This window comes from Ascidiella aspersa, chromosome 9 (genome assembly GCF_963924565.1).
Source record: "Ascidiella aspersa chromosome 9, kaAscAspe10.2, whole genome shotgun sequence".
Lineage (NCBI taxonomy): Eukaryota > Metazoa > Chordata > Ascidiacea > Phlebobranchia > Ascidiidae > Ascidiella > Ascidiella aspersa.
In genome coordinates this window covers 124844-269022 of record NC_139455.1, presented here as the reverse complement: position 1 = coordinate 269022, position 144179 = coordinate 124844, and the positions used below count along the sequence as shown (strand labels likewise).

At 36.0% G+C, this 144179-nt stretch overlaps 8 protein-coding genes, 3 long non-coding RNA genes and 1 other non-coding gene across 12 annotated transcripts in view; 6 read left to right on the top strand and 6 right to left on the bottom strand.

The window, feature by feature from the left end:
• The window catches only part of LOC146131741 (sequestosome-1-like), a 4090-nt gene extending 1283 nt beyond the window's left edge, over positions 1–2807 (top strand). Inside the window, exons 3-6 of the mRNA XM_083396917.1 lie at positions 491–776; positions 1366–1527; positions 1752–1880; positions 2347–2807. Coding sequence (XP_083253043.1) covers positions 491–776; positions 1366–1527; positions 1752–1880; positions 2347–2495 — 726 coding nt within the window. The 3' untranslated portion in view covers positions 2496–2807. The remainder of the gene's footprint in view (positions 1–490; positions 777–1365; positions 1528–1751; positions 1881–2346) is intronic.
• Positions 2808–3177: 370 nt separating this feature from the next.
• On the bottom strand, positions 3178–14414 carry LOC146131740 (uncharacterized). The gene is made up of 14 exons (XM_083396980.1): positions 14122–14414; positions 13508–13594; positions 13002–13079; positions 12265–12358; positions 11062–11177; positions 10212–10357; positions 9175–9295; positions 7342–7476; positions 6911–7086; positions 6426–6530; positions 5957–6125; positions 5265–5415; positions 4653–4766; positions 3178–4083 (listed from the first exon to the last, which is right to left on the bottom strand). The coding sequence occupies exons 1-14, from the start codon at positions 14245–14247 to the stop codon at positions 3998–4000; spliced, it is 1704 nt and encodes a 567-aa protein (XP_083253106.1). The 5' UTR covers positions 14248–14414; the 3' UTR covers positions 3178–3997.
• Positions 14415–25500: 11086 nt separating this feature from the next.
• On the top strand, positions 25501–37697 carry LOC146131739 (uncharacterized). The gene is made up of 11 exons (XM_083397034.1): positions 25501–25684; positions 28505–28650; positions 29974–30068; positions 30512–30686; positions 31285–31361; positions 31953–32159; positions 32416–32555; positions 32961–33393; positions 34320–34502; positions 35201–35478; positions 35775–37697. Exons 1-10 carry the CDS (start codon positions 25501–25503, stop codon positions 35475–35477), a joined length of 1917 nt encoding a protein of 638 aa, XP_083253160.1. The 3' UTR covers position 35478; positions 35775–37697.
• A 27-nt stretch (positions 37698–37724) lies between these two features.
• LOC146131738 (uncharacterized) lies at positions 37725–39405 on the bottom strand. The gene is made up of 2 exons (XM_083397486.1): positions 38793–39405; positions 37725–38390 (listed from the first exon to the last, which is right to left on the bottom strand). Exons 1-2 carry the CDS (start codon positions 39051–39053, stop codon positions 38181–38183), a joined length of 471 nt encoding a protein of 156 aa, XP_083253612.1. The 5' UTR covers positions 39054–39405; the 3' UTR covers positions 37725–38180.
• Positions 39406–42080: 2675 nt separating this feature from the next.
• Positions 42081–43453, bottom strand: LOC146131737 (uncharacterized). The gene is made up of 2 exons (XM_083397435.1): positions 42631–43453; positions 42081–42376 (listed from the first exon to the last, which is right to left on the bottom strand). Exons 1-2 carry the CDS (start codon positions 43383–43385, stop codon positions 42292–42294), a joined length of 840 nt encoding a protein of 279 aa, XP_083253561.1. The 5' UTR covers positions 43386–43453; the 3' UTR covers positions 42081–42291.
• Positions 43454–46875: 3422 nt separating this feature from the next.
• LOC146131736 (uncharacterized) lies at positions 46876–49585 on the top strand. Its single transcript, XR_014501662.1, has 4 exons — positions 46876–46920; positions 48686–48744; positions 49158–49260; positions 49508–49585. It is a non-coding gene; the product is annotated as an uncharacterized LOC146131736 (long non-coding RNA).
• A 2620-nt stretch (positions 49586–52205) lies between these two features.
• Positions 52206–58858, bottom strand: LOC146131735 (uncharacterized). The gene is made up of 4 exons (XR_014501682.1): positions 58726–58858; positions 57113–57217; positions 55827–55935; positions 52206–52718 (listed from the first exon to the last, which is right to left on the bottom strand). It is a non-coding gene; the product is annotated as an uncharacterized LOC146131735 (long non-coding RNA).
• Positions 58859–67036: 8178 nt separating this feature from the next.
• On the bottom strand, positions 67037–70667 carry LOC146131734 (large ribosomal subunit protein uL11-like). The gene is made up of 6 exons (XM_083396918.1): positions 70531–70667; positions 70108–70270; positions 68740–68831; positions 68108–68205; positions 67545–67646; positions 67037–67100 (listed from the first exon to the last, which is right to left on the bottom strand). The coding sequence occupies exons 1-6, from the start codon at positions 70565–70567 to the stop codon at positions 67095–67097; spliced, it is 498 nt and encodes a 165-aa protein (XP_083253044.1). The 5' UTR covers positions 70568–70667; the 3' UTR covers positions 67037–67094.
• Positions 70668–71694: 1027 nt separating this feature from the next.
• Positions 71695–84669, top strand: LOC146131733 (uncharacterized). The gene is made up of 18 exons (XM_083396967.1): positions 71695–71867; positions 72389–72503; positions 72805–72905; positions 74140–74226; positions 74483–74616; positions 75014–75114; positions 75730–75857; positions 76106–76188; positions 76803–77235; positions 77949–78072; positions 78765–78969; positions 79274–79386; positions 79604–79687; positions 80236–80403; positions 80678–80771; positions 82251–82401; positions 82980–83103; positions 83534–84669. Exons 1-18 carry the CDS (start codon positions 71763–71765, stop codon positions 83668–83670), a joined length of 2487 nt encoding a protein of 828 aa, XP_083253093.1. The 5' UTR covers positions 71695–71762; the 3' UTR covers positions 83671–84669.
• A 1592-nt stretch (positions 84670–86261) lies between these two features.
• Positions 86262–130779, top strand: LOC146131731 (uncharacterized). Its single transcript, XM_083397032.1, has 60 exons — positions 86262–86271; positions 87309–87457; positions 89139–89260; positions 89853–89966; positions 90443–90569; positions 91354–91485; positions 92245–92324; positions 92682–92785; positions 93138–93273; positions 93818–93900; positions 94192–94320; positions 94611–94709; positions 95142–95315; positions 96221–96303; positions 96968–97112; positions 98052–98139; positions 98676–98764; positions 99484–99639; positions 100161–100284; positions 102618–102785; positions 103396–103513; positions 104028–104153; positions 104886–105028; positions 105551–105698; positions 106348–106514; positions 107297–107472; positions 107940–108019; positions 109375–109497; positions 109958–110102; positions 110366–110530; positions 110884–111006; positions 111403–111588; positions 111977–112133; positions 112248–112433; positions 113196–113401; positions 113511–113600; positions 113877–114030; positions 114538–114655; positions 115452–115582; positions 116087–116180; positions 117176–117305; positions 117846–117890; positions 118266–118453; positions 118974–119142; positions 119571–119686; positions 120183–120324; positions 120776–120924; positions 121379–121499; positions 122126–122272; positions 123030–123151; positions 123366–123576; positions 125016–125102; positions 125760–125921; positions 126090–126260; positions 126603–126740; positions 127501–127641; positions 127947–128096; positions 128850–129014; positions 129872–130065; positions 130729–130779. Exons 1-60 carry the CDS (start codon positions 86262–86264, stop codon positions 130777–130779), a joined length of 7947 nt encoding a protein of 2648 aa, XP_083253158.1.
• LOC146131732 (U4 spliceosomal RNA) lies at positions 124437–124576 on the bottom strand. The gene has a single exon (XR_014501716.1). It is a non-coding gene; the product is annotated as a U4 spliceosomal RNA (small nuclear RNA).
• Positions 130780–134604: 3825 nt separating the features above from the next.
• Positions 134605–137489, top strand: LOC146131730 (uncharacterized). Its single transcript, XR_014501681.1, has 3 exons — positions 134605–134807; positions 135889–135938; positions 136187–137489. It is a non-coding gene; the product is annotated as an uncharacterized LOC146131730 (long non-coding RNA).
• The last annotated feature ends 6690 nt before the right edge of the window (positions 137490–144179 follow it).

The window sequence follows — 144179 nt, the reverse complement described above, 5'->3', positions numbered from 1 at the left end:
AAATCATTTAAGACAAAAAAATCAATAAAAAAGTATTTTAATTTATTTCCAAGACACTTCAAAACATATCTTGCCTTAAATATTATTTTATATTCTAATTTATTTTATAACTACTTTTCTAAAGTCCACCAAATTGTATTACAACTGTCTATTACATTTAATGCCTCACATCAGGGGTGTCAAACTCAAATCTTACCAAGAGCCACATAAAAAATTTTGGGGTAATTGGGCTGCACCAACGTAACTAAGAAACATGAACAGTTTTATAAATAAAAAATACTTTTATATTACATTTAATTAGTTGTACTAGCCTAATTTATAGCTTAGACATGCCTATAAATATTTTAGCCGCATTCATAAATACAAAAATGCCGAAAATGCAATGATTTAGGAAAAAAAAAGTTTTAAAAGGAGCCATGGGCCGCCAGTTTGACACCCCTGTCTTATGGTTCATAAAATCAACCGAAAACCAGTATTTTACCCGATCCAGGAAAATCCTTCAAAGTCTTCGTCTGATCAAGAATCCAGCTCTGGTCCACAGGAGAGGGGACCGGGGTGCGGACGGCGACGTTTTCCTGGCTGTGGGAGGGGTTTCGGCCAGTGGATGGGGCCACAGGGGTACGGACAGTTCAGCCCCAACTTTGGGGGACAGTGGCCCTTTTTTGCCCAGCCCCAGGGGGGACAGGAGACTCCTAAAGAGGGGAAACCTCAGACATCGAGTGACAGTGCATCTGGAAGCCAACAACAACAACAACAACAACAAGGACAGTTTTCTGGTAAGTTTTCTTGATTAATTAAAGTTTTTGTTTGGCACAAAATCAGTTAAAAAATTTGTGGAAACAAGGCATGTCTGTATAACAATTATCCCGCGGTGAATTTAATCCCCAATTGATCAACTTATTTTGGTTGTATACGTTGAAATGTGCGACTGATAAAGTTGGTTATTTTGAAGGTTTACTATGATATGTGCTCAGTGCGACTGTTGAGGGCTAGATCGGATTAGTGCACTTTTGTGTATTGGTATTTAAAGAGTAGTAACACTGTGTTTTATATTCCTACATAAATAGCTTAAGTTTCGATCACTGGCTGTGCAACCAGAAACAATTGGTTTCACTTTTTCACAAAAGCAGATTCTCGTTTTTTATAAAAAAAATTTAAAACAGGCCTGAGAATTTCAAGGCTTTCATGTTTTTCCTGTGTATAGGGCGCACTTTAGCCAAACATTTTAAATATTGTTGTTATTTTTTTAATTTTGTTCTAATAATCACATAATTAAATGCTATTTTGTATGAAATTTATTTTCTTTTTTTCAACCTACACCTTATAAAACCATATGACAAACAATAATATATCATTCCTCCCCAGGTGAAAATTACCTTCAGCATGTCGGTAACGCGGTGGCAGATTTCCTCACGCCATTCGGCATCGACGTTGACATCAATGTTGAGCACAAGGGGGCGCAAAAGAAATGCCCCGGAAATAAGAAGCAACCGACCGATAAAAGTGCCGAGGGCAGTGGAGATAAAGGTATTTAAAGTGTCAAAGTAAAAATAACATTGTAGTTCAATATTTATAGGCAGCATTAAAATGTAATGCCTTCTTATGGGAATTTGAATTCTGTTCCCATTATTGTTCCTATTTTAATCAAAGACCTACAGGTTGCACATTAAAAATAGAATGAATTTTACAGTTTATTTTTTAATTTAAAACCAAACAAAAAAAACAGCAAAATAACAAAACCTTGCTTTCAGGAGAGCCACAGAGCTCGGATCAATCACGGGACAGCCCCGATGAGACTGATTGGACTTTCTTGAAGAAGGACTCGGAAAAATCTGGGGCCGGTGAAAAAAAAGAAGAAGATAAAATGGAAACAGATGAAGGTAAATGACTTTAGAAGATACCACAGAATTAACAAATATCTTGTGTTTTTCTGTTTGGACTTACACAATGGCGATAGAGTGAAAACTCTAGTAATTTAAAAAAAATATTTTCACACGGTAAAAGTTTAAACAACCCAATAGTTCTTTTATCCTGAAGCCATCATGCATAATGCCTCATATTTGGCGCTACTCTTAAATTAAATGTTGTGATAAAAGCATCATCCGTATTTTTTAAAAGCTGTTTTGTATTATAATGTTTTGTTCTAAAAGCTTTATTGCGTAGAATAATTTAGAGAAGTCATCGAATATTTTCACGTCAAATAATTTCTAATTCTTATTTAATAAAGCCACATATGGCTTGTTAAAAAAATACTTGTAACATTTTGCGCTACTGTGGAATAAAGCTGTTTCAACGAAATCTCTGACAAAGTTTTATCCTCATTAACCCTGTGTTTTGTTGTGACAGACGCGGCATTAAAGTCAGCTCTTTCGCAACTCCAGGATATGGGATTTAATGACAACGGGGGCTGGCTCACAAACCTATTGAAAGCTTGCAACTTCGATATTGGAAGGGTTATGGAGGCCATGCAGCCTGCACACACCCCCAAGCAGTAAGCCACGCCCACAAAATGTGTGCCACACCCACAAACTGTGTGCCACGCCCCTTTTTAGCACCCCACCTGTAGATATTGACTCTTATTCTCCTGTCTTTCTATAAGTTGCTTTCTTTTAATGAAGTTCTTAAGTTTCTCCTGATGTAGCTTCTCTGCACTGTTTAAATGCTATTGTCTGTTTTTATCGGGTTTTCTTGCGTGATATACTTTTATTAGTATGTGTTTTTTGATGTATGACTTGCACTACCAACTTTATGATTTACTATATTATGTGTAAATGGTGTAAATTGAATACAATAAAATGCAATCGATGCAAAAAAAGACTCTTTCTAGAGTTTCAGTAAAAGCATTTAAGAGTAACAAATTGTCAAACTGTAAGGTGTTTCCGCATTCTGTGTGTGTTAAATTTTACACAAGAAGGCGATTTGTACATTTTAAACGAATTTAAAACTATCAAAAAGCATTTATGGCAAATTGAATGTGTAAAATATGAAGATGTCTCCTCGCCCTTACATACAACAATAACTTTTAATGGGAGCCAATATTTTTTAGACTTTCTTGTCTCGGTCGAAGTCAGTCATTTTTAAGTTCTAGTCATTTAGCAAAACATTTTTTTATTGTTTTATGATTGCCCCCAATATATTTTGTCAATTTGAGTAAATTTTTGCGGTTTTATGCGAATTTATTGGCGCCACATTTTTATAAAATCTTCGATTGTTATGTAGGACTATTAAGAGGCTACACCAGCCTACGCTTTAAAAAAGTGCGTCTAGAAAACGTCTGAAGTCTAAAAACCTTAAAATTGAGTTTATCTGAATAATGATTAAAATAACAGGTGACAAACCAACCAGCTTGAAAAACCTTGTCAAACTCTACAAAATATTTTCAAACACCCCCGGTGGATTTTGAGTTTGTTAAATATCTTCTTTGACCGCCACAAATAAAATATAAAACAAAACGTTGCTTCGCCTAAAAGTGCACGATAAGAAAGCAATTTTTCATAAAGTATTTGCATGAAAACATATGACATTAATACAGCTGAATTTGAGTCGCAAAATAATCTTTCTAGCTGTAAAATTATTTCAACTTATTGTAAAAGGATTTTAAACAGAAAACTGAGTAATATACCAACATTTGAACAGCGCAGAAACGAAAGTTCACCATTGCAGTTTTTAAATAGAATTTTAAAATACTAGTAAACCACTAAACCAAAAAAAATAAGGCAACACAGAATAAAATGGCATTAAACACAAATATTGTGTCTTTGACTATTCTTTCTTTTTGCTTTTTATAAATGTTCCAAATGATAATTATTTTTGACATTCAAAGAGAAAACACTTTTTACTACGCTTAGACAATTAGATCCAATGTCGTTTATTAAATAATATTTAAAGAGTAACATTTTTTCACTTGCACCAAGGATAAATGTTTCTTTTCATGGTGCATTTACATTCGAGCGTCGTTAACGCTTAAAAACTTGCAAATCCGTTTCGTTACTTTCGATCAAACTTTCTTGCCAGGAATCATTCCACCGAAGTTAAAGTTGCCCTCGGGGAACTGGAACACCAGCTCTGGGTATCCAGGGGCGCCTGTGGGACAAGGTTTCAGTTAAAACAGACTTATATTAGGTTTCATAGGGATTTCTGTTTTAAAAAGTAGGTGCCCAAAAGCTGAGCATAAGTTGACGTCAAATGATTTTTCTGTATATGACATCATAAGTTGACGTCATAAAACAAAAACTTAAGAACCTGCTGTTTTCGGTAAAACTGAAGTAAAGTCTAAAAAGAGTTTGTTTTATGTTTTTGAATATATTCTCTCTTTTTACCTGGCTTCGTGAGATGACATTGTTTGCAAGATATTGTTTACCAATACTATTTTTGAAAAAGGGGTTCGAAATTTACTTAAAGTGTTGCCGTTACTTTTCTCAAGCAAACACTAAATGGTAATCTGTTTTAGGGGTTTTAAGTTCAATTCGTAAAGTCTCATAAAACTACATTCAAACTTTTTACCCAAACACCTAAATTCCAAATCCCCGTTTTCGTCTTTCTTATTCTCATCTGGACCCCAGTCGAAAATAATTGCTAACCCCTCGTTCATTATGTACACAACTTAATAGATTTCGTCTATCTTCATATTTGCTCTCTATTTAGCTCCTCACCTTTCCCAACCACGTGGAGGACGCTGTCGTGTCGCTTAATTCCTCTCGCCAATCGATCCGTGAGCACTGTTTGTGTCCAGGAGGAGAGAGATGATCCAAGGAAGAGAGTCGATCCTGAAGGAAGAAAATTAAAGAAGAAGATTAAGATCAATCGTGGATTCGGGTGAGCACAAGTAATCTCATTTAGTGTTTTAAATATGCCGGAAAGATTTGTTGTGTGTGTTTTTTGAGGTTTAAGTTACTTTAAATAGTTTTGGTTTAAAAAATAATTTAATAATTTGTGGTAAGAGCTAGTTTTATCTATAGGTGTTTAGTCGTTTTTGGATCGGAGACGATCTTCCGATACTAGGGTGGCATCGGTACTCGTCCGATACTAGGGTGGTATCGGTGCCGATCCGATACTTATTTACGTGTTTATTTTAGAATAGTTTTTTCAATTCAACGCATTATACCTCAAAAGATATTTTTTTCAAAAACAACTAGTGGCATCTAATCTTTCTAACGCAATTTTTGACTATACACCTAAAAAAGTTGCCTTAAACAGTTAAAAAAAATCTTCATGAAACGCCTAACTAACAATATAGTTCGCTTTATCAGCGGTTCATTTCTTACTGAAGCATATTTCTTGTTCTATGAAGGATCCCTTATAGTTGTTTGAGATGAAATCTTTGCCCTCAGTTTTTGCCGCGAACTTTTGGAGGTCGTCTGCGTAGTAGAAGTTGCCGGGGAAACTATCGTTCATCAAACGGATCAGCTCGATGTTCTGTGCAAGTAAGAAGACAAATTTAAGTTAATTGTTTCGCATAACTTCAAAAAAATAAATAAATAGTCGATTCTGGGTTCTACTACGTCTTGTATAGCCAGGCTTGCCACCTGCGACAACTTTAAATATATTAACTGTCAAGGCGCCATTATTTTAAGGCAAGCGCAAAACTGGACAAAATAAGGTTTTGGCATTTGAATGGGCTATTTTATTTTCTGAAGGGGAAAAAGGATAAAATTTAGTAAACCATCCAAAAAAATTTGACATTTGCAATGTAAAACGACTTCTCCGAAAAAATGTTAGTAAAAACGGAAATTAAAAAATGGAAGGATCCTCGACTTGCAGACTTATGACGTCATACAATTTTTTTTACGTATTATAACGTCACACGAAAATGGCATATTGTGACGTCTTTCTATTACCTTAATTAAACAATCAGACCGGTATTATTGCGTCGCACAATTAACAGCATATTATGACGTCACAAGATAAAGGCACGCTATGACGTCACACATTTAATACATATTATGACGTCACATACGTTAGGGGGGCTTGCTAGGAAGAGTTGCTTGAGGCTGTAATCCGCCATCTTGTCTTTGATGCTTTGGATGAAATTGCTTCTGATTTCTTCGTCGTAACTGAGACCCATTGTGAGGCGACAGATGGCTTTGTTGCGTTCGCGCGCGCCCTTGGGACGCGAAGGTTTGCACCTGGGGGTGAAAATGGGTAAAGGCAATGTTTTAAGTCAAAATCATGACTGGGCGAGTAAGAAGGTTGTTGAAAATCTAAGTTATGCCGAAGGACAATGTTTCACCTTAAAAACTTTGTTTTCTTGTGTATTCGGTGTATACGCTAAAAAGTTTTTTATAGAAGATACATTTCATTCATTAACGTCTAAAGACTTGTTACTTTGTCACCTGAACGTCACCAAATCAAATTATCCATAATTCTACCGATCTATGTTATTACTTAATGTCACCAAGTTATCCAAAGTATCCATTCCTACTCACATATCGAGCCAGTCCGACTCGTATCTCCAGTGCACGGCCATGTAAGGTTGGCCTCCCATCACCTTGTCGATGAAACTTGTGGCGAACTTGCGGCAAGGAAGTGGTCTGAAACAAACATGAAACGTTCGTGGAATTGGTGGAAAAAAAGTTCATCAAACGTTACAACGCGCTATAATCTTGGTAGTCAGTGATGGTTTAAAAATGCACATATTACCCACACTACCCAGTTACATAATATATCAAAAGTGGATTTTATTCGTTTCAATCGTTGGGGATTATATCCTCAGAAATGATCGATATATAACGTAACGAAATACTTTTTGTTAAACTTAAATTATAAATATCCATAATATTACGTACATTTAAACAAGTTTGAATCAATTTAAATTTGTCTTTAGTTGACTATAACTTAGTTCTGCGACTTACTTAAGATCAATCGGCGATTATTCAATGTGGTTATTAAATAACTTAGAAGCTTTATAAACCTCATGAAGGACTTTGCGATCCTCGAGAAAGTAGCAAGCCATCTGTCCTGGTCCGGGAGGCATTTCTTCCCGTATATAATCCCCATGCATTTGTACTCATCCGCTCCAATTATTCCCTCGCTAAGATCATTTGGAACAAGCTCTTCATATGACTTCACGGTTATCTCCTTGTTCACCTGAAAAAATGAGAAAATGTTGAGTTGCAACAAGCTAAGTCATCAAAAATGAAAACGTCATACTAAAAATGGACAAACGCCAATTTTTTGTTAATATGCGTAAATGTACTTCCCAAATAATTGTTAAATAATGAAACTATTCAAGCAATGCAACTAAAAATAGCTCCTCTGGTAGTTATATTATTAAGCCGAGTAACAACAGTTTGCATAAGTATTATGAAGTCGTTGCAGGCAAATTGTTTTAATTGATTGAACCTTAAGGTCGGCGGCCCGCTGGAAATGCTTGATTCCGTCGCTTCTCTTTGCGTCCATCATCCCACAAGTGACCAGCGCATCGAGGTGGCCTTTGCAGTCCTTGCGGAACTCCTTCATCGAAACAACGTTCAAGGCCTGAAGCAAACACAGAAGCGGGCCTTGGTTATAACGCCTTGGACGCAGCAAACACGAAGGTGATTATAGATAAACTGCAGACTTGATTACTTGGTGCCTATATGTTTAACACGTACTTCAAACTAAGTTTAACTTAGTGAGCTATAGTAAAACACAAGAAGCTCTTGGTTATAATGTCTCAGACACAGCCGCAGCAAACAAGAAGGTGATTATGTAAAATGAATGCAAACTTATCATCGGGTGGCGAGGTTTTGTAATGCACTTATCAGCTTGGCGGCAACACACTTTTACGTTGCTTTTTGGGTGTGTTTCAAACGAAAGTATTAGTTACACCAGTGGACGGCAAACTGTGGGCCGCGCCCCAAATGTGGGCCTTTCATCCATTTTTAGTGGGCCACGAGTTGCTTTTGAATGTTTTAGTGTTATTATGTAGTTGTGGGCCGCGTGATAGCCGTACATTCATTTAGCCGTTATTTTTTAATGTTGGTGTGGCTTAGAAATTTTTTATTGTCTCAGCGTGGTTCATACCCACCTGCCAAATGGGGTCCTGAATACCTGTCAAACTTTCTTTTTTGCGCCTTTAACTAAATGTAAACGCAAAATTTTTCGAGCTTCGCGCGTATATTCTTCATTTCATCCTTTTTTGACATTCTGGCATGACAATGTTTTGACCATCGAGGCGCCGTGTAACACCTCATACATTAATACAAATACCACCACTGTTTTCGTAGTGGGCTTCAGTAGCTCTGAAAAGAGTACTTTGGGCCGCGACAAAAAAAGTTTGCCGACCACTGAGTTACTCCATTAAAACAAAGTGAACGAAATCAGTAACTTTGTCAAGTAGAGATCTGACAATCGTCGAGATATTTAAAGTCAGACGGAAAATCGACAAAAAACTTGTATTTAAGCGAATAGCTGCAAAGAGTTAAATAAATTGAAATTTCTGTTAAATTTCCAACATTTTTTGTATACTTCTATGCGCTGAAAATACACATTATTAGAAAAATGGTTCGTTGAGAAACTTAAACGCAACACAATATGTCGTATTTTATCCAATAACGAAACATACAAAGAGTTTATTTCATTTTATTTTCTCCAGATTAATAAACTTAGTTATGTTCTTTTGTTAACTTACTATTTTTACAAAAAAATAAAAAAAAGGCAGTAAAATCTAAGTTAAACGAGTAAGCTATATAACACAAAACTATCACCTGGTATCGGACGAGTACCGATACTACCACCTGGTATCGGACGAGTACCGATACTACCACCTGGTATCGGACGAGTCCCGATACTACCACCTGGTATCGGACGAGTCCCGATACTACCACCTAGTATCGGACGAGTACCGATACTACCACCTGGTATCGGACGAGTACCGATACTACCACCTGGTATCGGACGAGTACCGATACTACCACCTGGTATCGGACGAGTCCCGATACTACCACCTAGTATCGGACGAGTACCGATACTACCACCTGGTATCGGACGAGTACCGATACTACCACCTGGTATCGGACGAGTCCCGATACTACCACCTGGTATCGGACGAGTACCGATACTACCACCTGGTATCGGACGAGTCCCGATACTACCACCTAGTATCGGACGAGTACCGATACTACCACCTAGTATCGGACGAGTACCGATACCACCACCTGGTATCGGGTATCGGCTCCATTTATTGCAACTTACCTTCTTGAGTGACCCGGGGTCAATGGTCTCGGTTTGGGGCCAAACGAGGTCAACTGTGTAGTTTGTGTCGAATATGGGAAGAACGAAGGGGTTGGCTGCTGCGTCGCCCATACGGGGGTGTCTGGGATATAAGGGGTAAAATATATTTGTAGAACATGGTAGCTTATGTGATACAAGGTTGTCTGATGATATTAACGGGGGTTTGCATATATTTGTATCAAGCATTTTACTATTAAGTACAATACCTTAGCAAATTATTGTCAATCCTGTTGAATTTTGAACTTTTAATTTAATAAAAATAGTTTCGTTGTGTTTGCTACTTTTTGTCATACATGTAATATTTTATAAAACTACGAACAATTTGGAAAATATTATTGATAATTTTTAAGGTTGTTTATTTTGTTTTAATGCAGCCCTAATAAAAATACTGTTAGGCTTTTCAATAAGTTCGATGCAGATATTAATGGTCTGTATCTTTCCAATCAAGTTTAAACCAAAAAGGTGATAACCAATGATTGAAACGGTAGAGTAGATCTATGCAGTTATAGCTGCAAGGTAATGCCTTATTAAAGACAAAAAATGTTGTATAAAAGTTTCTATGTAATAGCTTTACTAGAGTAGTCCTGCGTTAACCCGATTTAAATAAGCCTGTAGTACTTGTTAGAATCATTAAAGCACTATACCAGTGGTTCTCAACCGGGGTGCCGCGGCGCCCTGGTGTGACATTTCTAATGCTCAAGGGTGTCGATAGATATATGGGAATTTTTAGAAATCTGATTTTTGCTCGATTGGTAAGCTTCTTGATACAACTATTTGTGTACTTAAAACATTAAAGATTATTATATTAAATGACATTTTCCTACATGTTTAAGTTGATTGTGGTTATCCAGTTTTATTTATAGTGGAATTTCATTAAAATACTCAACAAAAATTCCAGTCAGGGAGCCGGAAATCTATTTATTATTTTTTGAGGGTTGCCGTACGCCATAAAAAGTTGAGAACCACTGCGCAATACCACACAGTAGAATAACAAGTACCTGTGGAACACAGGAACAGCTACAGTCCTCCCCATCTCATACGCAGTGACCGCTCCCTGCCTGAACAGACGGAACAAGTTGTTGGGACCCATATCGAAGTAGAGCATTGGAAGAACGTATCCGGGAGACTTAAGTGGAGGTTGCGGCTAAACAAGAGGTAAATATATTTAGTGTTTAAGAATACGATATAAATTTATGGGAATACTATGCGCGGATCTGTAATGTAGTTTGAAGTGGATCGCAATTATTTAACAGGATTCCAATTTATTAACAGGATTTCCTGTATAGGTTTTACAAACGTCGGTGCATTTAATAAAAAAATAAAACATTGCCAGAAAAACAATTATACATTTGGTCAATGCCTGGCAAATAAGTTTATTCATTGAATTTTGCCTCATCACCGAAAATTTTTAATTATTAGATTTAGGGATGGATAAAAATAGTTTGTATTTCTTACCGAAGTCGATATTTTAGGCAAAAAATACAAATGTGCGGTCCGATAAAAAATGACGTCATTAGTGTGACGCAATAATTAATTTCGTGGAATCGAAATTAAAATCTTTGTAAAGAATTTTGATTGATGAAGACACAAAAGATGTTTATGCCAAAGTAATTAAAATGTATTGACTTGCAATGCTTATTTGTCCAAAGTAACAACTTTTACTGCGTATTAAATAATACAAACCCATATTTTACCATTTATAACAAAATCAGTTTGTGGAAGAAAATACTCGCATAGTAATACAACGCGAGTATATTGTATCGAATGGTTGTAGTTTTGGTCGAATACATCGGTTTGTGACAACAATGCCAAGTTTGTAAACATGTTAACATTGGATAGTTCACTTACGATGTTCATTTTGTCAAAGTTTGTGTTCACCCCAAGATCTGGGGACTTTTTGCCCGATACTGGCCGGTTACCAGCGGGGTTGGCATCTTGCTTCGGTCCCTTCGCTTTGGGGGGGTCTGACGTAATACAATTATGACGTAATTAGGAGAATAATAAACACAGATATACGCGTATATAATCTTAAAATAAATTATGTTTTATTTATAAGTAAGATAATTATACAACACAATGCCTAAATATGAAAAAAAAAATATTTAAAGTTTTAATTAAACATTACAAATCTCTGTAAAGGAGTAAAAATAATAAATCTTGACACTTTTGTCTCATTTTAGTATATTAACGATGGTAAACGTATCAAGAAGCAAATCTACGGTTTTAGTTCTTTAGTAACACACAATTAAAATTGTGAGTCCTAAAACGTCGCCACTTTGAAGTTTGAAGCTAAGTTTGTGCAGAGAACGACTTCGGCTAAATACGGCGCCTATCACGTTGTTCCACTAATCCCGGCGGTTTAACTTTTTTGATGACATTTAAACATTTCGCGGAACTCAAAGCAAGCTTAGTGAGGTTTGGATAAAAGATGCGCAGTTGTTACACTTGGTTGAAGTCACACAACACCTCTTTGCAATTTATGACACTTTTTAGAAAGTTTTTAACTGGAAGAATGTTTCAATGAATGTTAAATCTAACTGGAGCTCCAAGTAAACCCAACTATCTCATTTCACTTAAGACACCATCAACAATGTAATTATAAGCTGTACTACTTTAAGCAAATATCAAGTCCGAGTCAAGTCAAGTCATTTGATAAATAAATGAAATCAAAGGCAAGGCATTTTCAACAAATAACAAGTCAAGTCATAGCTCGGGTCATTAGCATAACATCTTAAATTCACAACAGTGGCATCAGCAAATATAAACTTCCAGGATCATTGAAACGTTTAATTATTAGAAATACATTACATATCCAACACAAAAAACAAAAACAAATAGCAAGTTAAAATTTAAAACTTTCAATGGCGAAATTAACCTTTTATTACTGACGTCTATGTAATTAAAGAAACTCTATGTGTCAACTCAAATAACTTTGTCAAGTAAGTTATCTGAAAACATTGACTTGAGTCAAGTCATTTTAAAACAGTGACTCAAGTGCAGTTATTACAAGGATATGTAACGCTATAGAGTTGTTAACCGCTGTGTATTCACCGTTCTTTGGCTTGGGTTTGGGTGGGGCTTTCTTCTCAGCAGCTTTAGGGGGAGCATCCTCTTTGTTGACCACTATCTTGGGTGGAACCGGCGCCTGATAAGATTAACATGTTGGTGAAGTTAGACGTGTGGGTTTCATTACACGGTATCCAAAAATTAATGATTGTTGGGGTTTTCTATATGATGGGGTAGAGCAGAGGGTCGCAAAGTGTTTTTATTATCGGACGACACTGTTAGGATCACCGATCTCGAATTTGAAATTTAATTACCGTTAAAAATGTAAACAGTCATTAAAAAATGTAGTGGAATTTATAAATTGTCGTTTTTTAAGTTATCCCGGAATTTAACTGTATTTCATCTTCATTACAATATTTTACGCCTGCCGAAAAAAAGCAAATCTGTAGTTTTGTGAACCTCAGGTTGAGCTGAGTACGTAGAAACTTAAAACTTTACTTAATTCGCAGAGAGTCTGACCGCGCTAGGTAAAAAACAATGCCTTGTATTACAGCTGCCATTCTAACACCGGGGTTATTAAACTTTTTTAAAACGGACAAACTGCCCCAAAAAATTGAAAAAGTATGTTTTGCGAAACGGAAGGCAGTCGATTAAAGTTTTATTTACAAAAAATTTACCACACGAAAAACAAGTTAATCCGAAATATTAAGTGAACCCCTTAACTCCCTAATGACCCATTTAACCCCTAAATACCCCTACCCCCCTAATTACCCCCCACTTACGACTGGGTTAGCAGGGAGATCCACCCTGGCTTCATGTTGGGGGTGATGCATCGCTTGGTCGCGCTTCACTTGTAAGATCTACGAAACAAGGAGCAACACTTACTATATGTTATGTAAATAATGTATAGTTCCTGGACTTTTAGAAGCACAATAGCAGGATTATAACAAAAACTCGGTCAATTTCACGATAAAAGTTGATAAAGCCACCTACAGTGGATTAACGAAAAACTATTTGGTCTTTTTTAAAAACAGAACAGGTTTATTAGGTTTCTATCTGTTATTGGGATAAAAGAATGTTTTTTTTTCATAAAGGGGTTGGAAAATTGCTTAAATAAATCATAAATTTTGTAAAAAAATATACTTTACAGTTCTGGGCTTTTAAAATTGTTACCGGTTACCAGCAAAAAAAATCAAAAAATAGAAAACGTCAAAAATAGGTCAAAAACGAAACGGTTTGTTATTTAGCGGCATGTAACGTGGCAAGCGACAAGCGGTAAGCGGCAAACCTGTTCTTGTAGTTGCTGTATTTGGTTTGCCGGCACCGCTATATCTTCAACCTCTCCATTAGCTTGCGGCAATCTGACGTGGATGTTCTAAACCACAGAAGCAATCACGATTTACGAACGTTTAGCGCCTCCTTACTTAACTGTGTAATGTTAATTGGATAAATAGATGTTTGTTAAACAATTAAAATTCCGAAAAGGCGAATTTTGCTCCACAATTTTAAGGAAGACAATAGAATTTTAACGTATTACTGTAAACGTCCTAACACGAAAAAAGTCTATTTGTTTGGGTTCGCTACAGTCTATATGCAGATTAATTTTAAAGATTTTACATTATTTTTTTGCAAAAGGGTCCATTAACTTAAAGACGGCGCCATTACTCATGATAAACGTCGTACATATAATTTGACGGAAAATATGTTGACTTATTGTAACTTTCTAAATTTATTTTCCTCATGTTTTTGAAGCAAAATAGAAACTAAATCATATTACATCAGAATCAAAATATAACGCGAAAAAAAACATAAAGACCACAATAATGACGTAATTATACCAGATCAAAAAGCGACAAACGTAAGGCAAAAATATACAAAATAAAGCTTTTAATTTGTTCTCACCCTTGTAAGATCGTTCTTTTCCATTGTGTGCGATTCGAGGATTTCCAGCATCAAATAAACAACAGCCACCGCCCCAATCAGCTCCAAAGCTCGCTTCACAAACCTCTTGTTGAAGCGGACTCTCATCTTCCTTATTAAAGAAGTCTTTAACGCCGTTTTGCAGCCGTTACAGTCACAGTTTTCTGTGATATTCCACTGATTAATTTAACTCCAAATGTCCAGTATTGATTGTGGTTAACTTGTTTAATCAAGATTCATTCGAATGGCGAAAGTTGTCTGCCTATTTTAAGCGAAATATGTCTCTTTAAACAAAAGGTTAATCAGAAAACTAGATGTAGGGTTGAAATAAATCCTATTTTCACCTATTTAATCATTAAACTTAAACAAATTGAAACTATACGTAGTTTCCAAAAAAGAAGTAACTTTTGGCAATCTACGATTTTCACCAAAATTTATTTTTATAAATCCATAATTGTTGTAAACAAACATTAAACCCAACAATAATATTCGACTTACTGCACTGATGATGGCAAAAGAAATTGCCGAAACGTTTGCTAATAAAAAAATATTCGAACACTTCTAAAACTTTAGCTTCTAATATTACTTCTGACGAACATAACCTGTCTTTCAGCATTGTTACACTATTACGCATAAATAAACTGGAAATTACAAATAAAACCGACGTTAAACGAACTAAAACCTGTCAAAAGTTCACTTTCTTTTTAAATTCCCTTTATCTGACAAAAATAAAAAATTAACTGCAGAATCACCAAAAACACCGATTGGCATCTTGCGACTTTTAGGCAAACCAGCGATAATACCGAAGCTTTGCAACCAAGTCACACAAGCGAAGTGCTGGCCTTTCTAACACTGCACATGACGGAGAAATGTGGCCGTAGGTTTATAATGGCCCGGGGCACAAACCAAGAACCTTAAGATCGCGTCCTCGACAGTTGAGAGAGCTGCCAGACAACTTCGGCTGCGACTCTGTTCATTTGTTCGCTGAGAAACTTGTGTTTTGTAAATTGCGAGTAAGCAACATTTCGACAACTAACTACTGGGCAAGTCGGTAACCCCAACTTGCATTTATTTTGTGTGACTTGAGAACATTGAAAAGTGCACAGACAAATAGCAGGGACACCGAAAAGCTTTCGAGGCAAGCTACGCATTGCTTACATTATTGAGGCACAATAAGGTCTGCACCAATATCTAAATCAGAATAATCTATAATACCATAGCATCAAGTCCAAAGGCTTAATAAAGCCAAATACACATTGAACCACGACTGAATAACATGAAAAATCGTCTGAATAGGACATAAACCTGCTGGAATAAGTCCTAAATTATTCGTAATAAGTTTTAAATGGACAAAATAACGTCGAAACTATGGCGAGAGGTTGTGGGACGATCGGGGATCACCTGCCTGAGAAACAAACCAATAACCTTAAGACCGTGGTCCTGGAACAACTATGGACAGCAAAGACAAGCTGCCCATAGCTTGCAATAATGAATTAAAGCTTACAAAGCTTGGGAGTGCGAACATTTAAACGGAATGTTGTACTGAACGTGAGAAATTCGAAATCCTCTTGGCCCATACACACCAACTCTAACACTTGAGTCGCTAGTTTCAAATGACTTGACTTGACTTAAGTCTTTTTAAAGATTTTTTTTTATTTGGACTTAAGACATTAAATCAGATGACTTGGGTTGAAATTGCTTATAATTTACCAATTTTAATAGTTTAGTGTTTTTTTTTGTATAAGTGATTTGACTTGATCAATTTTAACGTAGTTAAGTTTATTGCAAAAGAAGTGTTCACACAGGAAAAGTATAGAGCCAGTTGTTGTGTCTAAACTTACCGATCAATATCAACGGCATTTGCTTTAATGATAAAATCTCAGTTTTCAGCTATTACCAAACAAACTTACACCAATAACCGCTTTAGTTACATCGACGTATGTTAAACCACAACAAAAGTGACTCGACGGTTACATATTGGAAAAAAATGAATTGTTTTATGATGTTATTATCAACATTAGTATCATCCCGAAGCTAATATTCATAAGTAAGGCGGTAATTCTGTTATTCTAATTTAAAGCTATCATTTTTCATGTCTAGTTTGTTAGAAATATTTTTCAGATCAAAATATTATCGAATATTAATTTCAAATGGCCAATATCTGTTATTGTATTTAACTGATTTACACAAATTACAAATCGAAATTTCGTACAATGTCAAAATTAACTTTTTATGTGCTAATTTTTATTTTGGGTTGTAAAAATGCAATTCTATTCAGCGAGGTGCAACAATTACCCTTTTTATTGTTTACTTTAAATTCACTACAGCTGTATTGTTTGTGTATTGGAGAATAAACAGCCACGTTTGAATGAACGCAATCAATTCTTGCTTTGCCCTGAGGCATTATTTAAGAGAGTTTTGCAAACTTTCGTCAAAGCTCAAACTATTGAATATTCCGCTGGCGGCGCTAAATCACTATATCATAAGTAAAACATGATGAAAATGATTTGGCATCAAGAATCTAACTTTATTCAGCAAAGCAATTTGATTCCACCAATACCGAACTTAAACTTCTTATTGTTAGAATAAAAAAAACTTTCTAGTTGTTTCTGGACTATAAAATAAATTAAATTTACACAGAAAGTTTAAAGCATAAACGGCAGTTACCTTCTTGGCACCGGTATAGGAGGTCCTCATTTACAACTTGCGGCACACTGAGAAATTTTAAATAATTTCGGCAGCACTATAAAAAATACGGACACTTTTTACATGAAAACAATAGGACAGGTAATTACCAAAAATAGTTTCCATTAGTTAGAGAAGTTTACGTTTCAATTTTTCGCCATGCTTACTTGTATGCCGCGCACGATTTTCAATTTACCCACGAAATTTGTAGTTTAGATAAAGTACAACAAAGATTGTTTTTCGCACATTCTTCAATTTAGTGAATAGTCAAGTTAAAATATTATTTTGTATTTTTAGTGTTATTTTTCATTTCAGCTTACCACATCATGAATGTCACAAGGCCACACGCAGCCTTATTACGTCACAAATCAACCGGTGCGCTTTGGGCGTTCTGCATCGGGCGAGGTCGCCGCTGATTGGGGTGCAATTGTGACGCAAGATTAGCGCGCGATGCCAATTGTTCAATTACGGCTCGTTGGATTTGTGGCAACCCGCAATTGGCACCAAAACAGCCCAACCCTGTTGTGAAGAATTTGCTGCAAATGGGCAACTGCCGACAATTTTAAAGCCAAGTTCGGTTTATTTGCGATTATCGTTTTTACTAGTTTAAAACTTTTATTCGAAAAAGTTTCGCAGCCAACAAAATGTAAATAAATTATTTCTGTTTTTATTCATAAGAATCTTATGACTGCGGAATATTTGATGGATATTGTATTTAAATGAATAAATACCAATTTTAGTTCAGTACGCTAGGTTACATTTTGTTGACGTTTTCAATATATTTCATTTTGAACATGACGTTAATGATATATTACAATAAAAACAGTGAAAAAGCTGGAATATATCTGTATTCGCAGAAAGAAGAGGTTAGGCATGCTAGTTTTATGTTTTATGCAAAGGAGTGATTCCCCCTCGTTGCTTGTGTTTTAAACCCTTGGAAACCTTAAATAAGAGCAATGTTTTCATCTTGGCTAGCTGTTTGTTTAACAGCCTTTTTATTAGTGACAGTTGATGAATGTTGCAAGAGTATTACAATTTGCCTTCGTTGTTGAAAGCTCATTTAGCTAGCCTTAACTTAAAATTAGAAAGGGGAATTGTTAAATGTAAGATAATTTATGATAAATTGGAACGGATTTCGTGTTGTTTTTTGAATGGTGTTTATGGAAGTCATATTTGCTTTACCGAGTCGTACTTTCCAGGTGTTGAGGGATCTTAACATAGACCCTAGAAACTTCACAAAGGATGTGAAGCGTTATTTTTGCAAACCACAATCCCACTGTTGCGTCACAACAAAAACAACCGCGTATAGTTTGTTACGTGACAAAAAGGGGGACGTTTGTTTTTTACGATGGCGATAATAACAATTCCAGTTTGACTTGTACCTTGTTGTCGTTCGAATGCCATAACCTGACCCGGACAATGGCCCACTGGCGGATAAAGGAACGCCCATTGTGTGTCATAAGGCGTAGAACAATGGCTTTTGTGAATTGCTTGTCGTGTGTAGCCCGCCTAGTAAGTTGTTTGATCGAATTAGGAAGTCACATTAGCTCTGTTGTTTCTTGATTTATAGTTATTTTCGGCTTGGTGGTATTAAGTTAGGGCTAGGTGCCAGTTTTACTCTGCGTGTTTTGATATTTGTGTATTCGATGAATGCTTACGTTAGTGTTTAAATAGAAAAACTGCTTGATTTTTTGTTTTAGCAGCAAATTTGTGCGACATTTCCTAATAAGACATCCTAGTGCGCATAATGTACAGTAAATGGACAACAAAAAGTAACCTACTGTATTTGTTTGTTCAGTGTTAGTATGAAGCGTAAGATTTGGATTTTTTACAAGTGTGTATTCGGGAGATAATTATTTTGATATCTATATAAAAAATGCTTAAATTTTATTTTAGCTGCCTAAACTGTGCAAAAATGGTAAAAGATATGCCTAAAATAACCGGTAAGGTGGTAATAGGTATTTCTTGTTAGTAATTTATATTTTTGTTTGAAAGATCCGAGTAAAAGCAAGTTTTACATTGCATTTTTGACATATGTGTATTGAGCAACTATGCAGGTTTTAAATGGATATTCATTTAAGTTCCAAATATTCTACCTACTTGAGTGCGCTGTAAACTTTATTCTGAGTTAAGTTTTTGTTAAATTTCACCGTGCGTTTCAAGATGTGTATTGTGTGTATTCACTATATTTATTTAACAGTTTTATACTCTATACGGGTGTTTAATAAGTAAGCAGCATTTGAAGTTTCAGCCGCACAGACTTTGATGAATTAACTGCTTTGCGCTGTAAAGGTTAAATAGCAATAATATATTCCAAAAACACCGGAAAAGGGATTATGGCATTCTATTTGTGGCTTCTATCCATAAAAGGCGCGCTTGTAAAAGCTATTATTATTAGTAGCCGAACAGTCGAACACCTGTCTGACCTCATTTGCTGGCGACCGTTTTTTTTATTAACTAATAGTTTATTGCTGAACGGCGATAAAGTTTATAATGGTTAAAAAAAATATATAAATAGCTTCAGATTTAAGGTGCATGTGCTAATTCATGTGGATTCAATGCTTTGTGGAATTCAATTTTCGTCCTAGTTTTTTCTATCTTCTTGTGGCCACACAGTTATAAGAATATGCTAGGGTTCCCCAACGGTGGTCCTCACATAGGGACCGCTCTGGGGTGACAATCTAATAACTAGTACCCAGATTAATTCAAATTTATGGATTTTATTACTTAAACGTCCTTTTTGACGCAATGAGACATATTTTTGTGAAAAGTGCGCAGAGGGGGGCACAAAAGGTTGAGGGCCTATGGGACGGGACCAAAACATATGGAACCTTAAGAACCCCTGGCTCAACCTAAAACAGCTGGTTTGTTAGATGTGATGTGATGCGGAGCCAAAAATGTCCTGTTAAACTTTTCAAAGGTTGTGCCATAAAACATAGGCGCCACTGGTCGTAAGTTGCACCCTATTTAAAATATGGTTTAGAATTTAACTTACAGTTAAAAGGGGTTCGTGATCTTTTTTTTTAACGCAGACAACTAAAAACTTGAGGTTGGAGTGGACCAGTAATAAGCTTAACGAGCTAATTATATTTCATAAGGTGCGCAGGTGCCCCCCCCAAAAAATTTTTTTTAAAAAATAATTTTTTTTTTAGCATTCTAGGGGCTTTGAGCTGAAATTTGATCCCCAGTATTACCTCTAGCAATTACGCAATAAGCTGATATTAAATTCAACTTTTTCACAAATAATAGAAAATGAGTTGCGCTTGCAAAAAGGATAAGTCACGTTCCTCAAATATACATATGTTTAAATAAGGTTAAGGTGCCGGGTAAAAACCACACGCTTCACGAAATAAAGCCGAAGCCTTTATTTGCTCTAATTTTCCGCACTTGACTTCCACCGGCAAATTATATTAGCCTGGACTTTGTATTACTTTCACAGTTTGCCAAATTTTTCAAAGGTCTTTGCTCAGAGCCCATCTTAAAAACCCTAATGTTTTACCTACGATTTTAAAGTCAAATTTCAACAAAGGAGGTGTATTTAGGCGATTAAATGGCGTATTGTTGTGAAAGGATGGTAGGCCCCTTAGCAGCTGTTTAAATGGTGTTGAGGTGTCAGTTGTAAATCGCTTGCTTTACAGAGAGGCTTAGATCGATTGGCGAAGCGTAAACCATTTATTATCAGCTTTTTTGCTATTTTTTACTGAAGGACGCCTAAATATACCAAAGTGTTGATGCAGTCCCTTCATTTCATTTGCTTGATATTTTTGCTTGTCACACCGCAGCTAATTTATTTATTAATTTACGAAAACGTTTAATTGCTGCAACACTGTCGTAATAATAAGATTGAACGTACATATCAGGGTCAGCAATACATGTAAGGCTGTATAAACATGTTATTACAGAAGTTGAGTCTAGATACGAGACGAAATCACGTTCTTTGAAATTAAAACTACGCACAGTTTGAAAACCTATTGCATGAACTTTTATTTAAGAAACATTGAAACGACGAACCAAATTGATGTAGGCTAACTGTTTAGCCCTTGGTTCTTAAACTTGGGTTAATAAACCCCTTTGGGTACGTGAACTAGTTTTACGAGGTTCATGAAGGCATATTAAAAATATTAGTGTATTCTTTCGAAAGTGGTAAAGTTAAAAAAGAAATGGTTTATTTAAAAAAAACTTTTTAGCACTGTATGTATTTTCAGTTTCACTCGATTTCAGTCTCTTTTAGAACGAAAACCGCAGGTTTCTTAAGTTTACTTGCTTTATAACATAATTTATGATGCCAACTCCAAATATTCATGCCGACCTTGGTCCGCGCAAACGAACAAAGTGTTTCAAGTTTTTTTAGTTTCTTTACTAAAGAGAATTGTCAGGGGATCTTTTTCTAATTGTAAGTTATATATTTTAAATCAGAGTCGTGCATAACATACGGCCCTAGGGGCAGTTTCAGTAGCACAAAGTTTGTAGAGTAGCCCATTTAACCCAGAACTCCTTGTACTATCCCCAGTTTGAAGCTACGACCTAAACCCTTATTCGCCTGATATTCCCGCTTGACATGTCGAGGCGAGGCGTCATTCATTTCTCGAGTAGCCTTGTTTCAATCCCGAACCTTGAGTGCTTCGTAAGGCGACAAACTTATCGTCGAGTGCTATACAAACCCACCTATGACGTCACACTAACAATCGCGTAAAGCGAACCTCGTCTCAAGAAAGGATTAAAGCGAGGTTAGAAAGCTCTCAAACTTTTTTGCTTCTGGGTGAAAAACCACATGAGTATTGCTGAGATCTATGGTTTTTACTTTACAGGCTTTATGTTGTAGGCCAGTGCTGTTTAAACCATGTTTGCGATCGAATATTGGTCGGCGTTCTTTTTGATTTAGTGGCCGACCGCTTAAGTTCACGTTGGTAGATTGGTTGAGCTTGTCGTGGGCAAGATTGTTTAAAATTTAGCAAATTTGTAGAAATGGTATAGTTATATACAAAGGCAGTGCATATGGTAATAAATTCAAACTTTTATTCTTATGCAGCCAGGTAGTGTTTTGATTAATTTTAGGGCGATTAAAAAAACGTTTAAAATGCAGTGGTATAGGTTGCTGTTAATTGTTCTACGAATATGAAGCAAAATTTGCACAAAACAAACGTATGAAGTGTTGTTGTCAACATTTATATTGGAAGACATTAAAATAAAATATACACAAATAAAGTACAATTAGAAATAACGCAATAACACCAATAATTACTTTTTTTAAAGTGCCAAAAAATTTAGCTATACTTTCTACTAATAATGAAATACGTTCGTCAATAATAAATAAGACTTTTTAGTGGTAGATTCACCAGTAATGTAAATTTTTATTCAAACTGCTAATTACCCTCATTTAATTTTTCAGTCAAATATTTACCTGTGTTGTGTAATGTGAACCAAACATATTGGACTAAATACCAGCCACAAAGAAGTATAATGTGACGCAAAGGCGTGGATTTTAAGCCAAAGTATTTCCCAGTTAAGTCCCACAAGCTCTGTGCTAACCAACAAGTGCAAATAAGATCAAGTGCACTGCAGAAGTCAACAACAAACCACTTCCTGCACTTCAGCAAGGTAAGATCAATAGCTTTCTCGCTTCAAGGCCACAATGCCAAGTCGGCCAGGTTTTAAAGATTTAAAAATTGCCCCTTTTTCTTGTTTGGAATTGGCGGGTATGTTACTCGATGAAAACATGCATTTTTTAGTTATTGAGTTCTTCTGACACCGATTTTATTATTAATCTGTGTCAGAAAAAACCTTTATAATCTGTACTAACGCCTTATAGCAGAAACAATATATTCAAATATTTTATCTTTATTTCTTTTTTGTGTTACATTTTTATGCCATTTAAAGTTCGCTTGGGAGGAATGTAAAAGCGACCTTAGCTGTTGTTATAACTATAAGAGATTGTTTGTGAAGTTAATTATATGAACGAATGAATCGACCAAAAGGAGCGTAAAAGTGACTTGTTTAATCGAGAAAACGCGATCTTACGTCCCCATCTAATAATTATACGTGAGGTTAGATCTCTAACAAACAAACTTTTTCACTTTGGTCAAGGATTTCAACTAAAGCATTAAATTACTGCCTCATTACCTTGCCTAAATGCCGGGAACTTTCAGGGTCAACATTAAATTGGTGGCTAGCATTTGTGTGAGCTCTATACTTTGGATGCGCGTTTAATCTTGGACTGCTTTGCGTGAGTTCGTTCCGCTATTAGTAAGTTAAAACGACAGAAAACCTTTGCATGTGGTGAACCTAATGCAGTGGTTCCAAAGTTGTTGCCTTACAGCAATTAACATAAATTATAAATAGTTTTTATTAGCAGATTCGTCAAATGGTTAACTGACGTTGAAATTGTAGACATGAACTGTACGCAAGTTTAAAAGCTCACAAAAAGAGCCAAATAGTATTTAAAATATGACTCGGCGTTAGAAATGAAAACCCGTTTGGGAATTATACGGTGTAGTTTGAAGAGATCTAATCAATGCCGATCAAAAAGGGTTAATGTTGGCTGGAGTAATGAATTATAATCAGTCATTATAATTTAGATTTAAAAGTTTATTTTTAACTGTTTATTAGTCGATGTATTTTCCATCTAAACTTTTAATTTGTCACTATATATCATATAACCTACGAATCCATACGTAGCCAGGCAACTGTGGTAACCTTAGTTTCAAGTTTACCTGAAGTGCATTCAGTCGTTTTAGCAAAGCTGGTCACCAACCCAAAGTAGCGTCGAAATTCTTGCCCTAAAACCCTATAATAGCACAGGACGCGCTATCAAAACACGAAGGTCGAAAGGTCCATCAACGTCCGACGTAAGAGCGCATTATCCAATCTGTTGAAGTCGTCAGTTGAACGAATGCGACTTGGGCAGTTCGTTGCGTCTGTTGCTGGGCTAAGGTGATTCTCAAGCCAGATAAACATATGAGAGTTAGTTTGTCTAAGTATACAGAATAGGTTGGAAAACCTAAATTTGACTTTGCTTAAATTGTATTTTAATTTTACTTAAAAAAGGCATTTTTGCGCCATTTTTGTGATCACAATGGTTGTAACAACTGTAGTCCTATACAGATTTAAGTAGCATTGTTTGGGTGTTCCAATTTAACAATATGCTATGTAACGTCATAAAACGATTCTGGTTGTCATAAAGCACATAGAATGTTCGAGTTTTATAAAATTCAGCAAGATTTAGTAAGTTTCCCGTATTATTGTTAAGGTTTAACAGTGAAGGCCGCGACCACAGTGTGTTTGATCATTGTTCAAACTTCGATAAAGTTGGTTACAGGGAACTTTAGATTGCAAACAATAGCTTGAGATCGATAAAAGCTGCCGGAGAAGGTTTCTTGCGCTATATTTGCGAAGCCAGTTTGAAGTCGACCGCCAGATGTTTGAGAAAGGTTTAAGCTGGGCTTTTTGCACGTCTGGCAAGATATGAATCTCGTGGCTAGCTTTTGGTGCGGTTCAATTTGTTAATAGTGGTTTGTAGCTAAACCTTTCAGCTGAAGATTGATTGGAAAAGGTGTTTTATAGCACACTTGACTAGGAAATTCCCAGCTGTCTTTATTTCGGGAATTTGAAGCAAAGTGCCTAAAAGCCGATTGAATTTCATCCGAAGTATTAAAAAAATTCAAAATTATTCTGACATAGGATATAATAACGACCTTAGTCATCAAAGCTTTAAATTTTATTTTTTTCCAATAGTCTAACGTAGCGCTAACTTTAATTAAAACTTAAAAATTTCTAAAAACAAGTGAATTAAGTAAAATTCTAAAAACAAGTGAATTAAGGCCAAAACACAATTTTTTTTTAATCCCTCCACATTAACAGACGGTTACAAAAAGTCCAACTTTTTATGCCACAAAATTTGGCTGTATTCTTTGTTTGATTCGCATTTTATACAAAAACAGGCCTCATTTAAATGGTTAAATATGACGTCATTTTTGTGAAAGGCTGGCTTGTATAGATTTGGTGACAACGCCCCTGTATTCAATACTACCGAGCAAATACAGTTAAATCAATTGGTTTAAAGGAGCTAAAGGCTTATTGACTAGCATCTCGTGCTATGTCTTGCTGTATACGATTAATTAAGCTAGAGTAAATACTGTTTTTGATTTGCAGTTAGAAGCGCGTAAAGTGTACATGAAGTGTTAGCAAAAAAGTGTAAAAATTATCGCCTTTAGTTAGTCTGCGTTACGTTATTGTGGTCAACAAATGCAAAAATAATTAGAAGCAGCCATTGTCCAAAGTTTTTGGCGTTAGCTTTTTGCGAAATATGCTTTATTTACTTGCTATGTAAAAGCTCTATAAGGGTAGTTCTAAAACTTGAGGCAATACCTTTCCAATTTATTAACTGATAGTTAACAAGAAATTATATGGGTATTGGTTTAAATAGTACAGTGCTTATATAAATTTTAAGCGCATTTTTTACTTCTTGTAAACATAAATGGGCCCTACCTAATTTTAAGGAAGCAAAAGGTGTCTACCAAAGATAAAACAAATTCCTGACTTATAAACTGTATTTACACCATTTTGCTTTTTGAAACGTAACAGAAATAACTAAGCACTTGAAAATTGTAAAAAAATAAAAAAAAAAAAAACAGCCAAAAAAATTTGTTGGTATTTGAAAATGACCCTGGTGCTACGGATATGAAGATAGAAGAGGTATATTCGAGGCCCCAGATGAAATACTCCCCTGTCCGCATTCGCCCCTCCAAGCAGGTCCCCCCAGGCGGCCCCAAGGGGGAAACACCTGACCCACCTCGGAAATCTGGGGCCAAGAAAAACGGGGGCATTAGGGGCGCGAGCGGTTTATTGTCCCTCTCTACAACTGGTAGGTTGTTTGATAATAAATTGCAAAGAACTAGACTGTACACAAAATAAATTAAAGGACTATATACAAAGAAATTAACTAAAGATGTTACAAGTTTGTATCGAAACGTCTTTATTAAGATGATGTCGATCTACTCGACCTTTTTGGCTTTGAAATTCAATATCGAGCAACATTCCAGATCCGTGCATGGTTTCCCTGGTAGGTTGTTGCTTGATGTAAATTATCCAGGCTAGCAACACAGTTTTTGAATCTTTAAATCTCTTTTATATTTGGGTACACTTTGCACAAATCTGTATTGTTGCTTAAAAAGTAATTGCAAGCCAAAAAGGTCGAGTGAATGGACACCATCTTGATTAACACTAACGAGTTGGGGTTACAATTATGACCTATTTAATTTTTCTATTTCTTTTGATTTAATCAAAGGGCGCTTCTTCTTTCAATCGATAGCCTTCTAAAATGTTGGCCGATTTTTGTTATGCACAATTAAAGCAGCAGAGTTGCAATAACTTGGCTTAAGTACTTGCTTTTATATGGCAATGGCTTGGCCTGAAGTTAAGTTATCTTAGAAATGACTTGTTTACAAACTTATAAAAAGTTATTGAAACTATATTTTTCCACTTTCCTTCGGTTTCTGTAGAGTCGCTTTATCTAACCACTGAAGATCAAATGACAGGGTTTTGATCGCTCAGCATCTTCATTTGCACGCCCCGGGGTCGAACTGGATACAGCTAAGCACAGTTTAAGGGTTAATTTACGCAGCAAATCGTGAAAACATCTCCTCTGTATAAGGTTTACGTCCAACAGGGTTCTTTAAATGTGTCCAGGCGCAGATTTGAATGTAGCGTAAAGTTATTTGTATGCTGGGTTTGCTCAATAGGCTTCTGTTAAGTTTCTAAAAAGGTTGGTAATTTATATTTGTTTACGCTGTTTGCAAAGCTTAAGTTTCAACGTGTTATTAAGTTAAAACAAATTTCGTTGGGAAAATAGTGGACTTATGTTACACAGTAAGAACATTGGTGTGGTGTAATTCTTTGTTTCGGTATTTTTCAAAACAATTATCGGAACAAGTCAAAATATTGTGTATTGTCATTAAAAAGACGTTTTGAGATGAACCGAAACAATACAGTATAAAGGAACGACATAATTTTTGTTATAGTAAGGTATCAGAGAGATGTAACTGTTGTCTGGCAATGTAAAAGGTCAGAAATTTTAAATAGATGTTAGAATATATATTTATACTTCACAAGAAAGACATCGTTAGTCTATCTTAATTCGAAGGAATTAAACAGTGAATAATAATCCGACAGTTGGTTTGTAAACTTGCGACAATAAAACGTGTCAAGTGTTTAGCATCAAACTCAAAACACACTTGCCAGCCTTGCAATAACTCTTATTTGCACAACAGCAATCCATAGCAAGACTTGCGATTAAACTACTAAATCACTGCGCGAAGCAAACAGCGCCTTAACACAACAAGCTTCTTCCAACACGCCGTTTACATTCGCCACTTAGTCACATTTATCACAACCAAGCCTTGGCACTTGTTAAATATCCGGGCTTTTTGTCCAGTTAAGCCCCAATCCAATGTTTGCCGGGTTTTGTTCGCATTTCAATACGAGAGAGTTTAAGGTCAATTGTTTAGCAAATGGCCGGGTATTAAGGCCAGTTTGTAACGGCTACTTAGGGGTGGCCCTCTTTTACCAACTCTTTATTTGCAATCTTTGGAGCATAATCGTTCGAGGTTGTAGTTAGATAGAATGAATATCGAAGCCCATACAGAAGTAGGGAGAATTTTCTAAACGTTTCGAATCAATCTTTTTATTTTTAACGTTCAAAAGATTAGTTATACTTCTAAATGAACTTTGATATTGCTACTATATTCTAAATCATTTTGTGATAAAAGGTGTTTAACAATTACAATAAAACGCAGAGTACGTATCCAATCTTATGCAAATAAACGTAAATAACATTGTGTAAAGATTTGAAATAAATAACTAAAATGCTGCCTACTTTTGTATGGGCTTTAATATTCGTTCTACGTCAAACTACAACTTTAGTCATGGGAAACGGACTTTATTTGGAGCCGGCCATTTATAAAGGACAGCGTGATTTTCTTGTGATTATTCACTTTAACAATAGAAGGGCGCAAGAAATAAATCCGAGACAGCTTTTGTTGCGAAAGGATTAAACCCCGGATGCTGAGCGCTTGGCTTTATCTTGTCCTTCTTTGTAAACCATCTCTAGAATCGCTTCTATTTAAAGATATCTTCGTGAAATCTTTATTTTACCGCTGTTATGTTATCGAGGTTGTGTCTTGGTACAAATGTGAACTTTTTAACCGAAATTTTTGTAGAAATCCTGTTTTAAATGTTCGCTACAAGAATGCTTTTTGTCTTTATTTGTTTTTCAAATCGAAAGTTTTGGTGGATAAATCTAAGCTCAACAAAAAAAGCCACAACAGAGTCACTATGGTTTTATGTGCACATGAGCGTGGACAGAAATAATTACCAAAAGTTGATTATTGTATAAAAAAATCCTAATTAATGGTAAATTTACCTATTATTTGATTTAAATATTGACCAACGTCTTTCACTGAACATTGTAAATAAATGAAGGCTTCGAATTTGTACAAAATAAACTTTACCGAACATCTCCAACGCACATCAGCCTCACATTTTGCTCCGAGCGCCAAAATAAATCCTAACTTTACATTTCTCCCATCAATAATAAAGAAACGCGGTTTGGCAAAAATCAACACAGTCCTGACGTTTTGCGTCCATTATCTCCGCCCACTCTTGACGTACTCGCTTTGTAACGCAGACAACAGGAAGGGCGCCTCCAGCGGCGGATGTGGCCACCAGAAAAGGAAGCAGAATCGTCGAAAAGGAGAAGATTCGAGCAAATCTAGGATGAGACTTGACCAAGTCGCTAAACACGAGGAAAAACTCTATTTGCTCGATTCTGAGGTTCGTGTGAATTCTCGTTAAAACTGAGCAGCTCCGTGAATTAAGTGCAACATACCGGTGTTTCGCAACCTTTTTGCAGCAACCCAAATAGTAAGTTTGAATATAAAAGCGAAGATTTGGCGACACAATTCTATAAACTGAACTTTTTGAAAGCGAACGAAACATAAGAAATTACCGTGATCAGTGTGAATTTAATTAACATCCGCCATATTTTCGTGTTGCTTGTGCATTGTTTCAAATTTTGAAAAAGTTATTGTTATGTCATTTTATTATTTATTTTTTTGTTATACTAAGTCAATAAAAATAGCATATCACCATTTCGCGGTTAAAGCTTAATTTTTGCTAGCCACCAGTTTATAGCAAATATATACGACAAGGAGGTTAGCCATGCAAACCAATATTTCACAAAAAATGTAAAAATACCAAATAATGTCTTTTTTGTAACAAGTAAACGTTGTATGTGAGGCAAACTTGCTGAGAGCCAGTATTTAGGCTGGGCTTGTTGTCAATCGTTGTTATTATCGCCCGTGTTTTGATGTTATTGTGGTATTAGGTTGTGGTCTTGTGTAAATATCGCCACAATATTACAACAACATTTACTAACCTGAACGGCAGGGGTGGAATGGCTTTGTTGCGTAACTGTAGTTGATTGTTGCTCGATACATGCGATAACATTTTCGAATCCAAAGGCCATTTTTGAAAACAACGGGTTTAGTGCCCAACTATGCTGCATTTAATTTCCCATCCATACTAACTTGTTTTTTAATGTGCAAGGGAAATCAAAATAGTATGCGATTCACATAATTATGCCATAAAATGTAATTCTCAAATTTGATCATGTACCAAAAAAATACCACACAAAAAAATGAATCCGGTTTCACAATCAGTTTTTAATGGTTTGTAAACGAAAAACTACTAAATGTTTTTGGCGTGTTTCCAGAATCTTAGGACCATAGAGCAGTGGTTCCCAACCTTTATGTATTGTGGCACCCTACAGATATAGCTTGCGTTACCACCATGTTCGATAAGTGTGCACTGAAACTTCATAACAAACGGGAATTGAAACAACGCCTTATTAACTAAGCCCAAGGATCTCACACAAAAATTGTATCAAGAAGATTACCAATAGAGCAAAAATTAAATCTAATATAATTTGAAATATCTCTCGGCACTCTTGTTTTAGAAATGAGACTCCGGTTGGCAACCACTTACATAAAGTTTACAATAAAATGTTGCCAAATAAAAGGCTTTAGTTATATACAAGACCAGCTCAACAATAGTATATCGATGTTTATGTTATAACTTCAACACTTTGTATTTCAGACGAACCAAGCGATCCTTAAGAACGCGGTTGCAAAAGAAGAACTCTGCCGATTCCTCACCCCGCTGAAGTTCATTGAGATCGACACTTGGAGGAAGTGAGTGCTCATGTTCAACGTTTCTCAAGTTTATTTTATATTTCACCTTATAGGTAACTCTGCAAATGAAAGAATGGTATCAAATAAAACTGGTAATGCACAAGTTAATATCGTATCTTAAATTCCAAAATAAAAATAAAATATTGTTTTTCACTTTTTTTTCGTGAGAAAAAAAGCGCTTCGGCACCGGTGCCTTGAGTGTATTTAGACTCAATTTCTGTTTTACATTGTTGAAATGAAAACAGCTGGTTTCTAAAGTCTACTTATATTTATGACGTCATAAGTATTTCATGCCGACCTTGGTCACGTGAAGCTCAACCTTTCCAGGCGCCCGGGTTAAAAATAAGATCAAGATCCCTTTAGTGTTGTTATCAGGAAGCTTCTTAATGATTTTGTGTTGGATTTCGGCAAAATTAAACTTTTTTTCACTTATTTTTCCCCAGGGAAGTTCCTTATGGATTGAGCAAGGACAATGGTGCAGAGCGCCGTAAGTGGCGGACCCCCTTGGAGATTCTCGCATCCTCTGGGGATCGTGATAACGTGGAGGTCCTCAACATCCACAACTCCTCAATTAGAGGGAGATCTGCTTCACCAGGAGGAAAGATGTCAAGGAGACAGGTGCGTGGTGAACTTTGGGTCAGGGGTCAGGGGTCAGTTAGTCCATAGGTTAGAACAGAATAGGTCGCCAAACATTATTGACCTTGGTTCAGTGGTTTAAACGCCGGTTCCACAAGAAGTTTCATTTGTAGAGTGGCCAGCAACTTTTTGCTAATCTTAACTGTGCAAATGCAAATTTTATGATTTCCTTTAACTTTGTTACGTGTACAGCAACTGTGATCTAGACCTTTTAACGTGCAATTTATCAACGATAACGGCTTTTTTAATTTGCTCATGAATTTGACAAGTTTAGACAATCACGGTCCCTTTAGATCAGTGGTCAGGAACATAGTGTTCTGTCATTAAAGTTTTATAAACTTAGCCAATGCACTTTTTCGCACTTAATGTGCGATCTTTTAAATAAGAACAGAACAAAAGCCTTATTTAAATCATCACTTTATTTCAACCCAAACTATTGATGTTGAAACATGTTACATGACTCATCGAAATACAACCAATATTAATCAGCTTTTTATGGCTCCCTTAGGTAAAAAGTTTCCCGACCTCTGCTTTAGCTCAATCATCCGAAAAATGTTTAACAAAACAACTTATATTCCAGGGTTTATTTTCCGCCCCAGTTCGAACAGCCTTCTCTCAAGCGAAGCGACTTTCCGCAATTCAACAAGAAAAATCAAGGTACGATTTGTTTTGTGGCTTTATTCTGACTTTTGACCACAAAAGCCTTAACGGAATTACACAAGTTGACCTCAATCTATACAGCAGCCCTTGTGGGCTTTTTCTTGTTATGGCTCCATGTGGTTTTGCAAAGCTTAATGTTTGGAAATATGTATTAAAAATAATTAGGTTTATCAGGGTTTATTAATTCATTAACAACGCGGTGACTTATTTAAGTAGATTCTCATCTTACCTTAAATAAATATAGTAAGAATATTAAAGCCCATACAAAAGTAGGGGACACTTTAAACGTTACGAATAAATCTTTACTTATTTTCAACAGGTGAGTGCTGCCCACTTCTATATGGACTTTGATGTCTTATTAAGTCTTAATACCAACCTTTAACCTCCAGTACATATAGAGTGCCATTAAAGGAAACCTTGTAGTTGTAGTTTTTTCCGCTTATTCTTTCCCCATTTCTGTTTTCAAAGTCCAAGTGACCTTTAACCGTAAGCCATGCTTACACAAAAATAATTAACTGCTTAAGGTTAATCGTCTGCACAAGATTGACAAAACGGGTTTTAAATAAAAACTATAAACACACAATCTAGGTTGAACGCCCAAACTGTGGATGACGTCATTCCTTCCGCCCCCAAAGACCCCTCAAGGAGTGACGTCACAAGTAGGGGCAACCCACCGGCATCAGGGGGGTGGCGACCCTCTACCAGCCCGGCCAGACAGCCCCTGATGACCCGGATTAACTCGGAGAAGGGAAAACAAAACGAGAGAAGTTCGAGGAGAAATGTGGATTTGCAAAGGTGGGATTCAATACTTGGTAGTTTGTTACAATTCCTGGTTGTTTTGGCGAAAATATAACAAGCCAATCAAACACTACATGAGGTGGTTTTCGTGATTCACATTTACGACCTTTAACCCACCATGGCTAAATAACCTACGTTTCAATAACCTGGAAAATACCTTAATAATTTGAATGAGCATAGTAATGACGTCATTTGGGTCGTATCGCGAAGTATCGGACCCCCCCCCCCCCTAATCAGGTTATTTTTTTTCTAGGGGCTACTCATCGATTGACAGCGCCCCCAGCGGACGCGCAATCTACGGAACCCGAACGCCCCTCTCATCCAGTTCGTTGCGTCGTTCCGTGCAAACTCTTTCCTCTCATTCGATTAACAACAACATCATGCTTTTAAACGGTACCTTCATTTACAATTTTTGACGCACAACTTTATTCCTGCTTACACAACACTTTCTTCCCTCTAAAAAACATTTTTTTAGCTTGCAATTAATTTGGCTAATTGTCATTTAAACGTGTGAAATTCCACTATTAGTATTCTGCCTTTAAATTCTTTTTTCAGCTTACTTTGGCTTAAAATGATCTATTTTTTCTGTTACCATATATATATTTTATCATAATACTAAAATATGAAAGACAATCTGTTTGAAAAAGTAAAGTAAAAAAAAATCCTTAAGTAATGCCTCAGTTAAATACGTGTTTAGCAGAGAGAAAAAAGCACTTTTGCTTCAGTTTTACAATTACTATTTTTCTACTTGGATGCGATTAAACTTTATAAAATATGTTCCCTTTTTTTTAATTAAAGACAAAGAAAAACGAGCAGACGAACTTCCATCAGTTCAACGACGTCGAACCCCGACCAACGACTTTCGGTTAAACACAGAAAGCGCGACCTCTCGTGGCGTTAACGACTGGAGTCGCTCGACCGTTAGGCGGCAGGCGAGAGACGACCCACCAAGCACTTTGACTTTGTACGAAAACTTGAAACCAAAAGTGCAAATCGATTCGCAAAGCAACGGAGTTAAACTGCAGAGCGCATATTCCGACCCCAACATAGCTTACGGCCCCCGGGGTCCCAGTAGGTCCCAGAACAGGGTGAAACGACATTCCTCAGGCAACCAAAAGGTGCGCAATTATTACGCTGTGGCCTCACAAAACTCTGTTGAAGATTCCAAGCTGAATACGACGAGTTACGTCGTTGAAAGTAAGGCGTTCTGGAAGTTATCGCCGAATCCTGGGTAAGTTGGTTGAAATTGTGCATAAAGTAAGAAATAAAGATTTAACCAAGTTAGTTTTTTTTTGCGCTAAATGCGCTTTTAAATGTTGCTTTGTGGAGCTTTACCTCTGTTTTAAGCAGAATATAAATGTTTTTGCTTAAATTGAATCAACTTAGGTCATTGATAGCGAGTTTATGTGCAAAGTGTTCTATAAATGTTCGATTAAACCATTACTACACAGGAAACTCTAATTTGTCAGGAAATTGACACATATAGTTTTTGGAAGACCATTGCAACTTGCATCCTCGGATTTTGACTCAGTTCAGTTTGTGAAGGGTTAGATTGCAGTTTGTTCACAGATTTATGGTCTTATGGCTTCCCTCAATTATTTGGTATTCATACATCCATGTTTGTTTGTCTAGCTTTACTCTATAAAACCAACCCACCCTACACATAGTTAAATTAGGGAGTTTCTTTTAATCAACCCTAGTATTTATCAATATTACTTATTTATTTCTACTAATTAATGCAAGTGTTTGTAAACGTGACCCTACCCTTGGTATTAAAAGTGGCATAAAATTTTTGCTTTAAAAAGTTGTATGTTTCAAAAAAAAAATAGAAAAAAATGAGACACTTACACGTTATTCAGCAACGGATTTAATTCATATTTTTTTGTTATTGAACGCAACTTGCATAAACGGATATACAGCCTATATTCACCAGTTAATAAGGCGATATTTTATTTTTCTGTGGGTCCAAAGTCTAATTCACGACCTTGACCGGAAGCAATCACAAAAAATCGTGCCACGAACCAAACTAACGAGGGTTGAACACGTAGGTTCGTAAAATCATGAAACGCATCACTTAAATCAACTCCAAGCATTTATTTTTAACCTCGACACAAAACCTCACCGTGCTACAACTCACCTCGCTTCCTATTGGCTTAGAGCGCCGTCAATCAAGCCCGAAGCGCAGCCCTTTCCTGCACGTGTCATCTACCACGGACCTGAAGCCTCAACCCAACGCGCAATGACGTCATCCATACGTCATCACTCGCCCTGGGTGACGCAAGCACTTCCGGAACCAAGCGCAGCGGAGCGGAACGCTGAGAGCGAGGGCTATTACGTGAGGTGAGTGGGTAGTTTGTTGCGTTGGATCGTGAGGTGAGTGGGTAAGTTTTAATGTGATGAGAACAAAACACGCCAATCAAGTTGCGCGTGCTCTGTACGTCTGTGTGTCCTTATATGGAAGTCACGCTTGTGTCGGCGACAGAAATAAACTTGACCGAAAAACGCAAAGTCACCCCGAAAATTAACAATCATCGAAAACTTACGTATAAGGTTGCTGGGTGGTAGAATTATGCTTGAAAAAATCCGGGATTTTGAGTTTTTTAAACTTAATATAATTTTGTGAATTAGCTCCGAGCAAATTATGCGAAAGTGGAAAGGGTGACATTGTTTTGAACCCAGACCGAAAATATCACTTACGTGTTATTTAATTTACATAGAGTTGAGGATTTGCGCTGGTACATTTTTTAATTCTGGTACTAATCACTTTTAAGGAAACAAAATTTAAAACTTCGCTAAAACAAACTTTGGTCAGTTTCAGCTTTTTTTAGATATTTGCACAGAAAAATATAATTGGATGCGTTTAACCGCCAGTGAAAGCGGTTTAATTGTCGTATGATCGGCAGCGATACAACCCTAGTATCGAACGAGTACCGATATTTTTACTTTGTATCGGGTATCGGCTCCGATCCGATATTATTAAACAAGTTTCTAGAAGTTTCCAAAGGCATTGGTTTCCATTAAATCATATTTTTTTGCAGTCGAAAGCACAAGTCGGTCACATTTCGCCTCTCTGATCGCCCGACGCTGCCACCTAGCGACCAAAACAACAACCACATGAGTCCGCGTGGTGTCGCTAAAGTGTCGATGGTGGTTCTTGATGTCGACGAACCGAGGAAAATGCTACCACGAGATGGCGCCCTCACGGCCAGGATCTCCTCACCCAGGACCGGGGGTTCCCCTGGGGCTACATTGACCCCAAGGAGGGGATTCACCGACGTTTTGCGCCAGAGTCAGACGATTCCTTTGCGACCTTGAGGTGATTTGTTGAAAGTACTTCCTACGTCTAGTGTGTTAAACATACATATTAATATTAGGAATGTTAGTTACTTGGTATTTCGATACCGATACTTTATATTTTTGGCAAAAATTATCGCGATCCGATAGAAAATGACGTCATTACAAGTTGACAAAGCAATATTTCTGAAAATTGTGCAAAAGTTTCCCGAGTTGTTATGAACAAATGTTTAGCGCCGAAAACTTATGTCTGATAGTTAATATTATATTTTCTAAAAAAATTAAAAGTACCTTGGCTAAACTTGCAATATAAATTAGGTATCGGATCGGCAGCGATACAAACCCTATTATCGGACGGATGAATACCGATACTACCACTTGGTATCGGGCATCGGCTCTCATCCGATATGATACAACACCCAAACCTAATAATATATACAATACTTACTTTGAAAAGTGTAGGGCAGTTGTTCATAATCTGTAAACTGCTAAAAACCAAAACAACTGCATTTTTTGTTCTTTTTTAATTGAACTCTGTCGGGTTTATTAAAAAAGAAATGTTTTTATATGTAATTGTCAAAAGACCAACACAATACCAAACTTTAAGCATAAATAACTAAAATAGTTCTGGAAGTAAGTATATTGATTTTAAAGAGTAGATTGAGCTAATTAATGGTTTAAGTTGATTTCCGTTCAGTTGTGTGGATAGTTACATCACTTTTTTTCATACTAGTGCTGTGTTTATCTCAAAAGCGTAAATTGTAAAATGAAATAAATGTAAAATTTATTGTTACCACATCTTAGTTCAAACTATGCTTCCGTGTAGCTTAAGTCAGATGACAATCAACTATTCGTTTAGCAATGTTATTTATGGCACTTTTTTTACATTATATTAACAACCGTGTCGTATTATCACTTTCTCATGACCTATTTTCACATTTAGTCGCTTTATATTACCTGTATGTTATCTCTCTATTTCGAGGTGGTTATTATGTTGGAATGAAAGAAATGTTTATTTGTCAAATGAGCTGCTTTCAAATCACAAGTTTCACTGATTCGCCACTGAATCGCACTTTTTACCTGATCTATGTTTTTTTGCAAAATTAATTTGTGTTTTGGAGCCTAATGTTTAATGTTGTGGTTCACTTTCCATGAATATCAAACCCATACATAAGAGAATGATATTTAGACTGTTTACAAAAACAGCTATAAAACATAAAATGTTTCTTTTATAAATATTTCGCATATTCATTTTTTTACTTTGAAAAAAAAATGGGTGTTTCGTAGATGTTTTGAAAAAATTGTGAACCATTTAAAATCTTCTGCGTACTTATGCTTGGGCTTATTCCCTCTAAGTTGTTTCTTGCTTAAAGTTATGATTTATGTCACGTTCTCATGGAATCGTGTTTTAACTGGGACCCGGAAATGAAAAACTGCGCTGACTCGTTCAAAACTCGCCGCCAACTCATTTCACGAATTCCAGTTGCACGTCCCTCTTCATCAAATGCTGCGAGCAATTGACGATCTTGCGCAGATAGCTAGCGAGAACTGGCGCTATATTTACACGCCCGGTTCTTTCTTGGCAGTGAATGCGCATTGTAGGCGCTTAAAATACTTCTTATTATTTAATCTGTTGCGCCCTGACCCCAGTTTATGCAACACGAGACTCTGAATCATGACATTTCTGTTTATTTCGGTTTCCTTGGTTCAAACCGCAAAGCAAACCAATACAGCAAAGCTTTTATGATAAAAGACCAATTCATAACATTGTATAAAACAATTCAAATTGCCTTATCTAAAAACACTTTATCCATCGTATTTAACTAAAATCGGATATCTCTCGCAAATACCGTTTTCAACTTCGCTGCATTTATTTTATAAATCGTTCTACTTTTTGATTGCTTATGTTAATTAAAGACCTCGAAAAATTGTTTTACCCCCGTTTTGTAAAATTTTCTTAAATAAACCAAATTGTTTAATAACTTTGCTTGGAATTTGCATATTTTTGGCCATTCCGTTGTTAATTTTAGCTTAACTTTTTCGTTTTAGTCAAGTTGTGGATTTTGGCAAAGCTGCACTTGAGACTTTTGTAAGCGATATGTTTTAAGTTGTGTTTTTGGTTTACCGCACGGAATATAAGCTCTTAAGCAGGCAAGTGGCCTTGTTTTTCACTTGTTACTTTACTTCCTACACTTTTTTACATTTCTTCTGCTTTATTTGCTTTATAGCTTTTCTATTTTGTGTGAGACAATTTATAAACTATATCACTTGTTCGTATCGTGTGTTTATTTTTACTCACAAATCGCGAAAAAATATAAAATACACAGCAACAAAAATCATTTTACTCGAAATTTGAACAACAACACTAAAATAACGATCGTTGCCAAACAAAGCTAATAACGCGCACTACATGCGCAACATTTTGTATTTGTTTTGTTGTTTTAAAGTGAACTTTTCTCTCTCACTACCACTCAGCTACTGATTTAAGAAAAGTATCTATTATTATATAACGCAGGGCACTAGTGGAATATCGATGCCCTCAAACATAACAACTTTCACATCCAAAAGTAAAATCATGTTTCTTTATGATCCAAAATGGCGGCCGATTCGTGCCTTGCACATTTTCTTTTGGTTGAACGCTTTATACACCTCCAACTGCCAGACTCGCTTGCTTACCGCGTTTCGAGCTCAAACGTCAAAAGTCCGGCCGCGCAGGTTCGCGATTCAATAATTGCTCGAAAAAAACCGTCGAAGTTTGAGGTCTTCGCCCTTTGTGACGTGGACAACGGTGCTGTCCAGTTCCCCCTCCCTGATTGCGACCCGGGGCACGATTTTATCCTCGTGCACACAACCAGGGGTGGACGGGGGAGAGCGCAAACTCTGACGTCGAAATTTCTTGAGCTTTTTGCAAGTGCACTGAAGTTCGCGGGTGATCTGACATTAAAAGACAAGTTGTTAATTTTATGCTGATTCCTAACATTTAATGTTACAATTTAAAAAGTATTTATTAGGGGTTTTATATTTTACAGTATTTAACTTGTTTATGAAAACTGTCAACATTGTTATTGTTTGTTGAAAATTTATTCGTGAAATTTTCCCGTAGGTGGAAAGTTTTTCCTTTTATAAACCTAATCGTTTCAAGGTGATTTGCGATTTAGTTCTTACACATTCTTTGTTGGGAAGGGGTTTAATTTAGGTTTTTTAAAAAACAAATAAATTCTTCAAGACGTCTCTATCTCACTATTTACAAGGAAATACTTTTTTGTTCTTTACTCTTCAAGTTTCTCACAAATTACGTTTTACCAGAAACAAATCAGAAAAATTGCAAAAACTCACCATTTTCTTCTCAACATCTTGAAGACTTCTCTTCAAAATCTCAACATCAGCTTCACTTATTCCAGGAGCAACATCTTCCCTCCTTTCAGGAGCAATTTCATCCTCTTCCTCCCACTCCAGGTCCTCTGGAGGGGTTGAGGGGCTCGTGGGGGGGAACCGGGCCCTGGGGGTCACCACCTTCCTTACTTTGGGGAAGTACCGGACCACTTTTGTCCCAGGGGACCTTGGGGCGCTTCTGCGATGAGAGACTGGCTTCTTCATGGTTTTGTTGCGTTTATTTTTAACAGGTTTAAGAAGGTTTGAATTTGTAATCTAAACAGAAAAATAAGTTAGGTAAAAATTAAGGGCAAGGTTTGATTTACAACCGAGCTTTTGTTGTTATTTTTTGCAAAAAAATGTTTTATTTATCTTATCTCCCTTTCTTGAATCACGAAAACTTTTGCAGTTATTATAGTCTCTATCAAACTTTATCGAAGCTAGGCGTCTGCTGTAGTTTCCTTTTGTATTTGAAAATTTCCGAAACTTTCGCACAATGTTCAAACTCTCTGTAGTAATTTGTAGTTTTTTCATTCAAGTAAAGTTTAAACTCCCACAAAAGATCTGCACATTTTCACAAAGCTGTGATCTTCAATAGGCTTTTAAACTTTACGCTTTTCAAAAGCTCTAATGAATTTAAGCCGCACACAGCGCCTTATATAACAAGCCAGCTGTGTTTCACTTCCTCTTTGTAATAATGTTTCCCCAAAGCAAATCCCTTCTATTCAAACACACGTGTGTTATTTTACAACCAGTGGCGAAATAATTTACAGTCGAGGTACAGTTGAAAGCAATTGCGAAATCGTTTCGACCATTTAGTTGCACCACTCTGGGTAAAATAGGTTCCACGGTGAACTATTATAGTATTTCCATACGCGTAAATTTACATCAAAGCGTTATTCATTATGAACTAACAGCACTTATTTAAGGTGTTGTTCTGTGATTAATAACATAAATGAACTATTACTAAATGATATTGTCAATATTTCTTCAATAGCTAAATATAATTTACTTTTAAATAATAATGTCTCTTGCTAAATAATGCCTAGATAGTGTTACGTACAAACAAAAACAACTTTATTTTTGTCATATACACTTAGTTCTGGTAATATGTGCTTGATTTTTTAACAAAACAGCAGTGATAAACAAGTTCTTTAAATAAAGTGCAAGCCATGTGCTTTGTCTCAGTACTTTCATTCCATCAACATCAACAGCTCATTATTCACCATTACAAACCGGTTATACTTGACCAGACGGTTGCAAACTGACATTAAGCTTGTTTTTACGTCGTCTTATATAGCGGAAAGGCAAGCACTTAGCCATATGACTCGACGCGTCTGCCATGCGTTTATATGCAGCAAGCATGAGTCGGGTGAAAAAACCCAGGTTCCATCAATGACTTGCTAAAAATGCATTAATCGGAAATTTTACCCTGAAACAACAAGTCCGTTGCGCAATAATCTGATGCGTGATTGTAACATTTGTTCTTAAGTCTATTTGCTGCTGGATCTGCTTTTTGATTGATTTCCTTTTAAAGTTATTACGTTGTTAAAATACCAGCAGCAATTATTTAAAATACCGTTTTTTTAATTTTTTTAATACAATTTCAAATGCGTTAAGTAAAGTTTTATCAAAACAGTTTTTATACTTCTAAATGTTTTAGATTTGTTTTCGTGTATATTTCCCAAAAATTTATTCATCTCATATCCCTTAAAATTATTTAAACTTTTCAAGCAAATTTGTAGGAAATCATTTATTCTGTTTCACACTGCCAGTGTGAATCAATGAAAATAAAACCTAACAGCCATCAAATTAAACAATTTTCGTTCCAATTGCACATTAAGTTAATAAGATTAAACTGACGACAAAACTTGGCTTTGTACTTAGTTTAGTAATTTAATACTTCTACTTTAAACCAGTTTGGAAACAAACTTACACCAATGTTAAACAGGAGGAGCCAATATTTCATCAACTTATTGTAATTGGCCCTACCAACCAACATTAGTCACGTCACGATATTTTTTGAATGACGTCATATCACGCCAGGGTACCACGTGACCTAATTATTTCGTGCCGCCTGGAATTTTACACTCACATGTTAAATGACACTAAGGTCACCGGTCAAATGTTTAAGTGCTCTCAATTGCGTATATTCCGCATAAAAATAGACAATATTCATCTAAAGTTTCCCAACGACCAAAACCGCCCATTAACTTGAGGTTAGTGATATAGTTAGGCCTGCCATTCCGTCCTAGTTCTAAGATAAGTTTAATTTTATTTATTTTGTCTGACATAGAAAGTCTATATTTCCACAATACGTCATAATGTTTTTTTGCCATTCAAAACTTATTAGTTGAAATCATTTAAAACAAGAGTACCATTGGATTTATTTGTTGTGATATCACATTTCATTATTCGACATTTTGATTTTGGCGTTACAATAGTTTTCCTTTTTTGGCTACAAATCGATGGTAACTCTGAACACTGCTTAAAAGGATACAAAATTTAAATAACCGCGACTTGCTTACGGATTTTTCAAATTCTCCGCTCTAGTTACGTAAGCTGTATTTTGTGAAAGAACGTCGAGAAGTTTTAGATGTCATTTCGGTTGCTTAAAATATCTTTAAAAAAACATTTACTGCAAGTAATCGATAATTTCTAACTTTATTTTGGAACCAGCAACCTGTCTACCGGATTATAAGTTCACTGTTGACGTCAAAGCGTTTCTGGGTTGCTTGATGACGTAGATGCATCGTAGTTTCAACGGTCTGACGTCAGACAGGAACTAATTGTAAGAAAATGTAGACTTCAGAAAATTTTACAAAATAAAAATAGACTTTCATAAACTTTACAGCAGCAACTGACAAATTGCTGATTTACGTTTTTGTTATTATTATTTGTTTATTATTGTTATTTTCACGTTGATTTTTTGCCTGTTTAATTTTATTCAGGCTACTGTGTTGTTCAGGCCGCCACTGTGTGTTTAAATTGTTGCTATTTAAAAGCATTATTATGGTTGAACAGGGAACTACTTTTATTTCGGATTTTATTGCTTAAATGTGATTCCCGTATTTCTAATATAATTCCTAAATGAACACTTGTGCTAATATAGGAGTTAACTACTTTGTTTATTGGTGGTAAATTGATACTAATAAGTCTATAATAGCGACCATTTGAAGAGAATAACTAAAGTCTGATGTTCTACATTCCATTCTGTACTCACTTGTAGCAATTCTAAAACCAGCGTCGAAATAATGAAATGCTTGTTTATTAATAGCTATTATAATCAAGCTTGTTGCTACAAGGCCAGAGAATATACAAGTAAGCACGATAAAGCACAAAAAACAACAAACACAGGACGACAAATTAGAAGATAACTGAATCATTTAACTGAATTCTACTTTCAAACTATATATTTGGTAATTAGTAATGTAGTGGCTAGATTATAAGCACATGGCATCTATTACAAATGGTAAAACTTCTTGGATTCTTGCAAAATGTCTTGCAGAGTGTTTCTTGTCATTGGTAGATTTTTGACTTCAAGAAACCTGAAATATTTAAAACACAAATCATCTGAATTGTTTCACAAAACTTGGTAAAATGTGCAATTTAAAGCAGTTTGAGTTTCAATTTGAGCAGACATGTTTCTCGGGATCGCTGTTTAACCGTAATTATCCGACGCAGTTAGTTAAAGAAATATTTTTTGTTGTTCTTAATTAACTGTTTTTTTTTTGTGTGTGTACAAATATGCTGTTATTGCTTCCAGGAGATTTGTGATTTCACAGAATTTTATTTCACTTACTTTGCTATTATTTTTTTGGCCTCTTCTTTTTTGACTTTGTTCTTTTCTTTAATTAGCTCGTTTAAATCTGGATTTACAGGCTTGGTATACCCAAATACTTTTTGCAGTTGCCCGCTTTGACCAGACTCCAAAGCCAGTTTAATGCAAGCAGCAAAAGGAATGCTTTGATATGACTCACGGCTCAACAAACGTGGGTTTTGAGATTTTACTATTTCAGAAACAAGGCCCAGAAATAAATTTCGATACAAAATCTCAGTTGAACATAATCGGTTTTCCAAGAAATCCTTGAATCGAGGACCAAGATCACTTCGAAACATCGATATTTCATCTTTGTCGAACCCACATTCCTCGCATTTTACTTCGTTGAATGCTTTCTCCCAACTTTTTCTTTTTACATCCGAACTTGCACACATTCTAATTCTCCAAGGATCAACCACCAACAAGCAAAACTTGAACTCCCCATTGACTTTAAACAAAAAGCAATTCCCGCTTTTATTGAGATTTGAGGAACAACAAATACCGATCATAGCAGGAATTATTTGATGACCAAGAGCTTCGTTTACACCAAGAGAATAAAAGGTGGGGATTTTAAGCCGGGTTCTGTTCTTGTTGCGATAAATCCTTAACATGTCGTCAATTTTGTTTCGCAGAGCTCCAGTAAGATCTGGTACTCCGGTAACTTCAGGTTCTGGATAAATATCAGACTGAAAAAGTTGGCACAGACCAGAAGTAAATTCATCAATACTCAGCTCCATTTCTATCTTGCTGCAACAGTTACGGTTGTCGAATGGAACAACTTCGCTGTTTTTTTTTGGTACATAAGCTACAGCTAATAATTAATCGAAGAATTGCACTGAAGAAAGAGAATCGGTGATGTTTGAAGCTACAAAAGCGTGACGTTTTAAACGAGTTGGACACAAAAGGTTACCACGTGATTATTTTCACCCTTAGGGTATTCCCCGACAACCAGCAAGGAGTTTTTACTGCTGCCTCACAGGTTAATCCATGCTTGGTAATATTGCGCCACAGTTAAACTACCCGAGCTCCAACGCGGGGTTCAACGACAAACCGGTAAGCAGTCAAACTTGACTCTATTTGTTTCTGCCGAAATCAGACTCTGGTCATTTTTTACCGACTCCGCGGTACTTGAAAGGTGAATTGGCTTTTAACTACATTTCTTCTCCTAATGCGATAAGCTAGGCCTGGGTGGTTAATTCTTCAAGCTCGTGTATCCGTATATTGCTCTAAGTCTCTAATGAAGACATAATACAGTTAATTTTAACTGAACGACAATTTGAAAAAGTTGACTATATTTTTTTAAGTTTGTAAACGACTTAAATTTATTTTGAATCGATTTTGACTTGAAATAAATTTGACTTTTATTGACAAGTCAAAAAATAATCGCCCTACTCAAGATCCAATAGCCATTAGCCATATCACATAGTATAGCAACATAGTTGAATAGAAAACTACATTAACTAGATATATTTTTAAGTCCACACAGGATTAGGTTGTTAACAGCAAGAAACGGTGAAATATGATCTTCCTGAAACGTTGGTGGTTCGGAATCCATGAACTCATGAGTGTTGAAAACCACTTCTTTTTTTTGACTAGATGTTCCGTTTTCTACAATTCACAATGCCGTATATAGTTTTTGTGGATTTTCTTTTTGTATTGTTATAAGTAAAGCTTAAATGCAACTTTTTTAGTATTTTTAACATTTTAAAGTTATATTGATGCAAATTACTTTACTTGCAATAACTCAAACTTCCACTTTTTTTAACCAAGTAGTACACCGAAAAGCCATCGCAGACTCGCCGAATCTGTCGATCTATGATGCAAGCAGAGCAAGCCAGAAAAACAACTGTACTATTGATACGGAAGCCGTAATCGTTGGTCATAAAGCAACTTCCGAGGGGCTAGATCACAGATGTTATTAAACACATGTTTGTGTGTGTCTTTCATTGATTGATACGGACTGATGATCCCCCAGTGTGAAGTTGTTTGTACTAACAAAATGTGCAAGTATTGGCGCATGGTTGTTTCTCGACTCGCTCCTCTCTGAGCCTGCATAGCTCAGTTGGTAGAGCGACGGTCCCGGCTTGACCGGAGGTCGTGAGTTCGAACCTCACTGCAGGCCAGTTGTTTTTCTGGCTTGCTCTGCTTGCATCATAGATCGACAGATTCGGCGAGTCTGCGATGGCTTTTCGGTGTACTATTGATACGGAAGCCGTAATCGTTGGTCATAAAGCAACTTCCGAGGGGCTAGATCACAGATGTTATTAACCACATATGTTTGTGTGTGTCTTTCATTGATTGATACGGACTGATGATCCCCCAGTGTGAAGTTGCTTGTACTAACAAAATGTGCAAGTATTGGCGCATGGTTGTTTCTCGACTCGCTCCTCTCTGAGCCTGCATAGCTCAGTTGGTAGAGCGACGGTCCCGGCTTGACCGGAGGTCGTGAGTTCGAACCTCACTGCAGGCCAGTTGTTTTTCTGGCTTGCTCTGCTTGCATCATAGATCGACAGATTCGGCGAGTCTGCGATGGCTTTTCGGTGTACTATTGATACGGAAGCCGTAATCGTTGGTCATAAAGCAACTTCCGAGGGGCTAGATCACAGATGTTATTAAACACATGTTTGTGTGTGTCTTTCATTCATTTTTTTAACCAAGTCAGTATTTTAAAATAATTTGAACAAAATTTGTAAAAATACATTTTTGGTCATTTAACCTAAAATATATAAACTGTTGCAACTATAGGCGTAATATTAACCTTGTAATTATATTTATAATTTTCGGATAACCATTATAATTGCCAAGATAGCTAATATTTTATTAACTTAATTTTTGTATGTTTTACCAAAACAGTAGGAATTCTATTCTTATCTGAGATGAATTTAATTGATGATCATTTCAAAATAATCGTTATTATTGTAGCAATGTTCCACATGAGTAACCATGAAGGGGATTCTTATGTTATACAATGCATTGCTTGTGCAGCTGGCAATTAAGCTACCCGTGTTAACTTGTAAGTACCTGCAATTGTTCGTAAATGTTCTTAAAACACACAACTCAAAATCAACAAAATGTCGTGGTCGACGCATTTAAAATTCCAACAAAGCGCAGTAAAAAGCGATCCGGTACCAAGTAACGCCTTTACTAAGCCAAAACAAGCGAAATATATTGAAACCTGAAGAGTTTTTACCAATTCTTAACTCAATAGTTTTTAGCATTATATTAGAAAGTAGATTCGCTTCTTTTTGGCAAATTTTGGCGAAATTGCATTTTCGGATGTGCAACGTTATCGGGAAAATTATATGAAAACCACGGGCTTTGTTTACATACTGAGAATAAAAGGTGTGAATGTATCGAGGTTTTATTCTTCTCGTCGTGAAACTTCACTGTTTAGCAAACAAATGTTGGCGCCATGGGCGCCCGCAGGGTGGGGCAAGGGGGGGCACTTGCCCCCCCCTGGAATTTTAAAATGTGATTATTAGTATTATTTGTAAGTGTAATATGTTATTACTTATGAAGGTTAAAAATAATATACACTATCCATTGCCCCCAGTGGCGTATCCAGTGGGGGCGGGAGTTCTTACCACCCATTTTTGTAAGTGATATTATCGCTTTTGCTTCGTTTTTGTCGTGGTTTAGCAAACTGTTCGAAGCGGCGTGCTTTTTAAGTAATTGGGTCACGCGTCTTAATCTAATGCGAAGCCAAAATCGAGCGCAAAACGCCGTTTTTCGTTTTTAGTTTGGTCGACTGTAAACGCTGGATAGTTTTTCTCTTTCGTTATTTGTTTAGGTACACCGTGATTTCGCAGCTGGCGCCTGACAGGATTGTCGACGACGCACGTGCTCGCTTTTGCTGGACGTATTTGGTGTTTCTGGGTTTTTTTCTATCACGTCTTGCAATCACCATTCTATGACGTCATACTTTCACTTTTTTAATGACGTCATTATTCATTAACATCAGGCTTTTTTCACAAAACAAAGGTTAAAAGCATTTTGTTTTTATTCAACATGCAAAATAAATTTAATTAATAACAGTACAGTTTACATTTCCCAAACATATTAGAGCTTATCGAACAGCATTGCTTTAACACCTCCACCCAATTAAGAAATTTTTCGATGCTTGAGGCTGCTGTAGTCGTCACGTGACCTCGCGTGTAATCAGCGCGGATCGAAATTCCTTTTTTCGGCAGATTGAAGAAAGAAAAAGTAAAACGTGTCAGTGGTGGAATGCTGCCAAGGTGGAAAAGGTCAGTCTTGCTCAACCGCTGTCAGGTAAGTTTGCTGTGTTTTTATTATTAGAGAATCGGTTAAAGATTAATATGTTCTTGAATAATTTAGGTATTTACTTCAATAAACCCTTGGTCTAAATGTAGGTCAGCTTTATTAAATCCGGGGTTAATTTTTTTAGTATTTTTTCGTTTGCATGTCTTTGTTATAGATGTGGTTGAAATAAAAACATTTTGCAATATTGTTATTTACTTGGCTGATGTGTCGCCGCTATGTAAGAAAGTTATTTGCTTTCGAACATTGTGGTTTAAGGACGATTACAGTTAGTTGCTATATGAGGTTTTTTGCGCGGAAACATGCTCTGGTTTTTAGTTTTTCAACGAAATATATTTTCACTGATGAATTTCGCATTAGCCGTTAACAACCAGGCAATTCCCCTAAGTCCCCAGTCGACTTTTGTTTTGTTTGCTGAAACTATTTTTCCTCTTATCTCTTCTCTTAAGCAGAACCGCCCTTCGGTTTTGTTTGTGTGCTGTGATCGTAAAAGTCGACTGGGGACATTTGTAAATTCACCGAAAGTTTTTCAACTTTCTACTGAGTATTTACGGTTTGTAATTCGGTCCCTTAATTTCCAACGATAGCATTCGTTCAACGTTGTGTAGACCAGTTGCTCAACTGTTCGCTCACCATTGATTCTTAACTTTTTAATAGGTTTCATTCCTATTTTTGTTTCCTGTTAGCTAAAATAAATTTTGACCGCTTCTGTAGATCATTTCCCAAGCTTCGTTTGTAAATGTGTTATTTAAACAAAATATGAAACATTCACTGGGTAACTACTATTTTATAAATAATTTTGATGCTGTTTAAAAGTTTTAAGATGATGTATTAGGTTTCAGTTTTGCAAATAATTACGGTAAATAACAAATATAATCTTTAGATGGACAGTTTTCATCGTTAGTTTTCATCGTTGTTTGGGAAGTGATGATATGTTATGTCTTGTCTGGTGAGGTTGTATCGGTTGTTCAACTAGGATTTTTTGTATAGAGGTGTTTTACTATTTTTTTTAATTGTTTTAACCAATATTTTTGTTTTGTAGAAAACTTACAACATTAAGAAAGTTACTGAACGGATACTTTATTTCAGTTTGAAAGAGTTTTTAAGACATTCAACATTTCGATTCAACGATTCAATCAAAATGTGGTATCGGTATTAATAGAAATGTTATGTTTTAGAACAGTGTTGTTCCTGTTAATTAATTGTTTAACTGGTTTACAAATTTTTTTGTAGAACTGCTGCACAACAGATAAGCTTCTACCAATTTTCGTCTTTCATTTAAGGAATATTAAGGAGTGGACTCCGGCAGTAAGAGAGTTGCAATAACTTCAACTTGCTACAACATGAGGTTTACATAACATTAATACTAGGCCGATGGCCAAATGTCAAAATTAGACGTGATTATGCGATAAAAATTTGGTGCCGCGCTTTATTGTTTATTCTTTTTAATTAATAGGTCTGTTTAATTCCAGATATTGATAAACGAAGTTTAATCTGTTAAATTAATTAAATAAGATTTGTTAAATTTCAGGTATTGACGTGTTCACATTTGATAAACAACGAAACAAAAATTCACGTGTATAAGATTTCTTGAAGCATACCACGAAGCCATAAAAAATCTCGGCGCCTGAATTCTTCCCAAGGTATTGTTGTCATTCAGTTTTACCGATTTTTTAAAGATCGAATTGTTTTTAATCTTAATTTTAATGCTCTGAAATTATCAGATGGTGTTTTTTTAGGCTGATAAAGGCCGCAGCTTTGCACCAGATCACCACGTCGCGCTTATCCTGTTCTTCAACCACCTCTACAAGCTGGGTAATATTTTGTAATTATGAGCCTATTCCTAAAAATGCACGTCAAAAATCTTTCTGTGTTTTCTGTTGTCTGTTTGGTAAAAACCGGTTGCAAATCATGACAACGAGGTCTCGTTTTTTTATTACTTACGAGCAACACGTACACTAATTAACAACAATGTCAAAATAATAATTTGAATTTAGTGCATTTAAATTCGTCAACATGATCCTCTGCCGAACCATCGCTTATTCAAAGCAAATAAACCTTATTTTGTCGCACTTGGCACGTTTAGACTAGATTTAACCTACGCTGAATTAACTTTAGAAAAAGTGTTTTGGTAGAACATTTGGTTTATAATGTAACGTCATTCTCAAAATAATTCATGCCCTCCCTCCTGTTACGTCTGACATAATACTTTACAAACAACTTTTCAGTTCACTCTCGGAAAAGTTTTGCGGAGATCTGGTTGGGAAGTTAAGATGTCTGATCCCAAAACATTACGATGTTGAAATAATCAAAAATTGGAAAGTTCCATCGGTAATGTTCTGATTGTGCAAGGCCTAAATATACCTTTATCTTAGATCGTTTTTGCAGATTATTGTAAAGAAATTTACCTTTTTTTTCCATTTCAGTCCATACTATTTACGCTTAGCCCGTTTTAAGTCGAAAAAATTACTACCGAAGTATCGGACAATTGCAATTTAAGTTTTATCTATTACAAATGAATGGAAATATATGTATTGAATTGCTAGATATATTGAATTGCTTCTTTTTGTCGTTATAGTGTGTCATGATCATATCGAAGCCGATTCCCGATGACAAGACGGAAAGGAAACTTCAGCGAAGATTTTCTACCAATTGAAGGTAGTTTTCTCTCGTAGGATGGTAAACTTATTTCCCACCTGATAACCAAATTAAAATTTTTGTTGTTTTACGTCGTCGTGATGACGTCATATGGATACACGTGGCTGGTTTCCGAAAAACCCTCTGATATAACGTATTCCATGTAACTTTTACAGAACTACTTGGAAAACGACATTGTGTGAGACTTGGAAGAAAACTTTTTTCTTGTTCGCAAATGTCAATTCTATATTTTTGTAATATTCGCAATAATAAAAGTGTTGTATTATTTATGAGGCGTAACTTCACTTGCATGCGTTTGCTGTGGATTGATGTTTGATACTAACCTGTCGCGTCACAACTGCACTGACGTCACACACACTTCACACCGCGGGAAATGTTTAAATAAGATGTCCCGTACGCTTTTGTGACGTAACAACGTGTTTTTCCTACGCGTGCAAGCATTTAATATCGAGTATTTGTTGTTTGTCGTCCTCGTACATTATTTACAGTTGTTTATCATAATTTCGTTATAATAAAATATTTCTTTCGTAATCAGCAACTACTTGTAGGTTGTCGTTTTTGGTATAGTTGTTAATAAACTAATCTATTATTTCAAGCTTAAAATGTCTAACATTTTTATTACTCCTCTGATTCTGCTTCACCTTGTGTAACAAAGCTGCCACCAATTTCGCAGAAGATCGCTGTTTTATTTAATATCTCGCAATCAACTTATTGTGTTTTACCATACTTTAAGTTTGCTGGTATTTGTTTAGGCAAAAGGTTTAATTTTGGCAAAGTGACTACGATTCACTCTAAATACGCAGTTTAATACTTTTCCACTTTAGGCTACACATATATCTTTACCCAGTAGGCTAGTTCCCATCTGATAAATTGGGTGTGATTTCAGCCTACTATTCACCAAACCATTCGATAACTGACTTCGTTTTCATCGCGTCTAAATGGAACACTATACCTACCGTATACATCAAAATCACACAAATTATTTGGGTAAATAATTATCCACGCCAAATGAAACGCGTTCATGGCGTGATTTTGGGCAAACATTTTCACGCACAAGAAGAATGTGTAAGTAAGTGGAAGGCGGGAACTTAAAATTATAAATTAATTTTTTGGTTGTCGAAAAAAAACCTCTTTAGTTGTCAAAAAAACAGTTTCGTCAAGTACGGTTAGGGTTGGTTGTGTTGTGTTGTGTTGTTCAGTTATCTGTTAATTTGCTCATTCCATTCGATTCCATCCATAGTTTTATTTTTTCGTCGTTTCAACTCCATTCTGTAAGAATAGAGGGAGGATGTGCATTAATTCCATTTGTATCTTTCCATAGTTTCCAGTGATATCTGTGGGAAGAGAGAGATAAGAAGGTTATCCTGCCTGCCACGCCTAGATTCGATCCTGCACCTACCTAACCGCAATCCTAATCCCTAACCGCAACCCTAAGTCGACCGATGGAATCCAGCCTGTCAAAAACTAATTATAACAACCCTTGGTTAGTACAGTATTATAGTATAGAGGAACTATTCTAACTTTAATTCATATTTCATTTTACGGCCTTAAAGTGAAACGGGCCCGCGGCGCGCCGGTTAAGAGTCCGACTCCGGGTCGGTAGGGTTCCGGATCAAATCCCGGGTGTCGTAGGCCGCCCGCAGGCCCCGCGCCCCCCATCAGCAACTCACTGGGGCCCTCCGGGCCCCAAAAGCCCCACAACCACCGAGAACCACGCAGGTCCCGCGCTCCCCATCAGAGCAACTCACTGGGGCCCTCCGGGCCCCAAACAAACCAACCTCAGACCCAACCGAAGGCCAGAAAGGGGCCCAAAGGGCCCCCACGCAATCCCGCCCCTTCCAAGTGTAATAGGGCCCGAAGGGCCCCTCCGGGGCCCGCAGGGCCCCAACCGGCAGGGAACCCGTAAGGGTTCCCGAACATACCTTTTGCTTAAAATTTCTATTTTCTAAGTATAAGTACTGTGATGATTTATAAAGTATAAGTATTTGATCACAAAGTAGAGTCCAGATCTTATTGTTTTATTGGCGCTAAAGAAGTACACAACGAAAAAAAGCACACAAAAACGGCGAACTGCAATGAAATAAATTTAAATGTCACATTGCAAAAAACATCAAAATAGGTTAGGATGTAAGTACAGAACGACCAAGTATAAAGCCGAACCTTTAAACCTGAGGCCGACGTGCGCATGCGCAGTATCATCATTGTTAAGGCCGCCAACTTAAAATTGGAATACTATTTGGGTGAATTGTCACACTTACGCAACGATGCTTTTCAGTTACGTAATATGTTTGCTCCTTAACTTCAGCCTTAGTCGTCCTACAAAATCTATATCTCCCTGCACTAAACTCCTAACGTACACTCGTGTCTGTTTAACTAAACGCAGCTAATAATTGTAGGAAAATCCAGTATTATTTAAGGATGCCCGATTCCCAAATGTTGGTGATATTTTAGTAATGTTTAGTGATGAACGTAGTATTTATTTTCAACAATTTAAACTTTGACATAATAACCTTCAAAACATTACCTTTATAGTCAATAATTTTCCCGGTTGACAATGACGTCGTTTTGTAACGAATGAGACGTCCAGGCTTTATGCGCATCGGGCTGTAACAATATACTGGACATTCCTAATAAATAATACTCAGGGTGGCTACAGCACAAAAAACATTTTGGCCTCAACAACATAAAACTATTTTTCGTTTAAAACTAACAAAAATGCAACGAATTCAAGATGAATTAATACTGAAAATGTACACATTTGAAAAATAAGCCAGGGTTTACAAATTTCAATTTCTTTTTAAAGTGGTAGAAAAACTATTAAACGTGAAAAAATAGGGCATTTTTAAATTAAGTTCAAGATTGTAGTCACCCTGAGTTTGGTTGACAATTGGCAAAAGGAGAATCAAGTTGAACAACACACACATGACAAGGTTGCTTTCTGCAACAACGAAACGAAAAACAAGCAATTCATAAATAACAACAAACACTAGAGGTTAGTTAGTGGTCTGGGCAGTTCAACATGTGGCCTCCCTCATAAATGATGGCGAACTGTGCTAAGTGCTGATTTGGAAGCAGAACATCATTCTTTCTGTCCTCTTAACAGAGAATGACCGTCAACTTTTGAAGGTAATCTGAAATACACCAAAAATAAAACTTAACCAAGCAATTAAGTACCGATTTAGAGCAGGGTGATCCAACATTTCCAGCTTCTAGGGATTTAAGGGGGTATGAAAACTGATAAAATGACGTCACAAAGTTAGACAAGTAACCAAAATAAACTCCTGTTTAAATGTGATATTATTGGTCAAAAAAATATGTTTCTTTTATTTAAATGACAAGGCTTTTAATATAGTAGGTGTGATGCATTGGGCACACAAAATATATATTTGCAAATTGCGCAAAAAATGGCATTCATCAATATCATTCCGGCTTTTGGCAATGAAATATACTCCGAAGTTGCACTTTCTAGAGAGTGTAAGAACATTTTGGGTAAGCTAACAAAATTCCACTATACTGTGTTGATTTTCCATAACAGGGCTTAAAAGAACTCATTGCTTACGTAGAAGAGCACGAAAAAAGGTTAAGCTTGCTGAGTACAGAATTTAAGGTAGTTATTAAAGTTGCTGTACATGCTAAGCTCATTTCTATGGCCACCTAAAATACATCATTTAAAATTTTTTGCTTGGTCAATGCGTAATATAAGGAAATCAAAAGCATTCCTTACCAATAAAATTAGTGATAAATATTGTGAAAGGGCATTGAACCAATATCGCCGCAAACTGTAAATCGTAAACATGGAATAGCATAGGGGGAATATTTTGCATCCAGGGGTTGTGGGTGGTTAACTTATAGGACCTACCCTAGTCTAGGGGTCTATTGATATATAACTTACCTAATATTTCTGAAAAGCTACAATGGAAAAGTAACTTGAAAAAACAATATTTGAGTTGATCGCAATCAAAAATAAGTTGGCTACACCTACATTACAGTTAACAAGTTAAGTTCGCAACTTTAACATGAGCAGTTTGTGCATATTGTTACTTGTTACATAATACAAGGCAAAATCAGCTAAACTAAAAAGAAAACAACATCATATTTACAACAAATGAATATTTTTCTTATGGCCGCCATTAGGGATATTCCATAAAACCAAAATCAAGGTTTTTTTAGCCATTATTAGCATTCCAATGAAGTGATTTCTACCTTAAAAGCAAATTTATAAAAACATGTTTGGTTAACAACTGTCTAAATTTGTCAACGATAAAGTGATATTTGCCCAATTACCTGAAAATTACCTTAGATCAGCGTTTCTCAACCGGTGCGCCGCGGCGCACTGGTGCGCCGTGGAAGGTGGCCAGGTACGCCGCGAGAAAATGGGGAAAAAATGTTACAAAAATTCTTTATTATTTGAAAAAAATTCTTTATTATTTTTGCGAATAAGTTTAGAAACATCTGGCCACTATTTTCTGTGAATAAACACTGAGCAATATAACTGGATTCGTAGTCCTTATTGAAGTCCCAATGGTTGATGTTGGCTCTTAGCCAACAAAGAAAGAGGAACTATTGCAATCTAGCGGGGCTTCCGCCATAAGACCAAAATTAAAACAGAAGCAACTTCGGCATAAGAAAACAGTTCGGAGTAAGACCGAAATAGGACTAATACCTAATAATCGTAATAGCGTTTAAATTAAAATAAGACCTAAATTCGCCCGAATAAGGCCTAAATGGCAAGAATAAGGCCTTTGCTACCTTTTACTTAACCCCAAACCCCACCCATAACCCCAAACCCCACCCATACACACAAACTCCCCTAATAATTTTTACCATAACCCAAATTCTAATTCTACCCATTACTCGCGTCTAACCCCAAACAGAGGCAAACAATCCTGTGCCAAAACACTATGACACCCAAACGTCGACACCAAAACGGCCGATGCCAAGAATATATATGTCCTTTTATCGTCCCATACCCTGTCTTTTTTGCAGTTTTGGGCGTTATTTTGTCCATTTAGGTTTTTTTCTGTTACATTTTGGATTTATTCCGAGTTAGATGTTGTTGCTCTTGGGGCTTATTCTGTGTTTCCATCGAACATTAACTAACATACCGTGTGTTTTCATAATTTACAACATAAAAGGCCTATTTCATTTATTTTCTTTCTCTTTAGGCATGTCTTATTGAGCACATCGTATTTTATAGCAGGTCTGTGGAGTCGGGAGTCATATTTGAGACTCGGGAGTCCCGTGTCCGACATGCGCAGTACCAATTTTAAAACTAATAATGCCGCCAAATGCAAATTAAAAAGGCGAAATAGCATATGGTGGATATCTTCCAGCAATGTATTGTGGTTGGATGAGATATATGACACCCCCTATGAGGGGATTGTTGAAAATCCACCTTAATTTAGTTACGTAAATGGGAAAATTAAATGCTGTAGGGTTGCAGACGGACTAGGATTTTGATAAAATCACACATTTGGCCGGAGTCAAACTCGGGAGTTGGAGTCGGGTTATTTTTAACCGATTCCGCAAGCTGCTTAATAGATAATAGAATTGGGAGCCTGATGTAATAACAACTGCCAGCAAAAAACAAAGTATCCAAACAAAGTAAGCAGTCGACTCGCTCGTTAGGTGCGCCGCCACGTTTTTAAAGGTTTACAAGTGCGCCCCGGGGTGAAAAAGGTTGAGAAACACTGCCTTAGAGCATTAGAATTTTTGTTTATTTATTTTTAACAGATCCGACATAACTTGTGACGTGACGTGGTAAGTTAGGTAATTTTAAAAAGGGTTCTGTTCTGCAATTAACTGGTTTGCAATGATGTAACAAAGTTATGCTATTTGCATATTAGCACAACTTGTCCTTCAATATGCGTTAAAAATTGCAATTATTCGCAAAAAAAATTGTTAACATTTTTTTTTAAATTTATATTATTAATGAAAATGTTTCAGAGATTAGCTTTTATTGCATTTATAAATAATCGACTTGTTGTAAAAAAAACCTGTTTCACGTTTTTTGTGAAATCAACAAAAAATTGATACATAACATCAACTAAACACTGTTTTAGGTTCGCTTATTTTTTACAATTATTATATAAATTGGTATAATATATGAAGAACTCTGAAACAGTAAATCAACACTTTAAATAAATTTACATGGCAAACAGCTTGCAACTTTTCTAAAGTGTCGCAGTCCTTAGGAAATTACTGTTATCGGAAAAAAATTATTATTTTTTAAACTTTACCTTTTTGAGCCTTCTTTACCAAAAGCATCCTTGAGGCCTTTTGAGCTGATCTCGAAATATTGTGACGAATCTGTTTTCACCGATTCCTTTTTCTTTATTGGAGCATTTTCTGAGCTGTTTGAAAAAAACTTGTTAATTTTGAATAAAGAAGATTTAAAAAAAAATTAGATGGTTTAATAAAACAAACAGTAAAATTAATGCAAAAGTTAAAAAAACATGAAGTGTTGGGTAGGATAAAAGTGTTAAAAAATATTTGAATAATACTTTCCCATTATTTAAAATTGATGCATTTTTCATGTTAAATTTATTTAAATTTTCACCACGATCCAGGTGTTATGCATTCACCGAGACATTTTAACACATAAATTAATTACTTGCCATAAGCCAAATCTTAGAGTTCATATTAATATTAAGTCATATTAAGAATTGATAAATAGGGCTTTAGATTAGCGCGTTCTAGCTTTCACATAATCAAATGTATTATTGGACGCATAATATAGTATGTGATGATCTAATGTTTTCCGTATTGTTGTGTCGGTAAAGTAATTTCGTCGATTTAGTTGCAAAATTGCCGAGTTTTGTCCACTTGCCTTATTTCAAACTTGACATGTAACCTTAAATCTTTTAATCTATAAACAGCCAGTCTTGCAAGCGGTGATAATCACGGTCTGCAAAACAAGCCACCACACCGACGCCTTACTCCCGCAGCAAATTGGCCTTAGAAAATCTCAAAATGAGTGCCTAGCCATGTTTAAAAAGTGCAGGCCAGTCTTATTGGCCAAATACATAACTTTTATGTTCTTTCTTTCTACATATTGGCTATATACATGCCGTTTCTTAGCATTTTGGCGCGCAGTCTTGAGCCGACAGTGGCCACGATAGGCGGTGGCTGTCCACAGTAACTTGAAAACAAATATACAGTCATGGAATCATTAATGCTAATTGACACAGTTTTAATTTACATTTCTAACAATATACTATTGGTTGGAAGTTCAGTTGTGGTTTTGACAGGTAGCATATTAAGCCAGAAACCTTCGCAAACCAAATAGAACTCACGCCGTTGCACCCTTCCTGGCAACTGTAAGGGGTCAGGATCCAGGCCCAGTACACAAGTTTCGGTAGGGGGTAATACAGGTGTATAAACAATTCCGGTATCGGTTAAAAAGTGGTTTCGGACGTATCAGTCGAACACAAATAAAAACTTTAAAGACACTTATTGACCAAAACGTGTTTTGATTAATATCGAGCACGGAAGGAACAAAACATAAGTATTCCAAATAGTTTACCATCTTTTTTTCGTTTATCGGCAACTGACATTTTCTTCATTTTGTGACTCAGAATCACTTTCAGCAAACCTCTCATCAATTTTGAATCTCTCATCCATTCCAACCCTTAAATGCATTTTTGTCATTTCTTTAAAATGTAATTTTACTTTTTGCTTAAATATTTTTCCAGCTTTTAAAGCCGACTCAATAGTTGATGGGAAGCTAAATAACATAGTCTGAGTATCAAGCATTATCTCATACAACCAGTGCTGTATTGACTTAAGTCACTATAATGACTCGACTCCGATTTAAAGTCGACCGCTAGTTATTCAAAGATAAAATTTGAGTCCAAACTCACGCGATAAAGAAGGTTTTTTCAGTTAAAATTTTTACACAAATTATTCAAGCAATCTAACTCCAGCACCAGTCTTTATAAAAAAATATTAATAAAATATTAAATTTTTAGATTGATATCCTATATTTTCATGGCAAAATTTCTTGCTGCGTGCTTTTCTTTGGCAGCAATATCCAAAGTTCTTAATCAGGTGAAGTACATTGACTTTTGTAAGCTTTTGCCAAATTGAAAACTGTGGATTTTGCAGTCAGACTTAACTATTTTTATGTGCTTATTCAAGAAATTTTTTGCTCAAACTACTGATTTCTGCATGTTTTATGTTTTTGTGTAAATTATGTTTGCAACACTGGAATGAATTTTTTACTGTGATTTGTGCCAGGACTGCACAGTCGGGTAAAAACAACTGGAGTCCGACTCCCCAGTCTTTAGTCCGACCAAATGTGCAATTTCATTGAGTCCCAAGTCCTCTACATCCTTTATGCCAACAATTTACATAAATGAAATAACGTCAATATTCAGCAATCCACTTATAGGGGTGTCGTATAATTCATTCACCCACAATACATGATTGGAAAATATTTTACCATATGCTATTCTACTTTTAAAATTTCCAGGTGGCGTCAATATCAGTTTCAAAATTTGGTACTGCGCATGCGCCCGTCGGAGGTTTGGTAGTTTTATGTAGTCTTTACTAGAGTCCAGAGTCCGACTCTAGCCAAACAAACAGACTCCTCGAATCCGGAGTTAGACTCCTTCTAAAATTCGCATTGCATAAAGGAAATAGTATATTAAAAAACGTTAGCTCGATGGTGGTTTGCGCATTTCAAGGGATTAAGCACGTTTACCGCGATTTTACATAAAAATATTTTTGTGATGTGGATTTGTTGGACAATTGTTCTGAAACTTGATAAAAGGAAGAGGTTATTCGCCCAGACACCAAAGTAGTTCGACAGCAAATCGCTAACGAGTCCAAGCTTAAATACTAATTCTGTCAAATAGCCTATAATAGGCACCGGCGCAGGTCTACAATCCTACCACAGCATTTAAACAAATATTAAATCAACACAAAATATTTGGGTTAGGGTGCGAGTTAGCGTTCGGGTGGGGCTAGGTCAAGTATTATTACATTTATTATTTTAATAACACTTGACTCACCCGCACCCACACAATGTGCGTTGTGGTGGGATTCCAGTAACCGGCAAACAAATTAATTTAAATCGATTGCACCCCTAGTTTCCGTAATGCTAAATTGCTAAATAATGTATTTTAAATACTCTACCTTTTTATGTTTAGTTTTTTGTGTTTCCCAAGAGCGCCAATAAAACATTGGAATAATGCAAAAGTTGGAAAATTAAATCTAATACTAGTCACGTATTGCTGCAACGGTTAAACATCGATCGCTAAAACCTTTTTTAATTTTTTAATTCGGCAAAACAAATCCTACACGGATGAAACCACTACCATAATCATCCTGCCAGGATTTTTTTGATTTTTAGTCTTTTTCAAAATGATTTTTTCGTTTAAATGTTTCCAAATATTTTTGAAAAAATTAAAATGATGTAATAAAAACAATACAAATATTTTACTTGTAAATCAATTTAATGATGCACTATATAAAAATTATATTGAATGTTTCTGAAACTTTCAGTTATTCAAAGTTTCGTCATCGCTATTAGGCATTCTCAACGTTTGTTCGGGACCTACTTCGTAGCTTTGTAAGAAACGACTTTTAGGAAAAAAATACAAATGCAAAACTTTCCGAACAATACATTTTTTTCAAACTTTCGGCAGTTCTAGAAGAAATGTTCCTTATTCAAACGACAAAGTCAAAAAAGTGACCCCATACCTGGTTACCCCAACATAATAAATTGTTCGGGGCCTATTTTCGCTTTTTTCATGATACGAGTTTTGGACGTAAAAAGAAGGCAATTTTTAAAAACTTTCCGAACAATAGATTTTTTTCAAACTCTTTGCAGTTCTAGAAGAAATGTTCCTTATTCAAACGACAAAGTCAAAAAAGTGACCCCATACCTGGTTACCCCAACATAATAAATTGTTCGGGGCCTAATTTCGCTTTTTTCATGATACAAGTTTTAGACGTAAAAAGAAGGCAATTTTTTAAAACTTCCCGAATAATAGATTTTTTTCAAACTCTTTGCACTTCTAGAATAAATGTTCCTTATTCAAACGACAAAGTCAAAAAAGTGACCCCATACCTGGTTACCCCAACATAATAAATTGTTCGGGGCCTATTTTCGCTTTTTTCATGATACGAGTTTTGGACGTAAAAAGAAGGCAATTTTTAAAAACTTTCCGAACAATAGATTTTTTTCAAACTCTTTGCAGTTCTAGAATAAATGTTCCTTATTCAAACGACAAAGTCAAAAAAGTGACCCCATACCTGGTTACCCCAACATAATAAATTGTTCGGGGCCTATTTTCGCTTTTTTCATGATACGAGTTTTAGACGTAAAAAGAAGGCAATTTTTAAAAACTTTCCGAACAATAGATTTTTTTCAAACTCTTTGCTGTTCTAGAATAAATGTTCCTTATTCAAACGACAAAGTCAAAAAAGTGACCCCATACCTGGTTACCCCAACATAATAAATTGTTCGGGGCCTAATTTCGCTTTTTTCATGATACGAGTTTTAGACGTAAAAAGAAGGCAATTTTTAAAAACTTTCCGAACAATAGATTTTTTTCAAACTCTTTGCACTTCTAGAATAAATGTTCCTTATTCAAACGACAAAGTCAAAAAAGTGACCCCATACCTGGTTACCCCAACATAATAAATTGTTCGGGGCCTATTTTCGCTTTTTTCATGATACGAGTTTTAGACGTAAAAAGAAGGCAATTTTTTAAGCTCTGTTTTAATTTATCATTTTTTTCAATTACGACTTGTCATTAGTTTTATGTGCTTTTATAATGGTAATTTACAAAAAAAACATTTTTAATAAATATTTGCTTTTGTATTTTGTGGAGAAAATTTGTTAAATATTACAACAAGGAAATTCCCGATTAATTAATAATTTTTCTGCTAAAAACTTTAGGCGCGACAAGTAAAGATAAATTGCATTATTACTTTTGTTATATTAAAACATGATAAATATTAAATAGGAGTTAAAATTAAAACACTCAAATTCATTAATATTTTTGCCTAATTTATTTGCCTAATTTATATTTTTCTACTATACGAACCATAAAGGAAGCTTTAGAAAGCGAAACGCGAAAGTGTTTACATAACCTGATTAAGCCTGACCTGATCTTCTTTTATTTCGCGATTTTCGCCATGTTGTAAAAGAGTTTCCTACGATGTTTGCCCTGCTGTAAAACACCCTTTTTCATATGTTCTTATTCAATCATGTTTTATTCGCAATTAACAATGTGCATACGATTTAACAAAACATACGCCATATAAAAATACTTTTTTACGTGCATTATAAATTAAAATGTTTAGTTTGGCGATGTTTCTTTGCTGAAAATGATAGCAACCAGTTGGTTTGACTTTGCGGGGAACAACTGGTCGCATAAGATGTTATTGAACCCGCACAAAAGGAAACACCAGCTTGGTTCATAGAACGTTTCCGATGATCTTTCAGCAGACCCAAATGTCCCATGGACTGTCCTGATTGCCGCCAATCCATTGTTCTTAGGTAGTTGACAGCGCACGTAGTAATTCTTTTAAGACAGGTAGCTTGGCATGTACGTTGTTATTGGTTGAAGCAAGTAGCGATGTTTAGGGGTGGCTGTCGCTTTTACAATATTAAAACATGCTTAATATAAAATAGGCATTAAAATGATAACAGTCAAATGGATTTATTTTATCGGATAATAATCAGATGATGTAAGTTTTTGTATTTCCTATATCTCGTATTCATGCCGTTACCGATACCCGATATTTTTTGCAAAACGTACAGACACCCCAACCGATACCAAATGATTTCATTACTTCAAGCAAATTGATGCAATCACAGAAAGTAACAACGATTATTTTAGCACGTTTTATTAACAACTTCAGCTTTTTAAGTGCAGCCAAATTATTCAAAGACAACAAAGATAGTAAATAATTAAAGTTTTGGAAATGGGTTCAGATTTCTCAAAGCTTCATAGTGACCTGCCATGAAACCGCTCTCATTGGCCATATTATATGTAAGTGGCTTCCAACCAAGCTTTTTGGAAGCTTCCATATAACAGATATTACAGGCAATCATTTCATAACGTATAAAGGCCTCGTTTACTAAAACTAAACGGAGATACGTATTAGCATTTTTCTTCGCTTGGTTTGCAAAATTCTGAAAAACTGAACCCTCGTGTAAATCAACTTTTAGCTCTAGTCCGCACATATATTTAGAAAAAATTGCTTGGTCCACATTACAAACCCTTAGACGATATCTATTTGTACAAAAATGGCTTTGCATGTAGCTCCACAGAAAATTATGTTGTCCCTCATTTAAACTGCCTTCGTATAATTTCGAAGTTAAATTGATAAATCTGAAATACGACATGCGCTCGTTAATAAATAACTGGTGGCGGCAGCATTCATAAACGTTTTCCGCTTCCAATTTTGGTGTGTTAATCATCGTTACAATTTGTTCAGTAACTTCCGAAAAACGTTTTTTTATTTCCATGTGGACTTTCACAGAAAAGTGTTCTAACGCCAATTCTTCAAAATTAAAAGAAATGTTTTCTGTAACGTATTGGGTACTCATTTGCATGTCTTCGGCACTTGGTATTTTTCGTTTTTTTCGCTTTATCACTGTAATAGTTCGCGGCATCTCGTCATCGCTGTTTTCCGAGGTGCTCTCGATTAGTCTTGAAATTTTTCGAGGCTTACTGATGCAATTCTCAGGGGATCTTATACCAGAAGACATACAAGTGTTTGCTTTATCGCCAACAGATGAATTATTTGGTAAAGAGTCTTTTAAAATATGCGAAGCGCTTTGTTCACTATCATATTCACCGGGTTCGGTGTTGATTAATAAAGGCATTTCACCTGTGGGTGGAGGACAAACAACGGTCGTTTCTAAACTTAATACTTTTTTATAAATAAAAAAAAACGCCATTTCGTGTCAAAGTTGGTTCAATTAATGTTCTACTAGTCAAGTTAACTAATTCGTCATTGTATACAAATACACCGTTCTCGCAAAAATGATAGGTAATGTAGTGACCACTGTTAACGCGATCTCCAAGTAAATTGCTTTTACGTTAATACAGTTTGGGACAAAGGGATAGGAGTGCCAAACAATAATTTGATAAAATTATGTCAAGTAAAACGCTAGAGATACAGATTCGTGAGACTTCTGCTATATAGGCTTAACTTTTAAAGAATTTTGAGAGCGTAACATTTGGTTTTGGCACGGCAATCCAGTCAGTGTAGTTAAAATAAACTTAAATTCTCTTGTTTTGGCATAACATATTAAAAAAAAGAATTTACCTCAGGATCAATAATCTGACGTCCATTGCTGTCTGTCAAGAGCAACACCGACTGAACCCTGCATAGCCTGACGAAGATAGCCAGTCTCTTTTCCACAAACTCCCTTTGGAAATTTAACAAATTAGCCATTTTCTCCCGATATAACTTAGTTTTTAGGAGGTGCTACAAATAAAGAAATATGTAAAATACATTTGGACAAACTTTGTTTGCTGGGTATAAATAAATATATAATCATGGTGCGACGTAAACTGTATTCTCCACAAGGCCAATAAAAACTAACACACAAAGCAAACTGGACATAATCCTTAATAAATCGATTATTGTCTTAAAATAGGCCACGCTTAAATCGTTCAGCTGGGCGTTCTAGCTATGGGGTCATCAAAATGGTTTTACTGCATTGTTAAATAAGGTGTATTCTAGCAATACTGAATAACTAAAAACAATCTATTGTACGGAAAACTATTTTATTTGTCTTTACTTTTATGCTGCGGAACCAAGTTATGCCAAAAAATATTATTTTTAATTCACATAAAAATCCTTCCTCGTCTTTCCCTGCAAATATAACTATTGATACAACCGAACATTAAAACAAATAACTTAACTTCAAATGAACTATGCTGATCTACGTCGCTGACGTCAAATAACAATACGAGCCGCGTAATGCGAGCGGTGGTTACCCCTATGACAAAGCGTTTCGGCGGCGTGTGGCCCAGCGGGATATGCGCATAGAAAATGTCTAGCGAAGCGACTTGTTGCATTCCTTCAACAATGTAGAACCAAGTTTCGCCAATTAATAAAATAGGCCACCCTTAGACCGTTCTGCTGGGCGTTCTAGGTATGGGGTCATCAAAATGACTTTACAGCATTGTCGACTAAGATGTAAACTAGCAATACTGAATAATTGAGCGGTGGTTACTCCTATGACAAAGCGTCGCGGCGTCGTGTTGACCAACGGGATATGCGCATAGAAAATGACTAGTGAAGAGCCTTGTTGTGTTAAGAATGAAACCCAAGAAAAATAATAAAACATAAAAACTTGCACCAGGCAACCTATCGATCAATCAATATCGCTACTATGGTGTAAACGAAGTTATAAATCGTCTGTTAGGCTGTAATATTGCATCAGAACCTAATCACTAAAAATATTGAAAACAAGCATACGAAAAAAAAAAATCCATATGAGGCAGGTGGGTTTGAAAAAAAAAAGATTTGACGACCCGCCCTTACTATATATGTTCCAACTATTCCGGAAGACAGACTGTATTAACGCGTTGCAAAAATATATTGATTCTAAACAAGCCATTTTTTAAGAATTTCACTAATTCTTTTTCAGTCAACATAATAGTGTCGTAACATGTTAAAATATGTTGTCACAAACAGTGCAGACTTACATAAAAAAAACATGAATTGCTGCTTTTTTATAAAATTTCCAAATTATGTACAGAAAAAATTTGACGTGATAGAGAAAAACTACTTCCATTTTCCGAATCAGTGACCTCGAAATAGGGGGAAACGCCTAATAGGGTGGCTGGAACTTTCAATGACTCTAAATTTGTAAACCAGTGTATTTTATCATGCTGATAAATTATTCAATAAGTTTAAAGCCAAAAAATTAAATAATATCAGATATAAGCTTAAGAAAAGAGATATTTTGCTTTCTTTATATAAAAATAAAAATTGCTCGTTAAGTAATAAAAGTTTTATACTGGGTGGGTGGAATAAAATAAAACAAACCAAAATAAGGAATAAAAATAGAAATATTTTTTCTTCAAATAAATGATTATAAACACTTTATGTGGTATGCGCATCAAAAATCAATTTAAAAATAGGCAAAATTTGAGCGAAATAAATTCCAAAAAAATCCTGCCAGAATGACAATGGTAAACCACTGATCTCTAAACCGTTTCATAGAGATCAGTGGATGAAACCCAATGAAGCGGAAAAACTTCAGACAAATATTTTGTGTTTGGCCACCATTTTGTGTCTTTTACGCTAATTTTATTTTGTGTTAAATTTATGTAGAAAAAAAAAATGTATTTGAAGGGGCGCATTGAAATCAGAAATTGTCTTCTTATAAAGTGTAATTACTTTAAAAATATAAAGTGTAATTATAAAAATATCTTGGTTGTGCCAAGCTGGTTAGAGTAGGAGCAAGTGACTACGGGTAAGCTGAACCTTTTAGTTATAAACGGTCGCATTAACCAACGCCTAAATCAGGGATGTCCAACCTGCGGCCCGCCTGATATTTACGTGCGGCCCACCACTAATTCTCACTTTCAGTAACCTTTATTAAAAACAGTTGTTTCGAATATCATCAAAACGTGAAGATCGCGCAGTATTTGATGTAGGCATAATCTTGTGTTTTTATAATCGAGTCTAATGTCGCATTTCAACATCCATCGAGCACTTTGTGCACCCATCATTGCTAAGTAAGATGTTTGTTTTTCTGAATGTGTGTTTTTCCGGACCGTTTTAAGGAAATATGACAGCCCAAACACGTGAAAACTTAAATTTTCGCATATTTGCGCATAAGTTCACTCTCGAAGAACGGGTGTTTATAAGTTAGATTGTTTTATGACGTCACGATATGACGCAACTTATGACGTCACCCCTTTATTTTGAGAGATTTTGTGGCCCATCGAAATTTTTAAAGTGGCAATGCGGCCCATTCTGCTAAAAGGTTGGACATCCCTGGCCTAAATGATATATTATATAGGCTACAGGCGTTGCATTAACAGTCTTGAACCTAGCGTCATAAAATCAATTTATCTTTATCCCGTGTTTCTCAAACAAACTTGTGCGCAAATATGCTGCTGAAATCCAGTTTAATCGTGCGAATCTCAAATAAATGCGTTTATTGGGTTTAAATTGGCAAAACTTTCAATTGAAATGAAATGGGCATAGGCAAATAAAAATCTTCGCTTTGCAAAAATGATGCCATTTCTTCAGTTTTTTGGGTTCATCTGGCCTGCCCACAATTCTCTTTTAGCCAATCTGATGTCTGCCGATGTCATATATGTCATATAGCTTGAAGAATCATTTAATTAAAAAAGTGGACAAAAGGTTTGTATTAACGGAAGGTAGAAAATTTAAAAATTCGCTTTTCTGTGGACGCCGAGGCTTTCGGCTGATATCATGTCATTAAATTGACTCTTATTTCCACTATTTCTATTGTTAACATGTTTTGTTTAAGTAAATGAAAACGAGTGAAAAGAAAAATAACGAAAAAAAACGTATATAAAACAATAGTGTGTGGTGAAAATTATACAAATTAAAACAATTTAAAAAACGCGAAAATTTGCAAATTAAAGTTCTCACTTGTCCAGGACTTTTATTTCAAAACATCACAGGATTTTCTTTGCAAGGGGAATTTATTTTTGAGTTCTCACCTTTGCGCTATCTACCGGTACACTGTTTACTTCTGAACTACTTTTTAAGCAATTTTTGTCCCACATTATTATTTGGAATTATTTGATGACCAAGAGCTTCGTTTACAGTCAGAGAATAAAAGGTGGGAATTTTAAGCCGGGTTCTGTTCTTGTTGCGATAAAACTTCAACATGTTGTCAATTTTGTTTCGCAGAGCTCCAGTAAGATCTGGTACTCTGGTAACTTCAGGCTCAACATAACTATCAGACTGAAAAAGTTGGCACAGACCCTAAGTAAATTCGTCAATGCCAAGCTCCATTTTCTGTCTTCCTATCGTTAACAAGTTGTCGAATTTATTAACTTCGCTCTTCTCTGGTTACTTAGCCACAGCTAGTTAACGATACAGATTTTACTTCTACTCCTTGCGATGCGATATCAAAAGCTGATAGCCGGATTGAATAACGCATATATCATGCAGGAATGGTAGAAACTGTTGTGTAAAACCAAACAGTAAGCATCGGGTTTATTGGGTTTAAATCTGTGGCGTTCCCGTATTTTTGGGTTTAAATCGGCATGACTTCCAACTTAAACGAAATGGGCAAAAGTAAAAAATGACGCCATTTAGTTTTGGGGGAGCACGGCCCCCCTCTGAATCCACCTGGTCAAAATGCTCTTAGCAACTAGTAGCAATTGGGGACCGAGGTCTGTCTGGCTTATAACTGTTTCTTTACTTCGTCTATTTCTTTTGCTCATTCTCGTCCAGGACTTTATTTTAAAGCATCACAAGATTTTCTGTGCAAGGGGAATTTATTATTTTAAGTCCTCACCATTGCGCTTGTAAAATCTTTACTTCTGCAAAAAATAAAACAAATAGTTAAAACCGGCAAAAAACAATTTGGCGCCCACCTTGTTTCACGTGGAAGTAAGGCGTACTACTTTAGATTCATACCCACTTATAAATGATATACATGTGTTCTTTAAATTATTGTTTAAATCGGTCCTTCCCAACCAGTGGGTCGCAAAGGTTTTCAAATGTTACGGTTTTGTATTAGATCTGGAAATTATTGCAGTATTATTACATAACATTTGTGCAACAGTTTAACAAATAGTGTTGTGTCTCATTAACTATTTCAGTACGTCCGCCAGTAGTAAAGATGCAGGTTTTATGTAACTTTATTCGTTTGTTGGTCATATTTCATTGTGGGTCGCACAATAAAACTTGAAATAAAGTGGGCAAAGAGTCCGCCAAGAGAAAAAGTTTAGATTTTAAACCAGCACCAAAAAATGTACAGTTACCTCTGGAACATCGATTTCTCCGTCATTAATTTCATCAATGACGTCATGAGGGGGTTTCCCTTCCACCGTGCAACCAACGCTCTGAGCTGTGCCGAGGATTTCCTGGAAGGGAATTTAAACGTTGTACTTTAAATAAAAGACTGGAAGTTTATTGTAATTTTTTTTTATAAAATTTTACATTCATAATTTTTTAGGCTAGCAAAAGTGTAACCTGTAATAAAGAAAGTTACACAATCAACATATTCAGTGTTCCAAAGTTGAATTTTTTGAATTAAAAAAAAAATTACATATTAGCTTAACTTTATACTAAACAATTGACTTTTTGGGAAAACAAAACATAAATGACAAGAGAGGACCAAGCAAAATTAGTTTACCAATGTTGGACTTAGGTAGACGATTCAATGATCTGTAAATGTAGCTTGGGCCGAATACGCAGAGTTAATCAACATTTTAAAATACAGTAACATGCACAGGTATTTTTAATTTATCTTAATGAAAGGACTTATTTAAAATGATTTTAATAGCTCAGTCGACTTTGACATTTATTTTAATGCTGGGCTTACTTTGACAGTTCCGGAGAATTCTCTCGCCATCGAACGTTCGCGCATCGTTCTTGCAACGTTGTAAATATCTTCGAGTGTAACGTTGCCGTTGTGCTTGACTAAGTAGTTAAATAAGCATTGTAAAGCACAACACAATAGTTGGTTAAACTTTGAATCTAATAAAACAAAGTGTTACAACACACAAATGCTTTGATATCGGTGTTGGCTCACCGGTGGCTTTTTTGCACTAAGTGTGGATAGGATGCCAACCCCAACCAATAAAACAGATGGCCCTCACAAAATGCAGCTTCAGGTGGTTCGATAGGTTTGACATTTTAACCTTTTTTGCAATAAAAAAACGGAACTTTTAGTTTCGGAAAAAAAAAAAAATGAAATGACATTTACGTAATAGAAATTAAAGTCTTTATTTAAACAAACATTCTTTGCAGAAGTTTAATAAAGCGTGAATATATTTCATATTTTAAAACAACATTTCGATTGAAAAGTGGTGAATAGTCGTTGATGTTTGTCAAATGTAAATGTAGATGCAAAATAAATGATTTTAAGGGGAATAAAAGTCCAAATTTGAAATACAGACAGGCTTTTTTTGTTTGTTGAGAAGCTACATTTTACGCGAGGGCCATCTGACTTACTGTTTTTGACTTTCTTGCGATCACGTGGAGGTTCCTTCAGGGCTTTGATGATGAGAGAAGAAGCACTCGGGACAACACTCACTGTTGCCTGCCTGGATATCAAGCAAAATATACATAATGCTTGTATTAAAACAGTTCATACAGAAGTAGGTAGTATTTGGAATGTTACAAAGGTCCATTTTTAACATACGAGAAGGCACTGATTATAATCAATACGAAATTAAAATTGTGCTACAACCACTATGTTGAAACTAATAGGAAAAAGATTGTGGTAAAAGGTTAGATAAACTAAACAGTTTACCTGATACATAGTTTTTTATTTTATTTTATTATAAAATGGAGCATAAATGGGTGAATAGCAAAACAAAATATTGTGCTTCTTAGGGATTGTTATTGCATTATTGCAACTTTCAACTTACAAAAAAACATAGTAAATATATAGGCTTTGCCTAAAAATAATTAACCATTCAGTTAGACTTAGCCAAAATAAATATTGCACAAATTGATTCCCATCAGGTTTCGGTTAATCCAGATCACTGATTGCCTTCTTGGTGCTTTTTGAATAAAAAGTTTTAAGGAAAGCATTTCTACTTAAATTTGTTAAGTGAATTTTTATTAAAGAAACTATTTCAAAAAGCACTAAAAAAGCCCAAATATCTCACTGCGCCGTACTTTGTCATCATTTGGGAATAATTTGTCCAAAAACTGTGTTTGGCATTGAAACCAGTCTACATTTTCTCTCATTTTCTGATGTACAATTAAGGTTTTATTCACACCCAATGTTTAGAAAGTAACCACAGCTTAGTTTGCATTCTGTAGCAGGTTCACACTGCACTGGGCAAACTACAGTCCGCCAAGCAATATAATCCTACACGAGGCTCATTTTCAATAAAGAATTTTTAGAAAATAATAAGGATTTATTTTTTAAATACATTACTCTTGAAAAGCATTCACCAAATCCTACTTGTATCAGCCGGTCAAATAAGAATTTTAGATTCTTGTATACACAAAAATAAGTATTTTTCAAACAGTTGAATTGTGGTAGGAATTTGAAATAAGGTGTGCAAATATATAACTAATCTGGGAACTGGTCTAGAATCCTAACACTCTTTTTTACATGAACATAATAATGAGCTACCCAAATTAAAAATGCAATAAATAAATAAATGGAAAAAATAAAATAATAATACTTTATCTTTATTCCCCTGCGGACGCAACAGTGGTATTCTAGACCAGCACCCTAATACGTAACAAGCATTAATTTTCACAAAGAAAACATTCCAATCATGTGTGGAGTATTGGATTCAGGATTCTGAAATATACATCATTAAGTTGGAAAAGGTGCAATAAAAAGGTCAAGGGTCAAACCTGTTTTGAATCTTCAGTTGAACTGTGATCCGAAGACCTTTCCAGTCCTGGGTGTTCTTGGCGATGTCGTCACCAACTTTCTTGGGGCTCAGACCCAGGGGTCCAATTTTGGGGGCCAAGGAAGCAGTTGCCCCAACTTCACCTCCGGTGACACGAAGGTAAACTAAAATCAAAAAAATGTATTTCAAACTTGCAAAAATTTGTTTAAGAAGCAAATCATAAAAAAGGAATGGTTTGTGGTTATTCGAAATGTTTTAATTGAAATAGTCAGAAAAACGGAAATTTGTCGTATTTTTGTTGTTTACTTTTACAATTATAATGCTGATAAAAAACAAAAGTTCATCGTATTTGTTCATGCTTTCTCAAAATATTTTAGCACATATACCTCGGGGAAAGAATATATACTAGTTTGTGGTATCTTACCATAAGTAATGGCGGTTGGGTCGAACTTGGGCGGCATGATTTCCTTCGATTATTTTTGTGAACCTTTCGCTGAAAATCCACGTTGAAAAGAAATTCGTTCAAAGATCCAACATAGAAATCACACCGATGTGGCAAACGGTCTTAACCACAACTTATCAAGTAACATTTTTAATAGTTTTAACTTTTAAGTCGCAAAATTAGATTATGAATTAAAGTAAATAGAATTTTTTATAATCATAATTGTTATCTGACTTATTTTTTTCATTAAAATGCTGTTTTGAACAACACCTTCTTTAGCAAGCAAAACAAAAACGTATCGTAGGCAATGGAAAGTGCATTAAAAATGAATGAATAACTGGCGCGCCGCTGTTATAAATACGCCTGTACCTGTGTTAAATTAGCGGTAAAACCATCGTAGATTTGTGAATCTTTTTTTTTCTGTAGAGCCTAAATGGCAAAATTACTTTAATGTTTGAAATGGATTTTGTTTGCAAATTACAAATATAAAAATATCTATGAACAACATGTTAAATGAACCCAACATCACGATTTATTTTAATGAACGAATTAAGTTGTGGGACAGAACCAGAAAGACAGAACTAAAGACGTATATATTTTTATTTTACGTCTAAATTATTTGTTTCCCTAAATGGTCGAATCACTCAACCGTCATATTACCGACATGGAAATCATTGATGCGCGAAGTGTTTTGATTTTGTTGACATCGAAGTTTATTTGATTTTTTATAACTTTTTTCCATAAATATGTTTTTGTTTTAATACTTGCATTGTTTCTTGAAGTTAAAACTAGCGTTGAAACGAATATTAAATCAACGTACAATAATACTTGACCCACACACACCCAAAAACTACCCTACACCCTAAAAATATCGTGCGTTGATTTAATTTTGTTTTAACGCTGTGGTAGGATTCTAGACAAGTGCCCAAACTATTTTAAGCACACAATAAATACGGATTTATTATTGTTGGAATTCTGTAAACATAAAACAAGTTTTATCATAGATTTATGTTATGAAATAGGTTAATTTAAAAAAAATAGTATACTTTTTGTTTAAACAAAACCCTTGGCAGAAAATCAGAAAAAATTGTCTTTGTAGTATAAGCTTAAATAATTATTTAGTACTTATGCATTAGAAAAGTTATTAAGAAAAAATTTTATATTAAATTAGTAATTAGTTTAGTCCACTGGTAATTTAAAGCGATTGGAGTGAAATGGAATTAGAAGTTGATGACAATGAAGTTATCCGAATACTACATGAGTTTTTACTCTCTCGTAAACTCTACGTAACTGCTGATGCTTTGCAAAAAGAAGCTTGTGTATGTCAACAATTTTCTGACATTGTTTTGTTTTATCTTATCTTGGAAAATAAGCAAACAAACGCAACTTGATTGTTTCTTTAAGTCAACTTTAAATTAGATAACTAAACTTAATCTTTGAAATTCCGCTTCTGTAATAACACTTTCGCCCAAATTGGCGCGGCTTTAATAACGTTATTTGTAAAATTTGCTGAGCTGAAAATGGAGTACTATACTGAAAACCATTAGCGCGACAAAAGTTGCGAGTTTGAGCTATTTTTCGCGGCTGCCTTTACGTTGATTTTACATGAAATGCGTGGCTATGACCGCGGCCGAGTGAAAACTGGCCTTAAATTCCAACCTTGGTATAACCTATATGTAAACACTAACATAGCTTAAAAAATGTCTAATCCGAAAATGTTGAGTAATCAACATGATATCAATAAAGACATTTCGATATCTTCACCAGTTAATGTAACTAAACCAACATAGCTTTATCAAATAAAAATATCACCACAAAGCTACCATCTTTTAATGTTTAGCTCAACACGGCGGACACACAAGCAGATGACCACCTACTTCCTCTCAGAGAGTTTGCAATGGCTGGAAAATGGGAAGAAGCCAGACAATATCTTCATGTTTTGTCAGAGATTATAGGTCTTTGGTTTGTTTTTTTGTCTGTATTCTTTTAAACATAATTTAAATTCCTTTTAATTTAAGGTATCGAAAAAATCATGTAGAATTGCTAGTATATATATTGAATTAAAATTCCAACATGATTTTGCAGTGTAAGTGAGTTGTGTGGAGTGGTTTACTTAACCCGACACAATATATGGTTGGAAAATATTCCGCCATAAATGTTGGACTCATATAGTTTTTGTGATCTTACTTGAGTCCCGAATCTGGCTCACAAACCGACTCCATCAACAAAACTTAATTTTAAGTACATTTGTCCCAGATGGAAACACCAACAAGCAACTTGTTTATCTTCTTTTCCGTCAGCGATTTTGTGAGCTCTGTTTTGGTCCAGATGATGTAAATGTGGAAGTTGCCCTCAAGGTACTAATAAACATGCAAACACTTGTGCTTTTTTTGGTCTAGGTTCTTTGTCAACCCCCTCCAGGGCTGGGGGAGCCACTATAAAATCCACTATAAAAGTCAAACTCATATTATTTGGCTCCGGATCCATCTCCGTAGCCACCAATCCATAATCCAATGGATTCAGATCGATAGGCTTTCATTTTTTGAAAGCTGCTTTCGCTCTGGCTACATTAAGTATATTTTTCACACAAATAATATCCATCAGTTTAGTAGTTTGCTTTGTATCAGTTTAAACTTCTGTTAAAAAAAGCAGTTTACATTAAATTGAATGAAAAGTCATACGGTTGAATCAACTTAAGAGACAACCAGTAAAAGATTAATATTGTGACACAAAATCCCCCCTAGTAGACAAATCCCCCCCTAGCCATCGTCGCTCCTGCTTCACCAAAACAATAAAAATGGCTCCGGCTCTGGCTCCACAAAAATAATAAAAATGGCTCCGGTTTTGGCTCCAGAGGAAATGCTTAGCTCTGGGCTCAAGCCCTGGCCCCCCAGCCCTGCCTATAACACTGCTTTTAAACCTTTTTGCTGGAGTGGAACCCTATGGAAATATACCACTGGCTCGAGGAACCCCAGTGCAATAATTTGTATGAATTAGCTAAACAATTTAAAAGTTGCGGAATCTTGGTTGAAAACCACTGCCCTCTAAGTTAGTTAGTTTAACCAGAGTTGTTCTTTAATTAAAATTTACACCCACTAGTCAGGCGTGCATCTGCCAATCAAAACCTGCCTTTCTATTTTGGTTGTAATATAAATACATAATTTTCATGTGGTCTGCCTCTATTGTTTACCAAACTATTGAATGCGTAGGACTGTTTACCGAAGTGCTATACGCCTCAACAAAAACTGATTATTGCTTAAGGTGATTCGCCAGTCAGACAAGCAGCTGCCATACAGCACTCCATTAACGAACGGCGAGTGCAAAATCCCATCCGTGTAAACTAATTATCCACAGGCTAACAGAATAAAGGGATTGATTTGAATAGAAATTTATTGGCTGTATACAAAAGAGAATGTTATTGACAATAACAAATCAATTGAAGTATTAGGAATGTGTACTACATTTATAGGCCTTGGTGCCATTATCCAGAAAATATGTTTATTTATTATTTAAACACTTGACAACTTGTTACTATCCTTGCCTTAATTACCTCTGACAAATTATGATAGTAACATGATTATTTTATTCCAGGACATTGTTGAGGAATTGCATTCTAATTGTTCTGAAGCTGAATATGAAGCTTTGATGGATTCTGTTTATTCTTACTACGATTTACAGGTACTTTATACTAAGATATAAATTTATAATTTGACTATGAAAAACACGACCTAAAAAAAACTGATGGTGATACAAGCTATTATCAAAATGCCATCCTAAAGTAAATTTAGGTTTATTTAAGCTCTTTGGCCATGTTATGTATATCAAAGCTACATTTAAGATCCCTGCATGAAGTACCCAAGTTAGATAGTATTCTTGAAACAAAAAATATGTTATTATTTATGACTTGTCAAAGCCAATTCTTTTTTATTTTCAGACCAAAAAGCAGACAACCACATCTTTAGTTTTAGCGACCAGATTGGAATGTTTTCATGAGATTTCACAACTAATTCTTCCAATTTTATCATCACATGGCTTGCAACCACATTCACTTGGGTCTAAAAATGGAAGGTGAATACTACATAAGTTGTCATATTAATGTATTTATAGAAATATTTCAAGTTTTTTATGCCAACTATAACATAATTATGTTATCAACCTGTTTTAATCAAGAACTCTTTTAAAACCCTAGTAAGCTTATTGACTCCTAATTTTTTTTAATGTCCCACTATTAATTTTGAAAATTTATGCATAGTTGATTTAATTTACAAAAATGCTCAAACAGAAAATGTTTGTTCATTTTAAAAGCCACAATATTCAATAGAAACTTTGGTCAACTTGCGAACTTGCATACTTTTAAGTGAACTGGCGAACTTGCGTATCTCCTAAGAGGTTTGTGGACCCCTGGTTTGGAACCACTGACTTAGAGCAAGATGGATCTTCTTGTTATCACTTTATTTTCCTACAGGTTGATTTCCATAATTGCCAAAGGATTTCTCTATGAACGAAGCATTAAATATTGCCTGGAAAGAGCAAGCAACACAAAATCTTCCTATCATGAAGCAACATGTAAGATAGTTTTACGAACAGGATGCAGCAGGCAACCGTGCTATGATTGTTTCACGCCTTGCTCCCCTCTGAACCTATGTAGCTCAGTTGGTAGAGTGACGGACCCGGTATGACTGAGGTTGTGAGTTCAAACCTCACCACTGCTAGTTCTACGAACAGGATGCAGTAGGCAACGGTGCTATGGTTGTTTCACGCCTTGCTCCCCTCTGAACCTGTGTAGCTCAGTTGGTAGAGCGACGGTCCCGGTATGTCCGAGGTTGTGAATTTAAACCTCACCACTGCTAGTTTTACGAACAGGATGCAGTAGGCAACGGTGCTATGGTTGTTTCACGCCTTGCTCCCCTCTGAACCTGTGTAGCTCAGTTGGTAGAGTGACGGTCCCGGTATGACCGAGGTCGTAAGTTCAAACATCACCACTGCTAGTTTTTTTCTAGCCTGGCCTTGTTTGCACGAGTTTTTAAGACCTTCAAAGGCATGTTGTGTACTATATAATGTGTGGCTTTATCATTGGCCAGTACAACTTCACAAGGCTTTATCACAAAATACGTATTGTGTTTGTGTATGTTTGAGTTGTTAAGTAATCCATAGAAACTCATACAAAAAGTCCTTTTTAAGATCTGAGCACAGAAAACTTCCTTGCTACAACTTCACTCTCCAATGTTAGCGATGTGATACAACCTTTGTTAAGCGATATTTCTGATGGTCGATTTTTCCAACAGCTGGTTACCAAACAACATAAAGAGGTTTGTTAAATTTATCAGTAAATAATAAAGTTTTTTTAACATTTTTTAAATTTCCAACACAATTGAATTTTTACTACGTAACTACAAAAGCAACTGATAATTTGTAAATGGTTAAATTTTGTTATAATTGGATTACTTTTATAATCACCCTGTAAACACTGTTGTATATAAGATATTTACAACATGTTTATTGTCTATGAACGCTTTAATTCCATGTTTTAATTATAATAGTTGCCCATGTTCTTTAGGTGTTTGTTAAAACTAAGCCCCTGTCACGAAAAGCGATCGAGATTGTTCCAAGTCCTTCAGTTTCACCAGAAAAATCAAACCTGTAAGTTTTCAAATTCTGTTTTGTGTAACTTGAATGAATAGTCTTTCTCTATCATGTCACTTTTTTAATTTTAAAGTTGAATATTAGCGGTTTAAAGATGAATAGTAATTAACGGTTTTGTTAATAATAACAAGTAGCGATGTTTGGTATTAAATGCCAAATGGTAGGATTATAGTATCGTTACCCGTCTAATACTTGGTTGCGGTGCCGATTAGTTACCAATATTAATATAGCAACTCCAGGCATGATTTGCAATCCAACACAGCGATTCCACGTTAAAAGATAGATTTATTAAAATATACAACTGAAGTTAATGATACTTGTTCATGCTAATAAACCTGGTAAAAATTACCTTTGAACAATTCAATTTCATTTATTTTGCTTGTTCAAGCATAATAATGACCTCATTTGGAATGGTTGCATTGCAATACGTTTTCATCCTAAATATCAGGTATCTGTATCACAATAAAATGTCAAATATGAGACATCCCTAATAACAGGGATGCCTTTTTGAACACACAGCAGAACAGAGTCTAGGATTGCTTCTTAAGGTCTCAAATTTTTTTTGCACACATATTTTTCTCCAGTTTTTATGTGCATTTCTACTGTTTTAGAAACCAAAAAGATCCCCCAGCCGTGTCATTCAGTCAATCTCACCAATCCACAACATTAGAACCGGAAAAAGTTGTCTACCAACCAAATGCTGACTCAGCAAAAGGCATAAATTCACAAAATGATCAGATGAAACAAGATTTTGTTAAAGTCAGTGACACAATTCTTCCGCAAAGTGGAGATTTTCAACAAGGTACTTTGCCACAAACAGTTGTTTCTAAGTCTGCTGTTGCACAGTCTACCACATCTACAACACACAAGCACGACAAAGGTGATTTCAAGCAAAAAACAGTTTCGGACAGAGACTATCAACAAAATACACAAACTGCACACAATGACCAAGTTACTTCAACTCAGTTGGAACAAGCTCCATCAACTAATACTGGAAATGGAACAATTCATTTTGCGCAACCTCAATCTACATTGGATACAAGGGTAGGTTACAATAAGGCAATAAAAAACGTTTTTACTGAATTATTGGCCACTTAAAAAGTTTCTTTTGCCTTATAAAGTTATATAAATCATTGCTTTTTTAACTCTTTTTTAAATTTCTTTAACAATCCCTCAAAATATAGCCTAATTTTGTGAATACAGCAAAGAATTGTAGTTTAATGAAATAGTAAGGTTTTATTCAAATTTCTTGGCTGTGATGGAAAACAGTTTTCAGTTGATTGTCCAATTTTAATACAAATTTGATTTAAATATCTTGGTTCAAAATCTTGTGTTTTTTAGTTTAAAAGCATCATTTTCTGCTTGAATCCATTTTAAATAGATTTAATGCCAAATTGCTATTTACTACTATTCATGTTCTAAACAAACTTCATAAATCTATTCATGTATCTATTTAGAGAGCCCGGCATATACTCAAGATTAATATTTTTTACTAATTACTTTAACAAAAAGAGAGCAATGTCTGTTTATCCTTTTATTGCCGTTTTTTAATTTGTCTCTTAGTTGTTATTGCGAAATTATGATTTTATTAAAAGTCCTATTAACAATTAAAAAACAAATTAAAATATAAGAAAAATTTTTTTTGGGTGAATTATTTCTTCCAATTGTCAATTTATCGCCACGCCACAAATATTTGTAAATATGTATATAAGTCTAAAAAGTTTTGATTACTAAAATTTTATGTTTTTGTGCCCCAGGACTCGTACGCTGACTTCCTCGCTGAGCAGTCGGCCGCAAAACTTCAACGCGATCAACTTTTAAAGGAACTTCAACGAAAAGAAGCTGAAGCAAAAATGATCAGAGAAAATCTACAAGTTTCAAGTAAGAAGTCATTAAATTTGTTGGGTGCATACACAAGTATCATGTGAAACTCTTGATTAACAAATTCCTTGAGTATCAATAAGCTGAAATATTTCAAAAATGGAATCTTTAATCTCTTTTGTCAATTCTTTTAATGGATTAAATTAAGTTTCCTTGAAAGAAATAGATTGTTAAGATTGTAATTTTCGTCATATTGAACAAGTAGTGTGTTTTCTATATTTCAATATAATAATGTAATTATGACATAAACAATCATTTTTTGGTGACTATCAACTACCATGTTAGAAAAGCTTTTAAAAAATAAATGAATCGTCTACTTCTGTAAACTTAAGTAGCCATTACTCAGAAAGTGGGGTCACTAAATTTAACTACACCAGATCCAGCTGTCAGCATATTTTCATAATGATGTTTTGAAATGTTGGCGGATGCAATTTTAAAATAAATTTTAATGTTATTTTTAACTGAAAGACATCGTATTAAAGCCTAACCCAATTTTTGTTTCATACAGTTATTAATTTAATTGTTTAAATGATGATTAATTAGGCTAATGTTGCTTGACACAAACTGTTGTATTTGGTCCGCGTTGGTCAGGCCTTACAGTCGTTCGAAAAAAAGAAGTATTGTGGTTGTTCCTCCTTTCTCGCCAGTTATTGCTTTAACCCTCAATTTAAATTTTATTTGTTACTTTCCAGGTCGTGAAATTGCAGTAAAACAGGAACCTACAGCTGCACAAGTTCCAAAGTTCCAGCACAAGTATGTTCCTATTGAGCGAACCGACGATATCTCAGCGATTCGAGCAATTTCCTTCCATCCTTTTGGTGAAGTTTATGCTGTCGGCTCAAACTCACAAACTTTAAAGATATGTGCGATGCCAAAAACACCTTTAATCCCATCGACGTAAGTTGTAACAAAAACTATTGATTTTAGTATTATTAGACAATGATTTAAACTTTCAAGAAAAAATACCATTGTTGAACTAAATCGTCTGTAAACAAAGACATTTTTTTTCTTTTTAATTCAAAGATCATATTTCAACTTCTTTAATTATAAGCTAATTTACTTACTAATGTTGAAATTTCCTGCAATCTTATTAATTTTTTGTAATTTAGATTAACTTTTTCATTTTAAATTTTTCTTGAAAACAGTTTTAAATAAATAGGTGTAGAATCTCTGTGTAGAACCCTAAACATTCTGTTGTTAGGCGACATTCAGTGAAGCATCCTTCTGAGCTTGGCCATGACTTGGATTGGTCGCGTGTGATTATGAAGAAGACTCATGTTCACAAGGGATCGATCTACTCACTCGCATGGAATGGTGAGTGGGCATTTATATACGTTTATTACTTGATTTAAAACTACTAGTTTTGTTTTAGTTTAAATTAAAATCAGTTTACTAGGTTATTGTCCGAAGTTTAAATCAAATAATTCTCAATTTTTTTTTTAAATGTTTCGGAATTTGGAACTTTCTTGCGGACCCCATTTTAAGAACCACTCGTTTAGAATATATAATTTATAACTGCTTATTGTTGTAGGCTCCGGTGATATCCTGGCTTCTTGCTCCAACGACAAACTGATAAAGTTGTACAAATACGACAGCAACATTAACCAGATCACACGTAAGTTGCATCTAATGTACTCCATTTTAACCATATTTATTTGTTGTGAACGTTTATCCACTTTACATTGCGAGTAAAAATCACATGACTGAACAGTTTCTGTTTTTTAGAATACAATGGTTTTCGCAGATAATTTGTGAAGCAATATTTTTTTGTTGAGCACGTTTTTCCTGTGGCGTTTCATGCGGGGACACACACCAAGATAAAGCAACAATGTCTTGTAGAATAGTATATAACACAACAGTATTTAGACAGCGAGGATATAAACTCAAACATGGTAAATACGTAGTAATATCTACGACGGAATAAGTCCGAAATGGCCCGAATAACACCTGAACCATAACAATATGGTTGGGGCCGCTGTTTTGCATATCATGTTTGTACTTTTCGAGGTTAGAATTTCAGTTAGGGTTGAAATTATTATGGATTTCGTGACGAAATTAGGGATGGGCTTCGAGTTAGACTAAGTTTTTTTTTCGTAATTATTGCTTTAGCCGGTTTATCAAAATGCTCTAGTGGCCATTTTCCGATATATTTACTTCCGTTAGACGGCGCACTTGAGCTGGGCTACCACAAAGGTGTGGTTCGTGATTTGACATTCGTCGATGATTTCGCTTCGGGATCGGTTCTGGCGAGTTGCGGTTCCGGGGAATTCCTGGTGTACGCCTTCGATTGCGCAACTTCGAAGCTGATGTTTGAACTTACTGGACATTGTGGTGAGTGTACGATACTTTATGTTCCTATACACGATATTTTGTGAGAAATGAACAATAAAACCTTACACGAACTGTCTGAAGATTATTTTATCTTGACGACAAACTTATGGTCCAGTTAAGATAAATTATTTTATCATTTAATGTGTCGGAAAAAAGGTCTCCACCGACTTTGATCAATAACCAGTAATTTAGAATGTCTAGAAATTGAAGGATAGTTCATTTAAATAATATATCAGCAGTTCTTCGGTCAAATGTTGTCAACATTTGTGTTAAGATCAAATCCTCTCCATTTGTTCTTGGAACAACGGGATGATGGCTTCCTCTTCACAAGATGGATCCGTCAGGCTCTGGGATCTAAAGAATCCAAGGTCAGGGTCGAGTAAAGTTTGAGGGGTCAGTTAGGTCAGGGGTCAACTGGGCATAGGAGCAAGTACAACAAGGGTCAGACATGTTTTCGAGTCTGGGGTCTATTTGGTCGGGTGTTTCTTAACCTTTTAGCGTTATTTTTCCTGTGTGGATGTCAAATTGTTGCGCACAATAAAAGAAGATGAGACAGTAGGGTTGTTCAAACAAACACTTTTTTGTCAAAATTTCAGTGGGGACCCCCTGGAATTGTTAGGTTGCGTCTAAAAACCCCACAAACCAAATCTGAGCACGTTTGGTTCAGTATTGACCGTGCTACGTCAATTTGAAAATTCAGATTTGGGCTAAAATTTTGAAAAAAACTAATTATCCTTCCCCTAAAAATTTTTTTTATTTTTTTTCCATTGCTTTGCAATTGAATAGCCATGAATCAACCTGTTTTGCAGTAAAAAAGTGATTAGTCATTGTACAAATGTCACATTTCAACAATATTTGTTAAGCTGTTTTGTATGAAAAATAGCTTAAAATTTTAAAATAAAGTGGATGCAGCACACATGAAATCAAATTAATAAAATAGTGCATTTAGTCTTTACACAATTATATCAATTACTTATTTAAAGTTTAAAAAAATTTGCTAAAAAGCCATTTTTTGTACAAATCAGCCTAACAAATGTTGTTGAAATGTGACATTTGTACCATGACTACTCACTTTTTTACTGCAAAACAGGTTAATTCATGGCTATTCAATTGCAAAGCAATGGAAAAAAAAAAAAAAAAAATTTTAGCGGGGGACAATTTATTTTTTTCAAAAATTTTAGCCCAAATCTGAATTTTTAGCACGGTCAATACTGAACCAAACGTGCTCAGATTTGGTTTGTGGGGTTTTTAGACGCAACCTAACAATTCCAGGGGGTCCCCACTGAAATTTGCCAAAAAAGTGTTTTTTTTTAACAACCCTAATGGGGGACAGTCTGTCACTTTTAATATAGATTCAACAAGATAAAAGGTTTTAGTGGGATACCGCTTTCAAGCGTAATATTAAAATTAAAAAAAAGAACACCACACACACGTTTCCGTAGTTATTACTCGCTTTCATACTTACTACGTTTTAAACACTGTTGTTAGTGATTTAAACAATATATAAATCATTCTATGAAATATGCAATAAGATTCTTTAAAATCTGCGTTTTTGCAGCCTTGAGAAACAATGGATTATTTCCAAAACGGCTGAAAATAGAAAAATATGTCCAGATTTTAAATTGATCTGTCCCATATGTTTAACCAGTACTAATAACTCTAAAACTTAAGAAAAAAAACTCCTTAAACTTACGGCCTTGTCATCTTATATCAAACATAATATTTTTTAAGGTTTAAATCCTTGAATGACGTATTGACTGTAACTAAGTGGTTTTTTTTTGCATTAATACGGTTTTACTCTTGAACATAATAAAGCTACTTTTAACTGAGTTTAAAATATTCTCCAGGTGCGTGAGTGTTCTCGGCTTCGGTGAATCCCCCGGTAACCCCAGCGTACCCACAAGTGTTTGTGTCGACAAAAGGGGGAAGTACCTGGTGGCCGGTCGTGCTGATGATGTCATCACACTGTATGACATCACCGCAGGGAAAGTACTCAAGGTAGGTTGTTTAATTAATTGCGATATTTCGGGAACAGCTATCTGATCCAAATGACGTTTGCAGTCTGCACAAGTGCGGTAAACTAGGACATTCTAAAATTACTGAAGTCCGAGTCAAGTCATTTGTAGATTAACTTAAGGCCAAGTCAAGCCTTCAAAAGTAACACGTCAGCTCCCAGTCCAAGCCATTATTTGATTTAAAGAAAAAGTCCAAAACAACTCGTTCGTCCAAAAGACGCGAATGAAGTAATTTGAGAAGAGACACTGGCCTGCACTATGTTCAAATGAAGAGTTTTAATGAATTGTACCTTGCAGTAGGTAATATCCTTCAGGTTGTTAAGTAAAAATATTGCTTTAAAACATGACAACTTAGATATCTTTGATTGTTAATACGTTTTTCTAAGAAATTTCCCTTTAAAGTTGGAAAATAGTTCGTTGAACGGCAAACCATGGCTGAAATGACTAAATACAGAATTTAAATATACCGACGCATTAACACCATTAGAAATGGTGCTTTGGTAACTCAAGATTATGACAAAGTGGGACCAAAATGTTTAAAAGTTGTATTTATCTTGGTAGGACCTGCGCATCCACACTGGCGAGGTTAGGAGTGTCCAGTTCAACCCAGAATCGAGCAACTTGTTACTTTCTGGGTCGTACGATGGGTCGGCTGCTGTCACCGATATCCAACAAGCGACACAAGGTGACGGTCGTTGCTAGAAACCTTACAAAAATGAGGCTTTTATTCCAATGACCGATATTTCGGAAAAAAATTAAGGTTACATCCAAAATAATTAATTAGGTCAAAAGAAACGAAATGTTATAAAAAAAAGTAATAAAACAGTGCAATTAAGGCCGTTTGTGCCCAAATATAGAGTAATGATTTTGTTTTTCCAAAGGCATTAATTAATATTCGGTAGTTAACAGTAATTTTTTTTCTTACAAAATATCTGGATAGCTCTGCGTAGTGTTGCTTAGAAATATTGAATTCTACTCTTTTAAAATTGTATATTTTTCACTGAAAACTGTTTTGACCCACCATAAAAATATGAATCCCAGCTTTAAACCAACTTTATCACTGAACTTGCAAGCGACAGCTCATATAGATTTGCCTTAAATATTGTTGTCCACAGATGACCCTCAAATTCCCTCGGTCCGATGTGCTTTCCACAAGGACAAGGTGATCCAATGCAGGTGGCATCCAGGCGGAACGCACTTCGCATCAACATCTGCTGACCGCTCATGCGTGCTATGGACAAGCGCACATTGACACGTCACAATGGTTTGTTGATATTCAAACCACAAGTGTGAATGTTGTAGTGCACGCAACGTAAGTTACATCAGCAGTACTCTAATTGCCCCTATTAGCGATTTTTGTAACTTTATTTTGTTAGGTTTTTTATTAATATAGCTGTTTACCAAAGAAAAAGTCGCTTGGAATGCATTTTGTTATATTTTTTCTGTGTTTGCTAACTTTAGTAAATCCCCCACAACTTTCATCGATAATTTCTAGTGTTTTGAAAATATGTGGCCTTAATTAGTAAAAATACTTTGTCCAGCCTTTTTTTATTTAACCTTAATCTTACCCACCCCTTTTTGTATTGGTAACACTTTGGGAGCTTATTGTGACATTTCTGCTACAGCTCTACTTTATATATTTTGTTCCATTTTTTACTCACAAAAATGTATTTAAAAAAAATATAGTTCTACAAAAGCAAACATTTATTATTTTGTAGTTTTACGAAATTGTAGTGTATTTATAAATATGCTGTTACTACCAGGCACAGTGCGCTAAAAAGAAGCTCTTCCCGTATTTATTTTTTATATCCTATGTTTCGGTTACCTTATGCGTCAGGATGCTTTCACCAGGGAATGTATTAACAGTGTTAATTTAACAACACGTCCAACATACTAAATAACTGCCGGAAGAGCTTTTTTGTGGTTAATTGCCCTCACAAAGGTACAATACTAGTTCCTAATGGCAGTAGTAATTCATAAAAATAGCCATTCGATTGGTATGATATCAGATTATACATAGATGCTTAAAAATCTACCTTTTTACATTACTTACATTTTATAATTGCATGACGTTTTGCACAGAAACACGAACTTTAAATAATTTGGAAACTTTTATATTAAATTTTTTTTCCGCAAAGTGTTCCACAATTTCCTCACCTTCGCATTTCACTGTTACCAACAATTTACTTTTTCACCTTTCTGTGTTTTTGCTTGCACTGAGGGATTCCTATCTTTCAATGCACAAGCTTTACTTGCACGAAGAGATCTCTATTTTTCGAAATAAACTTGTTTAAAATGAAACACGGTGTTTGCTTTGTTGAAGTTTCTTTACACAAAATGTTTTGTAGTGTCGGAAGGTTAGAGACCTCAAACAGTAAGAAGCCGATAATAAATTAAAAGGCAAATAATATCTTCATTTTTAAAAATAAACTTGTTTAATTTAACAACAAGTATTATGTCTAATTTGTTGAAAGTCTTTTCACGACTTTTTATTTCATTTTTGCAAATGTAAAAAGTAATTTTTATTACCAATAGGCAGGCGAGACGTTTTTATATCAGTAAGAAAAGTGCTAATGTTGTGCTTTTATCTATTGTCTTGTCATGTAATACGGTTATTGACTTTGTAGAAATTGCCGTGATTTTTTCAGTTTGCCGCAAGCTGGTTAAGGCTTGCAACCGCTTTTAAAACAAACCTTCTGTTTATAAAGCGCTGTTTGTTGAAGTGTGTTGTGTCGATCTTTGGACGCACACGTCTCCGTTTGCAGAAAGCAAACAAATCCAACAGGTCAAAGTGCGAGAAGGAGGGTAGACGAAAGGTCGTGACCTATTGCGGTTAAAGGTCGTGCCCCAATAAAGGGTAAAGGTCACACTAGGTTCGTGACGTACTTTTAGCCTGACCTTTGTTTTTTTGATCGTTTCATATAACGTTCCAAAGTTTTTTGTTTTTCCTAAATTCTTGAGTCACGCATTATTTACCCATTATCGTATTTTGTCGTTTCTTACAGACGTTTTTAACTTATAAAGCCAAATGATATTGATTGTATATTCCATAGGCTCAAACCCCTTAGTACCCCCTTACTCACGAATTGGGAATAGACTTTAAATAAAGTCAAAATAAAAACGAAATATTTGAGTTCAACTGGCTTATAATTAGGACATGCTTTCGCCCCCTGAATACTGCAACGGGACCTATCATGCCTCTTAGAGGCCTTAAGCATTTAAACTTCGGTGCAATATATGTGCCATTGAAAATTTGTCTTTAAAATTTTTGCGGTGCCGCCTTACCTTGGTACATTAAACACTTGCTTATTTTGCTTAATGGTTAATCCAGCCCTTCCCCCGTAGAGACCGAGGGCCTCGGATGACAAACGTTGTTCTATATAAGGTTCGCATTCGTCAAATCGTTGCCATATAAGTTGTTGTTTTTTCATAAAAGTACGGATAATGCGTCTTGAAACAAACCAACTTTTTCTGCTGCAAATCATGTTGCACCAACATTTCCACCACTCTAATTCACACGTTCACGTGTTCTAGTAATTTGTTGAGTATTTGCCGAGCATATTTCGCGTCGAGTTAATATTTCCTCAGAGTTGATGGTGACAAGCGATTATTTCGGGACAAATATTTGCGCAATGCATAACAACGCTGAGCAAAGCGAAATACAAGAAGCATTATTGCAGCTGATCATGTAACGACTCTTGTAGTTCAGCTAATTGAAAGAATAACAGGAAATGTTTTACTGATTAAAATTTTTGAACGTAATGGCTGGGGGTAGTAGTTAAACGTAGAATGAAAGCCAGAGCCCAAGTAGGTAGCATTTTGTTCTGAATAAATGCTACGATAATGGCTGGAGGTTGTAGCTAGATGTAGAATATCTACTTGTAGAATATTTATCATGTTATTTGCTGCTCCTATTTTTCATTTACTAAATAAAGAACAACTGTTTTTCCTAACGCATTGTGCGGTTAAATAATACATAAATTTGAAAAATGCAAAAATAACTTTTGTTGAGAGTGTGATTAAAATTAAAATGTACTTTTTTTCAATGCAATGTATTTTAGGGATCCTTTCGTTTTGCAAAAATGTTTTTTTGCCTAAAAATGCAAGTGCATAAGAATTCTGTTAGTTTTAAAGTTAAGGATTTGTCAGAGCGCAGTTGATTGCAAGAAACCATTATTTTGCAAAATGTGATGTTATTTAAGTTTAGGTTCATTAGCTTCGGAAATTAGCAGCATAGTGTGACGTCAAGGGTTATTTTTGTTATATTTTTTTGGGGGGTTTTGTGAAGGTGCAAACCTGAGTTTATTTAAACATGGACATTTAAGAGCATACCTGTGAAACGTACATAAAAATATTACCTATACTTCTATATGGGCCTTTGGTATTCATTCTAAAGGCCTAATACTTTATCGGCCTTGTAAAACTGGACTTTAGTTTATGTATTATTAACTCCTCGCCACACAATAAAACGAATTTAATCACTTCTTTAATTAGGATCAACAGTTTTTGATGCAGTTTAATGGATTTATAAAAAGTAAAAGCATGGAAAGAGCAAGATTATTCATTTTGATTCTTACTTTGTCTTTTTCTGGTAAGATTGCAAAAATTAACTTTTACAAAATTTTGCTTAAACAAAATAAGTTTGCTGTTAAAATAGTCAGACGTTCTTTTACTAATTCATTGATGAAATTATTTTATGTTTATAAATATCCTTACAAGTTTAATGTTTTGTGTATTTGTATGGTGAGTTTCAATATGACTTTTCCATCCCTTAAAGATTATTTTATTTTGTGCTTCACCATGCGGAATATAGTGTAAACAAACTCTCTGAATTTTCTTGAAACTAAAAAAGCAGTCGCCATAAATATTGATGTTTTACTGTGAATTTAGGGAGTATTTCGGCTTGTGGGCCGGGATGGGAGGCCAGGAACAACTTCTGCTACTTATTTGAGACCAGATTAAGCACTTGGGCTTCAGCTGAGTCATTCTGCCAAACGCAGGGAGGACATCTTGTTAGTTTCGCAGATTCTGGTGAACGGGTAAGTTTATGTGTATGTTTCACAAGCGCTCATGGGAAAAGCTGTGTCTGGTTAGAAAAATGTCATAAAAAGATCTGGCCCTGAACTAAGACAATGAGTTGTCAAATTTAAAATTGCATGTAAGGCATAAATATAAGGATAGTATTTGACCCACCCACCCAAACACTAAATCGCACCCTAATCCAAATAATGTTAGCAATATAAACCCCCGGATGAAAATGTAGTATGATTCTAGACCAGCGCCAAATATCCTATAATTAGAATTAATTGTGTGTTCAATAAAAAGATTAAGTGTTTGAATTAGTTAATGATTCACCAGCAAAGCCATAACCAAGAAACAATCAAGTAAAAAAATTGCCAATATGTTTGTTTTTAAGTTAGCATCATCAACAGAAAATGAAGTTCTTTTTTTTCTTGATAGTTTTTCAACATTTTGATTTTTGTTTTTTCAGCTTAGTGGATCTCATAATGTTAAGCTTGTTAAACACTAAAAAAATTGGAAAAAAAACACTGCACTGTTACAGAATTATTGGTTAGATTGAAATCACACGTATTTGCGTATTTGTAATCCTAATATTTTGCGTATTTTGTAATTCTAGCTATTTTTCCAATTGCCAATTTAGAAAAAAAATTTGCCTTTTAAAATGCTGTTCGTTTTTATCAATGTTTCTTAAGGCTGGTTCATACTAGACGCGTTAACTTCTAGCGTCTGGCGTCTAACGGCTAACGTCGTCCAGTTCACACATAACACGTTGCCGGCGTTAACGGCAAATTTCCTCGCTTCTAACCGAAAGCGTCAAAGTTGAAATATTTTAACTTTTCCGCAACCGAAAGCGTTTTTTGAAAACGTGTTACGTTAACACTTGACGCGTCTAGTCTGAACCAGCCTTTGAACTTTTTTTTATCGTTTTGAAGTCCCGTGGTTTTATTAAAAGTTATCATTACGTTAACGCTTGTGAATTAGCGCTAGTATTTCTGCTTTGTAGAACCGCATTCACATCACAATGATATGTGTCGATTTAATAGCGTTAAGGTTCGCTAACACTAGACGCGTTTTGCGGAAACAGAAAACGTCGACGCCCAAAGCCTAAAAACGCTTTCTGTTACAGAAAGTATAGTTGAACTTTGAAGCTTTCGGTTAAGAGCGAGGAAATTTGCCGTTAACGCTGGCAACGCGTTATGTGTGAACTGGACGATGCTAGCGCCAGACGCAAAACGCGTCTAGTATGAACCAACCTTAAGTCTCCAAAATTTTGTATAAGCTAATGAAAGTCAGACTTAAATTACTTCTAATAAATTCTATTACTCCTAAAGGACATTACCAGTGAAGCAAGGAAGACTTTAATGGCACAAAACGCTATTTTAACTTTTACGCTTTCGGTTAGAAGTGAGGAATTTGGCGTTAACGCTGGCAACCTGTTGTGTGTGAAATGGACGACGCTAGCGTTTTGCTCCAGACGCTAACGCCAGTAGCAAGATGCGTCTAGTGTGAACCCACCTTGAGAAGGGCGCTTGTGTTGTTTACTACAACTTGTTAGACATTAATACATAAAAAAGCAAGTTATCTTTATTTTTTTCTGTTTGTACTGGGTGGACTATTACTTCAAGGCAATATTTCGTTCTTTATGGCCTAGTTTACCTTATCACCCCCAAATAAATAACCCTCATACTGTTGTGTTAGGACTGGGTGTACGGAGCACACATCGGACCTTCTGGACAGAAATGGTGGATCGGGTTAAACGACCTGACAAATGAAAACGTCTGGGCGTGGAGTGATAGCACACCTTACCAGGCATCCATTGCGTGAGTATGGAATCATACTTTATAGCCCGACCAGACTTTCGTAGTGTTATCTGGTTTTGTCATGTTTGTCAAACAGATGTTGCAATTAATTCTGAATAGTAACTGACCTGTTTCTTTAACAATTTGGGCAATGTAATCTAATGTACCTAGGTATATTATATACATGGATGTGCAATGTTGCTTTGCAATTCATTATCAAACTCGCTGCTGAATATGATGGCTATTCGATGCCTCGCTAAAGTTATATTTTTGTGGAAACCATTAACGACCCAGAGGTGTACTTACACGTTGAGGATCTTATCAAAATGCCTCATTGTTTTATACGTCTTTGCCACAGAACTAATTTGGGGTACTGTGGGTATGATAGTATATGGAGGTGCACAATTCATCGCTATTAAATATTTTCCGTCGTTCACATTGTTTTACTTTTTATAAAATAAGTTGATTTGTTTAATTTTTAATAAGTTTGTTTCATTTTCGTAATTTTTACACAAATTGCGAAAACGAATCAAGAGAAGAAAAAAATGCGTGAAAAAATAGCAAAAATGTGCATTTTTATTTCTGTGTTAAAATATATTCCCCTGACTCGCAGGTTGTGGGCATCGGGCGAACCGGACAACAACAACGATGAACATTGTACGTCATATGACGGGGGTAGTAGCGTCACAAGAAGCTCATGGAACGACGAGAACTGCGGCTTAAACAGGTGATCCCCCTTTTGCCAATGCACATAAATTTTGTTGGTTAGAAATGTCGATAATATCGGATCGCAGCCGATGACAATTTCCAAGTGTTAGTATCGGTGCTCGTACGATACTAGGGTAGTATCGGTGCCTATACGATATAAACCTAACTACGAAAAAACACGCTTTGTGATCCAATGCAACAAATTCTACCCAAAGGTAATTTTTTAAAAAATGCTACGACTTCAGGTAATAAAACTTCTCAGCGCTAAATCTAATGTCGGCCGAATAACATTGAGAAAATAACTTTGAACACCTTGATTTCATATAGTTTGCTTGTTTGGACATAGGAATGGTCTCAGTTGCTATCAGAGCGAGTCGCGATAATTTTTGTTTAAAATATTTGGCATCACAACAAAACGTAGTAAACAAACTCCCCAACCTGTGCATTTAAAAGCGTAAATATGTTGACAACTTACTTGAACTTTTTTGTACCCAGGTACTTTGTGTGCAAAGCGACGGTTGGAGCAGCAACTGGAGGCGAGGTTTGTGACGTCGACAATGGATTCGAGCAATTCGACACAAACTGCTACTTACACGTCACTAACTCTATGACGTGGAACGACGTGAGTGGCTAACTGACTGGGCGAGGTGTGGGGTAGCGGGGTTTTTAGGGCGAAGCCTTTCAAAGCAGGGATCGCAGCCTTACAAGGGGTTGTGAGTTTAGGTTCGTGAGTGAGTAGGGTTAAATAAGTTTATTTTGCAGAAAAAATAAATGGGTAGAAGGACTGCTTTGGTTGAGGCATTCTAACGCCCTGTAGTGGATAGGCTTGGGTATTTACCGAGGTCAATTTATTCCGACGTTGATGTTGTCCTTATTTCGGTCGTAAGCTTGTAGCAACCTTTAACAATCCACGGAGCAACCGTCGTGTGTTTGTGGAGGCTAAACCACGGTTTACGTAATGGACAGCAGAATATTTTTCATGTTGTTTGGCCATACTTCGCCTTTTGTTAGTGTGCTTGGGTGCGCTGCTGATGATGATGATGCTGTGGCGCTTGCTCTTACGTTCGATCTTTGTCGAAACTAAAGCATGCGGCCTGTCAAGTTAATTCTTCCCAAGCGCGGAATACTTCCTTAATTAGTTTATTAGCAAATAAATGTTTTCGGATGCAAAATCTTAAACTAAACGACCATTTCATTAAGCTTACATATATTTTGATAAATGCTTTTTTAAGTTACTTAGTTTGATAAATATTCAATAAAAAACCGAGTTAATGAAAAATGTGTCACTAAGTTTTATATTTGGCCGGCTACTTCTACTTAAGTTTTGGGAACTCCCACCCTAAATTCTACGGTCGTATACCATTGCTTCGTCAGCGTTTATTTTGTTATCTTCATGTTGTTTCCAGGCAAACGCCCACTGCTACAAGCACTTCAACGCCTACCTAACCTCGGTAACCAGTGATGCTGAGAACGCCTACCTCGCAAGCAAAGCAGCTCTCTCCGCAAACAATGATATGTGGATCGGACTCTCAGACTCTGTAAGAAATGCACCTTTCAAGTTTTATTCACTTTATGCGCCTATTGATATTAAGGACAATATTATTAAAAAATGGGTATTTGTCTGGCCCGCGCGAGTACGCATACACTCGTTAGTGATTATGTATTGATTTTTGTTAGCATTTAGGTTAGGTGGTATTTTTATAATTCGCATTACTTTTTTTATGGTTTATTTCCTGATTTCATTTGAATTACTATATTAGCCGGCTAAATAGCCAACTGTATATTTTCCTGGCTCATTTAGTTAGGCTCACACTTATTGGTTATTGTACATTGATTTAAATTACTTAAGTGTTAGTCGGTTATCTTTTTATGAAAAATACCTTTTTGGTGGATTGAATAAAGGTTAATATTGCAAGTTTGTTATGTGTTACACATATATGTAAGAAGTATTGTTTAAAGAACGAAAATTGAGTTGATAAAACTAAATAAAAATAAAGGCAAACTTCAACTATAATATTTTAAGGGTTTGTCTTCTTTAAACATAAACCTTTAAAAAAGCAGATTTAGAGTAAAACATCCAATTAACTATCAACTAAGTTTAGCTAAAATTAAATTACTGCAAACTAGTTTTATAGGGTATGTTTTACGTTTTGTTAAAATTGCATACTAAGAAAAAATGGCTTAAGCGTGTTCGTATTCGGAAAGAATGTTTTAAGTATAGACGTTAAAGTTCTTATTCCGGTACGTCTATAACTTATGACCTACTATGGTTTAACCCGGATCATATACGTTTGCAGGAAGTACCTGGGACTTTCCAGTGGAGCAACGGCCATGATTTGGTGGGGTATGACAACTGGGACACCTCTCCTACTATTATGTAAGTACAACTGTAGGCAAATATTCTGGTTATCAAAATAGCTTCATAGTGTATTGTGTGTAGGCCACGTACATTAAAAATTAATATCTTATGTTTAACGAAATATGCAAATATATTGTGATATGGCTTTGTAAATTTTATTGGATCTTTATAGGAATAAAGGGTCGCCATTAATAATATTTATAAAATAATTTATATTATATAAATGCTTTCAAGTTATTGCATCTAACTAAGTGACCAATATTGGAAATTTTACCAGAAAACAAATATTTTGGGACATGAGAACCGGTTTTACGAAGTATGATTTTACCGCGCATTGGTTATTTGTTGGCAAGTTACAGCATGAGTTGTATGCAGAAATGCTGGTAGTACGTGTGTTGAGATGTTGGCCACAAGTGGGTTTTGGAATACAACTCGGTGTGGGGTTGAGAACACGTTCGTCTGCAAGAAGGGACTAAAAAGTAGGTTTTAGCACAACTTTAGAACAGTTTAAAGTTTGGGTTGCGAAATGTTCAAGTTTAAGGTGAAACATTTTCCTTTAAAAGGAATTCTCCATATTTGTAAAAAAAAAATATTTTTGTAAAATTAGTTTTTTGTTAAAATTAAATTATGGTCTGTTTGTCTGTAATGCTTATTGACAGCAAATTGTTTGTTATCATTAAATCACCGAAAATTTACAGGGTTATTTATCTTTTGAAAATATATTACTTTAACAAATTGTCGTGTCGTGAGTTTCTATACATAAGGACAAATTGTGGGTTGTGTCAAAAGCACTGCTAAGATCCCCCACCAACCGACTTTGTTGCATTGTAGCTTCGTGTCCGGACGGTTGGATATACGGGCACGGGAAGTGCTACGAGTTCCACCTCAACCCGAGTCTCTATGTGAGTTGGACGGATGCACGCGACTTCTGCGCACTCAAGAACGCAAGGATACTACAAATAAAAACGTAAGATTACCAAGTCGTGGTGTAATATTACTAATGTGTGGCGTCATCGTTGGTCAGTACGACTATAGATCGCAGTATTATGCGCAGTGTTTTTACGATGTTGTTTTTTGAGGGACGGGAACAACTTCTCAAGTTTATTCAAAGATCTCTCAAAATATAGTCTTCTCTAACTACAGTAGTTTTAGCAACTATGATTATTATTTACACTTGGATAAAATAGCCGCGCAAAAATTCTCTTAGCGTTTAATAAAGTGCAATAATCGCTTAGTTTATTAAATACAAGGCACACTTTCGAACGTGAAAGCCAAACGCTTCTGAAATTGGAAATTTTAGGTGCTCCCTAATGAACTACCTCATTGTTTTTCAAAGTCTTTCGAGATTTGTTTTAATGTCTAAGTATATTTAGCCCTTCAGATAATGTACGATGCATTTTTTTACAAACCCCGAAATCTTGTGAATTAAACCATTGAAATCTCAAAACTTATTCTTTTCTGGCTCAAATATATATTTAAATAAAGTTAATGTTTACTTCGTTTCTTCGCAGCGAAGAAGAGCAGAACTTTATCTCTGCTTTCTACCAACAATGGAAAAGCGACGGCATCCTGCAAATGTGGCTCGGAGTCTCAGGTTTGGCTCCCAATTAAATTAGAATAAACTGCCAGCCAAGTCATTTAAAAAATACCTCAAGTCATTATGAGAGCAAGTCAATTTCAAGTCATGTCATTGACATGAAAGTAAACTATTAAAATTGGTAAACTCGCCCGATTATAAGCAACAATTTAACTAAAAAAGCAACACAAACGCAATAGACAGCACTAAAAGTGTTTAATGTGAAAAACAAGTTATTTGTCCAAAAGACTCAAGTCAAGTCATGTCATTTGAAAGCAGTGAGTTAAGCCATTACAATCTCACTTCCAGACGTCAACCACGACCAGATTCTGCGCTGGTCCGATGACTCCGTTGTAAGCTACCAACAATGGGATGGTGACGTCACAAACAACCTGAACGCGGGAAACGACGATTGTGCGTGGATTTATACCGGGAAAAGTAAGGCTTGTGATTGGACGGATGGTCATCAGATGATTAAACACCTCGTTCGTACAAATTAAAAGATAAACGGTTTTGTAAATGTGGTTTAATTAAATCGCTATGTTCAAAATTTTTATGAAATTTGCAATTACCATTGGTTAAAAGTAACATTTACTCAAAGGTAACGTTTACCAAATGCAACATGTGGTAGGAAACTTTTACTAAATAACATTTATTTATTAAACGTAAATTATACTAAAGTAACATTTCCTAACGGCAACATGTAGTGGTAATAACTTTGTGTTTAGCTTCACAGAACTGGGAGATTGGCAACTGCTTCCAGCTCCAAGCTTTTGCTTGCGAGATTCCTGAAGGTGTCAGCCTCTCTCCTCTCCCCAGGCCACTGCGTGAGTGAATTGGCAACTTCGTACTCTAAGCTTTTTGAGGTTGCCATACACAAGTATAGCTGTTATAGTGAGCCAAGACATGTGGCACATATGCGTATTAAGACCCCTGTCTATATCGGGACCATTTGCATTTTTAAATGAAACATTTTGTGTAAAAGCAAAAAAAAATTGGAAATACCTGCATTGCTGTTTTCTATTGTTAAACTTTTAAGTTTATGGTATTTGAGGTTGTAATGACAAACGAGTTTTTACCCACCTATATATTTTCCATTATACTTTAATAGACCCAGTGATTTTGAAAATCTAAGCCTGCCTCTGGTGCACTACATAGTATTTATTAAAAATAATTAATCATGGACAGAACGAAATGTTTCGCCAGATGACGGGTATACAATAATCGAAGTATTATTAAACACCACCAACTTTGCGCAGTGAACTACACGTGCCCCCAGGACAACCCGTGGCGTTTGTTCAACGGCTTTTGCTACCTGTTCCCCTCGGGCAAGTTCACCTTCGACGCATCTGAGGATTACTGCCTCAAATCTTTGCCAGGGGGCGGACATCTAGTCAGCATCCACACCGAGGCAGAACAGTCATTTGTATCAGGTGAGAAGCGGACAAAAATGTGGTACTGTCGGACAAAAAATATCACTGTTCGACCAAATATGGCCGCTGCTAGACTAAATATTGTGGCAGGGGGACCCAAAAATGTCGCTGTCGGAAAATTTCGGAAAATTTGGCCGCAAACCTGGACATTCAGGTACAATTTGAGACTGTAAGACCACATTTGTCCCAGTGAAACTTAATATGGCATTTAAATCAACTATCGCAGTAAAACCAAATTATTGACGAACATTTCTCAAAAGACTGCGATTAAGAACCGAAAACTACAGCCACATGGACCGAAATGAGGCAGTATAGCAGGGTTTTTATATCCATAGGTATACAGTAGCGCAAAATTGTTCGGCCGTTTAATTTAGCCAAGTCGACTTTAGTAATCTTATAGGTTCGATTTATTGAGATCGATTCTGAGCAAAATTTACGAAAATTCCGACAGCAATACAGACATGGCTCATATTAATGTTGCGTTCGCTCACAAAAAGTACAGTGAAGAGAATTGTTTCTCCAAAACTTCGCTTTTCTATATTTTCGCTATAGTTTTCGTTTGCCGCAAAAACTGGTTGAGAAACACTGCTCTAGAAGATCAAATACTGCTGTGTTGTTGTTAAATACAGCAGCAGGTTGAACACAAATATCTTCTTGGACAAAGTATTCCTGTGCTTAGTTTAAATATGGTTTCTAAGTCTAAAAAATCGTTCCGCGGACAAAATATGGATTAGGTGAATTAATAAACTGTTTTTGAAGCTGGATATCCAGAAATACTTTATTGTTATATCCTTTGATTTTAGCGAATAAATCTGTTAAGGTAAAACCTTGTTTTGACACTAAATAACCTATGCATAGGTTACCGACAATTCATTTAACTCACACCCCTGTTATTCTCACCCCAGGTCACATGAGAGGTCAAACATGGAGCGGGCTCAACGACCGACTCCAAGAAGGAACCTACCAATGGATCGACCAAACTCCGCTCGTGAGTTCAACCTTGGCTGTATTTTAAAGGAGCAAAATAATCGCTTGAATTTCTTTAACTGTATTCAAAACAGAGGTTTATTTTTACATGTTAAGATTAATTTCGGCATCTTAGCGACCATTTAAGCCACAACTGTCACAAAACAGTTCCAGAAACGGTATATTAATTTAGACTTTCACTGTTGCCACAAAGCCTTTGATTACTTAAATGTACTCGATGTTGTTTGACTTAATTATCCTTTTAAAAAGTCAGCAAAAAATATATTTTCAATTCGCTGTCTTAACTTTTTCTGTGCAGCTTGAGTTATGCGTTTAAAAACTGCTTAGTATACCCATTTTTTAAACTTTTTGTTGACCATAGCATAACTGTTTTGTTTTCGAATTACATTTAAAACACAACAGGCGATCAATTTTAGGTCTAGAATTTTTTTGAAAAATATTTTACAAAAATGTGCGGCACCCCAATAACACTAGCAATCGTTTAATGGCTTTTGTCAGATCTGCTTGTTAAAAAATCCTGGGTATTCTTAAAATTTTCTGCTCGCCAAAAGCCAAACCTAAACAGAAACCTGCCCATGTGTATATAACTATGTAAGCATCTTAGAAGATAATGTTTATCAACTTAGACTTTACAAACATAAACTAACTCATTTATTTATTTGCAGGACTTTACGAACTGGAAGTTCAACCAGCCCGAGGGTAACGGCGATTGCATCAGATTTGTTGGGACCGATAACGAAGCTGCGTGGGGAGGTTGGAACGATCGGGATTGCTCCGAAGTTATATTCCCTGCTTGCAAGATCCAAGCAAGTCAGTGTTTGTGGAACTAGGACGTATCGTTACTTTGCTGACTATAGAGAGGTCTCCTGTTTATTCCTATACCGATACCCGATAATTTGGACAAACATTATCGTGATCCGCTAACAAGTGACTACAAGCCTAATAACTAATTTGAAAAAATTAAAACGTGTAAGCGTCACGTTTTCCGGGTTAGTAAGCACAAAAATCGTTTAGTTCCAGCTAACTTATAAAAACCTTAATTGTTAAATGTTATTTGTTTGTAAGATTGAAGCAAGTGTGTTTGGTTTTTTGCCCGAGATTATAAATTAAACCGTATTGACCACCGTTGAAGCTATAAAACTGCTTTAATATGCAGATGAATATGTTCACAAGATTCGCGTCTTTATGGGTGAACTTGTTAGTTTTTTAGTGAATAGTTTGTATAAGTTTTGCTTTATATTTTATTTCTGATTTAAATAATGTTCTATTTTTAGCTCCAACGGATTCCTATGCTCCATCAACCGTCGACCGTAAGTTTTAATGTACAATATTTTTTTAATTGTACTTTTGGACCTGTGTTTTTTTCTTCATTGAAATAGTTTTAAAAACAATTTAAAAACACCACTTACCAACTGTACACAATGTAGAAAAACATTCTTGATTTGTTGCATTCCAGTTGTACACAAACCTTTGTATTGAGAAGCTTACCATTAGCAAGATCTAAAGTATTAAATTGAAGATTTCTCTCGCCATCCTTAAGCATTAGAACCATCATCCCATAATGATGACATAGCCTGATTAGAAACTCGGATTTTTTTCTTTCAAACTATAATTAACAAAAATAAACCTGTCACTGGAGTAAAAATTGGAATCCTGAGCAATCAAAACACCTCTCCACCACGCACTTTGAACGTATATTGTATGATAACCGGGTTGGTATCCACTATTGATGTTATATTTCTACTTCAGCTGACCCACATGAGAGCTTGTGTGGAACAAACTACCTCCACAACGCAGCTAACCACAAGTGCTACAAGATCGAAGCTAAATACCCGAGGTTGGTGCCAACATACGGGCTATAAAAGTTAAAAAAAAGTATAGGGGGATGCCCGAAGTGTGGGCTTGACTGCATGGTGAAAAGAAATTTTTGAGATTTCTAAAAAAATTTAAAAATGGCCTTTTATCTAGCATTGTTAAATGCGGTGGGCAGCTAGTCTTGTAAGAATTTTCAAGGCCATGTTATTTGAGGAAATTTTTCCTCTTATAAATAGCTGAGTTCAAGCGATGTTTTACTTCCAGTTAAGCTTTTTTAGCTTTTTTTCTGAATGATATAAATACGATTCTTATCAGTAAAACTAGTTATCACGATTTACCCTCATTTCTGGCTTGAAACTTGCAATTTTATGTGCTTTAATATTTTGTTGATATTCGCCATTATAGTTGAGATTTGAGCCTAGAGATTAAAGCTCATATTAACTTTGTATAATTAAACAATTATTCCTAATATTAAGGTATTTATTTACGCTTAAGTTCAATTTTGTCAACACAATCTGATTTGTTGTTTAATTTACAATGACGTACTTTGTGACGTAGACAATGGGCAGACGCGCGACTTCATTGTCAGCAGGAAGGGGGAGACCTACTTAGCATAAACACCCCCGAGGAACAATCATTCATCGAGTGTAAGTGACGTCACTTGTTGTGTGGACGTTAGTTTTGGATATTGAGGTTCCAAGGTCGTGGGTTCGAATCTCACCGCAGCCTCGTTTATAATTAGGAGTTTTATTCCGTTGTGTTGAACCTGTGTGAAATAGAGTATATGAATGTCGATCAAAAATGTTAAAAATAGCTAACTCCTGACAGTTGACCGCGTGCCTTCGAAAGGGTTTACCGAAATCTGCTTAATCAAGATAACCAGGATTTACTGGTGATTTACAATATCCCAAGTTTGTCAAATACGTTTGCGCGTCACATAAAACTCGTCATGCCCCTTAAATCATTTGAAACTCATTGTACCTGTTATTCCAGTGTTTCTTCATCTTTTTACCTTACAGACCTACAAAAACTTTTTGTGTATTATGTGCCTCATAAGCTTTATGTTTAAATTACTGTGAAATGCATAAGCTAAGACGAAAGAAAAATAAAACTGATTAAAAACATATAAATTTTAATATTTTAATACTTGCCGCGGCGCCCCTGGCAACGTTTCAAGGCGCACCTGTTCATAAGCGCTGCGTAAGGCAATCCTGTTTAAAGCGCCTTAAACTTGTTTAACTCGCTTCGGTGTCCGGTTTATATGAAACTCGTACAACCTACATCTCCAGAAACTCTTAGTCTATAACCTGTTTAAATCGCTTAAACTTAACTCGCTTCAACTTGTTTCACTCGCTCCCACTTGTAGTTTACATTACGTACCTTGATGCGATTGGCTTCTGGACGGGTGGAATCGACTCGTACAATGGACCTGACGCCCTCCCAGATGTTGTGGCCGATTCTTTCGATGGAGGTTGGAGGTGGATCGATGGTTCGCCCTTTAACTTCGTCAACTGGATGGCAGGTTGGAACAAGAAACATTACAAGCTTAATGTTGGCAAAACTAAGCGATAGCGATACAAGTAGTTTAAACTTGATAATGAATGTGAAAGCCAAAAAGTTCAAGTAGATCGACATCATCTTGATTAAGATGTTTCGATACGAGCTTGTATCACACGCTCACCATTAACTAAATATGATACAAGCTCGTATCGAAACGTCTTAATCAAGATGATGTCGATCTACTCAAACCCTTTTTGATTTGAGATTCATTATTATGCTAAAAGTAGATTAAATCATACAAAAGGTATAGGGCAACAACAGTATATAATGTTTGACAATCTTGGCGTATAACATTGGTCGGCGAAAGCAGCTGCCGTGGCTTAACCGAAAAACGACCTTATTTAAAAAAAAACTAAGTATGTTTTTAAACAGCTGATCGAGATCGCTATTTTGACTAATGTCCATTGTATACTTTATCAAAGCTAGCATAGGCTGTATATACAGAACCGTATGTCCACTTAATGGCCACCATATACTTTACAGGTCAACCTGATGACGATACGGGTGAAGATTGCGTCCAAATACGAACCGATCAACTCGGATTGTGGAACGACGTTTCATGTGCAGCTTATCACGGCTACATCTGCGAGAAGGACGACCCTGAACAGTAAGTATGAAGAATGCCATGTATAAAAACACTTTTTTCAACCCTGTATAGAAACATTTAATAAGCCCTGTTGCCTAAACACAAATACACATGCCATGTGCCTACGTCTGTGAGAAGTTGACCCCGAACATTGAGTGTAAAACAGTTATTTCAACCTTTTTCCGCGGTGACCCAAACGCTAAGATTAAATATAACAGCGCTGCTTTGGTGATCCGTTCTCGTTGCTGAACTTTTTAAGTAAACAAAAAAAATAAGACAAATGTCACAAATATGTTCGAATTTAATTAACACAAGCCTTCTCTATTTGTCCTATAGTTTGTTAATATATCAGGGTTGGACTTAAGCACTCGCCCGCTCGCCAATGCGAGTGCAAATCGCTCCTGGCGAGTGCTGATTGACACCCACTCGCCCGACTGGCGAGTGGCTTCGGCGAGAAATGTAATTAGTTTGTGTAGCACAACTTGTGTTAAGCACCACTACTAAGCGAAATATTACTTAGCGCCAGTTATTTCCTTAAACGCTAAGGTGCAAATACATTCAACACTACACAATTAGTAAGGTTAATGGAGGTCATGTTCGAAGCCCGTAATAAAGACTCTTTGTCACGTTTAAAAAAATCGTTTACCGGCAAACAATCAAAGACATCATTGCTGCAGTAAACAGTTATGAGGTTTATTGTTTAACTTGAACGTTGTTAATTTTTAAAGGTTAAATCCGGTCATTGACGCCTTTGGAAAAGTTTATTGGGCGTACCCAGCGATAAAAAATTACTTGTCTGTATTTATTGAAGAAAATTATAAGCAATTCCTGCAGTTTTGGGTAACAATATGTTCGAAGCAAATATCTTATAATAATATTTGTAAGCACTGTATTTTTAAATGTCGGACCCTGAACACTACGATATTTAAAATATCGCATACTTGTGCCACAGCTGAGCATTAGTAATTAGTCTACGTAAGAATGTTGTTGCGATCTCTTAAGTTCACAACGGTCAACCAAGCCAAAGCTTAAAAAATAACTGTCTGTAAATATTTTATATCGTAATTAAGTTTAGATACAATTCGAAACCATTGCGGACGCCCTTGGAAAATCGAAACGACCCACTATGGGCGTCGCGCAGAACCTCTGGTGCATATGGTTGTTATCTGTGAGAAAGAATGGTTTAGTTATAAATTTACAATGATTTTGTCATTTTTGGCTTTTGAACCAGCAACTATAGTGTTAGGCGAAATGTGGCGTTTTGTTCAACCTGCGGTGAAACGTCAAGCACAGAAAAACCAGAATACGAAAAAAAGAGAGCGCGAGGAATTGTCAGTGTTATTTTTTTCACTAAAGATTGTAGAAAGTATTTCGACTAAAAAACATTGTTTTAAGCGTAAACTGCTTTATGGGCCATTCATTTGTTCAGCATAAAACTAAACGACCAAACTTTTATAAAAACAAATGTTTACGATAGGTTGGAAAGTAGCCGCTCGGCCGCGGGCACAGCCGCGCATTTCATGTAAAGTCAACGTAAAATTCAGTCAGCCGCGAAAAATCGCGCAAACGCGCAAAACTTTCGTCGCGCTGAAGGTTTTCCATATAGTACTCAATTTTCAGCCGAGCAACTTTTACAGATAACTTTATTACAGCCGCGCAATTTCAAGCTGCAAAATTGTCTCTCCCGCGCAAAATCTAAAGTTTTCAATCTGGTGTTTACGTATAGAAAAAGACAGATTACCGATAACCCAAGAAATGACCGCGCTAGGACGGAAATTTGCAGACGGCGTGCCAACAAATTTGGCGAGTGTTATTTCGTCGGGGCGAGTGCTGATTGATAGCCGCTCGCCAGGCTGGCGAGTGTAAATTTTTGCTTAGGAACAACCCTGTTATGGAGAAATCTTGCTTGAAACCAATCCAATAAATCTAACCCTTCAAACTACTGCAGTCGGCGAGCCAAACAAATTAAACTGCGACAAAATTTTGGGCCGCAAACCTTTGGTTGAAAAATACTCCCCTTTGTATCGAAACGCCTTCACTAAAATGTCGACTCGATATATTTTCAAGCTACATTACAGATCCGTCATCCGTGCATAGTTTACCTAAATAAAACAATTGGTTCTCATGTTAATTTCCTCCTGCTCTTGTTATGTACATTTTTGAATGAAAAAAAGTATTTTTATATTTAAATGAATAAATTGGCTTGGTTTGATTAAAATATTACTCATCTGGGTTTAATGCTTTTTAATCCAGAATGAAGAGTGAATTATTAAGTTGAAACCATCGTGATAAGAACTTAACTTAATTGTATAACCAATTCCTCCTGCTCTTTTAATCCTCTTCTTTCCTCCAAGTCCCCCTGAGGAGCCAGTATCCGAGTGCACATCGGAGGATTGCTGCTTCGGTCATCTTGGAGTGGAGGTTGGAGGAGTTGTGTTGGATGATCAGCTCTCTGCATCTTCCCAACAATACGACACTTCATCAGCTCAAAGAGGAAGGCTCAACACACTCGACCAACATATGTGAGTAGTGTCACGAAAGAACTAATGCTTATATGGCTATCGGGTCGGCACCGATACTACCAGAGTATTGTAGCCCACTTTTTTTTATTAAGGCATAGATGAATATAAATTTGTATCTCTTTTATCATCTATCTGACGCCTTTATTTGCAAAAGAAAAAAACGGAAAATCGAAAAAAAACATGTCATTTTTTATCGTAATTTTTGTAAATATTAGATAAATCTTTTAATCTCTGTAAAAAAATCCCAAACTATTTGTGTCGGCGACCAAACCAAATTGAACGACATGAAAATATTTGGTCGTAGGGCGTTATTTTCTAACCAACGCAAATTGATTGTTGATTAGCTAAATTAATTAGTTTAAGATATAAAAATGAACTAAACAGCTTTTGTGCTGTCGTATGTTGTCACCGAAACGAACCATTTGGCCTTTTCAAACTTTTATAAAACACCTTAGGCTAAAAAAGTTACAATAAACATGGGCAAAACGTCACACTAAAAGCATTTACGTATAATTTAAAAACATCGTTGTTTTTTAGTTGTCCCTAGTGCGTCTAAAAACGCTCTGCACACCACGTTCCCATGTTTAACTCTTACCCCAAATGTTTGCAGTGGGGCACTCGACTTGGGGCCAGGACTTGGGGCTTGGATCCCAAACGCCAACGACCCCAACCCCTGGATACAAGTGGAGTTTAACGATGTGATGGAGATGAGGGGCGTCATCACACAGGTGGGTAAATAACAAAACAAATACCAAGATAAACCCGCAATGAATATAATGTTTTAAAATAATCAGGTAAACAGAATGACAAACAAACCTTTATCATTTTTCTGCGGAAGATTTTTGCATTCGAAAGTGTTTCAGTGCTTTATACAATGCTTATAATATAATATTATTTATCAATAACTGAAACGTACACATTGTGTATTCTGTGATCAAGCCCTTCTGGAGTCGTACTGGCAAACGATACCGGCACATATTATAAGTACACAAGATGCCTTTGCAGAGGCTTACCGAAATCCCGGTTAAACGAGAACTGACTTAACAGTAATACTTTACAATGTGTATTTTTTTTAAATTGTATAGATTCTGCAATTATTCCTAAAAAGCAAAATTGACCCGCCAGGTTAAAGCTTTGATGGACCACTGATCTGACCTAAACAACGAATTTAAAACACCTACTGCTTGAATGTGACATCTGTTGTTTGCTTTACAACTCAGTGTAACACAACTATGTACTCAGGGCCGGAACGGATTGAGCCAACCTGACAACCAGAACAACTGGTCGCGTAAGTTCAGCGTCCAGTATCTCATCAACAAAGCGCTTGGAACATGGGAAGATTATAAAGAGCTGGATGGATCTGTGAAGGTTAGAACCTCGCGATGTTTTTGTTGTACTTGGTATTTCCGAAAACACAGTAGCTATGTGTAACTTTTGTGCGCTGTTTTTGAAATGCATTTCTAAACATGCGCACGAATTATTATTTCCTATTTTTGAGTATTTTTTATTAAAGTCAATTCAATAAAAGTTGAAAACTATAAAAAGTTTTATAAAGTAATTTTTTTAAATTAATTAGGAAGTTTATAAATGTTTCATGAATACCAATGTATGTCTGTATATTTTATTGACACATAGATTTTTTGTAGATATTATTACCAAGATGTTAATTTATCAGCTCTTTATATGTTATAAATTTAATAAATCCTAGTGATTTGGCAAAAAGTAATGTGTTTTACCAAGATTCAGGAAAACGTACAAACCGAAAAAGAGTCTTTTTTAACATTAAAATCAAATATATTTAAGTTTTGCATTTAGTTTTCTATTATCAATTAAATATGCAACCCTGTATTAATTGAAAAAACTTAACATTAGGGAATGTAACAACATAAGGCAAAGTAAACCGACCGCCAAAAACGGAGATAAAATGCGATAACTCGTTTCAATTTGTTTGAAAGGCGTTTTTTTCCCGTGCTGTTGTTGCATTCCCTGATGAAGACTCCATAGGATGCCGGAACGTCAGATAAAATAAATAAGTACCGGAAGAACTTCAGTATACTTCGGCTTATAACAACATCATATTTAAACATTTACTAACTCTAGGTTTACGACGGCAACTTCGACCAGGACACACAGGTGACCAACATCTTCAGTCGTCCCATCGTTTCCTCCGGGATCAGGATCCTACCGAAGGATTGCAGGAGAAGTTGCTCGTTGAGGATCGAGGTCATCGGATGCAGAGCAACGTAAGGAACAATCGGGAGCTTGTTAATTCTAGGAAGTTTTTCAAGCTCGCTATGAGTATTTAAAGCATTTTTTAATTGTCTGCTAAAAACAAAAAAAAAGTAAAATGAATATTTTAAATCCGTCCGAAACATGTGAGAATTGCTTAACTCAGCTTGCTCTATCAATTCGCTGCTTAATTCTACGAAGCTGTTTTGTTTTGTGCCATTATACAGTAAATTGTAATCGCTCCATAAAAATATTGTAATGGAAAACGAGGATAGAGGTTCAATTGTCCAACAACTTGCTTTAGTACTGAGAAAGATTATTTAGTTGCTAACCTTCGTTTAGAAAAGGTTGCTTTCACATTTTAATCGCTGCATTGAATTAATAATCATGGCTGAAATTCGTGTTTATTTGGTGTCGGATTGGCACCTGCACCACCCTGAGCATTACTACCACTTAAAACCGGCTATCGATTCGATATATTAGTAACTCCCTCTTTTCACCCAACACAACCTTGTTTAATCCCTCTTCATCCTCAGATGCGTTGCTTCACTTGGAGTCTCCAAGGACGCATTCTCCTTCAACTTCCCGATTCTTCCCGACAACTTGATGACGGCTTCGTCGCAACAAACCGGCTCCGAAGCTTACTACGCAAGACTCGACTATTCCAGCGGAGGTGGGTTGTTGATGAGGCGCAGATGGAAAGGTTTATCAACTTCATGGCAACGGTTCTTTGCTGGGCTAAGTGCCTGGTTACCACAAAGTCTGGTTTTTTAAAAGTATTTGAATGTCTTTGAATTAATTATTGAAAAGTATTTAAAGCCCGTGTTTTTTTAAAGTCTTTGATTTATTTTCTGTGAGCTTAGGTTATGTAAAAGTATCAAAGCAAAAACAATTTTTCAAATATTTGTTATTATGTTGGCCTTTGTAGCGTTTTTGAATTACTTTAAAAACTACTCGATCCGGATGGCTGCTTTTGCGTGGCCCTTAGACTATTGATTCCCAACCTTCCCTAGCCGCGTGCAACTTTTTGCGACCTTTTACCATCACTGCAAATCAGCTGATTAAGAAAAACATTTCACTTGAATAAACTGGTATTTGTGCTCGTTTTAAGTCCATTAAGGCGTAATTTAAATACTTGTGTGTAGTTTAACAAATAGCGAATTTTTTAAAACAAATTAATTACAAATACGCTTTTTTGGTTATTATTAATTTAACCCGCTTGCAGCTGTTCCTTATAATGCTTGGAAATTTTCTTGGAAAAGACTTTGAGAACCCTGCAATGTTTTTTTTCTTTTTTTTGACGACCACTACCATCTCTTGTGTAGACATGGACGGCCAGATAAGCTACGTGGAGTTGGACAGTGGGGGGTTTACTTACGACACCGCACGAGCAGAGTGCGTCATCAATGGAGGTGACCTTTGCACCCGTGACGAGGTGTGTCCGCAGGGGGTTCCCCTACTGACCGGGATACAAAGCGGGGACCAGTGGGCTCCAATAAGGTGAGGGTGAAAAAATATAAGGTGAGGGTTGTGTGTGGTGAAAGTGTATTCAAAAATTCATGCTAAAGTATCCTAAACTGATGCTTCATTAATGGCTTGTTTCCTGTTTTTAACTGTTGAAAATGAATTATTATTAAGACCTTGATTTTGCTCCTATCAGGTTAGCATAGTTTATGATGAAAATATATTCAAAAGATAAGTTTCATGAGGGGTCTGCTACTGAGAAGCTTGAATGTATTTTTTTGCGATTAAATCTAATTTTTTAAATAATCCAACACTTTATAATGAAATAAGGATTTAGTAAACATCTCCTGAAAAGTTTATTTTTAATTTAAAAAGGTGTTGAAGTTCCTACTAAAAAACCCTAAAATTAAACTGATTAAGGATGAACATTGAACATATTTAGTTAGCAAAATTAAATATAGTCAGCTTTTTTAAAAAGGCTGTTTATTTAGTTTTAAATTAGAAATACAACCCACGTCTTGCCTTTTTTGGTATTTTTATGGTCTGATTTTTTTATAATCTCAAAAAAAAAAAGATTTGTGTTCAACTGGCAGTCAGTAAAACATTTCAAACGTGTGATTGACGACGCTCATACGTGAAACAAAAATATGAAGTTTCAATCAATTTATTCCTAATAAGTCCAAAAATGCCAAAAATATATTTGCAGGGTAAAAAACAATCGCCTTACGAATCACGAATTAAGGTCGACATTTATCTTGCAAGGGTCAAGGTGACACCACATATCCAGTGCAATCCTAACCCCCGTATTTTTACCCCAGGGACAACTACAACGACTGGGTTCAAGTGGGTGATGACAATGGGGGCGCGGGACGCATCTGTCAACGTCACAATGACCTCTATGGACCCCCAGGTTGGGGGACAACTACCGGGGATTGTAGCAACTGGGCGACCCCTGATGACCCATGCCCGCATAAGGGGAGTCTTTATTGTTGCGGTGAGTGACGTCATAATTTGGGTTTTGTTTTAAATTACGTCATTTTACGTTTTGTCAAATAAGCAAGATTATTAAAATTAAAATTTGGAACGTAGATGTTTGACCAAACTTTGTTTTAGCAAATCGTAATAACTTTCGTTTTTTTAAATTCATTTTATTAAAAAAATACCTTTTAAATGAAAGTGAAAAACGCTGTGTTAACTCGCTTACTAAACCGAAGTGCCTAAATTAATTTGATATCGTACCGCGACGTCATTGAAATCACCTGACTTGGACGAATCCGTGAGGTAGCCATTATGATTAAACGGGAGCACATAATAAGACCTACGAGGCAACAATATATTTAAACTAAACAGGGGTGTGGTTGTTGTATATTTTGTCGTAAGGTATAGTTATTATTTTAAAATTACTTAACTTTGAAAGTTATTTTTTAGCTTTTTTATTTTTACCATTTACTTTATTTCTAGCTGTCAACGATAAAAGTTGGAAACCGCTTACGAACAGCGCCACCGAGTGGATTCAAGTTGATCTCGGACAACAAAGAAAAGTAAATTAAGATTTTCAAAAAACTTAAAAAAGTAAATTCAATTTATCAAAAAACTTGAACAAATTGCTCCAATTGTGGCGTTTTTAAAAAAAATATATATATTTATGCAAGGGATGTTCAAAGTAGAATCCCAAGGTATTCTAGAATAATAGGTTTCGAATCTAGAATAACGAATCCAGAATAGCGAATCCTAGTATATTTTTATTAAATTATTTAACCTCGATTTTGTTTGGGGAAGGGATTCAGCTTAATCTACCCTACAGGGCCCCCAATCACAGCAATAAATCGCCCAAACAATTTTCTAACATGTGTACATTATAATAAAAAAATCTCCCATATGTTTAACATTCTTAACAACTGTCATTTGAAGCAGTTGTGTAAACTGTAATATGTCAACTGTCCAGGTTGTTGCCAAAACTTATATTTCAATAGTGAGTACAATGCAACACCGCACACAGAAGTCTTAAGCAATTCGGTCCTGTTTTTTCAAACATTGTTGGGTATTAGGGCTTATTTTTTTACTAACGTGATCTGTAATGCAATCAAATAATGTACCGAAAAGAATACAAATTTACTATTGACTTAACGAATTGTTGACAATTACACTGCGCATAACTGCATAACCTCGCTGAACATTGGCCTAAAGTTGACCTTAAGTAACCCTATAGCGCATTTTGTGGACGGCCAGAACGTTTCACAACGCTATGTTACTTTTGCAACTTATCAGCTTTAGGGAAATTGCGCACTCCACACCAGACATTACACGTTGATCGCTCGCCCAATAACGCTTGATTGACACTTAATTATTAGACGAACGTTATCGCGAGACGCGGTAACTGGTCGCCCGAAAAAACGCTGACACTACTACCGGGTTACATTTAAACCAAGCACTATAAATTGGTCACCGCAGCGACAGGCCAACTTACCACACGCGTTTGTACAATTAGGCGCAACAATCGGCGGTAAAACATTAAATTATATCGGTTCCAATTACCCGAAATAAACGTCAGAATTGGATTCGAATCCCATCTGGATTCGAATCCAAGGATTCGATATTCTACTTTGAGCATCCCTAAAATGCAACCTTTAAAAAAAGTCATAAAAATAAAGTAAAAATAGCTTTGAAAGAGCATTATAAAAAAAGCAAAAAAGTATAAAAAGAGCTTAAAAAAACAATTAAAAAAGCGTGTGGTATGAGGGCTTAGATGGATGGTGAACCTAATCTTCGTCATACTTTCTTGAAATTAATAAACTGTCGAATGCCTGAAGTAGTGAGCTTTGTGTTCAGTTGTACACCTCTTTAAAATCCAGTGTTCCAGGTTATGTTTCCAGATGTCTTAATTATTTTTAACCAGGTTTCAGGGGTACTGGTTCAGGGGGATTCCCAGTCTGACGCGTGGATTACGTCATACCAGGTTTCGTTCAGCGTCGATGGAAATATTTTTACAACTTACAAGAACATAGATGGAACGACTGCGGTGAGAAGAAAATAATACAACTTGGTTACTTAACATAAAGACATTCCCGTATGTTCGAGGTTGTGAGTTCGAACCCCACCGCAGGCTAGTTGTTTTTTTAACCTGACCTTGCTTGCAATATTGATCAACAGATTGGATTATTATTTAAGTTGCTATAAAAAGCCGACTCCCAAAGGACTAAATCACATTTGTTGTACACATATGTGTAGGAGTGTTTATTAATCTATATCGGTGGCAAATCTTGTTTCTTCAGCTGATGTTTAAATCACTTTCGGAGTTTCCCTCTAAATGAATTTCAATAAAGAAATCTACAAAACGAGTTTAAAGATTTCTGTTAAAAAAATAGTATTTTTGTATATTTTTTTTGTATATTTTTTTTGTATATAACTACAACCTCCAGCCATTATGCTCCAAACTTAAATTCTCTCATTCATAAATATTTCTGTTTTCCTGTCGTTAGATATTCCCCGGAAGTGTGGACCGCAATACTCCGGTGGAAGGATTCTTCCGTGAAGCTTTGTCCGCGCGGTTTATCCGCATCTTACCGCAGACTTGGAACAACGCCATCGCTCTAAGGATGGACGTTGTTGGGTGCGAGATCGGGGGTAGGTCTGGAAAACCCTATGTTTTTTATAAGTTTTTAAATAGACTTTGAATTTATTTTCTTTCCAGCTAAAGTTATGTGTTTTAAAAGTGCCGTTAAAAAAATTAAACTTTTTTTAATTTTTTTGTTGATAATGGCATTTATTCTATTTCTTTTCCAATTGTATTCATAAAACGTTAAATAACCAATTGCAGGTCTTTAAATCTACAAATTCTCTTTGAAAAGGCTTTGAATGTTTGAAACTTCCAGCTTTTCTTTACTTAGAGCTTGTGACTTGCACGGACCAGCCGCAGAACTACGCTGACACAAGTTTCGTGGTTGATTGCCCGGCTGGATGCCAGGCTGTGACCGACTACTTGTGGGGAACCACCGTGTACACAGATGACTCGTATATATGCGCTGCTGCGATCCACGACGGGAGAATAGTCGGTAGGACGACAACACAATCGTATAAAGCTTTAAATGTTGACAAACATTGTCGAATTATTTGAACCTTAACTGAAAAACTAGTCCGATACTAGTTCGTAAAACATCTGCTCAAAAATAAAAAAGATTCGGAAACGTTCAAAAATTCTGCCTACTTCTGTATGGGCTTTGATATTCATTCTACGTCTAACTACAACCTCCAACCATTATGTTCCTAAGTTTGTATTAAAACAATTGACATTGGGAATATTAAGATATTAAGATTTCTAAATAGGATGCATACAGTGTAATCATAAAAAATTAACAATATTTAATAAAGCGTAAGATGATGAATATGTGTCAATTGCTGTTGCTAGGCGACCACGGAGGCACAGTTACAGTTACTAAGGAGCGAGGACTTGAGTCTTACGAGGGGAGCAAACAACATGGAGTAACATCACAAAGTTATGGCTCATATCCCGGATCCTTCACGTTTCAAGGTAAGACCACAGGTTGTTTATAGAAGTGTTTCTCTTTAGTTACGGCGAAAATTTAGAATGTAAACAACTATGCTAACGTAAATATAGCATCGAAACTTTATAATCCAATTTCTTTTAGCTTTTTATAGCGTTTTGACCCTAACAAAAACTGGAGGATAGAATTAATCAGTTCTAGCTTAATTAATTTGAACCAATCCCAATGAATCTAATAATGTAAACTAAAGTGCAGTCGGCGAACCAACTAAATGAAACAAGGACCAAATTGGCGGTCGCGATCCTTCAAAAAATTAACTTTTAGTGTTGCGGGTTGGACTTTTCTTTCTAATTTCCCCTTTGTTTGGACTTTTACTATTTCATTATAACGTGCACAATACTGATGACCGCATAAACTGGCAGGAGACCACCTTGGTTGTCCTAATGGTTGGGAAGGTTGGCAGGATTCGTGCTACTACTTAACCCGAAGATCTTCCAAAGTGAGCTACCAAGATGCGAGGATGAGATGTCAGTATTATGGAGCCGAACTTGCGAGTATTCACAGTGAAGGGGAACAAGCATTTGTCACTAACCTCATCTTCTACGGATGTAAGTTGATGTAGAACAAGGCTTGGGCAAAAGTGTAATCTGAATTAAACTTAACATCAAGTGCGGTCTTTTTTAACCGTACGGATAACTTTTTGCTTTACCTTTTTTTGCTTTAAAATGAAGGAAAAAACATGATGTATTATTTTGTCAAAAAGTAGTTTTATGTTAAGCCGCATTGAATCGCTTGGAAAGCCGTAGTTTGCCCAAGTCTGATATGGATTATTGTGTTGTGTTGAGGTTCACCACATTAACTTTTTATTGTTGTTGCCCAAAAACCCAGGTTTTACGCAATATTAGCTTGTATCGGTTAAATGCGCGCGGTGTGTATTACACAATCAATTGTTCATATTGTTAAAAATTACGCACAACTCTATTTGTTACGTCACAGACGGGTCTATTGATGACGTTTGGATCGGCATGAACGACTTCGATCGCGTCAACTACTTCCGGTGGACAGACGGAAGTGACGTCACATTTACTCGCTGGAGCTTCAACGAACCGAACGGTGGCGATAGTGAGCGGTGTGTCCACATGTACAAGTGGAGGTAAGATTTCTATGAGATAAAGAGTGTGTTCGATTTCTATGAGAAAGCAACTACCAGTAACACATAAACTAACTGCGGCAGATATCCTGACCTATATTAATCTTTTCTCGGCAGTGGGTTTTGGAACGACGCTGGTTGTGACAACATAATGAACTACGTGTGCAAGATGGACAAGATCCCGATCAACCAAGCTCAGGAGGAGGTTGATGGGTGCAAGCATGGTTGGCTTGGCAACGGGGCATCGTGCTACCTCTTCGACATCAACCCTTCAGTGTGGACCAACGCCGAGAGCTTCTGCAAGTAAGTTGCTGGTAGTAACAGGGGTTGGTTGATGCACAATATGTGTTAATAGGTAGGGGTACCCGGAACTATCGGGTGAAGGTGCCGGAATATTAAAACAAATGAACATTCCCTAGTTGAGACAGAATGTGTTATGCGCAGTAATTAAACAAGTGTAATTTGAATGCTTCTTTTGCAAGTTATATCTTCCTTATCACATTGATTGAACCATGATGGAATATGAGCGGCTAGGGGTTGTAACGCGTTTTTGCCAACTCTGATTTTGCTTTTTTAAACATGGGTAAATTTAAGCAAAATTATCAGGAATCCAGCTGGAACGTAACTACAGTGAAAATCCACTAGGTAGCACGTGGCCAGAAAAAGATGGAAAACGTCCCACAAACTTGTTTAACCTTTTACGTGTTCCCAACAAGCATATAGAACAGTAATTCCCAAACTGTGTGCCTAAATAGATTCTCAAGTGTGCCGCGAAACCTTTGTACTTTCGGAAAAGAGAGTATTTGTATTGCCAATAGGTAAACACGAAGTGGACTTAAATTTGCACTATTTATTACAAATTAATAATATTGAGATGCAGATATTTACATCTAGTTTGTCGTGTGTTAAGGGCGATTGTAAAATGACTCTTTGTTGTTCTGATAAGTGTGCCGCGAAATATTTAAGATATTTTTAGTGAGCCGCGAGCCAAAAAAGTTTGGGAACCACTGATATAGAAACAAAAGGATATTTTAAATTATTGTTTTCTTCGCTTTATATCTACAGCAAGCAGGGAGGAAACCTGGCCGCCATCAACAACTACTACGAGCAAGCTTACCTCACCAGTCAAGCCGCACAGACCTCGCATCCTGACGACGACATGGACTTCTTCATCGGACTCTCGGCTTACATCGACACAACTGGCGCTATGACCTTCAAATGGTCAACTGACGAACCTGTGACCTTCACGGCATGGGGACAAGACGAACCATGTGAGGGGCGTGTTTGAAAAAAAAATAATGTTATTTTACGGGATTAGGTTTCAAGGGCAGAAAGTTTTAATTGTTGTATTATACTTACTTTTGTTTTCATAATTTCCAGTCATCGCCCACCAGTGTGTGTTCCCGTTCCTCTACCAAGGAGTTTCTTACTACACTTGCATTTCATTCGGCAGGCCTTACGAGTTGCTCGGTAAGTCTTAAGATATCTCTCTTAAAAGACTTTAATACCTTTAACTACATTGTACAAATTTGCAGCATACGTCCAACTATAACATCCAGCCATTATGTTAAGATTTTTTCTAAACGTTCGCAAATTGCTACCTACTTCTATATGGGCTTTGATATTCGTTCTACCATTATTTTAAGATTTATTCGAAACGTCCCAAAATACCTCTGCTTTTATAATCCCCTTCACTCTTTTATATATGTAGCTTTAACCCCCGATTGTTTTCCCACTTATTCCCAGGTGGTCCGTGGTGTTCTGCCGACCCTGTGTACAGCCAACATCCCGTTCCATGCGAGGGTCGTGAGGACGGACAAGTCGGTTGCATCGTTATGAACAAGGATACAGGTTACTGGTCGCAAGCAAGCCCAGTGGGGTGCGGGTCGCCTAACTACAGGTTGGTACAATGTTGTATCACACTTAAAGTACTTGCTAACTAGAGGTTAATGCATTGCTGTTGTAATATTGCACTTGCTTGCAAACTAGAGGATATAATATATACGAGTCGTACTCTTAATATGCTGGTTATATTAAGTATTGCACTACAGGTTAATAGGATGCTATAGTGAAAGTGGAAGTTACTTTACTGTTCTTATTTTCGTAATGTTGAAAGTGACTCTTCATGAGATAAGTGTGTTTGTTTAACAAAAAGTTGCTACCTCATAAAAGTACATGTTAAAATCCTTTCGTTTTTAGTGTTTTAAAAAATCCTACTTGATTAGCGCAAAATTGTCTTTTTGAAAATACAAGATGTAATTCTAAACTTGCTTTTTTATACAACAAACAATTGTACATAATGGCAAAAAAAAACTGAAAATTTGCAAACTTTTAAGACTAACAAAGTGTTGTCGTTTCTTTCACTTTTAATTTAATTGTACAACTAGAACTTTTAACCCCCCTGCAGAATATGCGAAACCCCCCGTGAGGGTTACACGACCCCCCAGGCGCCCACTTTACCCAGCCCCAACGGGAATTGCCCTGATTTGTGGTACGGGTGGAACAACGGATCATTCTGCTACCAGGTAAAAACTTCACGTTGCCTGTCTTTAAACTGTTCCAAATAATCACGGGAAGCGTTTTGGCGAGGGTCCAGGTCTAATAAAATGTCCATCTCATGTTTATATACAACGCCATGTTCAAGCTGTTACGCTTACTGCAACACAACATCTTATTTCTGAACAGCAAACGCCTTTTACAGTGGCTATCAGATGTTTTTTGTCGCCTTATAAAGCCTTATATGACTTTAAAGTAACGTTTTGAAAATTCAGATATCCAAGCCGAAGAAAATGTTATTCCCCGAAAGGAGAAAGTTGCTTTGCTTTAAATTGCTCTTTTGGCATATTTTCACACCATTTGAATAATTTTAATCCATTTTGATGTTAAACGTACAGATCACAGAAACCAATGCAATAATAAATAGCCAAGTATAAACTCAGACACACAATAAATAAGTAATCTCAGCCGTTTGTCAGACATGCACAGACTATGACCTACCATTGGGTCGCCACCGAATGTGTAAGTGCTTTAATTGCGTTGGTGGTTTGGACGAGGGCGGTAAGTGTATTAAAAATGTTAAAACACTTAAACAATTTAAATTAAACTTCTTATTTTGATGCGGCCAACAGTTTTCTTGAATTTTGAACAATTCAAGCACCATTCATGTAATTTATTTTAAGCAGAATTTATCGGAAAACAAACTGGGATCGCATTTAAATGCTGATTTCTTTTGGTTAAAATTGGGGCCGGTTAATAAAAAGGTTCGATCACTAACCCTAACCACCATCTGATACCAACCCCTGTATCCTCGTATTGTCGCAGATCAACGAACTGGCCGACATCTCACTACGGTTGACTTGGGAACACGCCAAACTGCATTGTGAGTCTCAGGGTGCGAACCTCGCAAGCTTACACAGCTATGAGGAGGAACTGATCGTTCAAAGCGGGATAGCGTAAGTGAATTGCGTTGTTCTGTGTACAATAGTCGAATGAGTTTATTTATTGCTCCAGTAGTGCTCGTGTTGCCCCTGTGGCTGCGCTTAGACATCGGGTTTATGGAACACAATACACTCATCTAAGCATCGCGTGGTTTGTGTTCAATGTGAAACTGGATTGTTTGTTATAACAGGGTTCTTAAAATAACCTTGGGTTTGTTTTACTTCAGTTAAACGCTATTTTTAACATGTTGTACGGGGATTGCTGGTGAAGTGATTCCAAAAACTTTTGTTGTTAAAAGCCTTAAAATGAAAATTGATGAAATGGACTTTTAAGCCTTTTACATATCATTTTTTTTACCAACGTTATCTGATTAAGGCGAAATTAAATTTAAACCCACAATTTCGCCGACTGTTTAAAATAAATTTTTACTTATGTGCAAGAGCCACCAAACGATCTCATGATTAACCTTAAAGTGGCTGAATCTACTGCACCTTATTCATACAACGAATATTTTCCAGTGGTAACGATTACTCGTTTTGGATCGGATTGAAGCGGCAACCTGATGGAGTGATGGGTTGGTCAGACAAAACACCTCTGTCCTATACACACTGGGTGAGAACACGTAATTTTAGTGATATCCTTGGACATGTTGTTCACCGTTCGTGTTTTATTCATTTTTGAAAACGTTATTTTAGTAGTAAAAAGAAAATTTGTTTTTTCATGGCCGAAATCTCAGTTGAAGGTTGAAGAAAACTTACTGAAAGCTTTGTAATATTCATTTACGATTGCACGTGTTGTTTCATCGTGCACCATTTTACCGTAAATTCGGCTGAAGCAAACGTTTTCTGTTTTTACACAATATAAAGGACTTTTAGTTGGCGACTTGTAAAACATCTAATCACTGTCTACCCAATATATCAAAATCCGTGCACTTTTGTCTTGGACGATTTATTATTCAACGTTTTTTTTAACATATTGGTAAGATAGAAACTTTATAAAAGTCTAGATTTTGACTAAAATTTGCATAAACGTTCAACTAAAGACGCGTTTTTGTTTTGATTTTTAGTATAAAAACAATAAAAATACAATTTGATTTTACAAATTAAAAAATATCCTTATTCTTGCTTAGATGGGCAAGGTTAAGGATGGTAATGCGACCGCAGCTTTTGTATTTCGAAACAAACACGATTGCTAAATATGATCACGAACAACTTGTTGTGCGTATTATTTAAAAAACAACTCTTCTGGTGATTGTCATTTTTTACTAACCTTTCGGCAACTTATGCAAGTCGGCCTTCTTCAGGGCGAGTAACACCCAACGCTCGTAGTAAAATAAATGGAAAACACAAAAGAAAAAATTGAAGAGAAAAACCGCGAGGAACGAAACGATAAGAAAATAATTAGCGATTGCCTCTAGTCCTTCAGCAGGTGCTTGTAGCATGCAGGGAGCATCACGTCAGTTTTGATGTTCATGGTGTTACCCTTTTTATGGATGTTCTAAGATTTTAAAAATAATCTTTTTCTGTAGTCTGACTCTGGTGCTAGTAGGAAAGCGGCACCAAAAGAGCTGTTTTTTGATTAATATTACAGTTGACATTGTTCTTTAGGGCACGGGCGAACCGAACAACCAGAACGGTCGCGAGGAGTGTGTGGTTGCAACTTTTCTCCCCGACAACATTTACTGGAGTGATGTTGACTGTAATGCTGCTAGGAGCTGGCTGTGCAAAGTACAAAGAGGTGAGATATCGTTTGGACGCCTTGGTTTTCCCGTAGGGCATCAAAACGCCGTTGAATTTGGCCAAGTTATCAATAAATTGCAAATTAATTCCTGTAACACAGTTAACCTAAAGGTGATAATAACTTGGCTGAATTGCCACATAGGCACGAGGCTACAGAACCCAAAAAATATGTTTAATGCGATTTTTTTTCAAATTATTGTTTCGTTTTGCGAATGTTTTATCTATTTATTGAGCAATTTTGTACTATTTTGAAAGTTTGGCACTTATAGTTGCAACTATAGACAGGAAGTATTAGAGCCCAGTTCAGGTTAGACACTGAAAGTGGGGGTTCGCTGTTTAACCTCCACTTTTGAATGAAGAATACCAAATAAGGTATGCAATATATAATAAATGATTTATGTGCCGGAAACTGTTTTAGGTCCAGTTTGGGAAAACTGAGGTGGCTAAGTAAATAAAAATATTAAAATGGCTGGTCCTTAATAAATGAAATGAAAGTGGTACCACAGAGTGTTTCACCAACTTTCTGTCTTTATTCCAGGAAAGGATCTTTTACCTGCTTTAACACCACCACCAGGAACTCTGTGTACGTTCAACACTCTTCATATTATAAGTATCTGTTGGAGACTTGGAGGGGAATTAAAAACTCTTTTTAATCAACTGATACGAATATTATATTTTCGGTTCAACAGTAAACTAATGAAATAATAATCACTGCGGAGTCGCTGAATATAGTAGTGTCACATTGTTAGGGTTTATCAAAATTAGTTTTCAACAAGATTTTTCCAAGTTTAGTTAAATTGCTGAAGTAATACGAACACATAGCTAATAGTAATTAAAGTTTAAACTTACGTTGTGTTCGATTAAAAGAACTGAAAATGAGAATTAAGTCGCCAAAGCTTCGCTCTAATACTTACGCTAGTATGGGGTAGTTTAAACGTGTGTATATACCGCCCCCTAGCGCCTCAGATCTGCGGCAGCGACGCCCCCTGGGTGGCGTACACGAGCGAGGCGGGCAAGCAGAAATGTTACACCTTCGTGTCCTCACCTCTGCTTGGATGGCAGAGCGCCAACCAACAGTGCCAAGCCTATGGTGGAACACTGGTGTCAATCGCAGCACCCGACGAACAACAATTCATCATAGGTTACGTAAGTACTAGTGACGTCATGTTGTTGGTGACGTCAAATGACTAGAGATGTTCAAAGCCGAATCAGTAGAACTCTTACGTCATTTTGTTTGTGACGTAATGTGAAAAAAGTCGCTTCTGTTGGAATTGATTCTAATAAACCTTGTATCTTCCTGTGGTGTATTTGAAAATATAACCGTCATTTGGGAGGTTCACTTTTTATGAGGTAAGCATGGATTTCGTCAAAGAGGTGTTCTGCTTGGTTGATGGTCGAGCTCGTACACCACACCTTTGCGATGTTATATAATATAAAAATAGCCCACAAAATATTTTTGTAAATTAAGGTGTAAAACAAATTGTGCAAACTATTTTTTTAGTTAAGTTATGGCATAAACTGCTTTGTTTTTTAATTTTATCCAAAACACGTCCAGCGATTCAATTTTAGATCTTAAAAACCTATGAATTTTATTTGAAAACATTGCGTTTGACTTTTAAATAAAACTGCACGCTGTATAAAACTACCATCTGCCTAATTTCTCCAGGCTCACAAGAGCGGAGTGTCGGACTTGTGGATTGGTTTGATCCAGGATGGTTTGAACGGACCTTTCCTGTGGGCTGACCGCACACCGGTTGTGTTCCAAAACTGGGCAAACGGACAACCGAACAACAATAATGGTCATGAGCTCTGCGTCGAAATGATGGCTGATTTAGGTACTAGTCGCTTTTTTCAAGAAATTAAACACAAGTATTATATTTTTTTAAAAACTATCCCAAAATTCCACATATTTATTGGTTGCAAATTTATACAAGTTTCTTTTGTATGCACAGGAAATATTGGGGACGTTTTTCTCAGTTTTGTTTTTAAAAGCGAAGCAAAATCAATTTGTCTAAAAATTCTATCAAATTTGCTTTCATTCCTAAAATAAGTTGTTAATTTTATCTTGTCTAGTTTGAAACAAAGACTGTACATTTAAAACCGAATTTTACGCCGTTTGTTTTTAAACAAGCGAAGTTAATCCACTAACTAGTTCTAGTTTGTTTGTTTAAAAAAAATAAGAGTTAAGGATTTCATTCTTATGTTCAAATTACACAAGCTTTATGTTTTCACCAAAACAACTTTTTTATATGTTTTTCACCAGGAGTGTGGCGAGACAATAATTGCGGCTTCACCAACGGATTCATTTGCCAGAAGAACGTAGGGGCTTCCCCTGTCGACCCCACACCTGCCCCCGTACTGGAAGGGGGATGCCCCACGGTACTACCCTTTTTGTAATTAGGAACAAACCTCATGAATTATTGCAGTTGCAATATTTCTGTATTTTACTTTTGTTTTTTTCTTCTTTAGTTACAAGTTTATTGCGCTGAAGAAGATTGCCCGAATAGGTTGTCGAAACGTTGGTACTTAAATAAAATTGTGCCGAAAGAACAATTTTACAATTGATACAATGCCTGGCAACAACATTATAATATTCTATTGCGATAACCTTTTTGTGTTTGATTTTGTTTTAAATTTTGAAAGGCTTTTGTGGCCATGAAATAAATCAGATGTTGAATAGAATAATCAAGTAGATTAGATCAATCTAAATACAAACTAAAATCCTAGATTAAGTTTGTCCAGAATTCAAACGATGGTGGATTTAAATATTACGATAAACATTTAATAGTTAGTTTAATTTAAGTCTAATGGTTTATGCTTTACAAACATTCATTTTAGAAATACTTACAATAGTATTAACTTTGAACCACTGTAGAACTGGATTCCCTACGGAGGAAAGTGCTTCCTCGAAGTTGGATTCACAGACAGCAGCTTGAGAGCGACTTGGAACCAATCCCGTGAATATTGTGAAAGCAAGGGCGGCTTCATAGCGTCGCTAACAAACCCTTACTACAACGGTGAGTTGATGTGTTGGTCTCACTAACAGTAAACCACTGTAGGTTATTTCACTTTTTACGCACCAACGCAACCTTTGTCATGTTTTTCATCCTTCTCGGCACTTAAATTTGTTTCCAACATCGTCTCAATTCAAAGTTTCGTACAGTTTTTCAGTCGGTTGTTTCTATAAAACGAAATAAAAAGTAAATGATTTTTTTATTTAAATTATTGGTTTTTGGTATCTTTCTTTAGATGTAAGCTAACTATATAGGTAAAGTTGACAACGGTTGGTCTTATTAAGAGTGGATTACTAAACGTTTTTCGTTTTTTTGCCTTGGTTCCTACGTAAATCTACCTTTAGATATAAACTTTTTATTCACTCAATAGATAAAGCGCTATTTTTTAATAAATTGTTTATTTTCAATGACCATACACTGTTCGCATAATTAAACAACCTTCTTTTTATCTCAGCTTTCATAACTTCTCGAATGTTCGCCTCAACATCCGGGATATGGATCGGGTTAAGCTCACAAGGGAATAACCGCGTATTTGTGTGGGCCGATAATAGTGAGGTTCTTTTCACAAACTGGGCACCAGGGGAGCCTAACAACGGTGAGGGGGTGAGTACTTTGTCTTGTGTCTGTTTTTGTGCTTGTGTTTCTGTCTGTCTGTTTTGGTGCTTGGGTTCTGCCTGTTTTGGTGCTTGTGTTTCTGCCTGTCTATCTGTTTTTGTGCTTGTGTTTCTGTCCGTTTTTGTGCTTGAATTTAGGTCTGTCTGTTTTTGTGCTTGTTTTTCTGTCCGTTTTTGCGCGTGTGTTTCTGTCCGTTTTTGTGCATGTGTTTCTGTCTGTCTATTTGTGTGTGCCAGTCAGTGTTTGTTTGTATGTGTGTGTGTTTTAATTTGCCTAATTTGTCTGTGTCTATCTCGATTTTTAGACGTGATTAATCGTATTTCACTATTTGAACTTTTTGAAAGTCCAACCAAAGTGGTTCACTTCAAACATTTTTTTACTTTGCGCCGTGCTAAATTTAACACACCCACTCACTTAACACTACTTTTACACCTCCACCCAGATCGAGCATTGTGTCGAGTTGTATTGGCAATCTGACAACGCTGGGAAATGGAATGACCGAAGATGTGACGAGGTGAGACCTTTCTACTGCAGCAGAGACAAGAACCCTGAGTTCCCCTCGGGTAAGTTCCACCTGCAACATTAGAAGTTTGGTGAAATCACCGGGAGTTTTAATCGGATCCCAGTAAACTCGGATCGAAATTGATTTAGTTTTTTAGAAGTAGCTACACACGTGAAGCTAATTAAGAATAGCTGCGTTTATTTTAAGTGAAGCCTTTCGCAGTGCTTTTTTCGTATAAATATCTTTTGTTTAAAAAAATGCGCATTCAATTTTTTTATCGCTGTGTTCACTTTTTCAAAAGTTAATGAAATTTTTTATTATCTCCAACAAACAAAATCACATAAAGTGTATGAACGAGTTTAAGCCCAGATTTAGTTGTGTTTTTTTCATAAAAAATTGTAAACAAAAGGCCCAAACAATCGTTATTGACAGTAAACCGAAAGCCATTGCAGAATACCAGAATCTGTTGATCTTTGATGCAAGCAGGGCAGGTTAGAAACAACTAGCCTGCAGTGAGGTTCGAACTCACGACCTCGGTCACACCGGGACCGACATCTAAATTGAATGATAAAACCAAATAAACAATTTAATTGGATGGTCCAAAAATTCAAGTTTAAAGAAAAACAATTTTAATCAAATGATTAAAAACTACCCATATATATTGATTTGTTTCCCCATTTATTGCAGACCCGTCAACATCGGCCCCTGATTGCCCCCCAAACCAGGGTTTCGTTCAGTGGGACACTGGGTGCTACAAAACCTACACCTCACCCGCTTACTACAGGAACTGGCAAGACGCCAGGCAATTCTGCAGACAAGAGGGGGCGAGTCTGGGTTAGATTGTCTGCTTTTTTAATTTTTTTAATTGTTTTAAAAGTTGGTTCACAGTAGGAGTGTTGTGCGTTGACGGAAAACGTCGGCACTTAAACACGATTTTCAGCAGTTTTGGAAATTTTTTAATGCAGTTTTTATTAAAAACGTTGTAAATGATGCGTATTTTGACCGATTTTTATGTATTTACACTTTTAAGTTTTCCAGTTTTTCGCACAACCTCAAGGCAAAAGACAATAACAGATAAAATAAAATTAAAAAGTCCGCCTTTTAATTGATAAAACCTATTAAATCAACCTAATGTTCCTTTATATGGAAAGGAAACAAACCTAGTGGTCACCACCTACAAAAGTGGCTTTAATATAACCTTTTGTTAGGACTTTGCTTTATATCGGTGATTATTATCAACCTGTTGTGCTTAACGCTAGTGGTACGGTTTTTGCTTTTCAGGGATTATGCGGAATTTAGTAAAATTTGTAATATAATTTAGTTGAAGTCTTTGTTACATTAAAATCCACCTAATCTGCGAATCTTGTGCATGAAGCAAGACTAATTTTGGTTTTTAATAAAAAATCTAGCTTATTTTAAGATAAAATGGTTACTTTTGAAACCAATTGTAGTCACCAGGAGTAAAAAAGTCACGCGGTAAAGGGCCATATAGGTGGTACGCGGCTAAAAACGGTTGAGAACCACTACATTATTTTGAAAAGTGCTTAAGTTATAGAACAGCCCTTTACATTTTCACTTTATTCTTATTAAGGCATCACCGAAGACCTCACGAGCGTGTGGAACATTTACGAGAACAGCTTCCTGATGTCGCTATTCTGGCCCCAGCAAACAGAACCCACCACCTTCGAAGCAATGTGGCTTGGAATATATTACGTAAGCACTGATGACGTCAGACACATGAGTAACCAAATACTCAAAAGTCTGTAAATGTTTAAAAATTCAGCAAAAAAAAAATTTGTAAAATATAAAAGTTATAAAAAAAATAATTTAATAATAATGTGAAATTCAAAAATTTTAAATTCAAGAAAGAAATGCCAATACAGCAAGATCAACATTTTAACCGCAAACTTTATTTCTTTATAACCAGAACCAAAGTGATGACGGTCAGACTTACTTCATGTGGTCGGACCATTCACCGATGTCGTTCACCCTGTGGGACACAAACCAGCCCCAGGATACAGGGGAAAGTACCGGATGTGCCATCATGGACAACTTCGGTTTGTGGTCAATGTACAAGAACAGCGGCGGAAGTTCTTGCCAGAGCACAACTCTACCCTTCGTATGCAAATATGAAACTCGTGAGTTATACTGGATTTTTAAGTAAGCATATTTGCTTTACTTAATGCTGTATTGTTTGTATGACAATGAATCTGAGTATAATTTCGATTTTTTTTATTGTAAATATTTGCCAGACAAAAAACAGCGCTTGGTGATATTACAATATTTTATATATGAAATTATTTGTGATTTTGGTTAAAAAGATGCCAAAGTTTATATTCAGTGACAGTTATTATGCACTTTGGTCATTTAATTCAGTTTCTTTAAAAATCATGTCGCCCTAACTATATGTACATCATTAATAGCGACAAACTCGGAATTTTTTTTTAACTGTAGCAAAAAATAACAAATGAATTTCATAACGAGTGGTTTAACATACGCAGTAATAACACTGTTGGGTTATAGAGGGTGGTCTTTAACCAGAGAAATATAACTTGTTATACTAGATATCTCTTACTCTTGTGGTCTATTAATTAAAGAATTTTTTTCCGTAGAATCTCAGAATTGTTACAGCGACCTTAACATAAGGTGCAGCAAAGAAACCTCCCTTCAATTTTTTTAAATAAACATTTTGTTTAGTAAGAGATTAATTAAAGATGGACTTTCGTAGAATCCGTCTGAAATTACCGCAGTAGACTATCAATGCATTATGAAAATAAATTATACCATTGCCTTTACTGAAACATGCACACACAAATGTGTGTTAACCACTGTGATCTCACACTTCTGAAGCTGCTTTTGACCAACGATTACGGCTTACGTATCATTAGTTCATTAATCGACATATTCGGTCAGATTTCGAAGTCTGCAATAGCTTCCGGTATTTGCCTCTACTGTGAATAAACCTTATGTTATTATACTCTCACTAGAAACAAATTGAATTCCTTGGAATCCTTCATAAATTGCCACAGCCGACGGTGTTTCACGTCGTCAGGGCGGGGTATTGGATATAGTTTTCAACTAGCAATAATCGCGCCTCGGATAAACCTCATCACTATGATATCGCCTCTGCGCAAAGCTAACATCAAAAGGGGGAGATTAGCTCTAATACCGCGAAGTTTGTTTTTCGTTTGTGGGCGAGCGAAAATGTTGACCAACGTTTATAAGGTTGACTTACTTTAACAACGCAAAAAGTCGCTTCTGTGATAATATTTTGCCTCTGGGTTATTCCGAGGATTAAAAAAGCTACTGTTTTTAGTTTATATGCGCCTTTTAGTAACTTTTTTTGACAAAGTTCATTAGTCAGTGTGATCTCTTGTGATGCATATTTTATGAACTCGCAATAGATGGCATTCAAATTTCTTTAAATCATCAAAACTCTGTAACTACCAAACTAAAAGAAGTTAACAATCGATTGTTGAATGGTGGCTTTCCATAAAATTAAAATATTTTTTCTTCTGAATTTTAATTTTTTGTAATGTTACGCTTGTTTTAAAACCCTTCTAATTTTTCCTTCTAGTGACTATTCCTGTGCAGGATCCCGGGGTTGGAACTTGTGAGGCGAACTGGGTTGGTTTGGGAGAAAACTGTTACTTCGTTGTGCAAGGTAAACTTAACAGCTTTTCCTAACGTTTAAGTTTTGCTTTTCTTGCTTCTTGGGTTAAATAACCGTTGAGCAGAACTTGGCTGTAAAAGTGCAGCACACACATGTTTTAATTGGCGTTTTTACAAAACAACCCAAACTTGTCTATCATCGTTTGCATTATTTCAAAGGTTAAAAAATGGGGCAAAACTTTCCAAAAATACCGAGAAACAGTTTAATAAAAATAAAACAAAAACAGTCCAATAAAGTATTTAGTACCTTCCCCTATATTTTCGTCATTTTATGTCGTTTTACTTTGCGTGGTGTCGTTGCATCCCCGATGGAGGCATCTGCATGTGAAGCCAAAACGTCGGAGGAAATAATTAAGTACCAGAAAAAGCTTATAGTTGGTATCCCATCCCTGATAGCAACACAATATTTATAAAACTTGTTATTTACCACAAATGTTAATAGAAGGTTTGCCTGAATTGAAAACCACCCGCCATTTATACAACACAACGCATCTATTTATAAACTGTTGCTACAAGGCAGATTATTACCCACCAAAAAAATAACAGCTCATCCGGTGACTGTTATTATGAACCAACGTTTCGGCGACCTGCACATGCACAAGCCGCCTTCTTTAGGGTGACACTGTTATTTACCGCTTGTTGTTGTCAGGTGTTTCGTCTTCCGACCAGCGGACGTGGGGGGACGCGAACGCAGAATGCCAATCTAGGAACGGATTCCTCGCCAGTGTTCACAGTGATATCGAGAATAAAGCGTTTGTGAGTTGGACGGGGGAACGAAATACCTGGATCGGGCTGCTCAGGAATGGTTGGGGTAAGTTGGAAGTGGTTCGCAAACTTTTTAGCTTGGAACACAACAGGAATATCAAAACTTATATTCAATTCTCTCGTGCTTGCTTAACCTGCCTTTTGGCAGAACGACAAGTTACCTAACTCTAGTTTAAACCGTTTTTCATTTATTTATATTGTTAACACTTTTTAGGAGGTTGGGATTGGCAGGACAACAGTCCGGTCGACTTCACGAACTGGGCGGATGGTGAACCGAACAACTACGGTGATACTGGGGAGGCTTGCGTGGAACTTTACACTAACGGGAGGTGGAACGACATCTTCTGCACCGAGAACAAGGGGTACATCTGCCAGAAACATAAACGTGAGTTGGATGAAGAGGGATGTTTTTTTTGCAAGATGTTTGGTAGATTTGTAGATTTTTTGGAGCGCCACTTTTTGTCAATTTGTTTTCACTTTCTGTGACGTTCTGCGATCTTTTTTGATTTATTGATTTTTTAGAATACGCAAAGAAATACAGCATCAAACCGCAAGATATGTGCAGTGAAATACAATAAAAATTATTAATAACTTTTAAATGCCTTTTAATTTAAAACAATACGATTATATAACTCTTTTAAGTTTAAAAAGAATGTAAAAAAAACTCGTTTCTTCCACTAACTTTTTATCCTTCTGTTACAAAACAACGCTTTTTGTGACGTCACAGAGTACAGCACGTGTACTTTCCCGCTGGAGGAGCGCGAGGATTGTGGGTATCCGGGGATTACCCAGTACGAGTGCCAGAAGCGTCTTTGTTGCTACGATGAATCGAACAGCGGACCTTACCTCTGCTACTACTCAAGAGGTCGGTAAGGCGCCGTTAGTGGTCGTCTCATCGCGGTTGGGTCGTCCGCTAGGTGGCGCGTAACGTTAAAAAGTAATGAACACGTACAGATTTTGAGAGTATTACGCCCAACAATATAAAATACTGGAAAAATGTTTGTAATCAACAAATATATGCTAATTTTTTGCTTGTTTAAAATATATTTACTTATGAAGATCTATACTTTACCATGAGGCACTCCTAGTTCTAATATACTTTAGTCTATGTGAATGATCTAGGAACGTATTACATAACTTTGTGCTTTTTTTAGGTATCCTGTTGTGATATTATAGAAATAATTACACTTTAAGCTTCTATAACAAGTTAGAACCACTTCATTCTGAGGTGGACCTTGTTCTATTGCACAATGACGTTTTATGCAGAGCAATGTCGATAATACTAACCACAGTTCAAACTATTTTCCCATACTTGAAATCTCACATAGTTTAGTTTAGCATTAGCTACGGTAGGATTTCCAATTTAACATGAGAACATTCTGGCTTCAATCTAATATTACAGTAGAAACAATGAGCGTGGTACATCACAAAGTTGTACCTGCCTATACCAAGCAATAATTATAGGCGTGCTTGCGTGCTATAAGTGTTCGTATTTTAGGAATGATTAAATAAAGGAATTTAAATTTACGATGATGTAATCCTTGGTCCTAACGCAAATTCGTTGTGTATTCACATCTGTTATTATTTCTCCACATTAATCAAGTACCATCATTTTTTGCTTCCAGCCGACTCTGCCTGCCTTGATAAGGGCGGGGCTTGCAAGGATTACGAGGCGAACATTTGTGAGTTGGGTTACGAGCAGAACTTGTGCGGGGGAGGAGGGGAGAACAGATGCTGCTTCGAGTGCGACCAGAACGACCAAACTTGTGAGTTAACAAATATAAATTTAAAATATATTTATGTACATTTAAAGGAGTTTTTACATGATTTTTTTAAATATATCTTTTAATTTTTTTGTTTTTTTTATTTCTGAATTATTTATTTCATGTTCTTTGTCGTTTTTAACTGATTTATTTTGTTTTGAGGATATCACTGTTTTAAAAAAGTTTAATAGGACTTAAAAACATAAACTTGCTTTATACCTCTAAACAAATAATTTCAAGTTGTTTAAACTTACGAAAATTCAAAAATCATTTAAAACACTTTTTACAATTGTTTGTGTTTTGTGAAGGCAATAGCGAGGTTGCGGGTTGGGAGAGCGGTGATTCCGCTTGTGAAGCGAACAACTACGGCAAGTGTCAGTACAACAGTAACTTCTGCGCGTCACAAGTTTATGAGAGTGGAAAGTGTGGAGGGCCTGGGCCCAGACAATGCTGCGTCAGTAAGTACAACGATATGTGGGGATAAGTGGAATGTACATAAAGTACTAGGAATGTGAGTTTTTCTCGGTATTTAAGGATAAAAGTAAAAGGTTTTTTTGGACGACAAAACTTAGTGCGTCAGTTCGTGTATTTCGATGAAGTAAAGCAGGATCAGCAAGAAAGCGTCGGATAGTTGTAACGATTAAAGGTCGCGGCCGAATTAAAAATTTTCTATTGACTTATTTGATTTGATATATTATTAAAAAAAAACATTAAAACATTTTCCAAAATTTTAAATGAGCTTTATGAAATCGCCGTTTTGTTTAAAATTTTATGAAAATTTATTTTGAATTTGCACCAGATAAACTTTCCGTTATTAACTAGTATTGCCTTTTTGGTGGAAAACAGAAGTTTGAAAGGGAGGTTTTCTTGCTGTTTATAAAACGAAAGTAGAAGTTGCGAATGGCCGGAAATGGTTCTCAGTTTTCGTTTAAATAAATAAGACCCAACAAGCTCGGTCATAATGGTCAGTAAGTCGCAATATTGACACAAGTCGTAAAAAACTAAATTTTGGAATTCTCGGTCGAAAGAATTCAAAAGTAACCAATTGCAAAACATTTCTTTGTTAAGTGCTTTAAAAATGAAGAAAAAATAACCTTTAGAAACACCAGCATTTATGCGTGGTTTTATTTAAAATTGCACCTGCTACAAATTTCAAACACCCAAGTAATCTATGAGTAAAATATATTTGAATTAACTTATTTTTTTCACAGCGAACCCGGTTACGAAGCCGACCGAAGGCCCCCTGACGACCACCACCCCCGGTGACCCAGGGGGAATCACCTCGACCCCTGGTGACGTTATAACCACCACCACTAAGGGGCAGGAGAGTACAACTGTGTCGACGACCGAAGGTCCGACAGAAGTGGCCTTGCCGCGTAAGTAGAAGTGCTGGCGTGTAAATAGAGAGGTTTCGGGTTTTTATTGAAAAGTGTTTTTTTTTGGTGGAATTTTCCGTTAGTTGAAACTTTTCAGTCGATAACTCGCTGAGGTTAGGTATAGCTTTAAAATGTATTTATTTATCGAAAAGTGTTAAAAACGATTTTTATCGAAACACTTTTTGTAACTTGCCAATTTTTATGAATTAACCCTAGCCCAATAATTTATAATTCTGCCTAACTTTTAAACCTCACATCGAGATTAAAAGGGTGTACGTAGTGAGGCTTGAGGCAGACCTGGACAACTAAATGATTTTAGTTTTCTCAAATTAGATTAGAATTAGAATTAACGCATTCTTATAAAAAACGAATTTCAACTAGAATTACATTTATTCACAATCAATTTAATTTAAATCACAAATTATATTCAAGAATGTGAATGCCAAGTATTCCTGTTATAATTTTATGCTTTTTTGAGTTTTAATTCCAAATCGTTTTTTCGACTGAGATACTTTAAATGCCGTTGGACAAAGCAGATTTTTTTGGTAAATCCGAATTTTTAAGCACAAGAATTAGAGCACGCAAGCAATTTACATATTAGATTAGAGTTAGCCGCATTTTCCTCTATCTGAACTTGAATTATTTAGTTGTCCAAGTCTGACTTTAGGCTTTCTGTTTAAACAAACGTGCTTTTATAACGAAATATTGCGTTGCTTTGAAAAATCAAAAGTTTTATTTCATTTGCTTGGCATTCAAATAACCAGTTGTAATGGACTTGATTCAATATTTTCAAATTACTTGGCTTATAAATAAATTAATTGGGAAAAATACTTTAAATTTACGCGAATGTGTTTTAGCTCCAGGAGGTTTAGACGCGGGTGGAATAGCTGGAATCGTGATAGCGGTGATCTTCATAAGCACAGCTTTAGTGGTCGGGGTCGTGCTTTACCAACGGACACAGAACCCCTTCAACGCAAAGTTGTTCAACGGACCTTCACAAAGCTCAGTGTCCGGGTTCGACAACCCAATCACATACACCAAGGCCGCATCGGTAAGCTGGGGTTAACTTATTTTGTGAACACGTTAGTTTGGACACTATTTAAGGGGTACGTCACATTCCCCCTCCGAACTGTATTTTTAGCCTATCATAAGTACTTTTTGATGTTAAAAATGAATAAAGAGTTTATTTAAAAATTCTGCCCACTTCTGTATGAGCTTTGATATTCATTCTACGTCTAACTACAACCTCCAGCCTTTATGCTCCTGTAATTTAATTTTAACAATATAAAGGCGTTTTCCTGCTTTGCATGAATCGATAACATCTTGTAATGTAGCTTTTGATTTAAAACTAACATCTCTTCAAACTCAAACTTTAACAAATAAACGAACTGTGTGGTGTTCATATTGTTACTTCTTTATGACGTCACGTTATAACGTAACTCTTGGACGTCATCTCTGTTAATAATCCTCAAAATCAAAATACCTAGTTTGTCACCTGATCCACATTTACATCAGCGTTGGGTGAAATTCCAAAATGACCCTCAATTGTTCTGTCCGGTTGGTTTTGAAAAAAAATCAATTTTTATGAAGAATTGGCCGGATTTTTCATCAGAAACCTGTTAGAACTGCGTTAAACTGGTTAAATTCAAAATTTTATCCAGTTTAAATTAAAAAAAAAAAAATGAAAATATCATCAAGAATTGTTATTTTTTAGGATTCGGTTGAGTTCGGGGAAAATGCTTACGACGAAGGAACGGAAGCTTAAATCAACTTAATTCGCACTTTCGTGCAATTTTATCAATATTGTGACTATTGTTGTTATCGCCATTGAAAATCTAACAGAACGAAATTATTGTGTCTTTTTCCATGAAGAAGGTTAATTATAGGCATTTCACACTTGTGTGTAATTGAACAAAAGAAGACCGGTAGGGATGACGTCACAAAGTAAATTAAAGTTTTAGGTGTCGTTAAAGAATGTGATAAGAATGGGAATGACGTCATCCGGTATTGTCAAAAACCTAAGGTATCGGGCGTGGAGCTAGGAATTTTGTTTGGGGCATGACATTTTTTCAAAAATGGCGTCGCAAAGTTACATCTGAGCATGACGTCATAAGAAGGTATCCATATGAACACCACACAGTTGGTTTATTTGATTAAAGTCTTAGGTTTGGACAGGGGTTGCTTTCAATGTTAATCAATTCGCGCTTTAAGTCGTTTATGTTGTCCCAATTTTATATTTTAGATGTAGCGATAGGAGTCTAGGACTCCTTCGGGCTTAAAACCATTTGATAAAAATGTGACATTATAGCAATAGGCCTATAAATAGATTAGCGCGGAGATATTTTAAATTTACTCGGTTAAGACGGACAAAAAATACATTGTTTTGGGGGCAGCTGCCATTCTTGAACCCGTTAGCTGTGCAACTTTACACATCTTATTATAACAACCGCAACGACTGTTGATCAGGGTATTTTGCAATTGAAAATTATCTAACTTCATGTTACACTCGATGCACGAATTTTTTTTAATTGCTTTTACGCAGTTGAAACTTGAAATAGCCAAAAAATATGGGGAATGGCTTTGTGCCCAGTTTGTAGAATAGGTCGCGGGCTGTAAGTTGCCCATCCCTAGTCCCCAGCCCACAAATCGTCTCGGAAATTATGGCAAGAATAGTTGAATGTTTCCACAGCTCATTGGTTAGGCTTTTGTTAGTGAGTTGTCGAGCTTTCATACGAGTTAATATTCAGTATCAACCTTTTTTCTTGGCGGCTTAAATAGGGTAAGGCGGTGCAAAACGGAAGGGATAAAACCCCTGAAGGGATAAATGCTATATTGCGAGTTTCACAAAATATTTGTTGGTGAGTAGGGTATCAAGTGAAAGGTCTTACTGAAAGTTACTCCTATGCTAAAAACAACAACTGAAAGAAGCATACCTGAATAAATTAACCTTTGTTGTCGATTTTTACACGGGGCAAAACCGACCCCACTTATAAAATATAATTTATTTGCTTTGTTGTGTGAAAATGCCGGATCAAGGATTTGTGTTCAAGTGACGAGTAGAAATTTACGTTACTTCACACCGTGACGTCATAATTTAAGTAATGCTATACATGGCGCCTTCATAGCTTGAAAATATTTTACTAAAGTAAGCCAAATCATACAAAAAAACAAACAAAATAGCACTTTACTAAGTATTGGTAGCATTGTCACTCTTTATAAGTTACATGGTTATAAATAGGCCGTACCGCACGTAAACTGCCTTATATTTATCTTACCAACTCATAAGTATTAAAACAAATAGCAATCGAGCTTTTTTACAAGAGATCTTGGTAAAATTTCTGATTGTTTGGCCTTCCTACAAAACTGATCTAAACATATAAAATAATGATTTATTATTTAATTTTATTCAATTTCCAAAATGTCTTACTGAAAGGCTAATCAAAAATACAAACATTGCAGTTTTAGGCTGGTAATAACGGATTAACTTGTGAGGGGTCCATTTTGCCCCAACACTATCAGTCGCATGAAAACCTGGTTTCTTTAAAATCGTTTGACTTCAAACGCCAACTGTTTCGGAGTATTAAACACACCCTTACCTACAAATTATTTGTAAAAAAAGTAACTCCGTCTTTACTTGAACTTTACTAATAAACGCATCATTTTACTGCGCTATACTTATATCAATATCCCCCAAACACATTTTCTCCCCTCCCTGGTTTGCGCAAAATAGAGTCTGCCTGATTTTTGGCCACAAACGTTTTCTCGACGATAGTCATTGTTCAGTAAACAAATATTGACGCTGACAATTTGAAACGAGAAAGGTGAGGGGTCCGTTTTGCCCCGCTTTCCCCTACTTTCGTTCACCTCATAAAGTTATAGAGGGCTTCAAGCGTCAACTCTATATCCTTGACGTTTTTTCCATTTTTGATTTTACAAATTTTTGATGGGGATTTATAAGATTTTTCATCAGAAACCTGCTAAACACCGCCCTAAACTTGTTTAATCCAGAAATTTTTTTTTTAAATTAAACCAGTTTAAGGCGGTTTTTAAACAGATTTAGATCAAAAATCCAACAAATTCCCCATAAAAATATATTTTTTGAAAATCGAAGAAACGTCAAGGCTATAGGAAGCTTCGTTGGAACCTTTTGACCAAAGTTCATAGAAAAATTTCTAGAGACTTTGACTTTTCCTGATTTTACAAAATTCAAGATGGACGGTAAATTAAAAAAGTATAATCATGTTACTTTTATTGCACGTATAAGTTTTAATATACTATAGTTTTAGTGAAACTTCCTTAAAGTATAGTAATTTATAAAAACGATTTGGTTTCAAACTTTCAATATAAGGTTGACGCTGCTCTATAATCCTACCACAGCGTTGAAACAATTACTTAAGCAACGAACATTATTTGGGTTAGGGTTGTGATTTGGTTGAGGGTGGGTCAAGTATTTCTACCCAAACCCAAATAATGTTCGTTACGGAAGGATTCCAGACCAGCGCCCATTTTCGTCCGGGTTTTTAGATTGCTGGGTTAGGGTTAGCGTTTGGGTTTTCGGGAGTATGTTATAACTATTCGTACATATTTATGCCTTCAGTGCAAAAAAGACAAATTTGTTTTGTTTATGTTAAAGTAAATGTGGTAGGATTGTAGAGCAGCGCGTGGTAGATGGTAGTATTAGATTTAATTTTGTGAGTATTGCAAAATTTCAATTAATTCAAATTATTACTTTGTGAGTCGGGTGAATAGCTTTTATGAGATGCCTATTGGCTATATGATGGGATCGCTCTTTTACACTTGCAGTCGTTAGTGATTATATATCGATTTGAACAACTTTCGATATGTTTAATTTCCATAATTTTAGGCATTGTTGCATCTTATATAACAACATTCCTAGCTTGGTGCAATTCACACCGAGTTTTGTTGAAAGCAATTTTTGTGGACAACTGAATTAGCAACTCACACACAAGTTCTGGAAAAAGGTTTATCAGGTATAAAACCTTGATTGCACTACTGTCACCATGGAAAGGATGGTTGCCACTTGCACCCGAGTTTTTTTTCACTTAAACTTACATCCCCCAAAAATGAATATGCTTTTAATATTCCCACATGTTAGCAGCGAGGTGCACTTTTGACCTTGGTTGCCCCTGGCCTGGATGAGTTTCGGGTGGATTTTATCGGTCGTGCACCCGAGAGATCTTGTCGAGATCTGCCATACTTTCCAGACGGCAGGTGCACACCGATATGTTTCAAAAACACTTTTGTGCTAAATTTTAGGAAAAGGTTAAATTGTGGTAGGATTTCCAACTTTGAATGTGCAAAAAACACAATTGCACATCTTAAAACACACCAGAGATGCAGAACCACTGATTTAAACTGTTAACCTTTGCATTTTGATGTATTGTTGCTTTAGGACTTGGATGTGTAAAAGGTCACCGAGCACCTGGTGCAAACAAACCAGTTAGAGTTACTACCTTGTCGCAGTTACCTCATATTGTTAGTTACTTGCAAGTGTTTGGCGATGATCTTTAACTTACACTGATGCTGTTTCTGGTTTAATAACATTGATTTTTAATTTGAATTAAGATAAGCCTTTGTGTTGTAATAAATTCCTGCACACTGATAAGTATTGGATCCATTAGTTTTCATGGTTTCATTCCGGGGACGATTTCTCCAAGCTCTCCTAGACGATTTCTCCAAACGATAGACGATTTCTCCAAATGATGTTCATCAAAGAGGATCTCAGCATGTTGTTCCTGTTGCCATAACTTCATGACATCTGGATGACTGGTGGCAAGTAACAACTAAATATTCTAGGTTACCAGAATGATGATAACCAGTCTTGTAAACAAGTCCCAGTCAAATAATTTGCAACACTATCTCCAAGCTTAGTCATTCTAAGCCACTGGTTCTTAACCTTTTTTCAGCCGCACCGTCCTTTGGTAATTGTTGTATTTCTTGCGCCCCCCTACGAAAAGTAATTTGCTGTATTCAATTACATAGTAAAGCATGTTATTGGTCGAAAAATGTTTAGTTTATTTGGTTGAATTGGCTAAACTGTAATTCAGGAGGGTTGTCGCATTGGGCCAACAATAAATTGCTCGTGCTCGACACATTGATTTTATTAAGCTGATTTTGACAAACATATTGTGAGCATTGACTTTACAGTTGGACGGCTGCATAGAAAACCATGTTTCAATGTCGCCCGAAGCGCAAAAATTAAACATTGCGTTAATCGTGTTGCAAAGGATGTGATGTGACAACATTATAGATTTGCGCAAAAAAGTCCCCCTGTTGCTAGTCTGCTATAAAATATGGAACAAAATTAGTTCAAAAGGGGGATAACTTTTATCGTTTATCTCTGTAAGTTAGCAAAACTGTAATTAAATAGGGCTGTTATACCTTCGGTGATATGCATGTATTTCTAATAGACATAAAGCATGCAATGGTACTCACAGTCACAGAGACTTTATGCTACAAAGCTGTCAACAAAGCAATCAAAAGAACCACTGTTGTAAACTATGGTTGAAATATGGGCAAGATGCCGTTCCCCATATTTACACATCCAGTGTTTTTTGAGGAAATCTTTTCAGCCTAACGGCCCTACATTACCTGAAATCAACAAAGGAAGTTTAGGCAACTTTCGTGCACTGCGCACTAGTTCTGGCATATTTGTAATATTAAAATTTATATCGAGAGTGTAACTGACCTATTTAAATTACACCATAAACTAGATTAACATTAATAAATTGGTTTACACTATTATCAGCATGCAGAAGATACTCTTATGTTACCTATTATATAAATATTTTTTTCAAATACCTGCCCTTAATTAATGAAACTGATTCATCAATAACTAATTTTGTCTCCACAGGTCACAAAGCAATGGTAGCTCATTTTTCCTGACAGTACGGACTTAGAAGGGTGAGGAATAGTGTAAAGCGTTGGTTATGTTGGAAAGGTTCATTTGCTTTCTGCAAATAACAGCATTCCATTAACAGTAATTTTATGATACCTAGTTGTGTGTGGTCACATACGCTGGCAATCTTGGACCACCCTTGCTATGGATTGATTGCTCTGACTTCTATTGACATATTATAACAAATAAAAAATTATACTTAAACTATTGCTTGGTTAAATAAAAAAGTTTTATTTTTTTCTGTCTATTTTAGATTGAACAGACATAAGTTGAAGGCCATCATCTGTTAAAAGGACAGAAAGAATGGTGTTCTGCTTCCAAATCAGCTCTTAGCACAGTTCACCATCATTTATGAGGGAGGCCACATGTTGAACTGCCCAGACCACTAACTAACCTCTAGTGTTTGTTGTTATTTATGAATTGCTTGTTTTTCGTTTCGTTGTTGCAGAAAGCAACCTTGTCATGTGTGTGTTGTTCAACTTGATTCTCCTTTTGTCAATTTTCAACCAAACTCAGGGTGGCTACAATCTTGACCTTAATTGAGAAATTGATGTTTAATAGTTTTTGTACCACTTAAATAAATTAAAATTTGTAAACGCTGGCTTATTTTTCAAATGTGAACATTTTTAGTCCATCATTATTTCCTCGCATTTTTTCAATTCTAAAAAAATATTGTATGTTATATGTATTTTAGTCAATCTGAGAGGTTCAAACTCAAAACATCTTGTTTTTTTTTTAATTTTGAATATTTTTTTCAAAATTGTTTAACTGACATGTTTACGAGATATAAATAAGAAAATTTATGTTTGTGTAGCCACCCTAAGTATTATTTATTAGGAATGTCCAGTATATCGTGATTTAAGGGTAAAGATACCCGGTAGTTTATGCAAAAAGCTTGGAAATTTTATGCGATACAAAACGACGTCATTGCTATAGTCAAGTGGAAAAATTATTGAGTAGAAAGGTAATGTTTTTAGCTTATTTTGCGCAAAATAACTCTTGTTTTATTATTTTTTTTTTAGAAATTTTTGAATAAAGATAAAAAACTGCGTTGACCACCAAACATAATAAAAAAAACAACATTGGGAGTCTCGGGCATCTTTATCCAATAATACTGGACATTCCTACAATTATTAGCTGCGTTTAGTTAAATGGGCTCAGTGTACGTTAGGAGTTTAGTACAGGGGGAATATAGATTTTGTAGGAATGTTAGCGTTTAGATTAGACAAAAAACGTCTTAAAGTCTGCAAGATGAATTAAAAACATCTTTGCTTCAGCGTGTAATATGAGAAGTCCTCCATATGTTATTCCACTTTTAAAGTTTGCCGCCTTATCGGTTTCAAAGTATGCTACTGCGCATGTCTGACTCGGCAGCCCTGATTTAAAATTTTGCCGGTGGCTTCATTGTGACAGCTTAGCAAATTTGAGTCTATCTTAAGTCCTTAGCCTGCGTATTTATTGTGTTCTTTGCCATGTGACGTTGACATTCTGTTTCGCCTTTAATGCTTGTTTTTGGTGTGTACTTGTTTAGCGCCAATAAAACAATAAGATCTGGACTCTACTTTGTGATCAAATACTTATACTTTATAAATCATCACAGTACTTATACTTAGAAAATAGAAATTTTAAGCAAAAGGTATGTTCGGGAACCCTACGGGTTCCCTGCCGGTTGGGGCCCTGCGGGCCCCGGAGGGGCCCTTCGGGCCCTAATACACTTGGAGGGGCCTGGATGGCGTGGGGGCCCTTCGGGCCCCTTGCTGTCCTTCGGTATGGGGCTGTGGGGATGGTTTGGGAGGCTTTTGGGGCCCGGAGGGCCCCAGTGAGTTGTTGATGGGGAGCGCGGGACCCGCGTGGTTCTCGATGGTTGGGGGGGCTTTGGGGCCCCAGTGGGTTGCTGCGGCCTACGACACCCGGGATTTGATCCGGAACCCTACCGACTCGGAGTCGGACTCTTAACCGGCGCGCCGCGGGCCCGTTTCACTTTAGGGCCGTAAAATGAAATATGAATTGAAGTCAGGGTAGTTCCTATATACTATAATACTGTACTAACCAAGGTTTGTTGTAATTAGTTTTTGACGGGCTGGATTCCATCGGTCGACTTAGGGTTGCGGTTAGGGATTAGGATTGCGGTTAGGTAGGTGCAGGTTCGATTCTAGGCGTGGCAGGCAGGATAACCTTCTTCTCTCTTCCCTCAGATCACTGGAAGCTATGGAATAAAACAAATGGAATTATTGCAAATACTCTTCTTGTCTCACAGATAGAGTTGGAACTATGAACAAAAAACAAAACTATGGAAACGAATGGGATGAGCAAATTGAAAGGCCATAAAAGCAAAAAAAACTTTTACGAAGTTTTTTTATTCGACAACTCACTAAAAAAAGTATATTTATTTTCCACACTTGCTCTAAAAACAAGCCGAAATCGTTCTCCTATTTCACCGGCCTAGTAAATTTACCAAAAAACAATCGTTTAGGCGTATATATTCGTCGTATTTAGACGCGAATGTTCGGCTTCTGCTACAAATGATAAAACGCCGGCAGTTACCAAGTCACATTTAAAGAAATATTTATCGAGTAGACCGAAAACAATGAAAGTCGATATTGTTGGGCTTAGTATCTATTTTCGAACAAAACTTATTATTAGCACCGAATTTATTTAGTGAAAATTAACCTACTGGAAATATAGAAGTAGAGGACTAGGCACGGGATTTTAAACTACGCATTTAGAAAGAATCGTAAATTCACTTTCCAAAATTAAACCTTTTACCTAAAAAAATACCAGCAAACCTGTAATGGATGGTAACACAAATAAGTTTACTGCGAAATTTCAAATAAAACAGTGATCTTCTGCGAAATAGGTAGAACAATATGTTGCAGAATCCGAGAAGTAACTATTAGACATTTTAAACAAGTACCGGTAGCTTGAAATAGATTAAGTTAACAACACCTATACCAAAAAAAGCTGCTCACAAGTATTTGATAAATAATTACCAAAGCAAATATTTATTACAGCGAATCATAAACGACATAAATTTAAAGACGAAAAATGTACAACGTAGTAAATGTAGCGAAAACACATGGTTACGTCAAACGCGTACGCGACATCGCAATTTAAAGGTTTCGCGTGGTGCAGTGTGTTACGTCATAGTGCAATTGTGACGCGTGAAAGGTTAGTATGAAAGATCAATCCACACCAAACGCATGCAAGTGAAGTTACGACCCATGACACAAACGATCCTAATTGCGAATATTATTATACATACAAAGATTGCGGTTAACAGTTGCGTTTATAAACGAACATGAAAAGTTCCGATTTTTTCAAGTCTCCAACAATGTCGTTTTCCAAGTAGTTCTGTAAAAGTTACATGGGAATACGTTATATCATAGGGTATTTCGAAACTAGCCATGTGTCCTATAAGTTCATTACTAGGACGTAAACAAGTAAAATAGATGAATATTGGTTCAGGCCAGAGATTTCAAGCGAGAAGAATTTTAATTCCCGTCTTGTGTCGGGAATCGGCTCCAATGTGATCATGGCACACTGTAACGACAAAAAGCATTTAAACTTTTGAAACACGCCCTTTTACATTAACTATGCAAACTTAACCAATTGCAACTGTCCGACACTGTGTAGTAGTTTTTACCGACTTTTTAAACGGCCAAGCTTAAATAATATGGACTTCAGCAATGAAAGGTCAATTTCTTTGGAATAAAACAATAATCGAAATATATAGACTTAAAAATTTATTTAGGCAGGACTGCCACAATGAAACATCACCAATGCACTTTCCACTCTTGATCATGTGAACATCGAAACTGCATCTTCTGGCTTCAGGCGTCCCTATTTTTCAACCAGAACTCCACAAGCTTGTCGAGAGAGTGAACTGAAAGTTCTGTGACAAAACATAGATCAGTAAGCTGGATAATGGGTTTATAAAAAAAAGGGTTAGCGATTCATAATGCTTAGCGATTCAGATTTCTTAAAACAAAACATTAAAGAAACGGATTAGAAGTTTTGCGCGGCCATGGCGCTCAGCTACAGCGATGAGTAGATTGCCCGAAACCAACCTTGCTTCAATAAAACCAAAATCTCTAAAAGATCGAAAGGCATTTAAATTGCGATTAAGCTTCAGAATATAGGTCTACTATTAGATGCTCGATCTTTAAAAAATCGGCAAAACTAAATGACAACAATATCTTGGCAAGAAAGGCTTCGTGGTGTTTTAACTAGGTTCGGGAAATCTCGTTTTTAGTGTTATTGTAAAACCTGATGTTGTACCAACGTTGACTTTATTCCAACTATCTTATTGCTGGAGTCCATTTATAATCCCTAAAACCTGAAACACGAAAAGATCGTTGGTAAAAGCTTTCGTCTATGCTGTGAAGCAATAAAAAAATAATAATTGTCAAACCGATTAATCAACAAACTTAAACAGAATTAATACCGGCACAACATTTCGTGGAGACCAAATGTTTGATGAGACGGAGAGTTGTATAATCAAGAAAGTGGAAGTATTTCAAACTGAAATACAAATAAATCCGTATATAGGCCAATGCAAATATCTGGAAAACAAAAATATTAGTTAAAGCTAATTTTGGAATATACATTGGTACAGCTATCATCCAAAGCACTTCAAAATGTCAAACCCAGTCCTCTCTCTAATAGGTATTATTTCGACGATAATAGTTGGTCTTATTTCAGTGTTATTATAAACCTGGTGTTATACCAACGTTGATGTTATTCCAACCGTCTTATTGAAGTCCACATATATTTACGTTGTTGAAAACTTCGTCTATACAGTGAGTTTTCTAGAAAAAAATCATAAATTTAAACGGAAATAGTCTATAACATTTGTAATAGAAATGTTGTATGCCTATGAAGTAACTTCCTCAAACTGAAAGACAAAAGTATCCGTTCAGTAATTTTGTCAATGCTGTATGCACAAGATTCTGGAAAACAAAATATTGGTCAACGGTTAAAGCTAATCGATAATACAACCTAATATTCGATAAAGATACATATTTAAGTGTTTGCAGGGAAAAATGTAGAAAACTAAAACCTAAACCAGCACCCAGACATCGTGTCTTAAACAACTTCAAAATATTTTTATCGTATATTTACAAGATTCGGTCTAACCTTTCTAACATATTTACGTTTTTGAATCTACAGCAGTAAAACGAGGTCGAATTTTTAACGCATACTGTTGTTTGTCCTGTATTGCTTGTAAGTTTACAAGGTCAAAAAAGTTAAAAAAAAATGACGTCTGTTATCATTCGTTAGCCTGTGTCGCACCTGAAGCATATCTACAGCAATGGTCCTCAAAACTGTTTCAGCTAGCAAAAAAAAGACACTGGTGGTGCACACAATCATTGAAGAATGCTATCGTGGGCAATTAGCGGAATTACAAACCGTAATTCAGAAAGGAAAAATTAAAATTAGGCAGACGTAATAAAAATATCAAAGCCCATTCAGAAGATTCTTATTACGTCTTATAACAACCGCCAACCTATGCGCCAAAATTAGGTGAATTTAAAAATGTCCCCAGTCGACTTTTACGGTCACAGCACACAAACAAAACCGAAGGGCGGTTCTGCTTAAGAAAAGAGATAAGAGGAAAAATAGTTTCAGCAAACAAGTAAAACAAAAGTCGACTGGGGACTTGGGGGGATTTTCATTAAAAAACCCAATTGTTATTGTTTCGTTAATGGATGTTAATCTTTTTGTTCAAAGCATATTTAGAGCAACTAAATGTAATCGTCCACAAGCAGCTAAACACGATCCTTTATATTACGGTAATATATTATGCCTGGCAGCAATAGCTTATTTCATGAATTCAAAGGATCCTTTATGTCACCAATACGCCCAAGACTAATTTTTCGACGGTGTTTATTGAAGGCTGCCGACTACGAACCTTCAGGTTTTAATTTCGTCGTGTTTATGTTCCCAATAAATTTATATCTTCTATAAACATATTGCACACAAAACAACGGTAATATACGGATTCAATAAAGCTAAACTCTGTTTAAAAACGTTTGGTTAAGTGTTATCGGGTGGTAATAATTCTGGAAAGAATCCTAAATTTGTTTTCTGAAAGACAGTCGACAAATGGAAGAATGATGGCTCACCAAATGACAGTCCACGGCTCAGATTCAGCAATCAGTTAAATTCCTCCAGCCCTCGGCAGATTTCCTAAAGATAATGTATACAGTTAAATGTTGTCGCTCAATAATATTTTTAATATCTGATATAGGCCTATATTTCGCTCCTTTTAAGCATCTACACTATATGAATTGGAATAAACCCTTGAATGTTGTTAATACCCATTGCGTCAAATTTTATGGGTTTTAAAGAGTTTTATCTAAACGACATTTTTCATAAAGCACACTGGATATATTATTAGGCATATATTTAATATGCAAGTCATCAACGCTAATAGAAGTTAAGGCACCAGAACTACGTTGCACCGCCAAGATCAAGCAAGGTTCCCTGTCCGAACCTTGCTTTGACCCAAGCGGTTTCCCTGCGTCAAAAGAGGTTAATACTAAAGCCTATCTCCCACAGTCAAGACTGACGCGCGTAACAGCCACTAGTTGCTACAGCACCTCGTAATAGTTGTACGCCCCAGTGACGTATTAAACGAGATCACCCGAACAGAACGCACAACGTTGCTCCAAACCGACAACTTGCTCGCCACGTCCAACTTGAAGCTCTCCAATTTCCTTGTGAAGGCGTTTCCAGAAAGCCAGCGGCGCTTTCCTCGATCAGCTGATCGCAATCAACCTGGAATTTCGCGCCGCGCCTAAATTAATGCTGGTAACCGCACTTTAGTAAGCATATTTGTTCCACCCCAGTTGTAATAAAAAAGCTTGTTAAGAACCAACCTCAATAAATCTAAACAGCCTACATACCCACATAAATTTTATGGCGACCCAGGTTCAATCCAAACTATATGTTGAGAAATACTTATGACAAGATTGATATTGACATTAGGGTGTTGTTCTAACATCTAAAACTCTGTACTCCCTACCTTAGCCAATTTATATTAGGTAGACATAATGTTTGTTTAGGAAGTAAATACAACATATTTTTTTAATTTGTTAATCTGACTTTTCAGCAATGCTTAGGGCAGGGGTGGGCAATTATTTTTATCCGCGGGCCGCATGAGAAACCTAAAATGTTGTGGCGGACCGGGTCAAATATAGGATCTAAAATACATACAATATGACGTCATACTCTGACGGTGTAAAACACATAATCAACCAATTTGTTATTACGTTTAGAGTTGTGCGAAAATGTGCAATTTAAGTCGGATTTAAAGAAGGTCACGAAACGTGCGACCTATGTTTGTTTGAAAATGCAAATTTTAATTTAGATTTAGATGGTACGTGAAGCAATGAGCACCGACTAAAAATTTATATTGCTTGATTTAGGGGCGCGTTGACCCAAAACTTAAGCATAAAATACGTGAAAATTTCGTACGAAAAACTTACCTATATGTTTTTTTTCTTTTTTAAAACTTTAAGTTACCGATGTGTTACAAAGTTTAACAAACTTAGCCTAACTAATATTTATGTATATTTTAAATATTAGGCTAAGTTTGTTAAACTTTCGTTGGAGAGAGTGCCACTGAGCAGAGGACGCTATTTGTTTGTAAAGATGCAAAAAAAACGCGTGAAACATACGAGAAAGACGTAAGAGATTCGCGCGAAGCGCGAAAAGAATTTTCCGTTTTAGCATTTTGAACAGGCTAAAAATCGAATTTGGCGGGGTCTTGACAAGATCTGTCAACTTGCCCTGGTTTTCGCTTAGCCTTTGTATTTTATTGAAAATAAGCCGCGGGCCGGATTAAACTGCTTGGCGGGCCGTATGTTGCCCAGGTCTGGCTGTCAACCGACTCGATAACCTTATGTGGTTCTTAGTTGATCCTTTGCTACTGTGTTTGCATTTGTAGCAACAAACAAATTGCTAGAGTTTTTAGTTACTTTACTCCATACCTGATCTACTAACCCTAACATTTTACCATCTTCAAATCGTTACCATCTTCAAATCTGTCAGGCAGTTCGAGAGAACTAATTAAAGCTGTAAATGAGTGTTTTTACCCAACATCATTTATTGATTTATCCTGAGCCAATTTGCTTCTTTATTTTCTATACAAACCAAGAAAGGTTTGGAACCAAGTCGAATGTTGATGATAAATATAAAAGTATGTTTATTTAGTTAAGTTCTTTGGATTTCGTTTTTTACCA

Coding starts and splice junctions, on each gene's coding strand:
- LOC146131740 (XM_083396980.1), bottom strand. CDS start 14,247: ATGAGAGTCCGCTTCAACAAGAGGTTTGTGAAGCGAGCTTTGGAGCTG. Junction 7,087..7,341: donor AGCGGGCCGCCGACCTTAAG/GTTCAATCAATT, acceptor TCATTTTTTCAG/GTGAACAAGGAGATAACCGT. Junction 4,767..5,264: donor AGAACAAGAAATATGCTTCA/GTAAGAAATGAA, acceptor TTCTTCCTTCAG/GATCGACTCTCTTCCTTGGA.
- LOC146131739 (XM_083397034.1), top strand. CDS start 25,501: ATGAAGATAGAAGAGGTATATTCGAGGCCCCAGATGAAATACTCCCCT. Junction 32,556..32,960: donor CAACATCATGCTTTTAAACG/GTACCTTCATTT, acceptor TTTTAATTAAAG/ACAAAGAAAAACGAGCAGAC. Junction 33,394..34,319: donor AAGTTATCGCCGAATCCTGG/GTAAGTTGGTTG, acceptor CTATTGGCTTAG/AGCGCCGTCAATCAAGCCCG.
- LOC146131738 (XM_083397486.1), bottom strand. CDS start 39,053: ATGAAGAAGCCAGTCTCTCATCGCAGAAGCGCCCCAAGGTCCCCTGGG. Junction 38,391..38,792: donor AAGATGTTGAGAAGAAAATG/GTGAGTTTTTGC, acceptor TTTTAATGTCAG/ATCACCCGCGAACTTCAGTG.
- LOC146131737 (XM_083397435.1), bottom strand. CDS start 43,385: ATGGAGCTGAGTATTGATGAATTTACTTCTGGTCTGTGCCAACTTTTT. Junction 42,377..42,630: donor GCCAAAAAAATAATAGCAAA/GTAAGTGAAATA, acceptor TAAATATTTCAG/GTTTCTTGAAGTCAAAAATC.
- LOC146131734 (XM_083396918.1), bottom strand. CDS start 70,567: ATGCCGCCCAAGTTCGACCCAACCGCCATTACTTATG. Junction 70,271..70,530: donor CCCAACCGCCATTACTTATG/GTAAGATACCAC, acceptor TTTTGATTTTAG/TTTACCTTCGTGTCACCGGA. Junction 68,832..70,107: donor CAACTGAAGATTCAAAACAG/GTTTGACCCTTG, acceptor CTTGATATCCAG/GCAGGCAACAGTGAGTGTTG.
- LOC146131733 (XM_083396967.1), top strand. CDS start 71,763: ATGGAATTAGAAGTTGATGACAATGAAGTTATCCGAATACTACATGAG. Junction 74,617..75,013: donor CTTGGGTCTAAAAATGGAAG/GTGAATACTACA, acceptor ATTTTCCTACAG/GTTGATTTCCATAATTGCCA. Junction 77,236..77,948: donor AATCTACATTGGATACAAGG/GTAGGTTACAAT, acceptor TTTGTGCCCCAG/GACTCGTACGCTGACTTCCT.
- LOC146131731 (XM_083397032.1), top strand. Junction 97,113..98,051: donor TGCTTGCAAGATCCAAGCAA/GTCAGTGTTTGT, acceptor TTTCTACTTCAG/CTGACCCACATGAGAGCTTG. Junction 122,273..123,029: donor ACAAGAGGGGGCGAGTCTGG/GTTAGATTGTCT, acceptor ATTCTTATTAAG/GCATCACCGAAGACCTCACG.